This window comes from Mirounga leonina, unplaced genomic scaffold, assembly GCF_011800145.1.
Source record: "Mirounga leonina isolate KUSES-001 unplaced genomic scaffold, KU_Mleo_1.0 Mir_53, whole genome shotgun sequence".
In the NCBI taxonomy this organism is placed as follows: Eukaryota; Metazoa; Chordata; class Mammalia; order Carnivora; family Phocidae; genus Mirounga; species Mirounga leonina.
In genome coordinates, this window is record NW_023270807.1 from 93761895 (window position 1) to 93906073 (window position 144179).

General features: G+C 38.7%; 1 protein-coding gene and 1 pseudogene across 2 annotated transcripts; both read right to left on the minus strand.

The window, feature by feature from the left end:
• Window positions 1-394: 394 nt before the first annotated feature.
• On the minus strand, window positions 395-849 carry LOC118001380 (annotated as a pseudogene).
• A 21925-nt stretch (window positions 850-22774) lies between these two features.
• On the minus strand, window positions 22775-110799 carry HIVEP2 (HIVEP zinc finger 2). Of its 2 annotated transcripts, XM_034990845.1 has the most exons (9): window positions 108596-110799; window positions 54591-54685; window positions 48402-48446; window positions 41944-47495; window positions 40806-40960; window positions 36794-36969; window positions 32897-32998; window positions 31222-32117; window positions 22775-25263 (listed from the first exon to the last, which is right to left on the minus strand). In XM_034990845.1, exons 4-9 carry the CDS (start codon window positions 47110-47112, stop codon window positions 24439-24441), a joined length of 7323 nt encoding a protein of 2440 aa, XP_034846736.1. In that variant the 5' UTR covers window positions 47113-47495; window positions 48402-48446; window positions 54591-54685; window positions 108596-110799; the 3' UTR covers window positions 22775-24438. The 2 variants fall into 2 exon arrangements, with proteins under 2 accessions (XP_034846736.1, XP_034846737.1); XM_034990846.1 differs by lacking the exon at window positions 108596-110799 and having other exon boundaries at window positions 54591-55899.
• Window positions 110800-144179: the final 33380 nt, after the last annotated feature.

The following is a 144179-nucleotide window of genomic DNA, read 5'->3' on the forward strand; positions in this document are numbered from 1 at the left end:
ATAAGGTAAAGCATGATAATAAGAGTTGTGAAGTCTGCATTCTGGAAGCTTTTTTTTTGTTTGGAAGTTTCTGCGGGGGTGGGGGGACATGGGGGGGGGGGGGACAAAAGCGAATATCTACATTATAAAAAGATGATATGGGTAATCCCAAACAGGTAATAGTCAGAAACATTTAAATGCTTCTCTTATAATGCTCAATAGAAATAAAGCAGGAAATAAAAGTTAAATACATCATAAAGTGTGCATGATGGCTTCAGTGTAGAAATTGTATGTCTGTTAACATGGGCTGAGGGAAACATAAAGAAATGAAAGCAGTCATATTCTTTTTTTTTTCTTACACAAAGGCAATTTATTCACAGAAAACAATAATTTGAGGAATCCTGTTCATAGATGGCTACCACGGTTGACCCCCTTTCCTGAGTGTGCTATTGGAGGGGATGAGGTTGACATCCTCCATCTACCTGATCTTCATTCCTGAGTGGATGACCGGGTTCCAGGTCCAGGGGTCTTGGTTCTATTTCCTCCTGTGGCCGGAGTTTGATGTGGAGGGCAATGATGCCCAGCTCCTTGCATCTCTGGGCTATATCCTGGGCAGCCCACATGGCAGCGTAGAGAGAGGACTCATCTTGGTCAACCTTCCAGTCACCCGGCAGATGGTTTCCTTACCAGAAAGATTGGTGACATGGACAAAAGTGTCATTGAAGGATGCAAAGATGTGGCAGCCACCAAACACATTTTCTCCTTCAGCTATGTGAGGTCCAAGGCTGATGACCTGCTCTTCCTTCTTTTCCTTCCCCTTGCAAGATTCCATTTCTGTGCATCTTCTCCAGACTCTGCCATCAGAAAGGGAAAGTAGTTATATTCTTGATGGACAGTGGGTCTTTTTGTTCCACTGTGATCGTGATACAAAAGGTGTATAACGATTGGAACAGTGGGCAACGTAATTCCTGCTTTCTTTGCAATTTCTTTGGAATGTACGTTGAATGTGTTTTGATGTTAGGGAATTACTCAGAGATCTACTGTACAGCCTTGTACCTTTGGGCAACTGTACTGTATTGTACACTTAGATTTGTTAAGAAGGTGGGTAGATCTCATGTTAAATGTTCTTACTGCAATAAAATAAATTTTAAAAAATAAAATAAAGGAATGCTTGGAAAACAGGCTCATTTTCTTTTTTTAAAGATTTTATTTTATTTATTTGACAAAGAGAGAGAACGCGAGAGAGGGAACACAAGCAGGGGGAGTCGGAGAGGAAGAAGCAGGCTCCCCGCTGAGCAGGAAGCCTGATATGCGGCTTGATCCCAAGACTCTGGGATCATGACCTGAGCCAAAGGCAGATGCTTAATGACTGAGCCACCTAGGCGGCCCAGCAGGCTCATTTTCTTACTTGGCTCCCAGAACTTGTTCATATTAAGCATGTCCGTATATTTTCCTAGGCTGCACAGCTTCCCCTCTCGGATTTGTGTATCCCAAATACTTCCCTGAGGTGGGTAAAGGAAGTATGTAAGTGTTTGACTTTTAAATATTTTCCTAATGAAAGAATCTGGGTTTGTGGAGACTTCATTGGTCGTCTTGAACATGTGCTCACTTCCACATCTTAAGTGGATCCTACTGAAAAGGGGTTCTTTTTTTTTTTAAGTGTCAAATCAATTCTACTGAAAATTCTGCCAATTGAGTCAGACCCAGTGCTCAGATTAAATCTCTAGAAGTAATATATGGTCTCTCTCTTTTTCTCACACAGCATATCTTGTCCTTACCATATAATCTAAACCTTAAAAATAAAAGTGTGACCATTCCTAATGACTTCCACCATTGTCACTCTTGTCCAAGTCACCATCCCTTGTTCCTTGATGTGCTACAATATCTCCCAACTGGCATCCCAGCTTCCACACTTGTCCACCCTAGAGTACATTGTCTACAGAGTAGCCAAGAAAGATCTTTCAACATCCTATTCTGACATTGTGGAAGGCAAGAGAGTACCTTGAGAGGATGGATTGGAATTGGAGGTATTGATGTGCAGTCAGGATTTCTAAAATGTGTAAATGTTTCAGTATATGTATTCATCCACATGCAGATATAATATAGACACACATATGTACACATGCGTGTACATTTCCTACCTCTGTCTGCTGAAAGAACCTTGGAGCAATGACACTCTCAGTAACAAAATGAATGCAGCCCCCAGATCTTGACTTCTGACACCATCTCCACTAAAAGGAATCAGAGATCCTCAGAGAAATGACAGTTTTCTAGGCTGGGTAAGCTAAATACAATAAGATACTGAAAAATTGCTTTTGTTGAGGAACATGGTCAAAAAGATAAGACCACCAATTGACTTGTGAGCTAAATCTCGGCACCCCAAGGCTCCTCAGCCCTTCCCCTGTCCCTGGAATGTGAGTTCAGCTTGCCTTTCCCACTCCCAGAGGCTGCTCCAAGGACACAGCCTAAAGATGACGATGTGATGTTGAAAGTACCTGCACAGTATACGTGACTGAGCCATTAGGGCCTCTCAAGATTTGGAAGGCAGGTGTGGGAATAAATTCATTTTGCTGCTGCCCAAGATAAGCCTCATATATAAGTTTTCTTTGCTGTTATTAAAATTGCCACCTACCAATTTGGAGTGGCCTGCCTTTTTCTTTGGTCTATACCAGCCCTCTGCATATGGGGGCTGGATTCAGATTACGTCAGGAAAGCTCCTGAGAAGATTGTGTGAGAAGGTTGTGAACCTATACCTTTTTGTCAAAAACTTAAGGAAATGCCCCCCCAAAATGAGGAGGACTTGTCACAAGGACACAGGGAATGGCTTGAAGGAGCTCCCACTGGGACAATTTGAGAAATAAGTTAATTAAGGGTAGTAATTAATCATAAGCCATTAAAAAGTAGAAAACTACAGTTCCACACCCATAATAAAATGAAATAAAGGGTGAAGAAGAAGGGAAGGCTCTTGCTTACAGTAGCATGTTTACTTGCTTACAGTAAATGTGGGGTGAGTATTGAATATGGAAAATCATCATTTGGTAGGTATCACAGTAAAGAAGAATTCAGGCAAGGATCATCAAGAAATGTTAAATCTAGGGAGTAAATTTTGGTAAGAACCAGGATATCTGCATAATTGTTTATTAGTAGCAAGGAGAAAATAGTAACTATACAGTGGACACACTGGATAACACCATGACTGAGTGATTAAAATTATTATCACAAAGGATGGGCAGATGGACATTGCATGTCTCCAGATGGGATATCCTGAGAAGGACAAACATCAGTTCTATGTTATTTCTGCCAAGAATGCATAGCCTGAATCTAATCATGAGAAAATGTTAGACAAACCCAAAATGGGGATTGATCTATTAAAATGGTGTGGGCAGGGCAGGGACGGTTGAGACGTGGGAGACTGAATGCTTCAAACTGTCAATAATCATAAAAAGGAAAAAGAGCTGGGAAATTGTTCCAGAATAAAAGGGTAAGACTTGAAAACCAAATTCAATATATGATCCTAGACTGTATCCTGTACTGGAAGAGAAAAAAAAAAATGCTAGAAAGGACATTACTGACTCAACTGATATAATTGGAAAACAGATGGTATTCTGGATAAAAGTACTATATTAATAATAAATTTTACTTAGGTTGATAACTTCTTTGTCATTATGTAAAGCATATTAGTCAAGGTTCTCCAGAGAAACAGAATCAATAGGATATAGATGGATGGATAGATAGATAGATAGATAGATGCATACATACATACATAGATAGATGCATACATACATACATAGATGATAGATGGATGGATGGATGAATGGATAATAAGGAATTGGCTCACATAATTATGGAGACTACAAATCCCAAGATCTGCAGGGTGAGTCAGCAAGCCGGAGAACCAGGAGAGCTAATGTGTAGTTCCAAACCCAAGGTCAGCAGGCTTAAGACCCAAGAAGAAGCAAAGTTTCAGTTTGAATCTGAAAGCAGGAAGAACACTGATGTTTCAGTTCAAAAGCTATCAGGCAGGAATAATGCTCTCTTACTTGGAGAAGGTCAGAGTTTTTATTTTATACATGCTTTCAGCTGATTGGATGAAGCCCATTCACATTGGGGAAGGCAATCTGCTTTACCAGGTCTACAGATTTAAATGTTAATCTCATCCAAAAACACCCTCCCAGACACACCCAAAATAATGTTTGACCAAATATCTGGGTACTGCATGACCAAGTCAAGTTGACACATCAAATTGACCCTCACATAAGGGTATAGCATTTTTTGGGGAAATACACATTGAAGTGTTTAGAGTTTAAGGGCCATAATGTATGCAATTTACTCTCAAGTGGTTCAAATAAAAAAGATTTTGAGAGAGATAGAGATAGCAAATGATGAAGGAAATTGAGCAAAATCTTAACAATAAGTAAATCTGAGTAAATATAGAGATATTCTTTGTGTTTTTTAAATTTTCTGTAAATTTGAAATTATTTCCAAATAAAGTTTTCTTAAAAGCCTTTCAATGTTCTGCTAAAAATACTCCAGTTATTTTTTTATGCACTATAGATGAATCCAACTTTTGTCACTTGGCCTGCAGAGCTATAAGTGGCCCAGCCTCTGCTGACTCCTCACCTCAGCTAATCCTACTCAGTTCCCACATAGACCCATGCTTGCCCTGTGTGCTTTCTGCTCCTAGAATAGAGCATTCTCTCCACAGAACTTTTATACCTACATTCTCTCCATCCGAAAGCTCTTCCCCCCTGTTTGAATACCACTCCTTCTCATTGCTCAGGTATTTTGTCAAATGTCACTTCTTCAGAGAGTGCCTCTGACTGAAGGAGCCTGTCTTCGGTCATGTTGCTCTATTTCACCTTACTCTCTGAACTTACCATGTTTACTCACTCCTTTACTTGTTTATTATACCTCACTAAGATATAAACTTCAGAAGGGCAGTTGCCTTATCCATCTTGTTTACTGCTGTATCTCCAATATCCAAAATATTCCTGGTCATATGGTAAGTCCTCAGGAAATATTTTTGAATAAATAGATAAAGGGTTAAGTGCTCATAGTGTCCAAACCTTTGAAAAATAAATATTTAATCTGTTACTATTTGTTCTTCATTCATATATATATATATATAGGCTTTATGAGTCTGTGACAGGAATTTTAGTGGTAAATATTATGATAATACGTGAGCATCAAAGAGTGTTATCATAGAGAAGTTAAACAGAAGTACTAATGAATGAAGAGAAACCTCTTTTTTAAAAAATGTAATTATGGGGGCACCTGGGTGGCTCAGTTGGTTAAGCACCTGACTCTTGGTTTCAGCTCATGTCATGATCTTAGAGTTGTGAGATGGAGCCCCATGTTGAACTCTGTGCTCAACAAGAGTCTCTTTGGGATTCTCTCTTTCCCTCTATCTCTGCCCCTCCACATTCTCTCTCTTTCTCAGGGATAAGTAAATAAATCTTTAAAAATAATGTAATTCTGATGATCTGAAAATTGAAGTAGGCTGACCTAGTTAATGTGAAAATCCAATAAACATAGCAGTAATAAGAAAATCTCTTGGTAATGGGTCCTTGAATTCAAAATATCTAGTACAATGCCCAGAATATAGTAAAGGATTCATAAATATTCAACAAATGCAACAAATAACCTGTCAATAGTTCATTAGTGGGTCACTACAGGGAAAATAAAATAAAGAGAGATAGCTAGTTTTGCACCTTCAAACATTAAAACAGACTATTTTTTTAACTAAAAAAAAGCTCATGATAGCCAGAGGTAAGGTTTTCCCAGTGGAATAGGAACATTAGAAATAACAATAACATAGAGAGGCCTCAACAAACGCAACCCATGGAGGCCCACACTAGGACACATAGTAAGTAAAATGGCAAAAAGTACTGATAAAGACAGAATTTTAAAAGCAGTGAGAGAAATGAAAACAGTTACATACAAAGGAAACCCCATAAGTTTATCTACTGACTTTTCAGCAGAAACATTGCAGGCTAGAAGAGAGTAGCATGATATATTCAAAGTGCTGAAAGAAAAAAAAAAAAAAACCTGCAGCCAAGAATACACTATCTAGCAAGGCTATCATTCAGAATAGAAAGGGAGATAAAGAGTTTCCCATACAAAACAAAAGGGGAGATAAAGAGTTTCCCATACAAAAGCTAAAAGAGTTCATGACCACTAAACCAGTCTTACAAGAAATGTTAAAGGAGACTCTTTGAGTGGAAGGGAAAGAACAGTAAGTAGGATTAGAAAGTAGGAAACACAAAAGTAATAAAAATAAGCATATCTATAGAAATCAGTCAAGGGATTCACAAAATAAAAAGTATGGAATATGACACTGTATACCTGAAATATGGTGGGGGGAGGAGTAAAGAATGGGCTCAAGCTTAAGTGACCATCAACTTAATATAGACTGCTATATGCATAAGATATTATGTAAAAACCTAATGGTAACCACAACTCAAAAACCAGCAATAGATATGCAAAAAATAAAGAACAAAGAATCCAAATATATCACTAAATAAAGCCAACAAACAATGAAAAAAAGAGCAAAAGAAGAAAGGAACAAAGAACTACAAAAACAACCATGAAACTAGTAACAAAATGGCAAAAAGTACATATCTATAATAATTACTTTGAATGTAAATGGATGAAACACTCCAATCAAAAGACAGAGATCCACACAATGGATAAAAAAGAAATACCCATCTATATGCTGCCTACAAGAGACTCATTTCAGACCTAAAGTGCAGATTGAAAGTGAAGGAATGGTAAAGCATGCAAATGGAAGTGAAAAGAAAGCGAGGGTAGCAATAGTTATATCAGACAAACTAGATTGTAAAACCATGACTATAACAAGAAGGACAGTCTATAATCATAAAGGGAACAATCCAACAAGAAAATATAGCAATTGTAGATATTTATGCACCCAACATGAGGGCACCCAAATACATAGAGCAGCTAGTAACAAACATAAAGAAGTAATTTATAGTAATAGAAAAATAATAGAAGATTTTAACACCATACTTACACCAATACGTAGACCATCCAAACAGAAAATCAACAAGGAAACGGTGGCTTTGAATGACCACATTGGACAAGATGGATCTAACAGATATATTCAGAAAATTACAACCTAAAACAGCAGAATACACATTCTTCTGAAGTATGCATGGAATATTCTCTAAAATAGGACACATATTAGGCCACAAAACAAGTCTTAACAAATTTAAAAATGTTGAAGTCATACCACACATCTTTTCTGACCACAACACTATGAAAGCAGAAATCAACTACAAGAAAAAAATCTAGGAAAAAGAAATACATGGAAATTAAATAATATGCTATTAAACAATGAATGGGTCAACCACAACATCAAAGAGGAAATGAAAAAATATATGGAGACAAATGAAAATAAAAACACAATGGTCCAAAATCTTTGTGATGTAGCAAAAGCTGTTCTAAGGGGGAAGTTTATAGCAATACAAGCCTACCTCAAGAAGAAAGAAAAAATCTCAAATAAACAATCTAACCTTACACTTCAGGGAGCTATAAGAAAAAACAAAACAAAACAAGGAGAAGAAAGGAAATAATAAAGATCAGAGCAGAAATAAATGAAATAGCAACTAAAACAACAACAATAGAATAGATCAATGAAACCAGGAACTGGTTCTTTGAAGAGATCAACAAAACTGATAAGCTTTTAACCAGACTTATCCAAAAAAAAAGAGAGAGAGAGAGAGCATACTCAAGCAAAATCAGAAATGAGAGGGAGAAATAAAAAAACAGCAGAGAAATACAAAGGATTATAAGAGAATATTATGAAAAATTATATGCCAAAAAAATTGGACATCCTAGAAACATTTAACCTCTCAAAACTGAATCAGAAAGAAATAGAAAATTTGAACAGATGGATTGCCAGGAATGAAATTAAATCAATAATCAAAAAAACCCCAACAAACAAAAGTCCAGGACTAGACGGCTTCACAGGTGAATTCTAACAAACATTTAAAGAAGAGCCAATACCTATTCTTCTCAAACTATCCAAAAAAATAGAAGAGGAAGAAAAGCTTCCAAAATCATTCCATGAGGCCAGTGTTACCCTGATACGAAAACCAGATAAGGACACTACAAAAAAAAAAAATGAGAGAGAGAACTACAGGTCAATAACTCTGAGGAAAATAGATACAAAAAATTTTCCACAAAATACTAGCAAGTTTAAACCACAAATACATTGAAAAAATCATTCACCATGCTCATTGGGATTTATTCCTGGGACACAAGAGTGGTTCAATATTTGCAAATGAATCAACAGGATACATCATATCAACAAAAGAAAGAATAAAAGCCATATCAATAGATGCAGAAAAACCATTCGACAGAGTACAAAGTCCAGTCCTGATAAAAACTCTCAACTAACTAGTTTTAGAGGGAACATAATTCAACATAATAAAGATCATACATGAAAAACCCATAGTTAACATATACTCAGTGGGTGAAAAACTGAGAGGTTTCCCCTAAGATCAGGAAAGACAAAATGTCCACTCTCACCACTTTTATTCTACATGGTTCTGGAAGTCCTAACCACAGCAATCAGACAAGAAAAAGAAATAAAAGCATCCAAATTGGTAAGGAAGAAATAAAATTTTCACTATTTGCAGATGACATGATACTCTATACAGAAAACCCCAAAGACTCAACCAAAAAACTACTAGAACTGATAAATGAATTCAGTAAGGTCACAGGATACAAAATCAATATACAGAAATCTGTTGCATTTCTGTACACTAATAATGAAGCAGAAGAAAGAGAAACTAAGAAAGCAATCCCATTTACAACTACACCAAACGTAATAAAATACTTAGGAATAAACTTAACCAAGGAAGTGAAAGACCCATACTCTGAAAACTATAAAACATTGATGAAGGAGATGATACAAACAAGTGGAAAGATATTCCATGCTCGTGGATTGGAAGAACAAATATTGTTAAAATGCCAATACTACCCAAAGCAATATGCAGATTAAATGCAATCCCTATCAAAATGCCAACAGCATTTTTCACAAAGCTAGAACAAACAATCCTAAAATTTGTATGGAACCACAGAAGCAATCTTGAAAAAGCATCTTGAAAAAGCAATCTTGAAAAAGAAGCAATCTTGAAAGCAATCTTGAAAAAGAAGAATAAAACTGGAGGTATCACAATCCCAGATTTTAAGATATACCACTGAGCTATAGTAACCAAAACAGTATGGTAACTGGCACAAAAATAGACACATAGATTAATGGAACAGCAGAGAGGCCCCCAAACCCTCACAATTATCTGGTCAATTTTCAACAAAGGAGGCAAGAATATGAAATGGGAAAAAGACAGTCTCTTCAACAAATGGTGCTGGGAAAACTGGACAGCTACATGCAAAAAAAAGAAACTAAACCATTTTCTCACACCATACACAAAAATAAACTCAAAATGGATTAAAGACCTAAATGTGAGACCTGAAACCATAAAAATCCTAGAAGAGAGCGTAGGCAATAATTTCTCTGACATCAGCCATAGCAACACTTTTCTAGATACGTCTCCCGAGGCAAGGGAAACAAAAGCAAAAACTGGGACCACATCAAAATAAAAAAACATTTGCACAGCAAAGGAAACTCTCAACAAAACTAAAAGACAACCTACTGAATGGGAGAAGATATTTGCAAATGTCATATTTGATAAAGGGTTAGTATCTAAAATATAGAGGGAATTTATAAAACTTAACACCAAAAAAACCCAATAATCCAATTAGAAGTGGACAGAAGACATGAACAGATATTTCTCCAAAGAAGACATACAGACAGCCAACAGACACATGAAAAGTTGCTCAATATCACTAATAATCAGGGAAATGCAAATCAATACCACAATGAGATATTACCTCACACCTGTCAGAATGGCTAAAATCAAAAACACATGAAATGAGAAATGTTGGTGAGGATGTGGAGAAAAAGGAACCCTCATGCCCTGTTGGTGGGAATACAAACTGGTGCAGCCACAGTGGAAAACAGTATGGAGTTTCCTCAAAAAATTAAAATTAGAATTACTGTATGATCCAGTAATTCCACTACTGGGTACTTACCCAAAGAATATGAAACACTAATTTGAAAAGATATATGCACCCCTATGTTTATAACAGCATTATTTACAATCGCAAAATTATGGAAGCAGCCCAATGTCCATTGATAAATGAATGGTTAAAGATGTGGTACACACATACAATAGAACATTACTCAGCCATAAAAAAGAATGAAATCTTGCCATTTGCAACAACATGGATGGATCTAAACAATATAAGGCTAAGTGAAATAAGTTTGTCAGAGAAAGACAAATACCATATAATTTCACTCATGTGTAATTTAAGAAACAAAATAAATGAACAAAGAAAAAAAGATATAAACCAAAAACCAGACTCTTAACTATAGAGAATAAACTGATGGTTATCAGAGGAAAGGCTCCATGCTCAGTGGAGAGTCTGCTTGGGATTCTCTCTCTCCCTTTCCCCCTCCCCCTGTGCACTCTCTCTCTCAATCTCTAAAATAAATAAATAAATCTTTTAAATTGTTTTTTAAAAAAGAAATAACAATAATAGCATTTACCTCTGGATAGTTACCACCTTCTCAACACTTGTTTTGTTTTGGTCTGGTTTTTGGTTTTGGGTTTGTTGTTGTTGGTTTGGGTTTGTTTGTTTGTTGTTGTTGTTGTTGTTGTTTGGCACCTCTGGTTCAATTGATGACTCATATTTCCCAAGAAGTCATATGTTTTTGCACAAAGCATTCACCCTCTGTATTGACTAGGGATGAGGGCCAAGCAAATACAATAAAATCTTTTTTTACTCATCAAAACTAAGAATGCAATTCTATTTGCAGCAAGGTTAAATTAGCAGGCATAAGTCATTTTGGTATTGAAAGCATGAACTCCAGGGGTGCCTGTGTGGTTCAGTCAGTTAAACCTCCGACTCTTGGTTTCGGCTCAGGTCGTGATCTCAGGGTCATGAGATGGAGCCCCGTGGTGGGCTCTGTGCTCAGCGCGAAGTCTGCTTGAGATTCCATCTCCCTCTACCTCTGCCCCTCCCTCCTGCTCTCTCTCTCTCTCTCAGATAAATAAATAAACCTTTAAAAAAAAAAAAAGAAAGCATGAACTCTAGAGTGCTCAATTTGTACCTTCACACTCCATTTTAACATTACACATAGTAGTTATACCATGTAAAATGCTCTCATCATTTTTACAAAAAATCTAGAATTTTCTAAATTCCATGTATTTAGGTAAAACTGCAGCCTCTTAAAAGTCTTCTTGGGATGTTATGTCTTGCATATTCACCTCCCATTTCCTATTTTACACATGCAGTACTCTACCTCCGTGGTAAGAACAATTACTTAAGTATAACTACACTATTTTATGATTAGTTTTAAGGCTTGACATTATCACTGGATCATGGTCTTATGAATATTCAAATGTATTCTTCTTGACCTCTTCAACATGTAATGGAAAACCAATGTCACTACTAACATTTCCTAAGGTTAGGAGAAAATCAAATTATCAATTCAATCTTTTTTTTAAGCGAGATATAATTTGTATAGAGTCAAATTCACCTTTTAAATGTCAATTCCATTAGTTTTGACAAATGCATGCTGTTGTATAACCACTTCCACAATCAAGATACAGAACAGGTCCATCACCTGCCAAAACTCCTTCATGGCCCGTTGTAGGTAATCCTTCCCTCCACTCCCAGCCCCTGGTAACCATTAATCAAGCCAATCTTTGTATATGAACATGTTCATCATACCTCATTCTTTTACCCTAATAAAAGTAAGACCTTATCAGAAGGAATTCAGAAATCAAAATGAAATTTGATCTGTAGGAAGTGAGAAAAAGCCAGTTCATAATGATACCCTTACATTTGCTTTCATCATACCTTTTTCTAATTATTTTCTCTGTATTATGATAGCTATACATAGAAGTCTCCATTAACAAGAAAGGATGATAGTATATGTCATGGCAGATAAGCAAAAAAATCATTTTGGTGCCCATGGTGAGCAAATGTCAGTTCCATAACAGTATCTAAATTATTAATTCGCTTCTATTAACCTTCTGAAGTGATTGATAATAATTAACAAACCATTCTCCTAATCAGGAATGTAAAACTGGTCTCAATTTGAATCCTGACTAATTGCTAGTAGCTGCCAAGAGTTCTGGGTTGCAAAGAATTCTGAGGCTGAATAGAAAAATATTAATATGAAACATTTAAATTTTAGAAATTATTAAACATTACATGTGGATTATCTTATGTAATCCTAACGGAAACCCAAGAGAATGTTCCTATTGTTACCCTATGCTATGAGAGGAGAAATTGAGTTTTCGAAAATTTAAATAACTTATTCAAGGTCAAACAGGGTAGAAATCATAAAACTGCGATTTGAACCCACTCAGCCAGGCCAGCACAGCTTTACTACAGTGCACCTGAGCAAGCAATCACACAATGCGAGGGTGGGGGCATGCAAATTTTTCTGAGGAAGTGAATCTGGGCTGAAATCTGAAGCATGTGTTAAACAGAGAGGGAGAAGAGGATGCAGAGCAAGAAGTGCTTTTCTGACAGAAGGCAGAGCAGGTGCAAAGGCCCAGTAGGTGGAGGAACAAGGCGTGTTGGAAGAACTGACAGGCCAGGTTGCCTGAAGCACAGAGGCCCAGAGGGAGAGCAGTGCAGGAAGAGGGTGGGAGAGCGGCCTACACTATAGCCCTGTGAATGACTTTGATCTTTCTCCCAAGGGCATCAGGAAGCTCCTGCATAGATATAAACTAGCTAGTGACACCATCAAATGTAGGCTTTCAAAAGGTCACTCTGCCTGCAAGGAGGAAGGTTTTTTCACAAGGGTAAGTAAGGGAGGTGGAAGAAGAACATTGCAAGCAATCCAGTTAAGGGATAGTGACTGTGTTAACCATGTCTTTTTTACTTTCTGTATTGTGACGCTTGACATCTGGACCTTGGCTGATTTGGAGGGAATGCCCTTCCCAGTGTTAGCTAATTCCTAGGGATTATAAACAACTGGCCTGCAGGCATGTCTTTCATATGCAGACCCACCAATTTAGAGCCTATCCCCCCAATTGTCTCCTTCATCAAACTCTTACATTCTGGGTCACTATCCACCAGCCTCAATCACTGCAGGGATAGGTGCCAGACAAGTAGGAACAGCCCCAAAGCCCACCGAAATTATTCAAACCAACCAATCCAAAACCTCTTACCCTCCTTGGCCCATTCCTCTCTCCCTCTGCCTCTTTACCAACCCTGATGCTTCCCCGTGTGCGCCCCGCCCCCCACCCCTGCCCCAAAGGGTCTGTGAGCTTCATAAACTATCTTTCCAGTAGCAGTCATCTCCAGACCTGTTGGCCTCACCATACTGAATAATAATGAGACCTGTATTTTAAAACAGTGGCGTAATGGAGAAGAGGGTGCATCTGAGAGATATTAGATAGAGGTCAGTAGGACATGGGGATGGATTGAATTTGGGACCATGGGGGAGAGTAGAGGTCAAGAAGGATATTTAGATTTCTAACCTGCAGGCAAAGAGAAATAACACTAGACACTTCCACAGCACCTGCGATGTTCCAGGCTCTGTTCTAAGTATTTTATATGTATTAACTCATTCGATTCTCTAAAATCCTGTTTATTATCCCCATTTCACACAGGTTGAAAGGAGACACAGAGAAGTTGAGTAATCTGCTGTGGCAGAGACTAGCTGACGTTTATCCATCCCCTCTCTTTTGCTTCCTGGGAAAGCAGCTGGGCTATATATATCCCAGTCTCCTGTGAAGCTTGATGTGGCAATGTGACCAATTTCTGGCTATTAGAATATGGCAGAGTTGGGGGACCGACATGCAGCCCTTCGGGGCCTGACTCACAAAACTGTCTCAGGTACCATCTATCCTGTGTGCTCTTGTTCCTTCTAGATTAATGAATGGTCTCTGGAAACCTCCTGTTGATGATGGTGGAGCCATAAGGTAGATGGAGCTTGGGTCCCTAAATTAAGGAACAGCAGACTTTTTCTGTAAAATATCAAAGAGTAAATATTTTAGCCTTGGAAGACCAAGAAGCAGAATTAAAAATATCATGCAAATACTTCTATAACCATCTAAATTCTGGCCATTTAAAAATGTAAAACCCGTTCTTAGCTCATTGGTCATACAAAAACATGCCACAGGCCAAATCCAGCCCACCGTTTGTAGTTTACTGAGCCCTGACCTACATCATCCTGTAAAGAAAAGTCACCTGGTGATCTGGAAAACTTTCCAGAAGCAATTAATACACTGCTTGTTTATCAAACCACTGTAATTTGGGGGCCATTTGATCCAGAGTTAGCCTTCCGTAACTTACCCAAGGCCACATAGCTAGGAAGTTGCGCAGAGCCGATGTGAATCCTGGTTTCCAAGCCTCTGCTCGCTGATACTGCACAAAGCTGCCTCTTGAGAAGGAAGATCAGTTTGAACATCTACCAAAGTGTGGGAAAGGGCTGAGGAGGCTCATGTGCTTCTCATTGCCACTCCCATTCTAAATCTTGAGTTAGAAGGAATGCACAAAGACAAGCAGTAGGAGTTCTACTTTGTATAATTGTGCCTTGAAAACCCAGTGGAGGACCAATTTTCATAAAAAGAGATCTCATTTGGTACTGTCAGGGAGAGAGGTCTGTTACTGTTCCCTCAAGGAGCAGGACCAATGTTTTTCATTTTCTAAATACCCCAAGGGCCATTTCTTCCAACTCCACCCTCTCAGGAGTGTCCCCAGTTCCAGAAGCTCCCCAACTCTGGAAGCATACTGCCCTTCTGCTGGAAGGAAGGGGATGGAGAGATGTGTAGGCCTGGCTCTGGGACCATCCCATACTTTCTAAGGTCTATACCCCTTAGATTTTTGACACCTTATGTAAAATGACTGAGGAAACAGACAAAGGATTTGTTTGTGCAACTTTACAGAAAATAAAAATAGGAGGGAGTTCTGGTATAGATTATCCTGAACATGTACACATCCCAAATGTTGGATGGTGTAGTGTACCTGAAAAACAGGCCTTCCAAAGAAATAAATCGACCTTCTAAATACCACTCCTGCTGCTTCTTGCCATCTTTCCCCATAATGCAGGATTTGTTTACTTTGGTGTTTATAGTTACTGGTTGGAATCAAAATAGCTATTTTAATTCTGAGATCTCACTCATGGATAAAGAATGTGAAAAGTTTTCTGTGGTGATGTTTGCATTTTTAAATTAAGGGTGCAGCTAATTAATCTCCCCTCGCCATCTCAGGAAAATGAAGATGATTAGTAGGAAAACAGAGGTTGTTAGAAAAGAAAACAGTTAATAAGTATTCAATTTGGAATTTTCCTTAGACTTTGTTTTTTTGGTTTTTGGTTTCGGTTCAGGAAAGTAGACAAAAGAGGTTATTTTTTATTTATACTGTACCTAATTGTATAAAGACAAACAAATGATGACCTATGTCTATATAATTTCTGCTACTTGTGAATACTCCATTATTGGCTGTTATGGTTTGGTTCTATCATGCCAAATTCTAGAAATGCAATGCACAGTAAAAGTCATCTTACACGATGCAACCAGAACTAGTAGGTTGTTGGTTGATTTTACAAAGTCAAGGATCATAAAAACTTGAAACATACATCTTTAAATATTTTCTTTTAATTAAAAAGTCTAAAATGCCTATATATTTACCATTTTTTAGTGTGGTGTGGCGCACCCCCTTGCCTTTGAGCATGAGTCTGTGCTTGGAGACCTACTCACAGAGCTTAGATAAAACCCAATCATAACGTATTGTTTAAATCCCAATTTCACTTTATTTAAAGAGGAGTGAGAATTTAAAAAGGAGTGAGAATTTAAAGACATTCAAGAATCAATCAGAAAGTGAAATAATTGTTTTTACTTTTTACTTTGAATTTTTAATTATTGTGTCACCCACACAAAATGCAATGGCAATTTTTGATGAGTCACCTTTATTTAGTTGTTCAAAAGAGCTTACCCTGTTAGTAGTTACAGGTGCAAGCACTCTCGCCTTTTGCTTTGGTACTTCATAGATTTATAGGCGATTTAAATTATGTAACTTCGATAATCCACAAAACTTGCCTAAACTGGTTTGGGATTCAGTTCAGCTGCATATAAGTCAACTGGCGACAGCAAAAATGCACAGATGTATAGAGAGCAGCTTTGAGCATTCTGCTGGGTTTATGGAAGGAATGAAGAAATGCAGTTACTCTTACAAGAGTCCATTGGGTAGAGTTCAGTTTGAAGATCCTGGAATGTGTGTGTAAAGTGATGTTTTCATGTGTGTAGGTTTTCCAAACCTTCTTTGTAACTACATGAAATAAACATGGTAATAGTGACATTGCACAGACTAGGATAGTATAATAGAAACAGTAGAAATCTTGGTGTCTGGCTTACTTGGATTTGAACTTGATCATTTTTGTAATACCAGCAAGACGCCATAGAATAAAAGCAGTTCTTGCCATCATTATTTTTAAATTGACTGAAACAGTGGGAGTCTACTTAACACACTATGGGTGTACCTATGTGTCAACAACTATATTCAGGATAGACTTACAGAAACTGTCAAATGCTTTGAAATATTTTCTCAGGCCTAAAACCCAAAATGTTCGACTCTGAATTATTGAGGATGAGCTTTTTGGGATAAATAAATACATTTCTGTCTGATGAACTTATAATCCTCTTTATCTGCTTCCCCCAGCTTCAAACAGACCAGTGGTTCTCAACTGGGTCAGTGTAACACACACCCCTCCAGGGTCATTTGGAAATTTATGGAGGCTTTTGGATCAGTGCTGTGATTGCGGGGTACGACTGGCGTTTAGTAGACAGGGTTCTGGGATGCTGGAGTCCCAGCAAGGCGGAGGACAGTTTTGCACAACTTTCTAACGTCTCTCCAGACACTCATGAAAGTGCAACATCTATTGAGATTTATATGAACATTAAACCGAACTCTTGTTTTATTCGAAAGACAAATAAGACCAAATTTTGACGGAGGGATAGATGTTTAAGAAGTCATTTCTGCTATAAGAAGACATGTGTGTTCCTAAAAATGACTGTGCTATGCAAAATTGTGCAGTAAAAACCATGGCACATATTAGAAAAATGGGGTTAGGCATAGGACTCAGCAGTGACATACAAAGAATAAGCTATGACCCCAGTAAGAATAGTAGCACAGTTTTACACACATTAAATGGTTAAGAAATACACAAGTACTACAATAAATATAGTACTTTATTTGAAAAAGACATGAAGCTAGCTAGTGGAAGTGGGCAATGAAAGAACTGCAGTTTGTGTTATTGTGAAGTGGTGGGAGAAGGGTCATCAGAAATTGGACAGAAAGTCACAACATAAACTACGTGCACATGAGGCTCGGGGTGCAGGTGGTGAAATGAGATGGCTGGTAGGTATTCCACATGTGAGTGTGTACATGTGTGTATTCCCACAGGGCTCACCCAACTAAGTGCAGGTTTCCGGGTTCACCTAGTGTTTCCCGCTGAAAAAGTCATGCATAAGCAAACACGTTATGTTCAAATTGTTCCCTAACATATCAATTGTGTTGGAACAAATTTTAAAACAAGTTTTATAGCAGAACTAACTATAGACTGATTTCTTTTTCTGGAAGGGCAACAAGCATGGAAATCAAGACAAAATTGTATTTTGTTTTGTTGGGAACTTTCCAAGATTTGTTCATCATTTCAGAAAATCATGTCCTGGAGGCAAATGTCACTTGTGGTGCAGGAGTCCCCAGTCCAGCATGTTGATAAGAGCTTGCCCCTTGGAGCTGTTGTGTGCCTGGTGTTCTAGGTAGAGAGGAAAGCACCAAACTCCTTCATTAAATCTTCTATTGTAATCTTTATTTAGAAAGATTTAGTTATTTATTTTAGAGAAAGAGAGAGAGTGGGGGGAAGGGCAGAAGGAGAGAATCTTAAAGCAGACTCCCTGCTGAGTGCTTGATCCCATTACCCATGAGACCATGACCCATGAGACCATGACCCATAAGACCACAACTCATGAGACGGTGACCTGAGCCCAAACCAAGAGTTGGTCGCTCAACCAACTGAGCCACTCAGGTGCCCCTTCTATTGTAATCTTTAACTGTAATAGTTAAGGACTATTGAACTGTTGAGCAAAATAAGTAAAAATGTATTATAAATTACTTTCCTGTCTTTTCTCCCTTGTATGCAGTTAGGATATTATATGGAAATTTTTGAAGAAGCACTATAAAATACGTATCAGGAAAAGAAGATGGCACTGGGTTTGACAAGAGTATAAACCACTGATACAGAGCAGTTTTGTTTTGTGGGTTTTTTTTTTGTTTGTTTGTTTGTTTGTTTTTCAGAAAAAAAGGAAAAGCTACCATCATTTCCCACCTTGATTATGGAAATGGCCTCCAAGCTGAGCTATCCCCCCTCTCACCCTATCAGATTTATTCTCTCCCCAGCATCATCCAGAAGTACCATGTGAGCCACAAATACAATTTCCAATTTTCTGTACCAACATTTAGAAAGGGAAACATGGGAAATCAATTTTAATAACATTTTATTTTACCTGCTATATCCAAAATTGAATCATTTCAACACATTATCAGTATGAAAAATTATAAATGAGATATTTGGCATCCTCCTTATGCTATGTCTTCAAAATCTGGCATACGATTTACATTTACAGCATATATCAATTCGAACTAGCCACATTTCAAGTAAGTTTGAGAGAATTTCATGCTTTCCTGTGATATATATATATACAATTTCCAATTTTCTGTACCAACATTTAGAAAGGGAAACATGGGAAATCGATTTTAATAACATTTTATTTTACCTGCTATATCCAAAATTGTGATATATAACTTCTGGTAAGCCAGATTTGACGATGTGATGGGGCTTCTGCTGAGTCGGGGAACATATCCCAGTCCACCCCTTCACAAACAGGGTTCCACAGGAATTGTAAGCCTAATGCCCTAGGACACCCATTGTATATTATGATTTAACTTCTATCCTATGCATGAGGATGGTCCTAGTTAGGAACTCTCCTTAGGAGATTTGAGAAAATAGTTATTCAAATCATTGTCTAATGAGCTTAATTCTCTCCAGAAAAGTCTGTATGGTCTATTTTTTTTTTTTTTTTACCTAAGATGCAGTTATTTTATCTAATTCATCTGTTTCAGTTAAATATCACTTGATTTATAATCTCCCTGGTTTCAAGAGGATAACAGAGAACCATAGAATGTGTTCTGGGGGAAGTGGTGGGTCCTTGGTGATGGCAGGTTTCCTCCAGGAGGGGAAAAGTCACAGTACGGTTGTCCGTAAGTTTGGCTATTTAGAACAATGGGAAATAGTGGAAAAGAGAAGCCTTTTCTTCCAGGTTTCTCACGTAGAAGTCAGCATGGAAGCTCAGGTAGAGAAAGGAACATCCTCCATTTCTTCCCTCACTCGGCTCCCTTTGTTACTGTGGAAGAAAGAACGGCAGAGCTGTCCTATGACTTCAAGACAAAACTATGTTGACGCTTCTTCTTCCTCCCTCCTGTTTACTTAAATGTGATAAGCAGAAAAGGAAGGCAGGATTTCTAGGGCCTAGGAGAGGACAGCTCTCTCCCCCTGGACCTCTACTTCTTGTGTAGAAGCTGTAGGATGAGCTGGGGTCCTTCTTGGAGGCTGGACACATCTCTCTTGAACCCACTGAAGGGTAGGCATTTAGACTAAGGCAGGATGTGGGAGGCTCCACATCAGTCCTGAGGATGTGATGTATCTGCAACCTAGCTTTTGACAGTGATTTCCAGCAGGAGGAAGAGGAGTCACCTATAGGGAGCCTGTCTACCCCTTCATAAAATTATGCTTTGGTTGTTATTCTTTGGGTGAGTTCCAAGGTCCAAGACTCAATAGAAAGAGGAACAATTGATAGGACTGCATCACCAAATTCCTTAACTGGATGTTTAACAGTAAGCATTGAATACAGTTCTATGAAGCAGATGTTTTGTTTTGTTTTGTTTTTGTTGTTCACTGCTATATATCTAATACCAAGAATAGAGCTTGGCAAATGATGAGAGCTCCATATTTATAAAATGAATGAATGCAGATAGAGGTGTGGGGTACAGCTTGTGCTGAAGCCAGGCTGTCCCATTCAGGACCCGTTAGCCACGTGTGGTTACTGAAGTTTAAAGTAAGTATAATTAAGTAAAATTTAAAATCCAGTCTCTCAATTACACTCACCCCATTTCAAGAGCTCAGTAGCTGCAGGTAGCTAGGGCTAGATGATTGTATTAGAAAGTGCAGCGAACAATCTATTTCTCCTCGAAAACTTCACCTAACTTCTTTGAACCACAGGCTTTGGAGAGGCATTTGTAAATGACAGGTTGGTTTAACAACCTCTAATTAATTATTTAATAATAAAGCTGCCATGATGCTGCTCAGGAAATGCCATCACTTTATAATTCCACAACCAGAGTTGGCCTCAAAAATGATGTTCTTAAGGTTTTGCTTTCTAGAAACTATCTTGAAGAAGTTATGAAAACCAAGTTTTCAAAAATTTCAAAAATACATCTTCTTGGTTCACTCCCAAGTTGCCTGTCCTCCCTTTGGAAGTCCTCAAATGTCTTCTTCTGTCCCTTTGTATGGCTTGAGCGATTTCCTCCAAGTCAGCACCCTCAGCTATGACTAAGTGACAAGAAGTAACAAGCCAGTCTCCAGCTTAGGTCTTTCTTGAGACTGAACTCATTCTAAACTGCTTAGGGGAGCTCATTTCCTTACCTGCAGCTGGTACAAATCCACCTGACGGTTAAGGACACCACCCTCTTTCCACTGCCCAAGTCAAGAATTCCAGTCATCTTTACCCCCTCCATCTCTCTCATCCCAGACACCAAGTCAGTCACTAGTTATTATTAGTTCTTCATTAAGCAAAACTGTCCCTTCTTTTCCCATCATCTGCTTGGATTGTTTCTGCTTTTATTTCCATGGAAATGACACAACTTCATAATTCTCCCAACTGGTCCCCTGCCTCCACTCTTTCTGCCTCAAATCCACTATCTTCATTGCTGCCACGGTGATTTTTTTTCTTTTCTTTTCTAAATAAGAACAACACAAGCAACAGTAATGCCACTTGCTTGTTTCAATCCTTCCTTGGCTCAGCTTCCTGTTGCTTACAGAGCCAGATCTGATGTCCTTAGCCTGGATTAGGAAATTGGACTTTGATGTGTCTTTCTGGCTTAAGCACACACCACCCTATCACATAAGCAAGGAGCCAGCTCCATCTGGCTTTTTACCCACTCCCTGCTTTACACATCCTTGCTCATCCAACATGCCCTTCCCCACTTTTTTTAATGCCTCTCTATTAGAATATGAACTCCATGAAGACAAGAACTTGATTTGTTTTGTGCAGTACTGTACACCAAGCACAAAGAACAGTGTCCTAAGGTCGGTGATGAGAATTTCTCTGTTGAATAAGTCAATCTACTATTTTATTTATTTTTATTATTTTTTTAAAGATTTTATTTATTTATTTGACAGAGAGAAACACAGCGAGAGAGGGAACACAAGCAGGGGGAGTGGCAGAGGGAGAAGCAGGCTCCCCGCCGAGCAGAGAGCCCGACGCGGGGCTCGATCCCAGGACCCTGGGATCATGACCTGAGCCGAAGGCAGACGCTTAACAACTGAGCCACCCAGGCGCCCCCAATCTACTATTTTAAAGATCTGTTCCAAGGCCAACTCTGTGATGAAGCCTGTCCTGCCCCTCCTTCCATTCTCAGCAGGGTAATTGCTCTTCTTCATGACAGCAAAACACACCAAATATACCATTATTTTAGTTCTAACATCATATTACATACACTCATATACATGTCTTTCCTTTTACTCGAGCTCCTTGATGGCAGGAGTACTTCCATCCTCCCCAATGCCCATCATCGTAGCCAGTTCATAGTAGGCACTCAAAAACTGTTTTATGAATGAGTGAATACAAGAGATGAATTAGAAGAGGAAGCAATCAGAAGGGTTCTCACACACACACACACACACACACACACACACAATGAGGAATAAGACACACAAATCACCCTTATGTAATTCAATGTTTCAGGATTTCTTCTCAATGAGAGACAGATTTTAGGCTGGCTGCTTGTGTTGACCTTTAATTCCCTTTTGTAAACCATAATTTCAAAAGACAGTCTGGCTCATAAAACCACACAGGTAAGTTGCAAATCCACCAATTTAAGAGTTTTATAATGGAAATACTGATAGATTTTGACCTTTAATGAGCCTCCACTTTCATTATTAGAAAGGTTCTACTCTTTTGTACTAAAGAACTCTGATTTGTGGATATTTTATGGTATATTTATTTCAGTTGGTTTTTGCCTTCAGTCACCTCAGCAAGAATAAAGAGATTTCCCCAGTGGAATTTCAGATATGTATGCCTACCAAGAGGGAGGCAGAAGAGGAAATGGTCATTTGATTTATTCATGACTCTTTGCAGATGCAATGTATTCTGCCCATGCCCATGCTTAGGATCTGGTGACTCCATTTCTAGAGCTCACACGGTGGTGACCACTATCTGTCCTAATTGAATGACATATGGAAGCCAATGACTGTCTTCTCACTTGTTAAAAGCATTCATGCTCAGCATACCTCGGAATGGGCAAAGCCTAGCAACTAAAAGCACAGATGGTATGTCGGTGGCATCAGAATTTCTTTAGAAACAAAATCGAGAAATTAAAATGTAAAACAACACATTAAAAACTAGACACCTCAAGCATGTAATTGTATATTTATTTCTCTTTTTAAAGAACACTCCTTAATGTAATTCAATATACAAACTTGGTTTCACAGAATTATAATCCACTATATAGCACAAAGATAACCCAGATTGTGTGTGTGTGTGTGTGCATGCACACACATGTGCATGTGTGCACACGTGTTGTTGTACCCCCTCCCTTTCTTCCATTCTTCCGGACCTACAAACAAAGGCTCTGCCCACCTTCCACGCTAACCAAAGCCCATTCTGCATGTTGTGTACAAAAGACATCATCCTCCCACAAATTCTTTTCCCTGGAAAGCTTCTTTTCCCCGTTCCCCCTGAGATAGCCAGGAGCCTGACACTCTTGCCCTCTTCAAGAGGGTGAAGTGGCTTCCCCTAAAGCTGATGCCCACCCTGTTACCATGTGGACTGGCTGAGAGGAAAGGCTGGTGAGAGGTCTCCACGCCCCTTCCCCGTGTCCACTCCTAACCCTCAGAGTCCAAGCACATCCCCTCCGTCGCAGCCTTAGTTCCGGTTACCATCTTGTGCAGCAAGAACCAAGGAGATCTGTAAGGCCAGGTCTTCTCCACGGGCAGCGCACAGCACTGCCTGCCAAGCCACCGGGCCGGCCGATAACCAAGCTCTACACAGTCCCATGTGCTTTGTCACTTTAATTTTTAAAGACACCCTAGCATAGGTCTGTGTCAACCTAGTGTCCAACTGAGTTACATAAAATTGTACCAGTGATGCACTTGTACATATTTACATGGGGCGGAATGTTTTCCCATATTTTTAGATGAGTATATAGATCAACATGTTCACATAAGACCAAATACTTTTAATATTATTTATAACTGATTTATAAAGCTTTGAAAAAACTCACAATAGCACATTGTTTACTTTAATGCTTTACGGTACTATAAGTTTAAAATCACAATCAGCACTTAAGTTATAGTCAATCCAGCAAACAAGAGACAAAAAAATTTACAAGAGTTAAGAACTGACTGATACATCCTTTATCTTTTTTTTAACTAATGCATAAGTGCAGAATAAGATACTCTAGTTTAAATATCTTGTTTACAATATACATTTTTGTTCTAGTTACGCAACAGTAAATCCCATGCTTCACATAGAAAAGCAATCCACAACATTAAGAAAAAATGTACAATTTATGAAACAAAGTAAATAAATATTAGTATTACAGAATCAGAGCTGTACATAAAAGCTGTTCAGTTTTAATCATATAAAAATATGTTTTAGTGCAACCTCACATATATATTGATGCTGTTTTGCTTTACATCATTTAGATCCAAGTGTCCAAAAAAGGAAAGAAATTACATTTATTACAAAGCAGATACACAAATTCTAAAATATGTACAAAGTACTGCTAAAAAATGCTTATAAGAATATAAGCAAAGTAAAGAAAAGGCACAAACATCTGTACAATTTTAAAAGTACCAGACCCAATAGGTTAATTTCAAATTTTGTTTTGGTCAGGCTCATGATGACTTGTTAATTTACCTAATTCTTTTGATATAACAAAAGTATATATAATAGCAAACTACTGTAACTTAGGACAGGCATGCTATAAACTTGATTACCTCTATTTCTAGAAAAACAAAAACAAAGAACAAAATGGGGAAATGTGGAAATGAAAGTCTCCATGCATCTTAGATCACTGTAGTTGACTCTTCTCTGCCGAAGGCTCATTGCCTCCCTCTGTGCTTGAAGGTAACTCTTTGCAGCTATGAAAGCCCGACTGTTTGTCATCCACACGACTCGTGCCATAAAACGGGGAGGGAGCTAATGCAGTCTGTGATGTACCAAACTTGTCCTTTTCACCATCATGCAAGTCAGGGTGGGTGGCTGAGGTGCAGGGCTGACCTGGCTCAGGTCCACTAAAGTGTCTAATGCTAACATGTGCACTTTCCAAGGGTTTCTGGTGGGCTTCCTGCACCTGCACTGGCTGATCTGCCCCAAGCAGAGCGGCCTCTTCTGTGGCAATCCGGAGAGAGGCAATGGCTTTTGTACAAGTCTGAATGTTTTCCTCCTGTTCCCTCTCTGTTGAATTTAGGCTGTCTTCTGAAGTGCTCTGTTTCATCAATAGCCGAGGAGAGGAGGGCGTGCGAGGTGGACCAGATGACCGCAAAACGTGAGGAGATTGCTTCTCATTCTGCTTCAAAAGGACATCGGGATCCTGAGGGAAGGATTCCCTGGAGGCGCCCTTCTTCTCCTCAGAGCCCTCCACTGGCAGAGGCAATGTGGGTGGAGGATGTAAACTGGAAAGGGCCGGCGGCATGGAGTGAACCATTTGGATCCCACCAACTGGCACCATGGGGATAGGAGCTCTCACTTGCTGCTGAGAGTGGAGTGGAAGATGACTGAAGACATAGTCATTAGGACCCTCAGGGAAAAGGCTGGAGCCTGGATGTTCATAAGCACCTTCTTGGTCTCCATAGAGACTGAAGTAAGGAACCTGAGGTAATCCTCTTCTTAAATTCTGCACGGGGAAGCAGAGAGCACAATATTTAGGACCAGGACTCTTCATGTGAGGTCAAATAGATCAAGCTATTTCAGCCCCTCATTCATTCAAAACACTTTAAAACTACCTCATCCCTCTATTGATTTTTCACTTTTTAGACACAAGAGATTTCTCAGTTGTCTTTTAGAATCCTTGAATGAAGCTGTTGGTCTGTGAAAAGTGACTTTTGTTTTTAAACAGCAATGTGATAAAACATGCAGTGTGTTTTCCACTAGGTACAGAGACACATTTCAGTTCTGTTTTTTTTTTTTTTTTTCGTAAAAGAGAAGGAAAAGAAAATAATGGATAATTACCAGAAAAAGTTCACTGAGCAAAAAACACTAATAGTAGGTTTTTAAATTCAAAAGAAAGTAAAACGATTGCCATCTGTTTATATACTGAGAAGACTTTTAATATTTTTCTTAAGTGTTGATGAGTATAATTGGAGTGACAAGTCTGAAAATTGGCTTTTTTTTTTAAGTTTTCCACAGAACAGATGACAAAATGGTGGTGACAGACAAACTGGTTAGTCCAATGTGCAAGACATTCATTTAAAGGAATAAATTCCCGCTCAAGAGGCACCCTGGGTGGAAGACTAGCTTCTTTATCAATGATAAATCAAGGCCAGTTTTTGTAAGGCAACTATCCACCAAAATAGTTAACATTAAATATGTCAAACAGTTCCAACTCACTTTCAACTACACAGCTGGGAACTCAAGATTATTATGTCTTAATATCTTCTGTTTATATTATCATGTTCATTTAAATTCCATCTTGGTAATTAATGAATGAGGACACTTAACACTGGGGGCCAGAATTCCAGATTTCATGGTCCCAGTCCTGAAAGAGAACTTATTTTCTGCAATTGTTTCTGTAGCAAAACACAATTTAAGACTATGAGATTATCAGGCTTGAATGAGATTATCAGGTTTCAGTTCCTGAGATTTATTCTTTTAAAGGACTGTCATCTAAAAGGTACTCAGTTTATTTTTAGTTTTAGTTTTTGAGAACTTAAAATCAGATAGATATAAACTTGTCAAGTATGGTAGTAATCCAGGAGAGAGACCAAAAAAAAAAAAAAAAAGTTCTCATTCATTTCAAGGATGTTTCTGTTCTAAAGCTCAAGGTATGCTCTATACCATTAATGATTCATCCAGTTCTATTTAGACTGTGAGACCAGCCTGGGAATGATAAATTATGCATTATCTCTATTACTCTGTGTCAGGCTTAGCCCTTACCCTGTTTTGGACTACACCTTATTCAAGCTAGAAACAAATTATTATCCTGGAAGTGCAGGCGAAGTAATGAAATCATCAATCCTATAATCACAAGGGCCTCATAAGTTAGGGAAGGGGAGAATTTTCTAGTATGACAGTCATTTAAATACTACAACAACACAACAACAAATCCCTCTTGTCTTTGCTCTGATCTAGAAAAAGGCATGTTTCCTACATCAAACATCAGTTAAGGTGGAAGAACTGTGATGCCTAGAGTAATAATCTTTGAAGATAATTAAATGAATCCTCTTTTAATTATAATTATCAAAGATTCAAAGTTTCAGATAAAATGTAGCTTGGTCATTGTTTCCATTTTGCTTTTGGTTGCTATTCCGTGACATCCACGGCAGACACCTAATCAGAATGGGGGTCTGTGAGGGGTCAAAGAGAACTGTCCCATTCATGGGGTCTCTGACTCAAGGCTAACAAAGGGAGTGATGAAGGAAGTGTCCTCTAACACTACGATGTACTCAATATGTTCTAAATACAATAGAATTATATTTGTGTTAAGAATGAAAGCGTCATTTTCAGACCTTTACCGATCAGCGATTAAATGATGACAACCCCAGAAGTAAGTGTGCAGTAGAATTTTTACCATGTAAGCACTTCCACTGCTCCAAACACTACCAGGCCTTTCTGCACATCCTCTCCCCCTGCGTTCACCCCTTCTTTACCCTCCAGAGACACTCTCAATATGATTTTTCTACCTTGGTGTTTACCCCATTTGCAACCCTATTTTGTTCTGTAATTTGAGCCTTATCATTGTGATATCATTGTATATCTTGGTAAGAAACACTTTGATATGGAAATGCTAATAATGAACTCATGCGGGTTGTATTATGTGTATGTATATATGTGTGTGTATATATATCCCATGTACCAGGTCTTATCATCCCACTCATCTTTTCAACATTGTCAGTAGGCGCTCTGGAAGCAAATGCGAAGAAGGAGGTAGGAGTGCAAGGAGTTCATTGCAGAGCAGAGGAAGCAGGGAATCTGATGCATGTAAAGGTAAAGAGGAGAGGAAGCATATGCTCAGTGGGGATGGATCCAGGATCAGTCACTGGCTGGGGGCTGCAGGGAGAGTTAGCTTTAGCTTGAAAACTGAGGTCTGTCCTGATGGCACTAAGAGCACGAGGCTGTCAGTTAACAGCATTCCTCACAGCTGAATGGCTAATTCTTTCAAGGACAGAAATCTGCTTGGCCCACCTCCCTGGCTGCCATAAACAGATTAAGAAACTGTGGCCGAGATGTTAAGTGACTTGCTCAAGATCACACAGATAGCAAGCCATAGGATGTGGATGGAACTGGAGGGTATTATGCTGAGCGAAATAAGTCAATCAGAGAAAGACATGTATCATACGATCTCACTGATATGAGGAATTCTTAATCTCGGGAAACAAACTGAGGGTTGCTGGAGGGGTGGGGGGGTGGGAGGGATGGGGTGGCTGGGTGATAGACATTGGGGAGGGTATGTGCTATGGTGAGTGCTGTGAATTGTGTAAGGCTGATGAATCACAGACCTGTACCTCTGAAACAAATAATACATTATATGTTTAAAAAAAAGAAGAAGAAGAAGATAACAGGAGGGGAAGGATGAAGGGGGGGAAATCGGAGGGGGAGACGAACCATGAGAGACTATGGACTCTGAAAAACAAACTGAGGGTTCTAGAGGGGAGGGGGGTGGGGGGATGGGTTAGCCCGGTGATGGGTATTAAGGAGGGCACATACTGCATGGAGCACTGGGTGTTATATGCAAACAATGAATCATGGAACACTACATCAAAAACTACTGATGTAATGTATGGCGATTAACATAACATAAAACAAAAAAGAACTGAATGTTGACTCTTTCACTAGACACGATGTTCTTTGCACTACATACTGGAAACCAAGACACATTTTTCTTTGTCTCCTTTGCTAATTTATCTACCAAAACTTTAAAAATGGAACAGGGAAGTTTTTTGTTTAAAAAAGTTGAGGCCAGAAACCATAACATTTTTTAATCATCATCCTTGAGACACACATATTAGACCCTCAAAAAATACTGATGAGCGAAAGACCTCTCCCCCTTTCCTTCTTTCCTTCTTTCCTTCCTTCCATCTATCTATCATCTATCTATCTATCATCTGTCTATATTAAGATTAACCAGAGGGCATTAGGGCAGAAACAGCAGAGTAGTAGGATCCCAGTGGTTGACTCTCATCTCTTCCAAACCTGCTCCCTGGATACTACCACTCCAGACTGAACCAGAGGATGAGTGTGTCCTGCTAGCCTAGAAGATCCTTTCATGCCACAGTCACTGACCTGTGAGCTCTTGGCCCATGTTAAGCAACAAGACAAGGTATTGCTTAAAGAATTTCCATCAAAAAGGTTTATTTTTACGGTTATTCTAATTTAATACTTTCATACATTATTCAGAGAGGGTGCAACACTCATCCAATATAGCAATCAGGAGAAATACTTCTCATAGTATCATCAATTCTGTTTTACCCTGGCAATAAAAATCGTCTTCACACATCACAGAAAGATAAACTCCTCCTCTGCCACTCAAAAATGATGTGATAAAACATTAAATGGGAAGTACTTTGCACCAACTGCCCCTTCTTCAGGGAGCATTCCCAGATCTATTCCCTCTTATCACATGAACGAAGCAGCTAGCTATAAATTCTCTAGAGAGATAATTAAACTGGGTAATAGACCAGTGGCTCTACAGTTGGCCTTCATCAATGGTAAAGTTTAATCATTGTATTAAGTATCCAGGTGAACTGGTATAAAAAAACCAACTGGTTGCAAACTCAGTGGCTAAGAAAACCAATTTCCTTCCAACAATTTTCTGGTCACATATCCAAAAATTAGATGAACTTCCTTAGTCCACTTCTTCAATTCTTTTGCCTGAGTTGACTGTGAGTTGCTATTAGTTTTTTTTTTTTTTTTTAAGATTTATTTATTTATTTGAGAGAGCGAGAATGAGAGAGAGAGAGAGAGTACATGGGGGGGGGTTAGAGGGAAAAGCAGGCTCCTCGCCGAGCAGGGAGCCCAATGCGGAACTCAATCCAGGGACTCCAGGATCATGACCTGAGTCGAAGGCAGTCGCTTAACCAACTGAGCCACCCAGGCGCCCCAACTATTAGTTTTTAATAACAATAGCATATTGGCACTAAAAGCTTGTACTTTCGTGACTGCAGTTGACTGAAGATGTCCCAACATCTCACAAAACGCCAGTCTCAGTCCACCTGGCCAGGGCCAGAACAGGACAGTCTCACCACACATGCTCCACCAGCATCAGTGGATTATACCAGAGAAAGCTTCTGATACCCCAGATGTGGTATCCTGGCATCAGAGGGATTTGCGGGTCTACGACTCTCTACTTATGCTGTAGTGGCATAGACTTCAGAAGATCTCTCTTTTCTACTTAACACCACCAAGACACAAAAACCTGTGGGAATGTGCCTCTTTTTCTTAGCTTGCTAATTCATTATCTTGCAAATAAATCATGTCCTGATTGTGTGCATGTTGCTGCAGTAATTGTAGCAGAGAGACTAATTTGGTACCAACTTGTGAAAAGGCGATGCTGGGGGGTCAGGGAGTGAATTGCAGCAGGGAGCTTTCCTAAAGTTTAAAAATGGTAACCTAAGCTCATGACTCAAAGTAGTGAAAAGGCAATGAGAGGAAGGAGCCTGGTCACCAGGGCAGCGATAAGACAGAGCTGGAAGTGGGTAGCGCCTTTGGCTGGAAGGACGGTATTGAGCCACACAACAGAAACCCGGAACAAAGAAAGAACGCCAAAAAGTAGAGACCAGGAAACAAAAACACATATAAAGCAAAGAAACTCAAAAAGTGTCATTCATCTGTCTATGCTAAGTGTCTGCTTCATTCATTTTTAAAAATTCTACACACACTGAAAGAAACATCAAGGTCTGCCATCCCATGGAATGAGGCATGGCAGATGTTTTTTATGAATTGGCATTAACTTAATGCCAATTCATAAAACTTAATCCATGACTGTTACTGTTGTTATCTAAGTTTATAATAAGGGCACACCGTAGAAATCGCTGACATTTTCTCCCTGAGCTCTCCCAACTTTGGGCCCACCATCTCACTGAGCAGTGACAAGAAAAGCAGAGAGGTTCATGCCTTTGACTCACAACATACCAAGCGGGTCACTCTCTCCTAGTGACTCACTGGTTTCACATGTCCACTCACTGTGGGCAAGATCATGAGTTAATGTTTTAAAAAAATGTATTGAGAGTCAATGCTAATGCCTGATCCTGACTTGGCAAAGTTCTATAACTGAACCCCAATGGCCCCTGAGGGTGTCTGTCTAGGCAGTCACGTCATTCCAAAGACCTCACCTTTCCTGCTCACGTGAAGGTTTCAGCTCATGTCCATAATCAGTGAAGCTTAGAGAGCAAGCAGCAAAGCCTCACCTGTTCCCAGCTGGCAATGTGCTGATGCAGTACTACACTTGGGCTAATGCCACAGCCCCATGTCACTAACAACAGCACGCGAGAAAGCGTCTTGCTGCTATTTTCAGTAACCAAGTTCACTGCTCCCCATGAGAGACACCCATGTTAGAACAAACTTCACACCAGTGTTATCAAGAGGCTCCGATATGCTTTGGTTTATACATTAGAAAGGGAAAGCTAATCATACTTACAGGAGGCCCCAGTACAATTGGTTCTGCTTGCAAATACTGCCCCATGGACAATGGTGGGTTATGGTATAAAGCCCTTCTAGGAGATGGTGCTCTTATGGTGGTCATGTATCTTCTCTCTCTTCTGGGAGAGAGGTCTCTTCTTGCCGTGATATCTTTCCCAGGTGACACTGGCCTCCTTGGGGACAGATGCCTTCTTGGTGAAACATCTCTTTGTGACATCTCTCTTCTCAATGCAGCTTCCTTTCTTGGTGAAAGATGTCTCATGGGTGACAGATCTCTCCTAGGTGATAAATGTCTTCTGGGTGATAAATCTCCTTTGGGTATCAGATACCTCTTTGGTGAATTATCTCGACGGGGTGAAGAGTCATATCCTGGTGAGGAATGGTGGCTTGAGGGTGAGAAGTCCCTCGGAGAGGAGCTGGGCTCCGAAGACAGCATGTACTCTTCATCCACACAACTCGGTATGTCTAACCTGTCTTTGTCCGGTTCTGAGTCTGTACTTTTGCTCTGGAATAACCTCTGGTATTCTGTCATCTGAGTATCTTCACATGAGTCACTTGGTGTCATCAGCTGAGTAACCTGAATACTTGGCAAAGTAACCAAATAGCTGATCAATGAAGAATGCCCCAGGGAACTATCTGAAGGAACCCCATGGGTCATGGCGCCAACATTCACAGGCAAGGATGAGAATCTAGGAGGCTGAGGACTAGTGCTTCTCGATCTTGTTTTTGGTGTCAGATCTCCCTGATCATCAAAGTCATCATCATCTTCATCATCATCATCATTATCATCTCCGTCCTCACCATCCGATTCTTCGGCATCTGAGAACTGATGATCAGTTGAAATGCTGGACATGCTATGCTTCTCAGCTGCTTTGTGCAAATCTTCCATCGTTTCTGAAACAATTGAACAGATAGTGAAGATCAAGGTCTAAACTTCAAGGTTAGGAGCTAATTTGGATGCCATCTCTTTCCAAAAGCTTCCCTCTAACCCTGTAGACCCTGGAGATAGTTCCATTTCTGAACCCCTATAACACTCACTGGGCACTCACCTGGGAGACCTTATGCTGGTTCTTAACCTTTTATGACTAATCTGATTCATCCCGACCCAACAAAAGGACTCTAGAGTAGGACTTTATATCTCAAATGTCACATGGCCCATAGAAAACCCTCAACAAATGGGTATGATAATGCTGTTAATAAAGAAGCTAGAAGAAAAGGAAAGCAACAATCTGTCCTTATAGGTATAAACTTACATATAAGTGATTTATCTCAGGAAGTCTGACTGGCCCTCAGGTTTTCTATTCAGGTTAATGACGGATTTTTTTCTCTCTTAATAGGAGTAATAAAACATTAAATTGTTTTTCAAATTTCCCCATAAGTTTCATAAAATCTAAATCCCTGTCACAACACAAGTATAATTAGATCCTTTACGGTTCTAGATAGAAGTATTTTCATAGTGAGGCCTTTTTTCCCCTTCAGTCAGAACTGAAATGCATTTATTTCTTCTCAGTAGGTTGTAAGCAATTCAACATGTCAGATTTCTTTTCTATATTTCAAATTTAGTAAAACGAAATGTGATCAGTTTTTTAAAATATCAAAACTTGTTTTGCCACCCCGGCCACAAAGCTCCAGTGTGAAGAATAAAGAGGTCAGTCAACTAAATTTTGTAATACCTGCTTCTTCAGTTTCCGTATCATCCACTGATGTCATTGAAACTCCCAACTCCAAGCACTTCTTCATGTGTGCTTTAGATTTCATATGCTTTGTTAGGTTTCCTAGAAAACACAGGCAAAAAAAAAAAGGATAAATTAATTGATTACAGAAATGTGATGAGTGCTCCAAAATTAGAAATGAACTAACTTGACATAACATAGACTTGCTTCTACCCCCATCCTTTGCCTTGAACTTAATGGGAACAATCTGGTTCCTGAATACAACAACCGCTCACAACTTCGGCCCAAACTCAAGTTTCCTTCATTCTAGAAGACTTTGTACAATCGGGTCATACCTTTTCAAAAGTAGGTTCCAAGCAAGACTGAGAATCCCAGGCTCTCCTGGCTGAGAAGAGATCTAGTATCTTTGGCCCAAATGGGCCAGCCTCCTAGGCCTTGATATAAACAGGGTGACATAAGCTGGGTCATACATCTCAGAGAAAGTTCAGATCAAACATTCTCATCAACACACCCTAGACCCCAGACCTTCTGGCACTGATCAGATTTAGATTGCCTTCCCAGGCTCCTCACTGGTCAGAAGAAAAAAATTATGCAAACTTATGGGAAGGCCAACCTTGTAAATAAATTCAAAGATCCATACAAATACTTAGCTAACTACTTATAAGGAGCACTATTCTCAGTGTTTACAATCTATCTGTCTGGTATATGTTAGCAAACTTTATGACAGCAGTTTCTAAAGTTCTGCAATATTCCCTATCTATTTATCTTGGAAATCCCATCATTCTAAGAAAAAAGAAAGGTTTTCTCTCAAATATGTATTATGATGATGATATGTATAGATTATCTGTATAAATACATATGTGTGTGTTTATGTAGATTATATAGTTGTTATATAGAATGTGAAAAATTATGAAAACACTTATCTAATCACCTTTGACCTAGGATCTATGAAATTTTATATATATTTATGCATAAATATATATAATATAGAATATTGCATAACTATATGTATATAAAATTCCATGTCATATATATAACTTATCAAAAGACATCCAGGAACTAATTCAGTTGTAAGGGTCATATTATTATCTGTGCCCTCCAACGATGCTTTAGCAATGTACCAGCAAATGCTTTATTTTTAAGAGTAGGCTCACTGAACGTAGATGGACACTCTTAGCCTGCGAAAAGAGTTTGTTCCTTTGTAGGGGTATTTAGCTTTTTTTTTTTTAAAGATTTTATTTATTTATTTGAGAGAGAATGAGAGAGAGCACATGAGAGGGGGGAGGGTCAGAGGGAGAAGCAGACTCCCTGCCGAGCAGGGAGCCCGATGCGGGACTCGATCCAGGGACTCCAGGATCATGACCTGAGCCAAAGGCAGTCGCTTAACCAACTGAGCCCCCCAGGCGCCCTGTAGGGGTATTTAGCTTACCATTAATGTAATATATGAGCCACAGTTCTAAACCAGCACACTGCTGTTTATTATTTTATATTACTTTATTTACTTAGCATTTTACTTATTGCTCTTATACCTATGAATTTTATGTGCTATTTTGGTAACTCCAAGCATAAATATATTTCCAGGCCCTTATTGCTCTTATTTATCTAAAAATGTTTTAAAGATCTCAAAAATTTTTAGAGCCAGGTCATCGAGAATTCCTAAATCCGTAAACTAATTAATACATTTGTGTATTAATGGAAGTCACCAGCTTCTGCATGGGTGCAAGGAATCTGTGTATGTGGATGGGTTTGTGTGTAGGTGTCAAGATTATTTAGATCTTGATATGTTTCTCCTCCTGTATTTATTGTCCTTTCTCTTTTTTCTCCATTTCAACAGGCAGGCAGGCTTTGGGCTCTCATCTTCAGGGCATGTTTGTAGTTAGAAATCTGGCTCTGAAATAACTCCACCCTGGCTTTGGTTGACTGCAGTCCTGAGCTTCTGAAGGGATTCCAGCAAGGGGGAGGGGGGGAGGAGTGGTTGTTGGGGCAGGTAGGGGAGCGGGGAGGTAAGGGAGGGGGGAGGGTGCCTGAAGGAGAGGCACCTGGGCATGCAGGAGGTGCTCCTCCCACAAGTGCGCTGGGCATCTGCACTCAGATGACATGGTTTGGGACAAGAGTCACTTCTACCGAAAACTGGAGGGGTTTCCCAGGATATTGTGCTCATTTTAAGATTCCGAGACATTTGCACATTCCTGAAGGGTGACAAGGAAATGCCAATAATGACCAAGAATAAATTATTTCCTGCTGAAATTCTATGACAATGATTTGGAGCCAAATTTAATTTGATTTCTTTAAGGTTATAGAAACTAGGTCATCATTGTTTTTTTTTGTTTTTTTTTTTTAAGATTTTTATTTATTTATTTGAGAGAGAGAATGAGAGACAGAGAGCACGAGAGGGAGGAGGGTCAGAGGGAGAAGCAGACCCCCCGCTGAGCAGGGAGCCGGACATGGGACTCGATCCCGGGACTCCAGGATCATAACCTGAGCCGAAGGCAGTCGCTTAACCAACTGAGCCACCCAGGCGCCCCGGTCATCATTGTTTTGATTGTTATTATTTTTTATTTGATTTTAAAAAGCCTAGAAATGTGACATTTCTTCACCGAGTGTTTCACACAGCTATACCCGAGGCAAACCCCTATGCCCAGGGAAGATCTATCAGTTGTAATGACTGGCAGATTTGCAGTTTATAAAACCAAAGTTTATATTTTCTTATGTCCTAGGGAGTCTCTTGGTGAGGTTCTAAATAAAAGGCTTGACTGTGCAAAGGTGGATGGTATTTAAAGGACCTTATGTTTATCCCTTTTGAAATGCAAATGAATACTCCCTCCTTTATGTGGGTTTCAAAGGAGACCTCTCTGTAAAACCTTTTTAATACAGAAGAAACAGATATGTTGAGAGTCTACACATTTATACTTCTGACAAAACAGTAAGACAATTTAGGATATTGGCTATGAAAGAAAATAGGTACACATTTCTCTACCGAAGATTATCTTATCTGATATTTATTTTTCTTGACAGATAGTGGTGCAGAATAATGAGCCTGCCAATTTAAAGTTAAAACATAGGAAATCATATGAGGTTAGTGAGGGGGCCAAAATCCATTAGATCTAAAGTACGTCTACAGCAAGCAGTGAACATACTTCTACAAAACTCAAACCACCTCTCTCTAAGTCACTGATGTCTGTAATCTGAGAACACTGGGCTTATGTACATTTCCATGATTTTATAAAATGATGGTAATATAATCAAAGCAACCTTCTTGCATAAAATCTTTTCAGAGAAATCTACCTGTAAGAAACAGATATTTTTTTAGAGGTAGAATATCATTCTAAGGCAGGTCCTAGTTTTATGAGATTCACAGTTGTGGCCTGAGAGTAAGAAATTGTCTCTGTGCTGATAAATACACGGAACACAAGCTATCAAATTTCTATGCATAATTAATGCAACTGTGGATGGAGGGGCCCACCTGGGAGTCTGTGGGTCTCTACATTATTTATAATCTTGAAACTGACCATGGGCACATGTTTTCTTCCCAGCTGCTGCCTTGCTTTTCTAATGCCACTGCATGGATTGTCTCCCGGTGGTATTTCAATACTGGTGCAAAGATTATCTAGACCACACAACATTTCCAACGTGCAGTAATAGCAATAGCAATCCAGGCAATTCTTAGCCACTTCCTTCGGAAACAACTAGCCTGGCCCCAAGTCTATAGCTCTTACTTAAGTCATAAAAGGAGCCTTTCTGTCTCATGTAATCCTTTGATTACTTACATAAGGGAGAAAATACATTTCAAAAACAAAACCATCTTATTGTCAATGCAAGTTAGTTATAAAATGGTATTCAGAATCCAAGGTCGCCATAAAAAAAGGTATTTTTCCTCTAAAAAGATGAGAATTGTACCTTTCGTTTTGAAGGCAAAGTTACATAACTTGCACACGTAAGGCCGGACATCAGTGTGAGTGCGGATATGCTTTTTGAGCATGCTTGGCTTCTTACAGCGAATCCCACATTCTTCACAAATGTACTTTCCGCGTCCACGTCCTCTGACATATACATAATCTTCATTTGACTTATACCTGTTTAGAAAAAGGGAATGCAGTGTGTTTTCAAATACTTTAGTGTTTTATCTATCAAACCAGAAGCTGATCTTTTGAGGGGTAAATTTTTGAGTGGCAAAATTTTTTTTTTTAAAGATTTTATTTATTTGACAGAGAGAGACAGGCAGAGAGGGAACACAAGCAGAGGGAGTGGGAGTGGGAAAGGGAGAAGCAGGCCTCCCGCGGAGCAGGGAGCCTGATGCGGGGCTCGATCCCAGGACCCCGGGACCGTGACCTGAGCCGAAGGCAGACGCTTAACGACTGAGCCACCCAGGCGCCCTTGAGTGGCAAAATTTTTATGAGGGTCTTTTACAAACAATTATTCAACTTTACTTCTATGAAGCCTATGAAATTTATGCAATAAATGCCTGAACGAACTACAGAATAGATTTGGCATTGAAAGCAAAATGTAATTTTTCTGTATGGTCTTCAAAATGGAATTGGGTCCCTCTATTAAGTGAAGATATAGGGACTTGGGCTATAGATGTTCAAATGGGCTTCCAAGTAGGCTCAGAGAGTTACAGAGTTGTGCTTTACTACTTTTGGATTCTAGTACAGTCTCCACACAAGAAATATCCAAAAAGTTATACCAACATATTCAAATCAACATATATCATTCGTTAACATTACATCGTCTAAGATGTGCATGCAGAACACACACACATCTCTCTAAATTTGCTAAAATAAGTATAACTGATAATAGAATTCTTCATTGCAAGTTTTTACTCTATTTTTATAATCCTGGCATGAGAGTGTCTCCGAAATTTCTAGCTTACACAGGCTGAGCTGAGCTCACCAACTGTTGTCTACAGATTTGATCCGCTCTTCCCAAGGACCATGAATTTGCACTAAAGTGGAGTCCAAATTTCAAGTAGCTTCTGGTAAGTACTGTTACATAATAAAAACTAGAGATTCTATTTTTCAATCATATTTGCATTTGTTTCCAGAAGATTTAATAAAGAGGCTTGAAAGGATGTCTGAGGTCATCTAGTTTAATCAAATCAGCTAACCAAGTCTTAGGTATTCACTGTGATGATTCATGAAAGAAACCTATCCAGTGCTCAACCATCACATTTTGTTTAGACTACAATGAAACAAGATCAATCAGAGAGTACAGTAGCATTTTATTGAATAATTCAATGAATATCATTATCTTTTAAATCAAAGCTGGTCTAGAATTATGGGTCTAATGTCATTCTTGGAAAAATACTCCTTTTGAGGGGCTCTTTTTATAACTTCAAAATGTAAGCTGACATATAAAATGCCTTAATTCACTTTGGATTTACTTTAAAGGCACTAGATTCACAGGTTTTTTTGTTTGTTTTGGTTTTTGGTTTTTTACATTCTAAGAGCATTGCACACTTCTCTATTTTGTCCTAGCTAATCTGTCATCAGGAATAAAAGTTCAACTTCATTCGTCCAAACCACTGAAGGATTTTTTTTAAGAGAGAAAATCCATTCACATATTTAAATACTAACTCTGTTATGTTTGCTATTCAATCTTAACATTATTTACATTTTGGTCAGTACCAAAAATTCCAGGTGGGAATTAAGTAGTATCAAAAATACTGAAGAGTCAATTTTGTGTGTTTTTTCATCCTTTAAATCTTTCCCCTTTCACAAGGAATTTCCAACTTCAACTTGTTCTTTAAAACTTTCTTAAACTTCATGTTTTATTTCACATTGTCTTTTGTAACAAAAGAACTTCAAGTTGCAAAATATCTTTCACCTTTTAATTTCACTCTTCCCTGCCTCTAAATAGATAAAATTACCTAAGAAATATAGAATAAAACAAATAATTTTCTAGAAAGCTAGTTTTCACCACAGAAGGACACCTTAAACTTAGTGTAGCCCATCATCACAGTTGATGGGAAATGCATTTTATCTTCAAGTAACATAATTTTATTTTTAATGTCTTACCTGATTAACTTGCAAATAGTAAAATTCAGTATAAAATAAAGCTGCATATTAGAAAAATCTGTGCAAATAAAATATTTACCCTTCAACAGGTCTGCAGACCCATGAATCTACTTAATACAAGGATTAATGGATTTTGAAAAAAAATAAAAGATAAGTTTAATTAAATTACTAAACCTACATGTATTGCATCGAGCACTGGGTATTACACGCAAACAATGAATCATGGAACACTACATTAAAAACTAATGATGTAATGTATGGTGACTAACATAATAAAATAAAATTAATTTAAAAAAATTACTAAACCTAGGAATTGCATAATATAAAGAACACATCCATTTAAAAGTTTGGTCAGTAATACTTCTTTTTTAAAGTTATCCCTTTGCAATCTCCAAAATAAGAGGTGGTAGCACACTGCTTGGACTGAACACCTGGTCACCCCCAGGCAAAAGTCGGGTCACAGATTAAGAAATGATTGGGATGTAGCCCATACCACAGGGCAGTGAAAGGAGGGAGATCTGATATATGGGCACAGTCCTTGTGGATCATCAAAACGCAGCAATAAAAGATTCACATACGCTTTTTCACTCGTGTCCTTCGTTAGTGGAGATGGGCTCCCCAAAGCACATGTAATGGGAAGGTCTCTGCTAATCTAGTACAAGTACACTGCTATGAAGACTGCTGAATATAAGGGTGTTGATTCAGTCACAGGGACCTCTCAGTCTCTGAGGAAAGATAAAATCTGTATTTCTCTCGTTTGTGTTAAAAGATGAAGGATGTCAAAAAAATATCAAGACATGCTTTAAGACTCCATGCAACTGTGGTTTCAGTGGTGAAAATACTAGACAACCAGAGGGGCCAACACTAAGAGGAAAACAACTTTAATAATTCATCGCCAAACTGGTGAATCTACATGAGAAATAGATATTTCATATCAGTAAACATTCAACATTTTATAATCAAATAGATAACATTATTCTGTCTCCCAAATGTAACTGGAATAAATTCATGTTCATGGAAACATGTAAATTATAGATCTATTGTAGAAATAAGGCTAGTTACAACATAATCCCCCAAATGTGGTTAATATGCTTTAATATTTTTAAATTTTAATAGCATAAGTTGGAGCTTTTTCTCTCATGTGGCTGACTGGATTGAAAATATATTTCTATTGAAATCTAAAACTGGATGTTACACACATGTATAATTTTTCTTTACTCTACTGATGTCAAAGTCATTGGACTTTACCACTTGTGTTTCTACAACTCAGGATTCAACATTTAAAAAGAAATTTCCAAAGACAGAGAGACTGCCACAAACTGGAAGAGACAAAGAAAACATGATAACTAAATGCAGTGTGGTACCCTGGCTTGGATCCTGGGACAGAAACAGGACACTGATGGAACTCATGAATTCCCGACAAAGTCTGGAGTTTAGTTAATAATAAAAGCAATAAAATGAACCATCAAATTAACTAGTTCCTAGGATTATACATGAGTGTACATGATTGTATTTTTGTAAACACAGAATAAAATATGTCCATTAATATTACATACCAAAAAAATGCCCATAAAAATAATATTAAAGAATGAACAAGCTTAGATGACATCAAGAGTCTATCAATTTAGTTGATTTCATAGTGCATGAGAGGTGTGAAAATTTAAAGCAGAAGCTCAAACCTTATGTAACAGGGACATTTTCACTGAAAGTAAGCCATTAAAAGCAAGGACATGAACTCATTTTCTATTACCAGCCAGACTTCAGAAATGTGAATAGAGAAGGAATTCACCTTATACTTCCAACCAGAGTAGATACTAGTTTTGCCATGTGTACATCGTGACCATTTGCTCTGACTTAGAACCGAATGTTTCACACATGCACGTATGTTTCCTTACCCTCCTTCAAAGATTTTAATTCGGATTGGCTCCGTTTGTTTGGATCCAATATCTTTATCTCCATGAATATCTCCTTTCCCCCTTTCCTTTAAGATATTTCCAACTAGTTTTCTTTCTAGTTTGCTGCCAAATAAAAAGGATGCATCAGGTTTCATCTGTAGGACAAAAGAGAGAATCATTTCATATGGTTTCTCTAAGACATAGGAGAAACCCACACATTCCACCCTTCTCTGATCTCTGAAAATTAGTCTAAATTCCATTCTAAAAGGTCATAGCCCGTTCACATAAAATAAGGGATGCTAAGGATAAAATCAGAGAAGAATGATAGCTTTTACGGAATTATCCAACATTTTGTTAAAAAATAATCCTGCCCTGTTGTCACTTATTCTGTGCAACACTAATAAAAACAGAAAACATGTTCTACATTCTGAAGTAGCAATGAAAACAATTATCAATTAAGGACACATTTTCAAAAATTGTTGAAGGGAAATGGTAACTGGATTAAGTAAAATAGATTTTTAAACCCTCTATTTGTTTCATTAATAATTTAGCAAAAATTCCAAAGTGCCCCATTAGTATTTTTGTAATTTTATGTGTGAAATATCGTTCATGTAGGAACAAATCAGATAACCACCCGAAAAAATGAGTTTTGGGAGAGAAATAGAGAAAATAAATTTTGGTATAAAGTATTGTCAATGGGAACACTCCCTCTGGAGTTTGCGAAGTTCAGTTCTGACACCTGCACACCTCCTTCCGGATCTTTCCATTCAGTGTCCATTCCCATATTGACAATGTTCTACGTCCTGTATCCAAATTTCACAATCCCCTGAATTCCTCATATCAAGAGAAAACTGGATCCGCTAGGCATTAACACAGGCCAGAAAGGAGAAGAACCCAAAGGAATTGGTCTCAGTGGTAGAATTCCATGGCACCTGGATGAAGGAGAGACTTCCCCAGGACCCAGTGCTTGGTCAGCAGCTTCTTCTCTTACTAGGGAAGGGAAATCAGTGTCACGGAGGGTTCCCCCCAACTCTGACCTTCATTTCACTTGTACGTTTCAGACCTTATGTCCTTCCCTATGTATACTGCCCAGCAAGCAAATCCACACTACAGTGCTTCTAGAAATGGTATCCATTACCTGAGCAAACTGCTTCCAAGCACTTGATGATGTAAGCTTGCCAGTTCCAGGTCTGTGCATAGCAGCCAGAGTATAAATCTCTGCAGTGATTTTTTGCTTGGACCTCAAAAGAGCCAGAGTGGTCTTGGTGTTCAATCCTGATGGGTTTGGGTTACAGGAACTAATGCACCATGAAGCATAAACCGAGGATTTGAAGGTGGCCTGTTGCACGTAATTGGGTTTTGTATAATTCAAGAAGCACCAACTCACAGTAGTTGTCGTCCGCAGACTAGGGAACTGAAGAATCTGCTGGAAATCGGCCACATCCGTGAAAAGAAGAGTTGAGTTTGCCATTTTCCTGCTTGGGCCAGAGGCCATGTGCACCAGCATGCCAACAGGCAGCTTCTGGCCCTTTCCTTGCTCTTCAAGCTGACTGTCTCCTGGAGGCAACGAGGAGCTCTGTGGGCTCATGCTCATATCAGATGCTGTCTCATCAATATCAAGTTCATCTGAAGACTCTCTGCTTTCAGAAGGCCCACTGGACTTCTGGCCTAGAGAGGGTGCCCTGGAGTTGGGCAGGAATGGCTCCCTCAAGGGCATGCTGGCAGATGGATGGTCTTGAGATGAGGAAGGGGACAGCGAGGAGAAGGAAGATGACCCCGACTGCAAGCCATCCTTTGGCTCAGAAGCACAACCTTGTCGAACCAGTTGGGGTTTCTGTGGGCGTGTCATATCCTTCTTGATGTCTGAGCTGGTTAGCTCCACAGCACTGAGTTCCTCGACGATCTGTCCATACATCTTTTCTTCTTTGACCCTTTTCTGCTGCTTTGTTTCCATGAAGAGTTCTAAGCTGCTGGCTGGAGAAAGCATACGCTTGCTACCTCCCAGGGTGGCCACGCTGTCAGAGGTGGAAGGTAAACATAAGGGGATTGAGGATTCCAAGCCGAGGGGCAAGGTCTGAGGTACTTTCCAGATGGGGTATTTTTCTAAGCCTGCATGCTGCCCCAACACCTGGGCAATGTTGAATCCTATCCCTTGCATGGCCGCATTGGTCACCAGTGTTCTTTGGGTAGTATTCTCATCGACTTTGCATATGACAATTGCAGGACTGTTCTGCCCAAGTATCTGAGAAATGCTTGTGTACATGACACTCCCGTAGGATGGGACATGGGTCTGGATCCTAACAGGAACCACTGTTCCTGGTAAGGACTGTAAAGGCCCAGCATTTGCTGATGCAAAATCTTCTTGCAGAACCTGCTCGGAGGGAGTATCAGGTGACTTGGTGCTCTGGTCTGATGGAAACTTTGGAAGAATGTTCTTTGAGTGTAGCCCTGATGTTCCTGAATAACATGGGTAAGTCTGCTCTTTTGTGTGCACATAATCAGCAGATTTCTTTCCAGTGTGCTCTGCAACATGCTCTAAGGGATAGCTAGGATGGATTTCTGCCTGGAAAGAAGGCTTGCCATAGCTCTTTTGAGGGTGCTGCACAAGGGGATGTGGGAAATGGGCCTGCCACCAGGGAGGCTGCTGAGCTGGTAAATGAACCATACAGACAGTAGGATATTGAAACTGAAACAAGGCATTCTGGATTGGAGAAAATGGAATAGTCTCTTGATGTGGAAATAAGTGCGGCTGCTCAGACAAGTGCTTGCTTGCAATGTAGGATGTTGGTTGTATCAAGGGATTTCTCAGAGATTCCTGACTGTCCATGTGCATGATCTGTTGTTGGGCCAAGTGGAGTGGCCCGGAGCTCAGCTGGCCACAAGGCCCCACAACCTGCTTCCCGGGGTCCTCCGCCTGGAGAGGAGGCAGCACAGAGGTGGGGACGTGGTGCCACGTGGCCCTGAGGCCAGCGTGCAGGTGCTCCATCTGCTCCTGCTTCACACTCAGATCTGCCCCAGCCTCACCCTGGGCAATCTCCGGAGAACCGCTGAAGGACGCCTGCCGCACCAGAAAGCATTTCTTCCTCTCCCGCGAGGGAGATAATGTGGCGGCCGAAGCCCCTGCCATCGGAGCATGGGACAGATTCCCATAATCAAAGGATTTGCTCCGGATTTCTGGAACCTCAGTTGGGTGAGGACAAGGCATCTGCTCGGACGAGCAGCGCCGCATCTCCTTTTGGTGGTGGTGACCCGGGACAGACAATGAGTAGGAACCGGCAGGGACAGTCAAAAACTCTGAATGCTTCCCAAACTCATCTTGCTTAGGAGGTGCGGCAAGCTTAATGGTTTCTTCTCTTTCGAAAGACATTGAAAAACTGGAGCTATGGGACAAGTTGCTTTCCTGACTGGGGCTGCGGGAGAGGCCAGTTCCTGTGGATTCGAAGCTGGATTCCCCTGAAGAGTGCTCCATATCTGCAAGGCGTAAACGCTTCTTTTTGGGTGGCAACTTCTCAGCTGGGAGCTGGGAAAGGGTCTCGCTTCTCTGGGGCCACTGAAATTCCTCCACAGGCTTTTCCAGTTCTTTACTCTGGGTGTCTTTCTCCTTCTCTGGTTTATCAGGCTCCTCGGTCACTCGAATCTCAGGAACCTGAATGTTGTGCTGGCGGACCAGCCTGGGCTGTGCGTGGTAGGACTGCTGCTGAGCCTGCTGGGAAGGGGAGGGCTTCCCCCCACTTTCGGCACTGTCTGCCGGTGGAGCCCACTCTGGACTCACCGGGGCTTCAGAAATCTCACTGTCACAGGTCTCGGAAGGTGAAGAGGCTTTATCCTGTGCACTAGCCACCAGTTCAGCGGACTCAGACCTTTCAAATGAATTGGGTCGGCTCAGCGAGTTTGTGTGCTGAATAACAGAAATCACATTTCCAGGAGGCTTCCTGCCCCCTAGATCTGACATCTTGTCTGAATCAGTGGCCAAGGGTGATTCCTCGGACCCAAGAGATGGGCTTCCAGATTGGAGTTGGGGTCGACAGGGGTCAAAGCGCTCAGAGTGACCATGAGAAGGGTTCTCGTGTCCAGACATGGCAAATCCCCCTCTTACTCCTTCCTGCATCTGCAACTTGGGGTCATAATCTGAGGTCATTATGCCCATGGGAGTGCTCACAATGCTGCTACAAATCATGGGGGTGTCTTCCTCATCTCCTACACTCTTCTCTTTCCGGCGTTTTCTATTTTCACATGTAGTTCCAAACATGGTTGGCACTCCCTGCAATGGCACCGAGGGATCCATAAAATATTCACCCCCATGTTTTAAAGAGCTTAAGCAGGAAATGTCCCTGTAGCCTTGCTTTGATGTCTCAGAGTCTTCCCACTTCTTGTAGGGTTTCCGGCAGACATCATAGTCATACCCCATCCGATCCCCAGAAATCAATTTCTTTTCCTTCAAGGATAAGCCTGTGATACTCTTTGATGTTCTGCCATGGTGTTCTGCCTCCATGTGCCCCTCTTGTACTGAAGGCAGCTCAAATGCAGCCTGTCTTCTTAACATGCGCTGAGGGGGTATTCCTACAGTCCCTGGATAGAACACATCATCGGAACCAGTCATCCTTTCATCAAATGAGTGACTTCCTCTCAAAGAGGGAGGAATACTTAGATGAGTTGCCGAAGAAGTTGGCATCGAGTTGCTTCTAATGAGGGGTGAAGAGTCCACAGGAGCTTCTAAGAGAATTGGGTTGCTGCCTTGGAAATTCGCAGGGAACAGCTTTCCTTCATTCCTGATAGATGATGGGATAGTCTGGGATTGTCTAGATTCGCTGTTGAATTTCGTGGATTTCGGCATGCTTGTTTGACTGGGGTCGATTTCTCCCTTGCTTGGGATCAGCTGTGAAACAGGGTCTTCAAACATCTTGACATCTAACCTGGTATTTACGTGAGGTAATGATTCCATCATGCCCTTCCTCCCCATTGTGGCACGCTCCTGGCTTGCCGTTGTAACACTGAGTGTATTTCTGGGACTAAGCCGACAGTATTTTCCAAAGATGATTTCTTCATAAGACTTTGCATTTGTGTTTGGAGGGCTTATCTGCTGCTCTGCACTTTCTGAGCGAGAAAAGTAACCGGAGTCAGTGCTTCCTTTACTGTGTGGGCTCAGAAGGTTTAGAGATGGCTCAGAATCTTGTCCTTTTTTCTCTGACAGTCTTAGTGCAAGTTTCTGTTTCACTGTGTGAGAATCATCAGGCTTAGTATTTAGAGAAAGATTTGGTAGCATATCAGAGCCTATATACTGAGAGCTTTCATTAGGTAAAGGAATCCCACTTTTGGGGATAATCAAAATCGGCACTTTCATTGGACCTCCCAGTGATTCTTCCAGTGACCCATGATAGCCACCTCTGCTGGCAAGATCCAACGGGATTGGTGGGCCAGGACTCATTTTCTCAGAAGCCTCAATAAACAAAGAGCTCTCCTCATCTGTGTCTGTACTCTGCTCACCGTCTGAATGTATTTCTGCTTCTACATCAATAAAACCAGCCTCTAGGTCCAATTTAGATACAGCTGACTCTGTGAAAGGGACTAATCCTGCCTTAATTGCATGGGCATGTGACTTCCTGTGCTTGTACAAATTGCTCTTTGTCTTGAACGAGAAACCACAAGGTATACATGGATATGGCCGCTCACCAGTATGGGACCTGATGTGTTTTTTCAGTACGCTTGGTTTGGCACATGCCCTGCTGCAGTAGGGGCAAATGTATTTGCCGGGCTTTTTGGGTTTGTGCTCTTTCTTGTGAGCATCCTCCGACTGTTCGATACTTTTCTGAGAGTATTGGCTATAAGCAGGGTTCAGACTTGAAATCTTTTTTCTAGGGTAACCACCACTGTGGCCATGTATAGGAAAAGAAAATAAGTCCTCGGAGGCAACAGATGGCAAAGGGCCAGGGAAAAGCCACGGAGGGCCTTCGAGGCTCTGATGTGGCTTGTTGCTGTGCATGACCCCCTGTGGCAATGAGTGCTGAGGGAAAGAGAGTGAATGTTGGCATGAGTAAGGACTCGGATGGTGCGGTGGGTATTGCTTCTCTGTGACTTGCTGTGCCACGTCGCTAGGTGAGGCCAGTTTCCCAGAACCAAAAAGTTGTGCTGATGCTGTGTCTCCAATTTGCTCAGGATCTATTTGTGGTTGCCGCTGTCCTTCTTGGCTGCCAAAAGTGCTCATCTTAATAACAGCTGATTGTTCCTGTCTCCATCTACCTGATGCCTTATCAGTTTCTCCAGACCTTGAGGTAGCTTTTTGTCCAAGAGCTGTGTCCCCGGTGTCCATTTTGTTACAAGGTCTTAAGTGCTAGTTCACTTGAAAGCCGTGCAGACTCATGGAGTGTCTTCAAAGCTGTGCTTTTCAGAGCTTGTTTACTTCCATGTTCCAGGGTGTCTGCAAACTTGCTGATTGCTCCTTCTCTTTGGAACCTTCCACACCCACCCCGTAGTCTTATGGGCATTCGATGGTAATGTCCTTGGACCAGGGTTATAACACAGTTCTCTCCATTGTAGAAATGTCCATCCAAAAGCTAAGTGCAAATCTATAAAGATTTCTTATGGCATTTGAATATTTTCAACTAGCATGAAATTGTGATGAATAGTCTGGGAGAAATTTTGCCCATCAACTAGAGTAAAGTTCAGTTGCCAGTTTCACTAAGATAAAATGATCTGAAAGAAAAAGAAACACAAAGAGATCGTCATAATAGTTATCGAGTTAGAAACCAAAACCAATCCTAAATAGCCAGCCTGACATTGGATAAATTGAAAATGATTTTTACTCTAAGGAATATTTTTTTTAAAAAGATTTATTTATTTACTTTAGAGAGAGTATGGGGGGGGCAGATGGAAAGGGAGAGAGAATCTCAAGCAGACTCCATGTTGAGCGCAGAGCCCGACGTGGGACCTGATCTAATGACCCTGAGATTGTAACCTGAGAGAAAACCATGAGTCAGAGGCTCAGCTGACTTTGCCACCCAGGTGCCCTTCCAAGGAATACTTTTTATAGCTGTTACATTAGTTCCACAATTAAAGGATATTAATTTCAAACATGGCATTAAGTCATAAGCATACATTTCTTCAGTGCTTTAATTTTGGTCATCCTTTTAAATACTCCTTAATTTTGGTTAGAAAAGTATTTAAAAGAAAGCTTTTGATAGATATTATTTATAAAATCATAAGATTTTTAAAAGCCTTCACTAAATAAACATGGAGCTATTTCTAATCAAGTTGTATGACTTGCATGCTTAAGTGTACTACATATTTCTCTATATGGACATGTTTTATAGATTAATATATGTACAAATATATTTTATATGTAAAATAAAATAAATATATGTAAAATATATTACATAAAATATATTTTACATATACCTATATTTATATTAACACACAATACAGATATATTTTATAGATTAAAACCGGTGATTAAAAGAGCTAGACTAAGGCTGTAAGAATTAAGATTGTCCCAGAACTTTGGAAAAGGCAGGAAAGTACATCCAAATAAACGATTATAAAACCTTCATAATATGAAAAACAAAACATATTTTGGGGACAGTTTAAAAATGTAATGATTACCTGAATGGTTTAGCATTCTCATGGACATGATTGTCTTGACGCTTCCTGGGTAGAAAATAAACACAGTTAGGAAAAATTGTTCCATGAAATCACAACACTGCTGTATATAAAGGTCAGTTTAACGTTCATGTACATAATAGGGTTAACAATGTAATGTGCCCTAAAGAAAAAAAGATTAACCAGTGACTGTTCTGAATACACTACACTAAAGCAGTAAGCTTTATATTGACACTGTGTCCAAAAACAACTGAGAGAGAAAAAATTATTAAAAATTTAGAGTAGTATTTTCTAATATATAAGATTATTATATCAAAACACCTTAGTTTTTTGACACAATTAGCCTGGTTCCAATTCCTTAAATATTTTTTAAATGTTTTATTTATTTATTTATTTGCGAGACAGAGAGCAAAGGTAGGGGGAGAGGCAGAGGGAGAGGGACAAGCAGACTCCCCACTGAGCAGAGAGCCCCATGAGGGGCTCGATCCCAGGATTTTGAGATCATGACCTGAGTCGAAGTCAGACACTTAACTGACTGAGCCACCAAGGCGCCCCTAATTCCTTAAATATTAAAAAGTGGAGAATAGTGGGGTTTTTTTATTGAACCTATAGGTTTGCACATTTAAATTTACATCACAACAAATCAAGGAGTTCTGCAAATGGCTGTGAATGGCTCGGGGAAAATTGACAACTTAGAAACAGTTAGATTTTAAGTGTATACTCATCTTCCATAAGTGAATGGCCACTGTCATACCCAGAGGATTCTAAGAACTTCAGTGCTCAACTCTATCAATTATGATGAAAATTGAGATGTTTCCCTGATAGGCAATGTGGCAGTGTTTATCAAAGTAAGAAAGCACATACCTTTGACCCAGAAATTCCATTTCTGGAAATTTATTCTTACAAATGTACCTGCACAAGTGCACAAAGATATGCATACAAGGACAGCTTAAATAAAATATGGCTCCATCATAAACTCAGCCATTTAAAAAAATAAAGTACAGCAATAAGTACCCATATAGGAACTCATCCAGAAGATAGTAACATTGAATGTTAAAAAAAAAAACAAAACAACTCATTGCCCCTTAGGATGCATTTGATAATCCTATTTGTGTATAAGAGAAACATGTGATAAACAGAAAATTTCTACAGGGGTGCCAAACAGCTTTTAACTCTAGTTAAATTGCAGAAGTAGAATCAGGGAGTCAGAAGAAGGGGCAGGAAAGAAATTTCTACTTTTTACTTTATGATTATTGGTAATTTTTCTTTTTGTTTATTTTTCTTTTGTTTTGTTTTCTTTTTTTTTTTTTTAGGGAGAGAGAGAGAGCACAAGCAGGAGGTGGGTAGCGCAGGGAGGGGCAGAGGGAAAGAATCTCAAGCAGACTCCCTGCTGAGTGGAGCCCAACTCTGGGCTGGATCTCACAACCCTGAGATCATGACCTGAGCCGGAGAAACAATGAGTCTTTGGGTGAGAAATCAGTAGCCCCCAGATATTTGTAGCAAGACATCTGTAATCAAAATCCTTCTGCTAAGAGCCAGAGATTTGTAAAGCGGTAGCTGGAAAAACTAAACAACAAGCATATCAACTTTGGTTTGATGGGAGGTTTTACTATAGGACTGAATTTTTCCCCCACAGTGATCTTCCTCTGCATCCCTTTATAGGTAATAAGACAAAAACTGAAAGAAGTAATGGCCTTATAATACTGCAATGCAAATTTACTTCAGTCAGTTAGAATAACTATGCTAACAAGAATATGCAATGTCAAACCCAAATTGACTGAATTTTTTCTCTAATGAACTAAATATTTAAGGTTTATGTAGATACAACCACTGTTAGACTTTTAATGGTGAATAGCCCCCTCTAAGATGGAGGTACAGTGTATTTTCAATTCGACAGGAACATTTGTGAGCCTTTCCTTAACTAGCAGTCAGAGCTTGAACTGAATAATTTCTAAGTTACTTTTCACATGTAATATTTTACATGATATTGACCTGTGTATGCAGATCCATCGCTAGTAATAACAATGATAATGTTTGTTGTTTATTGCGCATTTACCACATGTCAGATACTGGTACAGAGCTTCATATGTGTTATCTTATTGGCTCTTCATGACGACCCTATAAGTGTTATTACACCTATTGGACAGTGGAGGATGATCCTTAGGGACGGTGACTGTCAGAACCAAAATCAAACCCAGGTTTGGCTCACCTCCAAGCCTACAAGGTCTCACCTCACCCATCCACCTCTGCTAGTAAGTTTTATCATAACTTAAAATAATACATCTTCAATAATACTTTCTCCTAAATATTGTCCCTTGGACGTCAGTATTTCCAGTGCTTAAATTTTTCATGGTCCTGGGAGAATATATGAGTTTTGCACGGTTGTACTATAGAAAGTGACCTCAAAATGCCACTTCCTAGAAATCACACAAATCCATAATTTAAATAATGTTCAAAATCTGTATATTATATAAATATAAGGTATTTATACATTGTAAAAATATAAAGTATTTAAGAACAGTATTATGAGGACAGCGTCTCGTGAGAACATGACAAATTATCATGACAAACAATTGTTTTATTTTGTTCTTTGAAAAGCATTTCTTTCTAAGGAAAGGAAGAAGCAGCTCACAAGTGAAAATTAGGCGTATGGTCACTTCCCATTCATTGGTTTACCCAGATATATAATTTTGCTTACAATACTGACTTCAAATTAAATAATTACATAAAACTTTATGAAAAACAGGATTGGAATAATATATTTAGAAATTAAATAGAATATAATGTTTTCATTTAGCAATGAGGTAATATCTTTATAAATCAGACAGATTTGATTTCTGTGGTATACAGTAGTAAATTAAAACCATTACACCCTAAACAATACATATAGAATTTTTATTCATTAAGAACATATTGTAAAAAAGAGACGCACAAATTAAATTCACACAAAGGCAATACTATTTTGCTATTAAAGAATGAACCACAAGATGAAGAAAAGTGACATACAGAAGATTCAAAAGCCGATATTTCATGGTCAGAACAAAAATTACCTAGAATGTTTACTTAATTGTGGGATTTAAGTTTTAGGAAAAGAGCCTAATCAGAAAAAGTCAAATCTACTGTTTTATTTAAAAAATCAATTTTGCTGATATTCACTAGGGCCATCCTATATTCCAACAGCATTTATTATCCAGAAAATTTTAAAATTCAAAACTTTGATCCCAGTCAAAAAATACATTGACTCAATTATGCAAATAGCTTCTGTCAGGGAAACCTCTTCCTTTTAAATTTCTAAAGACAAGCCTGCCTAAGATGTCCTACCATCTTATCATGAAACTGGATGATCACTTGAAACATGCTCCCTACTCCAGGTCATACAGGAGTTCGTACATTCTGTCTGCCTGAGCTAGAGGTCTCAGCAGGACTGGGGATCCCTCTGGTCTACCTTCCTCTGAATCTCAGTGTCTAACTTCTCACTTCAGTGAAAAGCTTAAGAATACCAAGAGGGAATTGGAAACCATCCCTATTTCACATGCACCTTTTACATTAGATTTTAAACATAGTTGAGAATATAGTATTTCTCTTCAACACCAGCCTCGGAGAGCCTTCAAATAACTGCTATCCATAAAATCACTTTCCTTCTTGCAGTTTCTGAGGTATATGGAGACAAATAGAAGGGAAAAAACATGAGTGATGGGTCCTTAGAGGAATATACTGATCATATTCTTAAACCATTAAAAATGTGGACTCTTTTCATTAATCTCTTGTGTACAGTTGTTTTATCTTGGAAATGGGAAAAAATCTGCCATGTAAATTGTGTGTAGCGTAGATCTATTATTGGGCATAGCGTGTTTGTCTTTTTAAAACTAAACAGGATTTGGGAGTGTTCTAAAGTCTCTTTGCTGCTCTCCTCAACTTCCAATAAGGGAAAGAATTCACTTTTAAAATCTCAAGGCTTTCAAAGTTGAATCGAAGATGTGATGATGACATTCGTCTTTTCTTGTTAGGTGATACTTTTACTGAGCAATCTAACTACCAACAATGGTAAATTCCTGAGCTTGTGTTTTATTGTTTAAATGTACGAAAATGCTTATTAATAGGGAAATAGTTTCTTTGGACCTCATAATATTATTACAACCCATCAAATGTACCCTTCTATATACCTGCAGCTTTAGTTGCATTTTCTCAATAGAGATCTACTTGGCGCTATAAAACCCACAGAAATGTGGTTAATTATAGCTATATTACTTCTCTATCACGGAGATACATCTCATTTTTCATATTCCGAATAAATGTATGTTAAAAGTTAAAAGTAAATTTTCAGTTTTCCCAATCAATTGATATGTTTAAAAAATGTAATATTAGAGCAATCCTCATATAAAAAAAAAAAAAAAAAAACCAGCCAGTTATTTCATTCTGTGAGATTTCTTTTTATGGTAACCAAACCCACGCAGAGTCATTTTTGGCACCCATTGCCACCAAAGGAGAGATATTCCAAACACAATTTCGCATTCACATTTAAAATTTTCCCAATGTCTTTGAGTGCTACGAAAGGAGTGAGATATTTCGTTGGAGGATACGACTCTGGGGTTTCCTGTGGTTGGTGCCCCAGCCAGTAGGAGCCCTTTAGGCAGTAAAGACAGGCACTGCCTGGCAGCTTAAGCACATTTTTCAGAGGGGGACAGTGTTGAAAAAGATATTATCCTCTGCGTGGCTATTACATGGAAGAGTTGCCATTTTTCTAAAAGTGTGCCCTCTCCCTTGGCCACTTTTCACAGTCCCACTCGAATAAATTTGGCACCCAGCTAAATAATTTCCTCAGACAGGCCTTGAAAGGAAAGGCACCGAAACAGCCTCTCATATAGACCTCAACAGAGGTCTCTTCAGGATAACAGCTGGGTGGGATTGGCAGGAAGACAGGCTTGCTATGCAGATGAATAAAGGCTTACAGTATCCAGGGTTGTCAATCTGGGATCTTTTGCTTAGAAAAACACTATTTTAGAAAAAAGCTTTACCTCAGGAAATTAATCATTACTTGAGTGGTGGCAAAAGTCAAGTGCGCATCAAATAATAACATCCTAAATAATAATGGTATAAAATGACTGGCAACAAACACCACCTCTCTACTTCCAAAATTTTAATAATAAGCCATTTTTAAAAACCAAAGTGGTTATTGGACCTTTTTTTGAGAATTGGGGGGATATTATATTTGTAAACAAATATGCACATCTTAAAATTGCAATTACTGAATAAAACCTTAGAGGCCGTTTCCATATATTTGCTTTTAAAATGCCAGAGATCAATTACCAAATATTTTAAGAAATACATGAGCATCTCAGGGCACAATGATGGTTTCACAAATCACTACCACATAGGAGGACTGGATAAGGGGGAAAAGGATCTACCAAAAAACTGTGACCACTGCCAGAGTCCAGCTGAATACAGACTTATTTCCACAGGATGATTAAAAAAAGGCACCTTGCTGAGAGCCAAATTCATTATAAATGCTTCTTTTATTAGTAAAAATCCCCATAACAACCTTAGTTCTCCCTAAAATAAGCAAGTTGCCAATATGAGGAGGATACTGTATATTATATAAAACCTTGCCAAGCGATTGAGGGACCTTTTGGAGAAAAGTAAAAATATTTTGATGATTACCCTCTAATTTGACATACGTTAAAATCCAATTTGATATTTAAAACCTAATGGAAAACTAAGCTATATATTTTTCCACACTGGCTACACTGAGGACATGATTGCAGATGTTTGTATAGTTTGCATATTTAGTCAAGGTATTTATGACTTATTTTGACTGTAGCCTGCTACTTTCAATATTTTATTCTAAAAGTTTTTTGCATTTTTTTTTTTACAATTGTGATTTTGTTTCACCCATTGTATAACCAAAATAATTAGGATACACTAAGTAGAATTTTACATGACAATAAACTTTGCCAGAAAGGAAAGAAATTCTCTTAAATGAGGTTATCTCAATTAAGGGAATTATAATTAAAACTGGTTTGCAAAACAAAACAAAACCTTCACAACCCTTGTCTCTCTAGAGGGCATATACATTGTTTCCTCCCAGATTTAATGACAAAGTTGGTTTACATATGGGTACATGATAGGCCAAAACTACTTTTCAAGTTAAATGTAAAAACAATTAGAATAAAGTGATAAATTTTAGTTATCAACCTGTTATCCACATTTCAAAAAACGGCATCACAATCATCGATGCTTTCCACGATGCCGACTCTTCCCACAGGAACTCATGCACAACTTCGGGGAATCTAGAAAATGAACAAGAAGATTTTTTAAACGATGGCACTTGTAGTCAATTGAAGAGGCATCCTTATTCTTCATTCACAGAAACTGCTTTCCTTGAGGAAAGAAAATTTGGAAGCGGATCTCTCAAGAAGACATTTTTTTTTTCAAAGAAAAAAATTTCCTCTCTTTTAACACAGTTTCAATCTTTTGAACAAGTACTTGTATTCAAAAAAGAATTGCCTATACCAGCAAAAGGGGAGGCAATGAGGAAAATAATGGTAGGGTTATAACTTAACGTATTGGAACTAGAAATTATGCCAGGACAGCGCATGACACAGCCCTGCCTTAAAGTGGAGAGTCTCATCAAACTTCTTACGGTGCATCAGCAACTAAACTCCACAGGATGAAGTCTCAGATAACCTCGTAGTGAATTCTTTTCTATAGTGTACTTCAGCAATGTTATGTTCTGTGCTAAAATTAATTTCTGAAATAGGAAGCCAAAACCAACCAAACTAAAATACTGAGACTTAACAAGAAATAAAGAAAGGGACTTTCTCATACTTAGAATTAATATTTACCCAACTCTAATCCAAAGACAGGCATGGAAAGTCCGACTTAATCCAAATAGATTCATCAATCAACCATCTTTAGACGGTTTATCTCCCAGTACAAAAAGGCCCATATAAAAATATTGTTACATTACCCTTAGGTGGTTATTGTATATTTGTTCATTTTTTTTTTAAATATTGCCTTTCCTTCCAGACAAGTTAGTGTCTCACAGGAAGGACTAATGATTCTAGACATGGCAAAATGGGCCTTAATCCAGTACCACCTGATGTGAGCATTCAAAGTGCTCGAAGGAAGTAGTTTGCTTTAACCCCCACTCCAATTCCACACCGACACAGTAGCACTTTAGGACGCCCTGTGCACTTCGAGACGTGAATCATTACAAGCAAGGAGGCCTACTTGGTTCCTCAAAAGACACAAAAGGTACGAAAATAGCTTCTGCAATTGAAGCAAGAACCTCGTCAGCAGCCAGATGAATGTGGGTGGTCAGATAAGATTCCGTTGCTGCAAAGGGCAAATTATTAAGCAAATGCCAGATTTATTTTCTTTTTTAAACTATGTTCCTCTTGCCTCAAATCAACCATTTGCTGGTTCTGAAGAATGATGACAAGCTCTACTAGCTTCCAAATTGAAAGGTTCATCAAAGCCAAAGAGGATGATTGATTAAACACTGAAAAAAAAAAGACATATATTCTATAAGATAATTAACTATATCTATATTTTTAACAAACCAAATAACACCTCTTTAAAAAAAAACAAGCTAAAGTGCTTTAAAACAACAACAACAACAACAACAACAACAACTATACTTTGGCAATATGAGCTAATCTAAAGTAAAGCATGGCATCCCTCAGGAAAAGAAAATTAATAAATCACTGAGCTATTTTGCACTCCAAACAAAATTCACCCATGACATAAATGGGGCAAGATACTAAAGACATAGCTATTTATAGGGAACAATAACTTGCAGTATTCAGTGACTACCTATGACTGGCAATCCCATAGTCACTGAACTAAGAGGTAAGCAAGGGGAAGGAGAACACACCCCTCAGAAGGTCAGCACGGACACCCACTCCTTCCAACTGAGTTGCAACTATAGACAGGCACCAACCTTTCCCAATCCCAGAATTCCTCATTCTTGCCAACAGCTTCCACAGGCAGAACAGAACACAAGAGTATCCCTCAGACAAGTTGTGAGGGCAGTGTTCCCAGTTCCGACTCTGCTTTTCCAGGCTTACTTTCCAGGACTATGGCTACTAGAAATAGGAAACACTTATCTCATGACATGCACATATATCTGGAATTTTAGATTAGAGAAGATCCCTCTTTTCACTCAATAAGAGGATTCAAAATTTCTTTTTGTCACATGACTTACAATTCATGACCTCTTCAATGCTTGGTTTTCCCTTGAAGAACAAAAAAAATCAATGGCAAGGATATTACACTTATATTTTACCTTACAGAAACTTCCAGGTAATTAGTGTCATTTTAAAGCAAAGATCTGGGCGATATTAACATGAAAGATATGACACCAACTTTGGTGATTTACAAAAATAATTTTGTTGCAAATTAGAATCAGTAATGGCCTCTACAAGGGAGGCAGTTATTACTATTACCATAAAGACATGAAGATAACCATCACAGAAAATGATTTCTGCATTAATTTTAAGTGAGTTTTTGTGCCTCAGTTTCTTTATCAAAATATAAGAAAAATCTTTCCTCAGGGACGCCTGGGTGGCTCAGTCGGTTAAGCATCTGCCTTCAGCTGAGGTCATGATCCCACGGTCCTGGGATCAAGTCTTGCATCAGGCTCCTTGCTCAGCGGGGAGCCTGCTTCTCCCTCTGCCTGTCGCTCCCCCTGCTTGTGTGCTCTCTCTCTCAAATAAATAAATAAATAAAAATCTTTTTTAAAAAATTCCAATAATTTCAAAAAAAAAAATCTTTCCTCAAATAGCTCTTGAGAATGTAGTGGGACAGCTTATGTTTGTGTTCCCTAGAAATCAAGAGGTCACACAGTATACTCTTAAACAATGGAATAAAAGAGAAGAGATTTTCATTTCTTTAACTTTACTTTTAGGTTATTAGATTCTTAAGAAATCATCAAGCAATGAAAATTTAATATTTAATAAAACTAACAATTTTATTTCAGGAAATAGTGTTAATGGATCTTGTTAAATATCCCACGTCATTTAAAATTCATTCCTAAATATGGAGTGAAAATTATCTTTCACTTTACTAACAAAGTACAGACTGATCTTTCTGTCACCTACAGGTTTACAGGAGAGTTCCTCAAAAATATTTTCCAATTCCCTCATCTCCAATTTGTAACAAAACACTTGGAAAATTTGAACATTACTGTTTCTGTCCCAGTGGTTTCTCAACCTTTCTATTCTTAAAAAAATCTTGGCATTAGATATTTATTCTTGGATGCTTACAAGGTATTGTCACTAAGCCAAGCAAGGAACACACTAAACTATGATAGTAGATGATTGATAGACAGATGATAGATGATAGATAGATAGATAGATAGATATAGATAGATAGATAGGTAGATAGATAGACGATAGATAAATAGATGCTAGATGGATAGATAGATGATAGGTAGGTAGATAGATAAATAGATAGATAGATAATGTTTTTAAAATATCGATTATTGGTAGGATTTTTTATTATTTCAATTCTCTATCCTTCCAAAATATTTTAAGACAAGTTATGGCTTAATGGTTTAATATGACTTTTTGATGAATCTTGCAAAATGTTGAAGTTTCATTGGCAAACTTCTTGTGCAAATGTAAGTACCTTCCATCAATCTTGTTTTTTTCTGAGGTTAAACAAATGCACACTAGATCATAATTTTAGTAGAAGAGCTGATAAGATAAACCAGTTGCATTTTAGATGAGAGTCATCACAATTAAAAATAATTATTATTCACATCTACTCTATGAAAAAATGGCAAATAGGACTGGAAACAAGATATGATCCTTATGTTTCTCATTTAAAAGAAGTGTTTAAATATGACATGTTTAAAAGAATGAACACTGCTCTTCACACACTAGAGAAGAGATACTTATATTTAATAGTAGTAAAAGAAATTCCAAAGTAGCAGGTAAAGATGGGAGAAGGGTACTTAAAGAGAAATGCATGTTCAAGATAGACTTTATTAATTCCACCAGTTTTTTTGAAGAGAAGCATCTCTTCCCCACTTAAAAAAAAAAAAAAAAAGGCTCTAAATGGGCCCCTTGTTCTACTTCCCAGTGTCTGGTGCGGCAAGGTAAGAGGTGCCTGGGAGGTGGTAGAGAAGTCAGGCACGCGTGGTGACAATATACAAACACCCACACACACCTACACTTTGATCGGTGTGAGGACTATACGCTTAAATCTCTGGAAACAGTTTGTAAATCAAAGTGAAGGTTGGGGCTAGGTTTGAAATGTAAAGAAGAAGAAAAGGGGTTAAAGAGATACAAATAGGAACAGGAAAAGGTAGTAATATTTGGAACATGGGACAATTACTGGGACAAGACAGAGGCTCTGAAAAGTCAAAAAATGTGTGTGGGAAAAGGGAGTTTCCACAAGAGGAAGCTGGGGCAAACTGAGTCAAATTCACCTCTTTTGTGTTTTTGTTTAGGGTTCTGGTTCTAGAAAGTGCTTCTAAAAATGATCCCAGAGCTACCCATGGTCTACTGCTGCTTCTCACCAGGTAGTTGGTGCTGGAGCACAGACAAGATACAAAACAAAACATTGTGTAAATTAATACTACTAAAAACAACCAAAAAAGTAGGCACATGTGATTTAGGGATTATAACTTAAGCTTCCTTAACTAGATTTTTTCCCCACTATTTTATGACACTTTTAGGCATTTATCAATGCCTCCTATGTGCCAGAAAATGGGCTAAGTTTACAAAATACAAAAAGGGAGAGGCAAGCTCTCTATTTAAGACTCCAGAGCCTAATAGGGAAACGTTCGTGAACAATAAGTTCAACAAACTATTTTAGGTGCTTTGACATAAATATAAACACAGTACAGGGAGACCACAAAGGAAGGGATGGTCAATTCTATCAACAGAATTAGGAAAGGTTTAGCAAGGCAATGGATATTAAGTCTTTAAAGAAAACTATGCTAATATACAAAAGTACACAGGTCTCAATGTTAGGTTGAAAAATAAATATATTTGGGGCACCTGAGTGGCTCAGTCGTTAAGCGTCTGCCTTCGGCTCAGGTCATGATCTCAGGGTCCTGGGATCGAGCCCCATAACGGGCTCCCTGCTCAGCGGGAAACCTGCTTCTCCCTCTCCCACTCCCCCTGCTTGTGTTCCCTCTCTCGCTGTGTCTCTCTCTGTCAAATAAATAAATAAAATCTTTAAAAAAAGAAAAAGGAATAATACACTTGTCTGATGAAATAAAAATAGAAGATTCTATCATTCCAGTTTCTCTCTAATTGTACATACTTTTTAGCGTGGTGAAATGTTAATGTTCTAGTTAATACAACCTTATGGGTAGGTAAAGACCACAGAGAAAATGATTTTTGTTTTAACATCTGCTAGTGATTATTTTCCAAAGTACATTAGGCTTCTCCTTGAGTTAATCAGAGTCTCCTGAACATAATTTAATCTTTCTTTGATGATTCAGTATCGAATAGTGCTCTCTAGTCCTTACTCTGCATCTGGGCTGTGATCATCTGATATTGGCAGTGCAAACTTCTCCCCACATGTGTTCCTAAGCACATGTCATATTTTCCAAGATCACAGTGGTAACTGAGATTTGTTTTCTTGACCACATATCTGACATCAAATAAGTCATATCTGACTAACTTGTTTTAGGAGCAGATATAAAACTATCCACTTCTATCACCATTACTTTTTGAGTCTACTGTAAATCATACAGGGAGTATTAAGTACTGTGAAACATTTTAGAAATCATTCAATCCATCAGTGAACTAACAGAAGAAAAAGGTGAGAACCAGAGAAATCAAAAGATTTCCTTAAGGACCTAGTAGGTCATTATGATGGGTTTGGGCTATTGTTTAGGTCTTCAAACTTTCAAGTCAATTATTTCCCACTCTCTAGACTACTTCCTCTTACTGAAAGTTTATTTATCTGGCCTTATTGCAGAAACTGAATGAAAGGAATGAAAACTGAAGAATAAATAGCATTGAACTTAGAATGAGCGAAAACGTTTATCATCCACACTATAAAACTAACCAGTCAAAGAAACAGAAAATAACAGTAGCTAAAAACTAATGGTCCCATTGAACTGGCTATAGATTTTTACAGAAAATAAAATAAATTCAATGAAAATTTACGTTTTCCAAAATGAGTAAATGGTAGTAAAATTAGTTGTCAAAATAATCAGTTTTTACAAATAGTACATTTTCTATCCAAACCAAATATATTTAATTCTCAACCATTTTCCAGCAAAAGCTATTTTCTGTTATCAAGTTTCCTATATTCTTATAATGAAAAAATTTTTAAATTAAGTATTTTAAGTCAAATTATGCGATCATCTTCCCCAATGCAAGGATAGCTTTCACTGACAGCCAATGGAGGTATGCCCCTTGGTTCATAATACCAAAATTTCACCAAGGAGGCCTGTGGAGATATGGTAACCCCATCTCCATAATTATTGTTTCTCTGGCAGAATGGTGTATGCTGCCTTGGTTTTTAAAAAGGGTAGGACCAATTAGATGTTTTGTATAATTAAAAATCTTACTCTTTTGGGTGCAATTTTAAATGGGGCTTTTTTTTTTTAAAGATTTATTTATTTATTTGAGAGAGAGAATGAGATAGAGAGAGAGAGCATGAGACAGGGGAGGGTCAGAGGGAGAAGCAGACTCCCTGCCGAGCAAGGAGCCCGATGTGGGACTCGATCCTGGGACTACAGGATCATGACCTGAGCCGAAGGCAGTCGCTTAACCAACTGAGCCGCCCAGGTGCCCCTAAATGGGGCTGTTTTCTTAATTTCTCTTTCTGCCTCTTCATTATTAGTGTATAGAAATGCAACAAATTTCTATATATTGACTTAGTGTGCTACAACTTCAATGAATTCATTTATCAGATCTAATAGTTTTTTGGTGGAGCCTTTATGGTTTTCTACATACAGTATCATGTCATCTGAAAATAGCAAAAGTTACACTTCTTTCTTAGCAATTTGTATACCTTTTATTTCTTTTTCTTGTCTGATTTCTTGCACCAAAAATAACAAAATACTTAGGAATAAACTTAACCAAGGAGGTGAAAGCCCTATACTCTGAAAATTATAAACTACTGAAAGAAAGTGAAGACAACACAAATAAATGGAAAGATATTCCATGCTCATGGACTGGAAGAACAAATATTGTTAAAATGTCCATATTACTCAAAGTGATCACAGATTTAATGCAATCATTATCAAAATACCAACAACATTTTTCACAGAACAAGAAAAAATAATCCTAAAATTTGTATGGAATTAGGGGCACCTGGGTGGCTCAGTCGTTAAGTGTCTGCCTTCGGCTCAGCTCATGATCCCAGGGTCCTGGGATCTAGCCTCGCATTGGGCTCCCTACTCCGTGGGGAGCCTGCTTCTCTCTCTCCCACTCCCGCTACTTGTGTTCCCTCTCTCGCTGTCTCTCTCTCTCTCTCTGTCAGATAAATAAATAAAATCTTTTAAAAAATTTTTGTATGGAATCACAAAAGATCCCAAATAGCCAAAGCAATCTTGAAAAAGAAGAACAAAACTGGAGGTATCACATTCCCAGATTTCAAGATATACTACAAAGCTATAGTAATCAAAGTATGGTACTGGCAAAAAAAAAATAGATACACAGATCAAGAGAACAGAGAGCTCAGAAATAAACCCATGATTATATGGTCAATTAATCTTTGACAAAGGAGGCAAGAATATGCAATAGAAGACAGTCTCTTCAACAAATGGTGTTGGGAAAACTGGAGAGCAACATGCAAAGGAAAGAAACTGGACTCCTTTCTCATACCATACCCAAAAATAAACTTAAATGGATTAAACACCTAATGTGAGCCCTGAAACCATAAACATCCTAGAAGAGAACATAGGCAATAATTTCTCCAATATCAGCCATAGCAACATTTTTCTAGATAAGTCTCCTGAGGCAAGGGAAACAAAAGCAAAAATAAACTATGGGTACTACATCAAAGTAAAAAGCTTCTGCACAGCAAAGGAACCTATCAGTAAAACTAAGAGACAACCTCCTGAATGGAAGAACATATTTGCAAATGACACATCTGATAAAGAGTAACTAAAATATAGAAAGAACTTACACAACTCAGCATACAAAAACCCCCAAATAATCCAGTTAAAAAATGGGCAGCAGACATGAACAGACATTTCTCCAAAGAAGACCAACAGATGCCTAATAGACACATAAAAAGATGCTCAATATGATTCATTATCAGGGAAACACAAATAAAAACCACAATGAGATATCACCTCACATCTGTCAGAATGGCTAAAATCAAAAACACAAGAAACAACAAATGTTGATGAGGATGCAGAGAAAAAGGAACCATCATGCATTCTTGGTGGGAATGCAAACTGGTGCAACCACTGTGGAAAACAGTATGCAGGTTCCTCAAAAAATTAAAAATAGAACTATCATATGAATCCAGTAATTCCCCTACTGGGTATTTACCCAAAGAATATGAAAACACTAATTTGAAAAGATATATGTACCCCTATGTTTATAGCAGCATTATTTACAATAGCCATGATATGGAAGCCACCCAAGTGTCCATCCACAGATGAATGGATAACAAAGATGTGGTATATATATATACAATGGACTATTACTCAGCCATAAAAAAGAATTAAATCTTGCCATTTGCAACAACATAAATGGATCTAGAGAATATAACGCTAAGTAAAATAAATCAGAGAAAGACAAATACCATATAATTTCACTCATATGTGGAATTTAAGAAACAAAATAAATGAAGAAAGAAAAAAAGAGATAAACCAAAAACCAGACTCAGTGGTTTGGCTGATGGCTACCAGAGGGGAGGTCGCTGGGGGGATGAGTTAAGTAAATGAAGGGGATTAAGAGTACACTTATCACAATGAGTACTGAGTAATGTATAAAATTGTTGAATCACTATGTTATACACCTGAAACTAATATAATGCTGTATGTTAATTATACTGGAATTAAAATAAAAAAGATCTTTTTTGTTTTCTTGGTTGTGATACATTTTTATTTTTATATTCCAATTCTTTTTTTTTCCCTTCCTTTCAATTCCCACTATTCTATTCTTTAATGTTATTATGGTAGGTAAATAACCACTTCCTGCCAAGCTATTTTAAATATTTACTCTAACTAAATATTTGGAGGATAAAACCAGAGGAGGACTATTTGGCTACTATACTCTAATAAGAAATACAACAAAAAAGTCATAATTCCAATATATTGTGTTCTCAAGTTTCACCTTTTACAGTGCTTATGCTTATTCTTTGGTTGCTACAGGTATACATAAGTAAGGTAATGATTCCTTCTCCAATTCTCCTTTCACTCTTGGATGTGCCAAGATTAGCATAAAGGCTTATGTTAACTTCGGATTATGTGAACAAAGAGAATGGAGAAAACAAATCGTAAAATATGCATTATTTTATAAGTATGCATAAAACAGGCTGACCTTGCCTGAAGGAAAATCCATCTCTCACAGTAGACCCTCCCATGTCAATAGAAATAATACCAAAAGTAATGAATGCATAGCTGAAAATTTGAATTGCATTTCGTATCTCATGCTACAACCAATTTTCAGGTGTGAGGGGAAAAAAATCATCTTCAGTCTTCCTACATTAGGTCTACCCACAATAAAGATCCCTGAAGAAAGAAATCAAGGCAAGGTCTATGACATATATATATATAACCTAGCCAGATGGGCCCTGTCTACCTCTAATAATAAGCAGCTGAAATAATCAATTCTGTCTCCTCTTTTGAAAATTCTTACAGAGTGAGGAAATTGACCCATGTGTCAGTGTAGAGGTGTACAACCTCAGTAAGTCAAAGAGCACATCTTGATTTAGCACTGTCCCTGGATCAGCAAGGCACACAGACTTCAGAATATCCTGAACCTCACTCAGTTACTATTGGAGTTCAAGAAAGCTTATGATCAAAAAGGGCTTGAACAACCAAGTAAGCCTCAACAGAGGGACGTAGTTCAAATAGAAGCCATGTTTTACCCAAAGGAAGTAACCAGAAAACCTTTAAAATTACCTATGCTATGTGGTTATTCAGGTACTCCCCTGACACTTGACAGACTCTAAATGGCATTCATATTTTCAGCCCCATCTTGGAATATATCATTGCCCACAAAGTTTAAGGCTAGAAAAATACCGAAGTTTCAAGCAGGTGTTTGTAAGATCCTCTTGGGTAAACTCTGTCAGGTAATTCCAGAATTCCATCCATAGGCCCTTTCGCTCAATCAAATGACATTTTTTCCAAAGCTTTTATAAACTAATGAATGAAATGAAATAAAATATTATTGGAATGTAAATGTCATATTTATTTGAATTTGAATCCAGAATTACTGTTTTATTTACAATATATATGTAATTTAAATATCATATATACTATGTAAAATATATATTATATAATATATGAAATTTAGATCAACTTCAATGAAACTTACCAAGAAAAATTGAATTAAGAATAATGTCCAGGTGTGGAATTCAAAGATAAGTAAGATAAGATTCCTGCCTTCAAACAGCTTACTGTCTACTAGGCAAGAAAACCATATAAACAAGCTATAAAAGAAATAGAGGCATAAAATGGTATTATGGATGCACAGAAACAAAAGATAGTTCAGGAAAGCAGTCTTCAAGAACACGATCTTAGGCCCCGAAAGGCTAGGATTTGGCAAGTAGAGATGCAGAGAAAAGGCATTTAATATGAACATACTGTTCAAAAGAGAAGAGCAAGGGATGTTGAAGAAACAGTGACTGGACTATTTGACATACTGAGGTAATGGAATATGGGCTGAGAAGGAAAGGTGGTGGCAGACGATAAAGGAACTTTATTTGGTAGATAATGAGAGCCAGCAGAGGTTCTGAGCAGACTGCCACAATCACAGAGATAATTTAGAAAGTTCACACTTAATAGCTCATCTCTTTCCATCCCCTTTTGAACAAATTTCTGCAAATACGTAGCCTGAAAAAAAAATCAAGATTGAGAAATTTGTTTTAAGACAAGGGAGAAAAGAAGCTAAGGGGGAAAGATCCATGTAATAAGGTAATTAGTGGAATACACTCTTGGAAAAGTGGGAAAGAAAAGGAAACTCAAAAGCACAGATTAAGGGATCAGTTTCAGAAGAAAACTGGAAACTTTTCTGTTTTAGACTGGAAGGACAGAAGAAATAATGAAGCAAGAGAACCCTTTAAACAGAGAGAGAGGGGAAAAAAAGGAGAAATTCCCTGAAGATGTTTTTAACCTGCTCAGAAAAGTAGAAGGCTGGTCATCTGATGAGCAGTAGGAGAGGGAGCTAGAGTTGGTGAGGGCTTCATGAGTTTAAACATCCATTTGTCCTGAGTTCTTAATGCACTTAACAGTCTTAGGAAGAACACTATTTGTTATTAGACTATTTAAAAAGAGGGTTTTACACCAGAATATATGCAAAATTTATCTAAGTTGATAAATATATCCAAATAATATGATATCATCATATCTAATAATACAGTAAAAGATTATATTTATCTTTTATTTTTCAATAAAACTCTGAGGCTGATGAACTATAAGTCACTCTTTATGAACAGTAGATTTAAGACAATTAAAAAAAAAATTGAATACTGGGTTTTTTTTTTACTGCTTTTCCAAAACCACAGCTGAAGAGGTCTCTTTTATACTGAGCAGACTAACATGATAATTTAACACAGTTTTACAAAAGCACCTGAAATTGTTGAGATGAGGGAGAAAAGATGTAATGAAAAGAACACTAGAATTTGAGTCAGAAAATCCATACTCCTGTGCCAGTTCTAATACCTGGCAGCTGTGAAATCTTGGACAATTTATTTAGTGTTTTCTTATCCTTGTTTCTTCATTCAGAAAATAAAAACAAAAATTCTTCCCAACCATGGTTGCTGTAACCAGGATGTCTGTCATAGTAAGTACTTGATAAATTGATTTTTAAAAAGATAATGAGATCAAGGGGGTATTCAGTGAGGAAGAGATTTAGTAATTAAAGATATTGTATCTCATAATTCTATATTACCACCTAAAGCAAAATATTGCAATAGTCATGCCGTTTTTCGTTCTATCAACATTTTAAAAAATATTATTGGTGGCCTAGATATTCACTTTCAGTGGTATCATTAGTGATTGAGGTGATTTTTTTCCAATGTTTTAATCAATAACTTATCAAAGAAAATCGATGATGATTCTATGCCGCATTTTCCCCCCAATTCAATGGCTACTAAAATACGCATTGCTATGCATTGTGGGCTACTATAGACAAGGCAAGGTGTCTATTCTAATTTATTTAGCAATTAAAAAGTTGTGTGATTTATAATTTTTAATTGTCCAAAGTGACGACATGTGGAAGAAACTTCTCTGTTGTCAGTATCAAGAAGAATTTTATTTTTATTGAAAACTGGTTTTATAGGGGCACCTGGGTGGCTCAGTCGGTTAAGTGGCTGCCTTCAGCTCAGGTCATGATCCCAGGGTCCTGGGATCGAGCCCCACATCGGGCTCCCTGCTCCGTGGGAAGCCTGCTTCTCCCTCTCCCACTCCCCCTGCTTGTGTTCCCTCTCTCGCTGTGTCTCTCTCTCTGTCAAATAAATAAATAAAATCTAAAAAAAAAAAAAAGAATACTGGTTTTATAGACACTACATTTTAAGCCTATTTAGTGTTCTTCTTTAGGATGGCTGCTAGAAAGCTAAGATCTAAATTTAGGGCCTTCCCCTAGGAAGTACACAGGCCTTCCTGGCACGTATTTTGACAGTAACATCATTTCTAGCTTCAAGTACTATTCCTACTTTTGTTTCCTATTGTCTCATACTCACACTTACTAATATGTACACACATACATGCACACCTCAATAATGGGATTGATAACCAAAGACATAATATATGTAGCTGGGAACTGTTTCTAAAATTGAATCTATTTGTATACTTCAATAGTGTTTGGGCAGCACAATTGTGAAAACTAATTGGTTCCAGGAATATAAAAAGTAATGTGGAAACTTCCCAAATATTTGTCTTTTCCCTCTGCTTTCACCTGTATTGATTCCAAGAAAAGAAAGGATTTCATAAATACAACAGCAAAGGTACATATAACACAACTCAAGAGAAACATTAATTATTTTTCCTTCTCTAAGGAATTGCATATGAATAATATGGAAATAATATGCTCAAATTATATTATCTTTGAGACATGGTCAAATTTCCAGCTACTGTCAAGGCTCAGTGGCAGACATGGTAAATGCATCTGACATATTCTTGGACACAGATAACTTACACTGGCAGATCTACACACAAATCCTGTATGGTGTACTGAGGGGGTTGGATGAATGTTTTTTATTTGTTGAACATCCATAAAGTATAAAATCAGATTTGGACACATGTACATGAGCAAGTTTAGAATCCATTTGATCAGAAAGTATTTCAAGTCTCAAATCAACCTCTACTTCTAAGCATCAACTGTTCTAAATGTTACTAAAATTTTAAACAATGAATTAAGAGTCTAAAAACCATCTCTAGTGACATTTTGATTAACCAATTATATGTGATTTAATTTGATCTTTGTTTTCAAATAAATCCAAATGCTAGAGAATGTGTGGGATTCCTAATTTTGGGTTTCAGTCAACATTGACCAATATCCAATATGGACATATTGGCCTAATTTCTACATTCTTCACACCCATATAAATAATTTGAAGAACACAATTTAAACAATGCAGCCAGAAATAATCCACCTTGAAAAACATTATAAGAAATAAAAAATATATATATATGCTTTTGTTTCAGCTTTAAGAGCAGTTTGCCAAAATCTGCCATCCCACAAATGGTCTTAACTCACTGACTCCCTTTTACTGATGTTGTTATTTTGTATATTTGTTATATCTCACTTTCATCCTCTCTGATACGTCACTGAAGAGCAAAGAATTTGCTTTAAAAATCTCATTAAGAATTCTTCCTTAGCACAAATTCTTGTCAAAACAAACAAAAGTAGAGAAAAATAAGCAAAAGCAATTAAGCAAATGAAAACACAGAGAAGACTGCAAAATTAAGTATTTTATCATATTGTTTAATTTATCAGGCTTGTGCTGATTTCATTAAGGGCTTTAGACAAAGGGCCAGAACTAATTTTATTGTAGCATCTGCTCTCTGATTTTAACATGGGTGTAAATTATTTGAATAGGCAGATTATAATACTTCTTTGAATTGATAAGTAGCAATCCAATATAGAGAAGAAAATGTTTTAATATTACCTTGCATATGGACATTACGTTATTTTTCAAAGCTTATCATTTCACCCTCATAGTATCCTCTTAATGTAAGAAGAGCCTGAGGAAATCGAGGCTCAGAGAGGCTAAGCCATTGTCACAACAATATTTCATGGATCACACAATCAGCGGGCAGCTCCCTGGCCTCCTGTCCCCCAACACAAGGCTCCTTTTGTGGACCAAATGGAGCCTACAAACCAGTTTTAAGAGAGCATGTGTGGGATTTGCGGGCAGAAGACACAGGTTTAAGATCCCCCTCTCCCGTGGATTGACCTTGAGTGGTTTCCCTTCCTTTATCTAAGCTCGAATTTCCTCATATGTAAAATGGGAATAAAGATGCTGGCCCCACTTTTCTACCCCTCTATTAGTAAGCCGACAATTGAGATGACATACGAAAATCAGCTGTCAATTTTAAATCACCAAATAGTAGATATTGTTGTTTTGGATACTAATGAACAAAGCAGCTTTTTGCTGAAGAAACTAAAACAGAAGACATTCAAAGGCCTGAACCCTAATACTTCCTACTTCCCTGAGTGCCCTGAGTAAGTTCTACCAACATAGTCGGAAAATGTTTACACAATAGACTAATGGGACTGCTGGATGGTTCATCAAGGTCAGCCCATTTTGAGAGAATAAGGGAGGCAAAAAATTGCAATCCAGGTGAAAAACGGTACAAACTTCCGCTTCCCTCAGTGTCACGCCTTCTTCATGGGCATGCAGGTAGATCTAAGAAGTGGGAAACCCCAACCAAGATGTTTTAATCGTGGCATTTGTGTGATGTCTTTGATAGCAAAGAACAGAGAACCTGACCCAAACTCTCTACGGCAAAAATGTTAACATTGTTGACTCATGATTCTCAATAGTCCAGGGGTAGTGTGCTTTCGGGCCAAACTTGATCCAGAGACCTGTGAAGTCTTCAGGATTTGGTTTCTTTTACTGAGATTCTTTTGACTCTCTCCCCTCTGTGTGTCAGATTCGTCATGAGGCTGGCCCCTCTCCCCCTAGTGTCAATGACAAAAGAGATTCCTGACTTCCTCTCTTCACCACCAAATCAAAGGAAGAGAAAACTTCTCGTGGCTTCTCAGGATGAAAATCTTCTTTCATGTTTGACAGACACTGCCTACTATTACTGAGAAGCTCAATTCAGAATTATTTATAACACTCCTCTTGACAACATTAGAAACAAAGGGAAGGATTTTCCGGACATAGGCGTACATACTCTTCAGGCACAGCAAGCACATACGTACACAACAGGAAAACTGTCATTCCGGAAAAGCCCTTTGTTTACAATGTTGGGTGACATCATCTCAATTCACTGTCTAAATGATTTGTGCCCATTTTAGCTTAAAGTCCCAATTACTGTCTTTTTGAAGAAAGTATTTCAAATGTATTACTTTTGATGAGTTAACAACTCTTTCCTTTGTTCCATGTCAAATTGTGAAACAATTTAGAACTAGACATTTTAATTCAATTTGGATTCATTTGTGTAGATCAAGTTTAGTTAATGCCTAAAAACATAAAAAAAAATAAAAATTCCCTCTCCAGAATTTTCAAGTGTTAACTATTTTACTCTATTTTGTGTCTCGTAGAAATCAAACCAAATAACAATATAGTCATTTGAAATTTTCTTTGAGACGTTTTGTCAGAGAAAATAAGCTGACAAGAATATGAACACCCTCCATTTATAGTAAACCGTTGGTGAGGAGGTACTATTTATAAATGTTTTCCATATGATGTGCTTATGTTTTTGGGTTCTGAGTACTATGCCCGTATTGTTTCTTTTCTCTTACTTTTTTTCTTATGAGTAAGGAGTTCCACCCTCTGTCCCCTTCTCTTTATGAAAAAAAAAAAAAACAAAAAAAAAACACAGGAAAATCTATTTTATGAAACAAGTCATGATAGCAGATAATGAAGTGAGGTTTCCAACAACCTTAACTTCTCTCCAGTTTCTGGGGGAAAAAAATGGATCTTATTGTTAGTACCTTTGAAGAGAAGGGATCATAATAGTCAAAAGGGCCATGGTCAAAATACTAAAAAAAAAAAAAAAAAAAAAAAAAGGCTTAGGGTAAATGTGCTATGTGTGTTTAAAGGCAGAGCCCTATCATTTTTATAGACTAAGTATCACTAAGCAAAAATGAATATTTAAGAGTTTTTAAAGGTGTCAGTGATTCCCTACAATTTTTTTTAAGATTTATTTATTTATTTTAGAGAGGGAGAGATGAGCAAGCAGGGGGAGGGACAGAGGGAGAGAGAGAGAGAGAACCCTTAAACAGACTTCCGGCTGAGCACAGAGCCCAATTTGGAGCTCAATCTCAGGACCCTGTTTTTACTGTATTTTATAAAGTAAAAATTATTAAACAGAGTATCAATGTAAGAATTTCTGTATGTATGCACATGTGTGTGTGTGTGTGTGTGTGTGTGTATATATATATATATATATATATATATATATATATATATATAGAATGATTAGCCATAAAATATAACTCATTTCTTGGCTTGTCAGCCAGAAAGTCATCCAGGTCCCCAGAGCAGCCCATGAGGAGCACCTAAGTCTCTCTAAAAGCACATGGGAATATGAATCTTGTCAACTTCAGGGAGAGACATGCTTCCATGAGGGACTAAAACACCGAGAAAAAGGAGAGAGAGAATGCATCAGGCATTATCTTTTTGAGCATTGTGTCCTCTGACCCTATAGAATAGTGACTGAAAATTAATGAATTTCTGGTCACTAGTGGTTGGTTTCAAAATCAACTAATTAGTTGGAAAATTAACATTTGCTAAAAGCAATCCCACCCCACCCCAGCCTGCCAAAAAAAATCATCAAAGTTCTAAACATCAGAGCTCTGTCAGTTGACTTCCTATTGTGCAAGCTGAAGCTGTAGCTAAAGTTCAGGGTGGTAGAGGGGCAAACTAGTGACATCAGAAAGCGGGGAAACCTCTGGGCTGAGACCTGGTTAGCGGGAGAGAACAGTCCCCTTGCAGGCTAGTAAGGGATGATACATCAAGGCCAAGCCCCCGACACTCAGCCCCTGACCCAGACCCACTGATTAGTCTGAAATTTATTCACCTTCACCTTGTACATGAAAATCCACCCATCTGGGGCACCTGAGTGGCTCAGTCGTTAAACGTCTGCCTTTGGTTCAGGTCATGATCCCAAGGTCCTGGGATTGATCCCTGCATCGGGCTCCCTGCTCAGCGGGGAGCCTGCTTCTCCCTCTCCCACTCCCCCTGCTTGTGTTCCCTCTCTCACTGTGTCTCTCTCTGTCAAATAAATAAATAAAATATTAAAAAAAAAACAAAAAACAAAAGAAAATCCACCTATCACTTAATGTCAATGAATAATGGCTTCTCTTCAAGTGCAGATCAAACAGTTAAAGTCAATTTCCACCCCTCCCCGCCCAATATGTTATAAACCTTGTTGTTGCCCAAGAACTTTCCCAGAAGTCTGATTAAGCAGCAAATATTTTCCCTTTTCTTCAGACTTAGTGTCTGGGTTGCAACACAACTGGATGGCAGAAAAAAAAAACAAAACTTGGAAAATGTCTGCATTTGACTGGTGTGAAAAAACTGTCTTAAGCACTCACAAATAATTGAGGCACGGAACCTAGGAAAGAAAATGTCACCACATTCAGCTGCAGAAGTGTGTCTCCATTACTGCAATTTTTAGATACTTATCAACCTTCGATGAACATCAGTGATATGATATTAGTCATTATTAAATGGCACCTCTGCCTCCACCATACAAAGTGCAGAATTCGAGTTTAATAAGGTGGCATTCCAATTGCCAGATGGCAGCTCCCCTTGATTTACGTTTCTCTATGAAACATTTGAGTCCTTTCCAAGAGACTCACCTCAAGTGTCTAAGTATTTGGCCTTCATTTTTATATATACCCAATATGCTTAGAGGTAAGAAAGGCATGACTGATCATTATGAGTAAATTTATATATGAAAATTTATAAAAAGAACACATTTTCTTACTACTTAGAGCATCTATTTGATGAGAAAGATTTCAACTTGCTTTTCAATTTCAAATTTTTCATTTTTCAAATTTCAATTAAATTTAAAACCATAAGATAAAATCTTACAAGTGGCTTCCTTTCAATATCCTGAGAGATGATAAGCAGAAGAAAAGGGAGAATTTAGGAGATTTAGGAAGAAAAGTTCCTAAAAGTGCATGGAAAGTATTAATGTCTACAGAAAGAATTTAAAGAACTGGTTCTCTTTCCCCAAACTGGAAATATCCTTCTGTTTGAGTACTGAGTGTCTGTCCCTGAGTAAACCACAGGCAATCCAAACAGAAATTGTCATCTCTACCAAACAATAGCTTTAGAGGCATCATAATTTTATCCTTTGCTGCTTCATGTTAATGAGTAAATAGTAGCATTGTTTGACAAAGATTGGTTACATAGTGATCATTATGGAGAAGCCTCCCCATTTTGAACAGACTGAGGCGGGCAGGAGCACCTTCACTGCGCGGCGTGGAGAACCCCAGGCGTGCAAAAGCACCAGCCAGATGGCTCATACAGTGGCTCAGCCTGCCCTTCCATACTGTTCCGATGCTGTCTGCAGATCAGTAGGGAGAGGATCTTTCCCAAAGCCCCACCAACTAGGCACTAAAGCAGTGGCCAATATCAAAGAAAGTGGGAACGAGGGGCACAGAGAGACACAGCTACAGGTAAGAGGTAATATGATAACATGAAAAGAACACTGGGCTACAGAAGTACCAGTACACTTTAAAATACTTTATTTCATTGAATTCTCATGAGAACATTGAAACATAACTTTTTTCCAGCTGAGAAGGTTAGATAAGGCCAAAGGCCTAACAGATAGTAAATGTCAGGAAGAGGATTTTAAGCTAATTGTCTTTTACTCAGGAACCCCAATATTCCCACTGATCCATGGCCCCTCTCCTTCAGCATACTAATTCAGCTCCCCTGTTTATGTATCTCTGGATAAATCACTTAAAATTAGTGGGCCTTGGTTTCTCCACCTGTAAAATGGACATCGTAATTCCTGCCCTGCTACCTTCCTTAGATATTTTAAGAATTAAATGAATCCACATATATGGAAATAATATCAAAATGGAAATCACTAGGTCATGGGAAGATCTGAATGCTATATTCACGGGCCTTCTCAGTCACTGCTTTATAGGTATCTTCACCACAGGCTTTCTGTGTCATGACTTAAAGTTCTAACTTAGGATTTTGATACTTCACAGATATAGGGAGGTATCTGGTTTATTGCTATTCATCTTTAAGTCTAAGTATATCCTTCCTCCCTGAGGTATCCCAAGTCTTCTGTGGTCCCCTAATAATGATTCATCACAATGTGCCGTCGTTTTGATGTACTTATCTCTCAGACTAGAATGGGAGGCTTTTGGAGGCGGGAATTCTATCTGTATTTGTTAATGTATTACTATTAGCTGCTGTAGCAAACAAAATCTAAAATGCATAGTTGCTTATTCACAATAGCAGTCAGAAAGAGTCCTGATGGATGGCTCCCCTCAATCCAGGAACCCAAGCCCTTTTAACCTATGGCCCACCATCTACAACAAGGATTCCAAGACCATCATGATTACTCTGCTTTAAGCTGGCAAGAGGGGGAAGACATGGAGGGTCATTCTTGGGAGGGTTTTTGGAGTCAGGCATTAATGTGGCACACAGCATTCCACTCACATTCCATCCACTAAAACTCAGCCACATGGCTCACTAACTGCAGGAGAGATTGTGAAATGCAATCTAACTATGAGCCCCAGAAGAACAGGATGCAGGTTTGGTGAACAGCCAGTCAGGCTCTGCCACGCTTATAATAGAAACTTCAAAGATACTTCCTAAAGGAACCACAAGTACACCCAAGTCTTGGCCACATAGATGTGAAGGGGGAAAAAAAGAACTATATGTAAAGTATATAGTGTTTGGATCTAATTCACTTAAACTTCATTGATTCACTGCTTCCGTTCCTTTTCCTAACATACCCAAACCCAGTATGAAGGATGAAAAACTACATCGTCAAAAGAAAAAATAAAAGCACCATAAGCAAAACCCTAAGTTTCCAAAAAAAAGAATCACCCCTTAATAAGGGAATATTACAGAGACAAAATTCACTAGCAATACATAAAGGAGAGCTAAAACATGACAGAGCCCACTTGCTGTTTAATTTACTAGAGAATTTTACACTTTTATAAAACTAAGAGGTAAAGTCCTGTCATGTTTCTGTAGCTAAGTTAGACTCTACACCATAAAACTCTGATGTTGATGCTTTAATATCTAAGTGGTTTTAATTATCAGTTAAGTTTAAAAACTAATCGAATGCACGGATGAAAAAGATACTTAAAACTTGTTGTAAGTAAAGTCACTAAGTATACCAAGAATGAATGCATGGTCTTTTAAAGCCATCATCTGAAACTTTGTAGTAGGTGAAGTACTTTTTAGATGTCTGCATTTGACCAAGTCAAGATTGTTAGTGTATTTAATTCTTACTCAAAGAAATCTATCAAGTATAAGTTTAAACTCCACTCGAAAGTAAGCCCATATGCCAGTGTTTCCTCATCACCTAGAAGTTTCAGGTGATAAAATGCGATGCTTTCTGCTCAAATCCAGAGAATCTCTTTCCTTTAGTGGAATTGCTTTACCACACAAGCTCTCAAAATAGGCTTATTTATGCTATTTTTCTGACTATATTTTAAAAGAGAAATGACCTTGGTTTCGCAGATGCTGGTGAAATAATAACAGTTGCACAGGCCAGGCGTATAATTAGTTGAAAAAGAGGGTGAAAAAAGACTTCACCTACACTCTGTGGGCACAAAGACTTAGGATGAAGCGTGAAACAGTTGCTGTCTGGATCTTGCACAGCTGTAACCAGCACGGAGGCAAAAGCACCAGCTACACACGTGTGCACACACACGTCACTTGGAACACAGAAGAAATCCTTCCTGAACTCAAGCGAGTGCAGACGCCTACGCTGAAAATAAACTCAGTAGTTACCTTCACCCCATAGGTGGTCAATATCAGGACGGAGCAAAGACAGGAGAGAGAACAATGAAGTGATTCTTCCCTTCCAATCAAGAGCTGCCCAAATCGCAGAGAAGGAACCTCTCTTCTTTGGCACCCTGTGTATGGAATGCTGCCCTTCATTAACCCACATCCTCAGGGATGGGAGCCTGGAAGGACTGGAAAAGGAACCAAAGTCTCTCATTTTCTTTCTTTCTTTTCTTTTTTTTTTTTTAAGATTTTATTTATTTGACAGAGAGAGACACAGCGAGAGAGGGAACACAAGCAGGTGGAGTGGGAGAGGGAGAAACAGGTTTCCCGCTGAGCAGGGAGTCCGATGCAGGGATCAATCCCAGGACCCTGGGATCATGACCTGACCCAAGGGCAGACGCTTAACGACTGAGCCACCCAGGCGCCCCAAGTCTCTCATTCTCCTATCAACCTTTGTTGAACTCCTAAGGGTTTCAACTTCTAAGTGGACAGAGCTCTTAAGCATGAATATCAAAAGCTATTTTTTTACCTGTTTTCACAATCTCCTTTGATTATTTTATGAAATTTGTGAGCCAGTTTGCAATGAGTGCAGTGAACTCCAGTTCAAATTTTAATTGCACACGGAAGCACGATACCGGTTTATTTTTACCCAACATGTATAAATTCTAATGGGAAGATTTGTTCACAGCTTTAACAATCATGTCTTAGTGGTGAAGAGCTCAAAGGACTTGGGAATAATTATAAATGAATACTACATATGGTGGTGGTCCGGCCACTCATTCAAAAATTGCATCAATACAGAACCAGATTGACTGTCCCACAGAGGCTGAGTTTTGGAAGTTATAGAGAACAACAGGTTCACACTCTCCTGATCTAGCTTGATTCCAGGATAAATTTTAGAATATCAAGGTACACAATTCTAGTCCCTTTGGGACCAGCAAGATAATGAAAATGTGTGGAGTGGCACAGTGAAGACATGAGGAAGAGCAGTATCCAAGAACCAACTGAAAAATGAACATTGAGACTTCGTGTGAATTTATGTGATGGACTTTTTGTGACCTCCCCCACTCCCCAAATTCACAAATTGAAATCCTAAGTTCCACTGGAAGATGGGAGTTTTGGGGGAGGTAATTAGGTCATGAGGGTAGAGCCCTCATGCTAGGATGAATGCCCTTATAAGACAAGAGAGCTTGCATCCTCCCATTCTCTCTCTGCCCTGAGAGGATACAATAAGTTGGCCATCTGTAAGCCAGAAAGAAGGCCTTCACCAAGAACTCAACCATGCTGGCACTCTGACCTGGGACTTCCAGACTCCAGAACTGTGGGAAATAAATGTTTGTTGTTTATGCCAGTCTATGGTACTTCTGTTATAGCAGCCCGAGTGATTAAGACAGATGGTTAATGGGATAAGGACAAAGCTGACATTCTTTTAAGAAAATAGGGCAACCTAATAAGAACATTTGCCTGAATATAAGGCCATTTCATCTCAGCATGGTTAGAAAGGCTGAAGGAATTACCGCAGGAAAAATGCTAGGAAATTATTTTGAATAGACTTGAGAAAGAGGAATGGGGAATATCAGTCCTTTAAATTTGACTACAAAATTTCAGCCCTTGTCCAAAAAATAAAGAACAAAAAGAAGAAACACATACTCAACAAAATTTCTTAACATTGTACTAACAGAATGTCACTTTGTATGATGCTAGATTGTGAGGTATCCATCCTTTAAGATAAACTATATGCAAAATATACACCAGGTAACTGAATAGGAAGATGTGTTGTAAACAGAAGAGGAATTACGTGGGTTGGCAAGGGCCAGCAGGCATCCTTAGGGAAATAAGAAGCCAGAGAAGCAAGATAAGCACCGTGCATGACCTTGTGCCACTTCTCCTAGCCAGCCCCAGCCTACAGGGTATAGCCTGTACTCTCCATGCAGGGTAGGGGAAAGAAGTAACACCAACGTTCCTTTTAAAGGAGCCCTCCAACTCCCCCCCATCCTCAGAGATTCCAACAAGCCTCAGAGACTATAATGGTAAAAAGCCAGGTACCCCTCCACCTAAAATGGAAGCTTTCACACAGAACTTGCTCTTCCCTTAGTGGGAAGACAGGAAGAGAGAGGAAAGGGGGCCCTGCCTTCATTTGCTCTTCACTTGCTCTCTGATCAAGTAGGGCAGAGTTTTACAGAAAGACATCTTCAACTTTACTTCTGGAAGTGGAGCTTATTCAGAAAAAAGGCTACATGGGAACAGTTTCCAGAATAGGTCTGAGAAGGCGAGGTGTCTCCTGACCTAGCTCTATTCTTTCATAAACTTTCTGAGTTCATTTTCAGGCATACTAGAGCTCTTCAGACTCTAGATATATTTTATTATGCCATCTACAGAGCATCCAAGAGGAATTTGGTAGAGATTGATGACACACAAGTCATGTGAGATGCCCAAATCCTCATCAATCACTCATTTGTTCAGCAAGTATGTATTGAGTACATACCATATTTTAGGTGCTGTGCTTGGTCCCTGGTCTACACTGGGAAATAAACAGACATGAGCTCTGCCCTAGAGAAATTCTGTCTGGTGGACAAACCTCCCATCATAGGTTAAAACTACTATTCTCCACTTGCATATAGCTTAATATATCTACACATTAACTAATGCTTTCATTAAAAAGGCAGTTTTTAGATCATGGTCAATACCATTAGGACCTTAGCACCTATTGGGTCACTGTTTTGTAGACGTACCCTCATCCCAATGTACTGTTAGTACTCCCAGCACACTCAGTAGAGTTTGGAGAAATAAGATATGAAATGGTTTGTATTCTCAAGTAGCTTACAATCTCCTTTAAGGGACAAAATATCTATATGAAATATAAATAACAATACAATTGGAAGAGTACCATGAACAATTCCAAACTGCAAATATTCCATAAATAAGGTGCCCATAAAATTTATTACCCAAACCATTGCATTTTTCAGAGCAAAAGGGGGCGCTATTAATACTTAATACTGGGACTTTCCCTGGCAAATCAGAACGTGTCACTTTTTAAATAAATCCCCTTTTCGGGGATTAATTCTGCAACCTAAAAACCAAATTTAGTTCCTTCCTCAAAGAAATATTAATGGAATATTTATTATATTTGAAACACTATGCTAAGCTCTTTTAGAGGTAGGCTTTGGGGAAGAGCTCACAAAGATAAATAAAATACAACACTTATTCCCAGAGAAGACATAAAAATTGCTCACGTGTTCTGAATACATATCATGTGACAGATAACCCAATGCTAAGCTTTTTGCATACATTATCTCATTTAACCATCAAAACAATCCTAGGAGGTAAGTGGTATTACTCCCATTTTACAGATGAGGCTTATAGTGGTTATGTAACTTGTCCAGGGTCACACAGATTGTAAAGAGTGGACATTGTAACCAGGTATGTCCCACTGCAATGCCTCAGCTCTTAGTCTATGACAAGTACTACAAGAATAACCCAAAGGAGGAAAAATTGTATCTGTGGTTGGAGTAATGATGGATGGCTGAATGAAGGACAGTGGTATTAGACATGGACCTTGACGAGTTAGAAGTCTTTTAAAAACAGTTATTAGAGGGGTAAGCAACCCACAGAGATGGAACAATGTACCAATAGCCTAGAGGTGGGAAATAGTGGGTGAGCAAGAAGAAGTCAACTTGGCTAGTCCTTTGTACTTTTGCATAGAGGAATTGAGAACTGTAGGCTGGGAAGGTCAGCTGAGGCCATCCTGCCTTCATGTTTAATTTAAGCAAATATGAAACTCAGTTTGCACGCCCGGAGTACACTCCATATTTAATTTGCATTGAGGATTACCAGTGCATCTAGATCAAGATATCTTGAAAGCAGAGTGCCTCATAAGGCTGGGCTAAAGTGGGCAGCTAGAAGGAAGACTAGCAGACATGTGTATCATCCAAAGACAGGCAGAGTGCCAACTTGGGGCTGGACACAGTCCTGGGAAATCCCTGTAAGTTAAAATTATGTGAATCAAACTTTATTTTTCCAGAGAAACAATGTTAAAATGAGGGCAACATTTCATATCAATATTCTAATAAGAAGCACCCCAAATACTGTAACAAGGTCCCATAATTTCTATTTATTTAAGAATAATACTTTCGATGTGTACATATAAATTAAACAGAGGATGTTACAGTCATCATCTTAGTGAACTGAAACCATCCCTAGAAACAAAGCCTCTGTAGGACTGGGAGGTACTGTGGGACTAGAGGCCAAAGTGATTCCCAGGATGAAAGCTATGCACAAGGCCACAAAGCCCACCAGCTGGAGGAAAATAGCCATGGACAGAGGGAGTGACCAGTGGCCCCAAACCTGTGGAGTCATTTGGGCAAACTGCCTGGGGTAATGGGGGCTAATGGAGCTACAGGGGTGTCTCCCTATCTCCAAGGTTCCTCCCCCACCGACTTAACCCACACACCATGGCTGGCACATGAAGCTTTCCAAAACAGTATCTCTAATCTTATTGTTCACCTGCTCAAAAACTTTCAGTGACTCCCCATTTCCTACCAAGTTCCAATCTCCAGGACTGTCATTTATGACCTTCCAGAATCTGGTTCTTATCTGTCTATCCAACCTAATCTTCTACTATATCTGTCCCAATAATTTAGGCTGTAGAAAAGATGGCTTAGTCATTATTCTTGAGCATGACCGTTTCCCATCTTTATGCCCTTGTTCAAGTCGTGAGCTCTGCTTGGCAAACTCTCATCATCTCCCATCATGATCTATCTACCTACTATACACAAGATCCAGCACGTGTGTCTGCTCTTCCACAAAGCCTGATATGTAAAAAATACTCTGTATATATCTGTTGGATGGATGGATGAATGGTTGGATGGATGAATAAATGAATCTCTTAGCTGGTAGTCATCATTCCCTTGTCAGTGTACCATAGTACACTTCTGTTCCTTTTATGAAGCTCTCTGCATGCTCCCTTCTTTCATAAACATCTGAATACAGTTCTTCTCTCCCTCAATACATGGAAGGCCCTTGAAGTGTGAATTATATTCATCTTTGTATCCCACACAACTCCCGGTCCAAGGTCTTTTATAACATATGTGTTTTAAGATATAAGAAATAAAGCGATATGGTGTACTTAGCAGCAGGTGGCAAATGTACATAATGGCAAATTTAATACATGTGAAAGGTAGATACTAGGTACAAATGAGTACTTCAGTCAGTAAATGGGACTGGGTTAGCCTTAACTACAAGTAGACAAAGGTTAGGTCTCTAGTCTGAAGTTAACTTTTGTCAGACAGTCATGGTCATTACCTTCTACTTCTTCAAACCTCCATCTCTTCCTTGATGCCTTCTAAGAACCTTCTCCCCACCATACTTCCCCCGAAGATTCTAGGTACCCCTCTTCATGCTCCCTAGGCACTGTGTGCATGAACCCTTCAAAAGCAAGGCTGGCACACTACGGTCTAACTCCTACTCCCTGTGTCTCTCCTCAGTGCAAAGAAGTCAGCTTTACTCATCTCTACAATCCATCATCCCGAGAGCAGGATCTGTCCCATATTTGCTTCTCAATAAAAGTTTCTTAGTAAGTACTTTACTTTAGAAGTACCTAGTTTATGTACTAAATACTACTACTAAGTACATTCATCACTGTTGACAAACCTAGGATATGTTGCTAAATCTGTTAGGGTAGTAGAACTTAGCCTGACATCAGCTCTGCTTCTTACCAGGAATGTGATCTTGAACAAATCACTTGCATCTCTAGGCTGATTTCCTAATGTCTCCCATGAAGATAAAAGTACCCATTCTGCAGACTATGGTGAGAGCTAGAGGTTATGTAAATAAGACACATAACACAGTTTCTGGCAATTGATTTGTGCTTCATACTGACAGCAATTGCAAGTATTACATTAAGAGGACAGGTAAAAGTAAATATTGATATATAATTTTTTTCAATAAACATATAATTTTTTAAATGTTGAGTGTTTTTTTAAAATCAAACATAAAAATTTGATTTAGCAACCCATACAGACATAGACTACATCCTTGGGGCTATACATTATTTATCATGCTTCCAGTAAGAATGTCAATCCAAACGGCAAAGAAAATATAATGAAATTTTTAGGGGCTGTATTGAGCTGATGGAGAAACATGCAAAATATGGCATAAGAGGTAAGGTTTAAGGTCTGTCTTCAATCTGATTTCTGTTCCATGGTTTGCCAAGGAGAATTAAAAAAAAATCAGTGGGGAGGAAAGAGGATGTTTTCTCAACATTAAATATTTAAAGTGGATCGATAAGAGCACTTCAAATCAAGAATTCTTCATCAGTCTCCATGACTCCCAAACATTAAATATGTAAGTGGTACATATGTATGCCATATTGAGAAAAACCAATGTGGAAAATGTGTATCTGACACAGTTTCCAAAGAAAAGAATCTAGTGTCTAGCTTCCTGTGTAAACAAATGTCATCATATTCAAAGAACAGTACATCAGGAAATTCTCTGGAAGATGTCTATGTTTTCATGAGGGTGTGTGTGTGTGTGTGTGTGAGAGAGAGAGACAGAGAGAGACAGAGAGACAGACAGAGATTGAGATCTGATAGCATTCCACCACAGAATGACCTCAGAAGCACTATAAGACAAATCATTAAAAATGCAACACATGTAAACTCTCTTCCATTGTAGATGCAAAGAGGTTAGTGAAAGCAAAATGATTACTTAAGATCAATTTAAGAAACCTGGATTCTTACAAATAGGAGAAAGTAGGTAGATTTGTCCAAACCACGCTATTTACATCTTCTAAACCCTATCATTTTGTGCAATGGCTAAAATTTCATGCATGTCACAAGTCTTTCCCCTCCTCCCGCGCCACACAATGTGGCTGCTTTTAAAAATGTCAGATTGAGAATAAGAGAAGAAAAAGCCATTATTTTGAAATCTCACGAATTCACAACTGAATTTAAATCACACAACTTTTAGTTTAAGTATTTAAAAATGGATAAATGTTTTCCAAAAGGAAGAGCCAGCAATACTTTGCAGCATGCTATGAACATACTTCCTAACACATCCTCTCAACAAAGATCTCACAAACCTAACTCCCTATGATAGGTGTGTATATTAGGTTAAATTCTTTATTTAGTGATTATCTAATAGTGCCTTGAATTCTTCAGGTTAATGAATATTACGTAAATGAGTAAATAAGTACTAAAATAGGCCTTGACTCAGCCTCAGGATCAACATGGAATAGCAGGCACCAGAGTTATTCTCCTGCCTGCAAAGCACTATAAAGGTAGACAACAAATGTGAAACAACAGCTCTCAACATACTGGACACCCAACACAAACGACAGTGATTCCCAAGAGAAGGGAAACCAATGAGGTGAGTCCTAAATTACCCCAGATTTCTACCCAGAGAAAGTTTTCACCATGGTCAGGAAGGGGAAGCTTAAGAAGAGACCAGTGATCTCCTCAAGTTGAAGAAATGGACATGGGAGTGCTGGAAACCTAAAGTGTCTGGAGATCACGCACAGAGCTTGGTGAGGACTGCACTGCACAAAGAGAGCTCCAGAGATCAAGGATTCAATAGGATCCTGACCAGCATACATATATGAAGAAACCACACAGAGTCAGGAGAAACACCACTAAAAGTATGAGAGGGAACAGTGCCCAGTACTCACAAAGGGCCAAGAAGAGTGCCTATTCCCAACAGTCAGAGTGGATAGCCTCATAATTTATGAAGCCATAAATTGGAGTATTAAGAAGGGTCTTGGTTTGGGTTCAGGGGTGGAGGTGGGGATTAACCCTAGACTAAATGCTGCCCTAATCCTACCTAACAAAAGCTTAAAAGCAAGATCTGAAAGGACCAAACTATTTGCCCAAGCTCAAGAATATTTTTAGGAATACAAAAGTCCCTAGTACCCAAAACAAGGTAAAATTCTAGCACCCAATAAAGAATTACCAAGCATGCAAGAAAGCAGAAAAATCTGACTCACAGAGAGGAGAAAAATTAATGGATCGACACAGACCCAGAAATGACACAGATGACAGAATTAGTAGAAAAAACCATTGAAGGTTCTAGAGGGGAGGGGGGTGGGGGGATGGGTTAGCCTAGTGATGGGTATTAGAGAGGGCATATATTGAATGGAGCACTGGGTGTTATACGCAAACAATGAATCATGGAACACTACATCAAAAACTAATGATGTAGTGTATGGTGATTAACATAACATAATAAAATAAAATTTAAAAAAAAGTTTCAAAGCTTAAAAAAAGTTATTTTAATTATATTGCATATACTCAAGAAACTAGAGTAAAGAATAAATATGTTAAGTAGTAGCAACATGGTAGACATAAGAAAGGCCCACATTGAACTTCTACAGAGGACAACTTCAAAATCTGGGAAGAAAAATACACTGGATGGCAAATTCAACACTACAGAAGACTACTGAACTTGAAGACATAACAATAGAAATTATTGAAAATGAAACAGAGAGTCGAAATACTTGGCCCTACTCAAAGTCCACAGTTCCAAAACTGTGGACTGTAAATTAAATGAGGCCAATTGTCTGAAGACTGAGATAAAATTCATATATAGTTGAAGATCCACTTAACACTATGAAAAGAAAGTGCTTATTTTTCTATTAATAAAAGTATATGGCTTTATGGACTAGTCACTTTATAATCTTTCTATTGACAGTTATACACACCTGCTAAAGAACCTTAAATGAGGACTAACAAAACTTATAAATAACTTTACAGTTTTAAATAACTAGTATGACTTCACCAGCTATATATATTATACATATAATATATGCATATAATGTATATATATTGCAATAATAAAAACCCATGGGCAGACTATTATTTTTCAATAATTGTAGACCATTATATGAATGCAATCAAAACTGTTAGGAGGCCTTATTTCACTTGAAGAATTAATGTTCTTTGTCTTTTTTTATTGAGTTTCTAATTGAACCATCTTTTGGTTCATCTACATCTCCCAGTTTCTATTGTTGAATATTCTGAATTCTGAAAATATCATTCACACTCAAGATTTCATTACTCGATATGCATTGATGACACACATATTTAGTAAATTCTCCTTAAATTTGCTCCTTTAGTGTAATAAGAAATAGCATATTGTTAAATCATTTAAATTCAATAATTTATAAACTATAAGACATTTAAATCTGATGCCTCATCATCAATTCAGATGATTTACCATAGAACATAAGTTCAGCATCTCTTCACAATCTTTCCTTTACTATTTTATTGAATGCTTTGCAGGCCCATGCTGGTCATTGGAAATAGAATGATGAATAAGACACAACTCTCAAAGAGTTTATGCTCTAGGGTTGGATGGGAGAAAATAATTGTACAACATATGTGTGGTCAAGTATGGACAAAGCTCTATGGGGATAGCAGTGAGAAGGTGACTAACTGCCGGGGTGAGGGATGAGGGAAAAGAGGAGGAAGAGAAACTCCACACGGGAGGTAACCTTTACACCTTGAATTATCTGTGGAAATTTACCTAATGGAGAAATTGGAAGTGACATTTGAGGCAGTGGAACTAGCAGCTATAAATGCACAGAAGCATAAAGAAAGGAGATAGAGTTTAGGGATAAATAAACGTGGGTTTATAAGTATAAAGTTATGTGTGGTATAATAGTGAGATGAGAGAAATGATTTGGGAGCTAAAAGGTGGGTCAAGATATAAAGTACCTTGTATATTATGGTAAGGACTTTGGATTTTATCCTAAAGCAGAAGGAAGGTTTCTCTGTCAGGAACAAAATAGCTTAGGAGGTAGATGGAGAACATCTTGGAGGTGGCTGGTCCTTAAGGCAAGGGCACCAGTCAAGAGTCTCCAGCAACAGCTCAAGGAAACACAATGAAGAACTGAATGGGGCACAGGGAGGAGCTGCAGCTTAAAGGGGTGTTTATGAAGAAGAACCAATGGAATTTGAGAATTAGTTGTGTGTGTCTGTGTGACATGAAGGTGAAGACGGAGTAAAGAATAATTCCAGGGTTCTAGCTTGAATGACTTACAGGGATGGTGAGGCTTTTAATGTAAAGAGGGAGGAGGGAAAGCCTTAAATGGAAAATACAATTCTGGATGTGTCAAATATGACATTTACTTGGGCTACTTAAGCAGAGACATCTAGTATATAGTTGGAGGTGTAAAAGTAAGAAACTAGAGCTTTCACTACAGAACAGTAGTCAAAGAAATGAAAGAGGACACAGACATTCAGTCCTTATGAATATGTAAAGTGAAAAAGCCCTATGACGGAACACGGCACTGTCATGCCTACTGGGCTGTTGGAGGGCAGAATCAATGACAGAGATACAGAGAAGGAGTAGTTGGAGAGGCAGGGTGAGAGTGGTATGAAAACCAATGGAGGAGAATATTTCAAGGAGGAGAGAGTCACATGTGACAGAAAAGTCATAATAAGTAAGAAATGGAAAATGTCCACTAATGAAAAGATCATTGGTGTCTTTAACATGAATAATTGCAGTGGGGTAGAGGTGTTGAAGCCAGATTCCTATGAAGACATGAGGTAAAGAACCTGACATCACTAATACAGATTAATCTTGAAGAAAATCATTGATGGAAGGCCTAGTCAACAGATTACATGAATATTAATAATTGTGATTTTAAAAAGTAATTATGGAGACCTACTATCTGTCAGGCAGTATGCTGAGCACTTTACATGCATTAACTTTAATTCTAGAAAACTTAGATGCTCTAAAGCATTCTTTCTGTAATGCCAAATTTCCATCAAATTGCTAATCTTCTAAGCAAAATATCCAGCTTGGTTATCTGTACTTTAAGAATAAGGACGGTGTCTTACAGGTTTTTTTTGGTCCCATCCAGTAAAGTTTAAGGGATGTAGTAAAAACTCAATATCCTTTAAAACTCTTAAAAATATATTGAGTGCTTGCCATATGCATGACTTCATATACACATTAGAGAATATTTTTATTACACTACCCAATTCTACACAAGTTTGGAAGCTCATTGAAGAGACAAGACATGCAAGTGAAAATTTAAATTACAGCTTTAAACATCAATTAAGTGCCACTACATTTATAATAGTATGATATGAGCTCAGTAAAGGAGAGATTGCTATGAGCTAGTGTTGTGAACGAAATATTTATGCAGCTGGGAGAAGTTAAATAAGGGCTTAAAAATTCTGACAGGAAGAGACAAGGCTTTCCAGGAGGTGGAAATGCCTGGGTGAAGGAATGGTTGTACATCTCATGAGAGCCAAGAATTCACAGCCAAAGATTTATTGAGCAAAATCTTCAACTGTATTGCTCTTCGCCCTGAGTTCAGCCCATTTCCAACATGTACTTTTTTTCCTTCTCTATCTATCCTAGATTCATCTCTTTATCTATATCCCACGAGCACAAGCCTCTCTTCATACTGTTTCAATTATGACAATCCCCTCATCACTCAACTCCACACTGTTAGCACCTCAATGGATCCTCAGTGCTACTTCTGAAGTCCCCTCCATGGATCTGGTTTGCAAATCACATCCTCCAGGGTGCAGGGAGAAAGGGGAGTTGAAAAATGACAGCTCCTTGAAGACAGGCCACATTTTTGTCCAACTGGAGTTGACAAGCATCGACAGGGCATATAAGGACTTAATCCAAAGAAAGGCAAATGGGTATGTCCTTCAAGCTATCGTTGGAGCCCAGATTCTAAAAAATAAAGCATAAACTAAGGCTTTGGGAGCCCAAATTTTCTTCTGAGACTCACATAATGTATAGGTCTATACATTTTAGAAATGTAATAGCACTTTTTTTTTGTTTTTCCCCAACCACTTGGTAATGAACCTGACTGAAACTCTAGCCAAAATACTGTGACTTTGGTTTAGGTACATTCTGGTTGTAGTCAAAGCTTAGGAAAGACATGCTTTCAGTTCCAGACTTTGTGCTCCCACAAATTTCATTTTGGCTGTACACTGGTCATTTGACCTCTCCTGAGATGACTAGTAGTCATATCAATACAATCTAGTAACAATCACAAGCTCACATCCAAATTATTTCGTTTCTAATAAGCACTAGACTGTTATTACTAATTTAATGAATAGGAAGTGCCTGTGTGTCTTAAGCACTCTGCTGGATACAACATGCATAGAGATAAAGAGAACATTACTAATAAGATGCAAGATCCTCAAAACACACCTTGAGATGTAACTAGTGAAGGACAACGTAATTTTAAGAGTAAAGAAATTTACAAAGCAAGAGAGGGTCACTGAGGGAAAAGTGGAAAAAAAATGTGTCTTGAGGAGCAGCAAAAAGATGTGCAAGAAGATGATATTTAAACTAGATCTTGAGGTGCCTGGCTGGCTCAGTTGGTAAAGCATGTGACTCTTGATCTCAGGGTCATGAGTTCAAGCCCCACATTGGGCGTAGAACTTACTTTAAAAAAAAAAAATTGTATTCAAAAAGATAAATACATTAGATCTCAAAAGAGGAAGGAAAGAAGAGAAGGGAAGGGATATATATTGAGCGTGGACTATTTACCAGACACAAGTGACATATTGTCACCTTGTTGCCACCATTTTGGAGAAGCTGAAACTAAGGCCAGACAACTGAAGTCGCTTGCTAAAATGTCACACAGCCAGCTTCAAACCCAGCTTTGTGTGTTCTGTGCAATGTCCAAGCTCCCTTCCAAGGACAAGGAAGCATTTTTCACGTGGAAAAAGGAAAGAATTACTATTGCTACAGTTAAAATCTCTTAAGAAGTGCCTCTTGTAATACTTTACTCAAAGAATTAACATTTTATGGCTGTAGGTATAATTTTCTATCTGTCTATAAAAGGCTGTAAAAACCCAGTCCTTTGAAAAATGCCTGGGGCTCAAGGTCACTGAAGGGATTTGTGAAACTTTTAAAATCGTATGCAAAATGTTGTGTACATATGTATTTTTCTGCGCTGAAAGGGTCAGGAGCTTTTATTAGTCCTAAAGAGGTCCAAGAACACCTCTTTCCAAAGGCTAAGAACCACTGATCTACAGAGTTTTGCTGGACTTTTTAATGTTCTCCAAAAAGGAAAATACACATGTAAAATTTAGTTTCACATATAAGGAAATACATTTTATATGTAATAGGGAAGAATAGTAATATAGTCTATTAATAATGTAACCACTTGATAATGAGACGCTGAAGGGACCCTTTCCCATGTTCCAATAACTACTCAGGATGTTAACAGTGAAAGGGTCATTTAGAAAGCTAATTTCCTTTTCATCATGCTTGTTAAGTGTTTACTTTAATTCACATCCTGTGTGACCCTATGGGAAAATTTTTAACTAATACTGGGGAAAATCCCATAGGGTTACACAGGATGTGAACTGGGCCCATACTGAGCTACCTTTGGCTCAAAAAATAAAATTAGATAGGTGAGTTTCACTTTCTGTTTGTCATAAGTTCCACTTTCTGGTTCCCAAAGTTTAGATTCAGAGCATATCTGCGTTTCTTGAATTGGCAGCCTCAATAAAATCCCCAAATTCTCACTCTTTTTAAGGAATGATTTCTCAGTGTTGTATAGCAAACTCCTTCCTGACGAAAATGCCGATCTGTAGTGCGAATCCGGACGAGCCTGCTGGAGCACTCCCGGAGTGCTCCTCCATACTGTGCTCACAGCTCAGCTGCCGTTTTCCATTTCCTGTGGAGAACACACATCATACCACTTCCCCTATAGAAAAAAGAAAGCAGCCCAGCTTAATTGCTGATGGAAACACTGTCATACTTTCCACTGGCCAAGCTTGAAACCATTACTGATCTAACCTTCATTAATTTTTCCACAACAATTTGCAGAAACGTCAGGAAGCAGCTGCACAAAAACTGATTAATTGTGCTTATCGCCGCTACTTCACCAGGCTATATATATGTGTGTTTTTCCAGTTTAAAAATAAAATTTGGGATTTTTCTGTTTTGATTGGTATTGGTGGTGGTATATCTTATTCTGAAAATACCCACGTCGATTTTTGACAACTTCCAATGGCCCAATATTTTCAAATCTGGAGTAGACCCCAAGAAGTTCGGGACAGCATCCATGAAGGAAGAGATTGCTTCCTGCTGATTACTCAGTTATATCTGTTTAAACAGACGTTAATGAATTCAAGTCTATAGCAACACTGCATTTATTAGTCAATCATAGAAGCTAAAATTCACTTCCGAAATGCGAATTAGAAAATCAAGTGCCCTTTTTCTATTTTTTTTCCACTTTCTTTCTCCCTCATCATTTTAGTTTGAGCTATACCATCTGTCTCAACCCATCAAGTAATGTACTGTGCATGTCTGGCACAAACAAGTGGAACAGTACACCTCCTAACCCCAAGTATGCAACCAGTGAGCATCTATAAAAGTGGTACCAACGGAATCTGGCCATCTGGGGATAACCAGTTACAGCAAGCTTAGGTTCTCAGCCAGCACTCAGATTCGCAGACGTTTGACTAGTTGGCAAAACATCAACTAGTGTTCAAGAAGAGAAACACTAACAAACTTTGTTTTTCAAAACACAAGAAGTCAGATATAAATTCTCCAAGGTGTATTTGTCAATGTCGCCGACAAAAAAGCTTCAAAAGCAAAGATCAAAGCACTGTCATTGTCCTTGACGGGGAGGCAAAGTCAACCCAGATCTAGCATTCTGCAGCACTACTAAACTTTTTGAGTATGAGCATGTTTTTCCTTCTCCATATTGCCTGATCACATACAAGCAAGGGATTAAAGCCCAACAGACTTTGAACCAAATGACACGGTACCTTTCAGAGCCAGGTCCAAGAGACTGAAAAGAGTTCCTTCTAGGACTGCATCAAAATAATCCAAAGGCTGCCTTCACCCCAGACATATGGGTTCCTAGTCTAACGCCAAACAAAGGAAAACAGAGATCGGACAACAGTGGTGTCAGGCATTGATGTAATAACTGGACGTGTAGCACAGTGGTCCAGATCATGGACTTGGAACCACAATACCTCTTTCAAATCCCACCTCTAATACTTAGACACATAAATGACTTCTGGCAAGTTACCTAGCCCTTCTGTGCCTTAGTTTTCCCATATGTAATATGTAGGTAATAATAATGTTAAAATTGTTAAGAGAATTATACAGTGCTTAGAAATGGCACTAACAAGTAAAATCTAAATATTAGTTATGAATTCTACATTTTCCTCCTGATATTTCAGGCATGTGTTAGTCTAAAATAAAGAGGAAAGAATCTGCCAAGAGTTCCTAAATTAATTTAAGAGAGCCCAGGGGGAGTGGCTGAAAGATTTCCCCTGCTATTACGGGGCTATCAATTCTGCCTAAAATACCACCATTAAAACTGGGCCAAGCAACCAGGGTTAAATTTTCTATTCTTTCTGTTGACCCCCTCAGGTATCTTAGGGCAACATGCTTTGTGATGTTGTGGGACCTAGGGACAAGCACTGCTGGAGGTAATCGCCCCTCACCACCACCAGCAGCAGGCCTGGAAAGGAGAGGTGGGAGGAAGGACACCACAGGCTAGGGAAGTGCAAACAAAGGACACTGAGTCGGCCTTCATCATAATCAAAGGGTTTGCTGAATAAAACAAAAGAGCAAATTCCCTGGCACAGAGATCAGGACTGAGATGCCAGGAGGTCACATGGTCCAGGAAGGATACCTCTTTTAATTCCTGTTGTACCGTGTGACCTTAATTAACTCACTACACTCTCTAAGTCTTGATGTTCCATAGAGAAATATGGGATCTCATTCATATACATTGAAGCTTCTCAACCTTCTTGCTGCCATGAGCCCCTTTGGTAGCCTAAGGAAGCCTGTGGTTCCCTTCCTAGCATAATGTTTTAACTACATAAAATTAAATATAGAGGATTATAAAGGAAACTGATGATAATGATATACAATGATCTAAAAAAATTTTAAGACAAATTTGTTGACAGTAATATATGTGATTCTTTATTAAAAATTAGAAACAAGATATAGAGCAAGATAATATCCACCATAATTTTGAGTAGTCCTAATCACAAAGATACTTTGAGATGTTAGCCACAGCAGTGATGATGTGATAATATCTGGTATTTTTACTTGAGACAAAGGCACAGATATTGCTAAAACTAGTGTTTTGTCTGTTGCCTACATTAATATGGAGGGAGCGCTGAAGTTCAGTTAGAGGTTAGTGAAAATAAAATTAGAATTTTTTTCTAAATCAAATTCTCAGATCCTCTGAATTCTATTTGTAGCTAAGATCCCCAATGTAGGTAAGTAATAAATCCATTTATGATTCCAATGATCTAGGATCAATGATTGAATTGTGTCCCCAGCTTTCTCCACAGAGAGTCTTCACAAAGGAAAAGAACTCTCTTAACCTTTCCATAAACGTGCAGAGAAACAGACTTATAGGATGAAAGTATCTTTCCTCATCCCTATCCAAGAAGGACTTGGAAATGAGTTACCCAAACACTCCTAGGCCCTCTCGCTCTACAGGCATATACAGATGAAAGGGCATCAATACCAATTAGCCACAGCTCCTGTTCCAGCCCCACCTGCTCACACAGGACCTCCAGGCCCCTTGAGAAGTCCCAACCAAGTATTTCTAGAATGCCATCAAGGGAGACTTACAAGAACCCACAGGCAGCCTGACAGCCAGTCAGTCACAAGGCCATCTGCCATTTCGTCCTTCCAGCACCAGTGTCCTCATCAAGGAACCCCTCTGCCACCTCGGCAGATGGTGCCCCTCCTGAGAATGCTAATGCTCAGACACCTCACAGCCAGTTCTTGCCTTGGGTTCCACACTTCAGAAGGTCCCACATGCCACAAACACACACAAAAGAAATGTCTTGAGGGGCACCTGGGTGGCTCAGTCGGTTAAGCATCTGACTGTTAATTTTAGGTCAGGTCTTGATCTCAGGGTCAAGGGTTCAAGTCCCACATTGAGCTCCACACTGGGCGTGGAGCCTGGTTGAAAGGAAAAAAGAAAAGAAAAGAAATGTATTGAAAAGTGTCCATCGACAAATGAATGGATAAAGATGTGGTATATATAGACAATGGAATATTATGCAGCCATCAAAAAGAATGAAATCTTGCCATTTGCAATGACGTGGATGGAACTGGAGGGTAGTATGATGAGCGAAATAAGTCAGAGAAAGACATGTATCATATGACCTCACTGATATGAGGAATTCTTAATCTCAGGAAACAAACTGAGGGTTGCTGGGGTTGTGGGGGGTGGGAGGGATGGGGTGGCTGGGTGATAGACACTGGGGAGAGTATGTGCTATGGTGAGCACTGTGAAGTGTGCAAGACTGTTGAATCGCAGACCTGTACCTCTAAAACAAATAATACATTATATGTTAAAAAAAAAAAAAAGAAGAAGAAAAAGAAGATAGCAGGAGAGGAAGAATGAAGGGGGGGAATTGGAGGGGGAGACGAACCATGAGAGACTATGGACTGAGAAACAAACTGAGGGTTCTAGAGGGGAGGGGGGTGGGAGGATGGGTTAGCCTGGTGATGGGTATTAAAGAGGGCACGTTCTGAATGGAAAAAAAAAGTACATGTGCACCTCTGTCACCAGCATCCAAATGTCCTGCAGCCCTAAATGTCCTAGCTCCTGACTATAGCTGTTTAGATGCCAGGGAAATGTTTCTCCATATCTTGTGAGCAATCTCTTTGCCCCGATCAAAAAGTGACTGAGTTTGAATGCCCTGAAGGTTTATGGGTGGTGACACTGCAGAGTGTGGAGTAAGACACCATTTCAAAAGCAGAAAAAATGTGAGCAGCATTAATGCTTAAGTAAAAAACACAAAGTACCTAGTCAATGCTCTTAAATGACATGAAGGCAACAGATTCCTGTATAAAAAAGTACTACCAGGCATGCCTCTTCTTGCTTCTCTTAGTGCTCCGATCAGTAGTTCTAGAAATATCACTGCATTAGTGCAGCGTTTGGAAAAATTACACATGGTGCCCAAAGAACATTTTACAAGTAAACAATTCTTACTCTTAAATTTGTGACAATGTAAAGTACATGAAACATATTAATTCTTTACATCAGCAAATAAATGAACATTGAACACTAAGCCTGTATGTGGATTACTTCAATTAAAATAGTTAAGAAGACAATTACATTTCCAAAATATATGTTAAAGAACTTTAGCTTTATTTAAATAATTTTGGATTTAAAATGTTTTATACATTCACTATAATATGGACTTGCCTTTTGATTTTAAAGTTATTTGGATATTTAATAAAAAATAGCTTTTTGAAAATGTTTAGCTTTTAAATTTGTACTTCCTCTACTCTACATTGTTAATGAAAATATATTAACATTTTATATACTTTGAATACAATTAACATTTTATATTTAAATCCTTTAGGTCATCGAGAATGAAAAAAAGCAATAGAAAATCTACAAACATCATTCTGCTTAAATTTTTTAAGCTGGAAACAATGCAAGTAAGCAGACTTTTATCAAGCATGACCCACATAAAATTCACTAACAGGACATGACAAATCTTTTATTTAATGATCATTTAATTACTGTTCAAAACAACAAAAATGAGCCCAAAAATTATTCTTATCAACTCCACAACTTGACCAGGCCAATGAAACCCCTGCAACTTCATATTCTTTACAAAGATTTCATCACTGATCAGGTTAAGACGAATGTCTATGGGCCTCCATTTGAACTCTTGCCCTGAAACCCCCACATATATTGCACCAAAGCCAAATCCCAAGTTGTGTGTTCTTAGGTCCAAACCCAGCTTGGCTTCTAACCAGTTCTCCCTCAAAATTGTCATGGAAGCAGCTCCATCAGGTTTTTGTCTCCACTCTTCTTTAGAATCTCACCAAGATTACTGTGCATATCTTGATGCCATGTACCGTGATGGCTCAGATCCAGTCCCAGGAGCTAGGGAGGTAATAGCGCCCTTCACTGCCCATCTCGGATATCCTCTGCCCTATCTCAGCCAGATATAAAACCACAGTTAAATATCACTGAGTGAAAAACATGTACCAGAAGTGAGAGAGTAGGGGATTCTGCAGTTTAAGTGTGATGAATTCCATACATTTATAAAGAAAACCATTTACTTAGCGTACCTTCTTTCCTCTTTCCTCTCTCTTCTCCTTGCCTCCAAGGCTCTTGGCTGAGATGTACTCCACCATCTCCACACCCCCTGGGCATTTCCCTACCAGACTACTAAAACTAAGGTCTCGTAGGAGGAGGAATGGCAGCAAAGGCCAAAGAGAATGAAGCGGGCCTTTCACATTTTTGCTCATTATCCAGTTCTGAAACTTGGAGAAGGATTTGTTCTCCAACAATTTACATGAGCACAATGAATGTCTTGAATAGAGTTGTCCCTTTACACTTGGAAGTTTAGAGGAAGGATATTTCCTAAACATCTGGATTAAGGGACTGGCTCCTACAATAACCCATATCAACTTTTGTTTAAAGATCTGTATAAAGTCTTGATTTTCATGTTTTAAACAGAAAAAGAATTTTAGAGGTTTTGCAGATATATAGAGAAATCTCATTACATATGTGTGTGTGTGTATATATAATACATATATAATAATAATATGTATATAAATTCAAGAAGGTGGGTATTGGGATAGGGGAGGGCTGAGCTACTTGCTCAAGGTCTGTCAGCTATTCTCTGAGATCCAGGGCAAGAACCTAGGTGGCTTCCTGACATTTCAACCAATGACCTTTCCAGTTAATCACCACTTCCTCCCCCCAACAGTGAACCACCACGTAATGTTTTTATGTGGCCATGTAATATTGGTATTATTCAATTCAGAAATCACTTATTAAGGCTTTGATAATGTTAGAAAATAAAACTTAGAAATCATTTAGTTATTAAGAGTCATCCTTCTTATAAGTTATTCTACATATTATTATTAAATGTAGAAATGCAAGATCTAATTATAATAGACATTACAGAAACTACACAGAACATTTCCAAATTTGATTCTCTAAGATATCCAAAAGAGGGTTTAAATGATAATGTTATTGTGAGTAAAAAGATTTAAAAACGTGTTCTTCAGAAAATGTTAACTAATTACATCTGTTCTGAAGAATCATTCACAGTGCCAATGTTAACATGGAAATTATTTTAATTTCAATTTTTATCAGATTTCCAAAATGCATCAAACATGTACATGTAAGATAGGGTACATTAAAAATAGTAAAGGATGATTAATCTAGCAATATTTAAAATAAAGCAATAAATACCTTCAAATAAACGACAACATTATCGGGCACCTGGGTGGCTCAGTTGGTTAAGCGACTGCCTTCGGCTCAGGTCATGATCCTGGAGTCCCGGGATCGAGTCCCGCAACGGGCTCCCTGCTCAGCAGGGAGCCTGCTTCTGCCTCTGACCCTCCCCCCTCTCATGTGCTCTCTGTCTCTCATTCTCTCTTTCTCAAATAAATAAATAAAATCTTTAAAAAAAAAAATGACAACATTATCTTCATTCACTGGCTCACTTCTATATTTTAAGTAAAATCCTAAGTGGACAGATATTATAAAGCTTATATGAGGACTCTGAAGAGCTCTACTTTTACTGTAACTAGTGGAAAAGTTGTAGATAACTAGCCAAAGTATTTCAAGTCTTGTTCCTGCCAGCTGGTAAAGGTTCACAACATGTAAATTGAAAAGCACATACAGAGTGCTCGATACTTTTTGAAAAGACTGTATCTCTTTGACCTGTAAATGATCAAAGGGAATTTCACAATTAATTGTTTATCAAAATGATGCTATTATATATTTCCTGATGAGACAGCAGTTTTCCATCCATGTACAACAACCTTAAGTTTCCATGTTGTTCAGTCCCCATCACTAATACTGTATTTCCCAGCAAAAACCCGTTAGTTTATCTTGCATTTATCAGAATCAAAAATATGGTCATTGGTCAACTTCCTTCCATTCCTATTCTGAATGAATGAATGAATGAGTGAATGAAAAAATGATCTATATACACACATCAGAGTAGTTCTTGTCTTCTCTGTGGCCACAGATCCAAGGGGTAAGGAAATACATATGGTTTAGAATAACACAGGCACAGATGCAAACCATTTAGAAAACACCAAAATGAAATTAACTTCTTTTTTCTCTCTAGAATTAAAAAAGTCCACCTAAACATTTTATCTTTGTCAAATAAATACTTCCCAACTTGGGTTAGGGCAGTCTTAAAATATGCATAATAAGCTTCCATATTAACATATTTTAATTTTTAATTTAATTAAATTAGTTTAATTAATTTAGTTTAATTAAAATATTTTAGAAAGTCTATAAAATATGTTAATATGCTCATCAGCTCCCAAAACTCAAAATTTACATTTTGATAGAATGAAAATTATTGCCATTTATGCACATACTATGTTTTATATGCTTTGGAAACAAAAGAACTTGAGATTAAGAGTTCTGTGATGGAGATTCCATAGGTTTCTTAGTTCATATTGAATTTTAACTATTTAAAATAGAGGTAAATATGGTGGCATGTTACAGTGACCCAAATATTCATGAATGTATGCTGCAAAGCAATTAGGGATAAAAACTGAAGGCCTTGTCCTCACATACCATATCACCAAGCTGAAATTACAATAAAATAAATCTTGTGAGACAGAAACCTATGAGCCACATCACCACAAAAAAAGTAGAAAATCATAAAAATGAGGCAAGGAGACATAATAAACAAAAGAGTAAAAAAGAGAAAGTATTAGCTGGCAAGGGACATATCCCTACATTCTCAGATTTACTGTGCCCTGGGAGACTAGCCTGAGTCAGTCTCACTGTCCCTTCTCACTCCCGAGTTTGATAGTTGAAAAAATCTTGACAGTGCTTTCAAAGGTAGAATAGGTCCCTACATTTAGGGAGTTCCCTGAGGATATTTAGGATATTTACATGTATGCACAAATAAACAAATATCTATCCCAGGGCTTCTGCTGAGATAGGGGGAAAAGCAGCCAGATAAAATATCTTGCCCATTCAATTCTTAGGGGAAAAGAATCCCACAGCTGTAATAGGTAAAGTCTGACAAGAACGCACGGCAATTCCTTCAGAAGCTCTGAGTCTCACTCCCATCAATCTAATAAGTGGATTACTGCATTCTAGCCGATTGAACACATAAGAAGGATGTATTTTATCTAAAATGTTACAATTCTCTTCTCTACTCAGCTATATTTCCCAGCCCCCAGCCAGGAATACAATAGGAACTCAGTAAATGTTTATTGATTGAGTGATCAAAGGAATGAACAGATGAATGAATGAACGATTATAAACACACTCACATTTAACATACTTCACAAGTACTATTATGCATTTGTAGGGTTAAGGAGCAATTGCTTCTTCCTCTATTCTATTCCTTTTAATTTCTCTCCTACTCCTTTTATTTTTTTAAAGATTTTATTTATTTATTTGTCAGAGGAAGAGAGAGAGCACACGCACAAGCAGGGGGAGCGGCAAGCAGAGGGAGAAGCAGGCTCCCCGCTGAGCAGGGAGCCCAGCGAGGGGCTGGATCCCAGGTTCCTGCGATCATGAGCGGAGCCGAAGGCAGACGCTTAACGACTGAGCCACCCAGGTGCCCCCCTTTTATTCCTTTAAAATTGCAAGGTAGTCTGATGTAATTTAAAATTCTCCTTTGTATTAACATGGGCGGGTGCCTCTGTGAAAGTTCTTTTATTGTGCCCAGTTCGCTGTAGTAATTGATTTGAAAAACACACACACACACACACCAAAAATCAACCAAATATAACTATGATATAAATTTCAACTTTTTTCCTTTACATTCCATAGTAATATGCTATTCATCTTAGCAAGGCGATTTAAAATTTTTCTTTAAGTTCTATTATTATTCCTAAATGTTAAACTGTCAGCGGTATCCCTCCTGCCTCCTACCAGATTCCTGCATCCTTTCCCTGTTTCCTCACGGTGAATGCAGCACAATATGCCTGTGTATGACTATATATTTCGTCTGTTTACTGGCACATCAATATCCTTGAGGACAGGAAAAGAAGTGGGGTGTGTGTGTGTGTGTGTGTGTGTGTGTGTGTGTGTGTCTGCGCGCACGCGCACACATGCCCAGGCACGGACTTCCCTGGATTGTTCTCCATGGAAATCTCCCACATGGGAAAAGGGCCAAGGAGAGCCCGAGGACTTCCCTGACCCTGAGCCAAGGGTGTGGTAAATGTGCTCACCATAACCAGCTGGGTGCTTAAAGGGAAGGAGTGGGAAGGAGGAAGGAGGAAGCTGATAATAAGTGTTGAAATCTTTTACTTCTGAGACAATAATCTAAGAATCTAACATTTTTGCAATATTTAAATATTTGCAAAGACTTCTCAGGACTAACATAGTCTCAGGTGATACCTCTAAGACCAGCCAGAGCACTAAGATCTACCAAGATTTATATAAATTTGACCCATTAAGGAGGAATCACTGAAGGAAGTTCAGCTTTTTCTTTCACTGATGTAGTTTTATTATATTTTCATGATAAGTTGTAACCTTTAGAATATTTCCACCCCTATCCTACTGAAATCTCTTCAAAAACCACCCAGGATCCTTAAGCTGCCAAAGACAGTGGCCCTTTCTTAGATCAGAACATTGGTGACTACTTTGCATCACTCGACATTGTTAGACATACCTTCCTTAAATATTGAGCTCACAGCTCAAAATCAGACACACAATAGACAGTAAGTAAAAGCTCTTCTTCCTATGAAGTTCCTCCCCTCTTAGCTTCTTTGCTACTTGCCTCTCTTGGTTTCCAGCTACAATTCTGATAGCCAAAATACCTTGGAATCTATCCTCTATCTGCTCTTCCAGCCCCAGATGGAGCATCTTCTCCCCTGTATGCTTCCCACTTTTCCAATGTCAAAATTAATACCTCTCTCCTTTGTGTTCTCATAACTCTTTGTTCTACTCCTGCTATGACACTGATCATGATCTGCTTTGGATTTCAGTTAACCGAGGACATAGTTTATAACCACACCTAAGTTTTCGGATACTTGGAAAGGGGACTACACTTGCTTTCATCAGTATACACCTCTAGCACCAAGCACAATGTTTTGCACGTGCCTGGCTTTCCATAAATATTAGTGGAATCTGAAAGTCTACTGAAGTTGTTGAACTGAACAGAATCTTTAACTTCTTCCTGTTTCCCATCCCTCCATTGCCAATCACAGGCCAAAACCTGCAGATAATTTAATCTCGTCTGTCCCTTCCTGTGTATTCCTGTTTCAACCAACCCAGTTTAGAACCCAATAAATTCTCATGGAGACTATCCCAATAGCTTCCAACTTCTCTACCTCCAGTTTTCTACCTCTTACCTATAAAGTGAAGTGAGTTTTATTTCAAAAATATAATCTAATCATGTTACTCCTTTACTCAAAAATGGATAAAGGTTCTCTGGTGTCTACCAAACGAATGTGCTAACTACACATTAAAGGCCCTCTACACACCAGATCTCTTGACACCATTCTTTCTGTTTCTTCCATGTCTCCTCCTCACTAACAAACACAACATGTTACTTTTCACTCCATGAGGACACCCACATCATCCACCTGTTTCTTTGCCTATGTGGATATAATTCTCTCCACCTGTCAAAATGTTGCCCATCCTTAAAGCCCTCCTCAGGAAAGACTTCCTGATCCCTAAGCCCTTCCCACTCACATACCCACAAAAAAGTGCATATGATTTCTTCCTCTGAACGGGCAACACATTTTACTTACACAACTCTGGGGATGCTACCTAAGCTTTCTTCTATCCAAGTCAGGTATGTAGTAGTCTCATCTCTCTTTTAGATTTGATAAGCAGCTTAAAGGCTAAGATGCAGACTTCCTCATCATTTTATTCCTCCAACCACCAGAACACTAAATTGCATATGGCAGAAATGTCATAAATATTCATTGAATTTAACCTAACTGAAGCGTTTACAAATAGCCAAAAAAGCTCAGGTTCCATGTAAGAAGGATGGGGGCTCAAGCCAAGTTAGTACTGGCATCTGTGATGATTGGTGTTCTCAAAATTTCCACTTAAGGCTGATGACAGAATTAAGCTCTGCTACAGTCAATGAATAATTTATTTGTGCACAAAACATTCTGTTAATGGAAATCTTTTTATGGCTCAAGATCTAAAATATATTTACTGCCCTATAGTTATTAAATGTTTGCTTTAATCATTAGTATACAAGGTAATGACAAATGATAATTGCAGGATCATTATATGCTCTTACTGATTTAATCAAGAGTATCTTTTCTGAAATTCAAAAACTCCTCAGTGGATGGGAATGGGGGTGGATTCCACTGGAACCCACCAACTCACTGCCACCATCAAATTTAAGAACCTAAGGATTTTGTTGTTAGAAACACCACCAATTGAGAGAATAACTTTGGATTCAAACAGCTAATACATTTTTTTAAATTTTAATGCTGAAGTAAAAATCCCACTGCTTCCCTGAAGTGGACTGCTCCAACTGAACACATCCTAGCAAAAGAGCAGTGCATGTGTTTGTGCATTCCCTAGATTTTCCAGCCTGCCAAAAAATGTTCCTTTGCTGTGCTATTTCAGCAAGTCGTGAGATGACAATGATTATGCTCCTCAAAAGAAAAAGATAGCTGTTTTCCCCCTGTTTTTATTTTTGGATGCTGAAAGGCACACTTCTGGCTGTTGTGAGTACTCTGACAAGTACACATGTTCCTGAGGAGGTGAATTTGTGGGGGATTTTGGCAGGGGTAAGGTTGAGAAAACCTAAAACTATCCTAAGCTCTTGGGAAATACTTAAGGACAGCAAAAAGAGGAAGAAGACTCAGGTCTTCCAGTGAATTCCTGTTTCCAACTATCAACCCTAACGGAAGAAGAAAAGTCAAGTAGTATAAAATATATGCTTTTTATCTACTTTTATCTCAAATTCAACTAGTTTACAATCAAGTTCATCACCCTATTGATGATAGGAAACTGAAACCAGTTTCTCTCTTTACTTCTCTTTTCCTATTAAAAGTAACATTCAGGGCGCCTGGGTGGCTCAGTTGGTTAAGCGACTGCCTTCGGCTCAGGTCATGATCCTGGAGTCCCGGGATCGAGTCCCGCATCGGGCTCCCTGCTCGGCAGGGAGTCTGCTTCTCCCTCTGACCCTCTTCCCTCTCGTGCTCTCTGTCTCTCATTCTCTCTTTCTCAAATAAATAAATAAAATAAAATAAAATAAAAGTAACATTCAAACTCCCAGGCTCAAAGCCTTGTGTCATCATTGACAGCTTCCTCCCGCTCCCCTACCCCCAGGCTGCACACACACAAGTGCACATGTACACACACACACACAAACACACACACACAAACCACCTACACCCAATCAGGCAGCCCTACATTGGCTTCCTGCGCACCCTCCCTTATATTATCTACGACCTGTCGATCCTTATTGCTACCCCTCCAGCTTAGGCTCTCCACACCTGTCTGAGATCCCACTGCACAAAATCAGATCAGAAGGTACTCTGGGTCCAACTGGCAAATTCCCGAAGGACAGGTCTAGGCACAGTATCCCCAGGTATATGGAATCTAGGGAGAGTGAGCAGAGGCAGTGACCTGTGCAGGCATCAGGAGAGACTTAAGGAAAACAGTTTGAGCAGAAAGTAGCCGCAAGGGTACCACGATGCACACCTGAGAAGTGGGAAACTGAGGAAGAGACTGAAGAAGTTAAGTCAGAAAGAATCCCCTGAACCTGGGTTCAAGTGTTCACTGAAGTTTTCTAAAAGTAGCTTTGTCTGTGATGGAAGTGTGGGAGGAGAGGTAAAAGGCACACCACGAGGTGACAGCTCTTGGGCAGACTCATGTAAGTGCCTCTTAAGTGGCTTCTGTGCTTTCAGGGACTCTTGCGTCTATGCACCCCACCCTCACCACTATCCCCCGCACCCCACCCTCACCACTACCCCCAACACCCGAATCTCATTACAACCCTCCAACACCCACCTTCATTACAACCCCCAGCACCCCACCCTCACCACTACCCCCAGCACCCCACCCTCATTACTACCCTGACACCCCACCCTCACCACTACCCCCAGCACCCCACTCTCACTGCTACCCCCCACACCCCACACTTATTACTACACTCCGACACCCCAACTTCACCACTGTCCGCCGCACCCCACCCTCATCACTACCCCTTGCATCCCACCCTCACCACTAGCCCCCGCACTCCACCTTCACCACTACCCCCACACTCCACCCTCATCATTCCCCCCGCCCCCACTCATTACTACCCCTGACACCATCCAGCACAACAGGGCTGGATTCATCTTCCTAATGTGCAGCTCTGATTGTGTCTCTTTTCTGCTCAACAATGTTCAGGACCTTCCCACCACCACAGACCAAATTAAATGCATACCCTCCCTCCCAGAGTCGAAGACAGCTGTACCCCACATTCACATTACATTTACACCTGTATCTCCCAGGAAGCCTTTATTTTAGAGGCCATGTTTTATTTTACCTCATTAAATCTTTTCAGAGGTCAATTGTTTTTTGTTCCCATGGTCAAGAAAAGGATAATAAAATGTCCTTGTCAGGGGAATAAAGGGGTTTTTGTTTTGTTTTATTTGTCGCGGAGAGTATTGTTGTTTTTCTCCATAGAGAAGATTTTTTTGCATTCAAAGAGATCTCTAAAAAAACAAAAAATTTATTCTTATGGCTCTGCTCTGGATATTTAATAAGTATAAGACTTGCTGACTCATCTCACTGTGATTAAAATTAAATCTGCGCCCAGGTATAAATTTTCAGTCCCCAAAATGAATTTTAAAAGAAAACTCACAGCCAAATATTTTTATTGAATTCAACAAATATTTATTGAATATCTACTCTTTTTTTCATTCACCATTTTCAAGGAATGAAGAGGACATCCACAAAATAAAGACACAGCCTTTGCCCTCAAGCAGCTTACAGGGTGGCATATGAGAGAAAAACTTCACATAAGTCACTTTAATATAAAGCACAAAAATCCATACAAAAAGTAACATGAGAGAAGTAAAAAATTGTTAAGGGGATTCAGAGGGAAAAGGGGTAAAACACGAAGATGAGTAATACTAAAATAAAATAGTTAACCAGATTCTCATATCAGTAAAGAGCAATTAACCAAAAAACAATAATGCAAATAATAGATGAGGTAGAAAATGCAAAGTTAATTTGTCTTTCGACAATTCATGGATGAGAAGTCAATGTGATATCAGGTTCAAAAATAAAGATCTCTAAGTGAGTCATTTTGGCCAATATCCACTTTAGCAATTTATTATGAAAACTATCCAAGAGAACCAGAATCTCAAAGGCTATTCTTCATCTAATAGGGATGTTGCCTGGAGTTCGTGAGATTCTCAAAGCAGGGAGAGTGACTGGCTGAACTAAACAGTATCATCAAGGAAGGTAAAGTACACTGCCTCCAATATTCCCTAGGAGACCTGATTCTTCTCCAAAACTTCCAGAGAGCTCCTATTTCCTTATTTGATTCATACAGAACAGATTATAGTTAACATCAACAAAGCCCCAATATTTGAATACTGGCAGTCAACCAGACCGGTGACCCGGCAGCGAGTGATACGCTATCTAAAGTTGCGGGAACCAGAGTTAAAGTCTGCTTCCATGACTCACCAGTGCTGCGACTTTGAGCAAATCACTCAGTTGTATCCCCCCGAGCCTCCGTTTCCTCATACACAAAATAAAATGTGAGAGGTATGTACATAACAGTTATTGCCTAAAGTGAGATAATGTAACATGGAAGCCATTTGTAAACTGTAGAGCATTACACAAATGGTAATTCACGTCATCAGAGAAACAAGGAATATAATTACTGAGTCCTATTGCATGGGTTTGTGTGGAGAGTAAAAGATTAGAGGTTTACCCCCCAACAACCACCCTTCAGTGCAAGCTAAAGTCAGGACGCAAGGATAGACAGAAGGGAATACTATGAAATGATATAACAGCAACCCTCAGTCGGTTTTCTGACAACTAAAAAACGCTCATGGAACAAAATGTGCTTTGTTCATACTGCTGGTTTACTTAATGCTTGTTGACTGAATGATGAATACATTCTAAGCGGTAAGGTATCGAATGTGGGAATGAATGAAGGATAGCCAAGAGAAACGCGTGAAGACCAAAGCAGGAGGTATCAGGTGTGTGTCAAGAGTGAAAGAAATAATTTGGGAAAAATGAACCCATGTGGCCCAAGAAGCTAAGTAACGGGCTCCATTCACACAGACTGTAATGGCAAAAGAAATAGTGGCCCTGGTAGAGATTGGGTCTAGGCTTCCTATCATTCCGGTAATACTCATTCATAAATACTGACACCTTCTTCAGTTACCTAAAGACATAAAGGACCCATACAGCAGAGCTGTATGCATCTGAAAAACTATAAAAATGACCCCACATAAAAGGAAACATTTTGAAGGTCACAACACATTGATGCTCATAAGGTCTACTCTGAATTCTACGTGACAGTTGGGAAAATTATATCAAGCCCACAGAGAGCAGAGAGTAAATCTAATTTGCAACTTTATCAAATCTGTATAAAATCTGCTAAAACGTGTCCAAATAGAATGGATTAAAAGTTTCCTCCCGGGCACCTGGGTGGCTCAGTTCGTTAAGCGACTGCCTTCGGCTCAGGTCATGATCCTGGAGTCCCGAGATCGAGTCCCGCATCGGGCTCCCTGCTCGTCGGGGAGCCTGCTTCTCCCTCTGACCCTCCCCCCTCTCATGCTCTCTCTCTCATTCTCTCTGTCTCAAATAAATAAATAAAATCTTTAAAAAATATATATATATATATATATAAAAGTTTCCTCCCTTTCATTTTCCCCATTTGTGTAATGACATGTATATTTAAATTATTTATTTAATTTATTTAATTATTCTATTTTATTATTTATAAATTAAATTTGGATTTCAATAACTTCGGGCTCCAAAAATTACTAAATATAATGATTATGTAATTCTCAGCTAAGTAATTAACTGCTCTGAAACCCAATTTCCTCAAGTGAATATGGGATTCTTAATTTTTACTCTAAAAAGATTAAGCACCTGTAGCACAGAGCCCAGCTCACAGTACATGTTAAGAATTTTCAGCAATGGGCGCCTGGGTGGCTCAGTCGTTAAGCGTCTGCCTTCTGCTCAGGTCATGATCCCAGGGTCCTGGGATCAAGCCCCATGTCAGGCTCCCTGCTCTGCGGGAAGCCTGCTTCTCCCTCTCCCACTCCCCCTGCTTGTGTTCCCTCTCTCGCTGTGTCTCTCTCTGTCAAATAAATAAACAAAATCTTTAAAAAAAAAAAAAAAAGAATTTTCAGCATCCTTCTTACCTTTCCTCAGCTTAAAGAAGAAAGGGCACCTACATAGTTCTTTCATTTATTTATTTGAGAGAGAGAGAGAGAGCACGTACAAGAAGCAGGCTCCCCAATGAGCAGGGAACCCCGATTCGGGCTTGATCCCAGAACCCTGAGATCATGACCTGAGCCAAAGGCAGATGCTTAAGGGACTGCGCCACCCAAGCGCCCCACCACTTACATAAGTCTTAAATAATTACATCTGACGCAATGAAAGAAATATAAATCTGAGCACATTGTTAAAGGTCCATAGTCCAGCTATTATTACCTTAAAATGAATAATTTCAAGACGAATCAAAAGCATTGACCACACGAAAGAAAATGGCAACAAATGAGGGGCAGTATTATTGATAAAAAGATAAAATCATTTGTTTTCACTATATTTTACAAAAAGTGTCATAAGAGAAAGATCATCCTACCGGTGAGGGTTTTCCTTTCTTGGAAATTGTTTTCTATTTACTATCAATTCAGGGTGGGGAAATTGGGCAAATTTTTAAAATGTATTATTTGAAAAAAAATTCCTCACTTGGACTAATGGACAAAGTCAGGTTCACAGACAAAGTCAGGGAGAGACTGCTGATTATACACAACGCAGACATCATAAAAAACCATACCAATTTCATATGAAGTGTTTCTTAACCAAAGTATTTGGTTTAATTGAGAAAACGTACCCATCTCTATGGGTTCTGTCCTCAATGACAGGCTAAAGAACCAGTCACACGATTAATAAAATGTTAACTATTTTATGTTTAAATAATGACACAACCACCATTACCACTCCTAACCATCATCATAAACACTAATAGTTATTACTACCTGCTAGGAGTTTAATCCTCACATAATCTTATGAATTTGACAAAAAAAAATTATTATTACTTTAAAACACAGTGACCCCAGGGAGCTGATTTTAAAGCAAAGTTTCCCAAAACGCACGGTGTGATAAACAAGAAGGCCAGCTGTACTCAATGTCCAGGCCATGTGTATTCTCAGGCAGCACTCCCAGAGCATAATCTGTGCAGTCTCCTAAACATCCCTTAAATTAGGTCCCACCCGCCAAAATTTAACTGTAACACCATGGGGTACTTTGTGAATAACTGTAAAAGCCAAACTTGTGAGTACATGGAGAATTAAGTACGGCAGACAAAGACATTTAGGTTAGTGGTGTGCAGTATTCATTTTCATTTTCTAACATCTCTTATAGCTATTGAAGAATTAAGGTTTTGCTTTTGAAACTTTCTTTTAACATTTCTCTTCCTGAAGGGTCTTTCATCTAACTGCCTTATATCCCTTTAATTATCCAACTTTTTTTTTTCTGAATTGGCACCATATGCCCATAACAATGTAAATTACTGGTCACAAATGAATCTTGGCTCATGAGCCTTACAGACAAAATAAAAAGATGTCCTGGGGTTTCCAGGCTTGATATTTATTTCTAGACTCACTGAATATTCAAAAGCCACACTAACAAATCAAGTTCCAGGGCAGTTGTCTCAAGGGAGATCATTTCAGACAAACCTAAAGCAATTGGCATCATATGAATTATGCAACCGTATCCCTGAAAAACCACCTGACCTCATCATGTCTTAAGATGCTCATAGGTGAAAAAAAAATTAATTAATTAAAAAAAAAAAAAGATGCTCATAGGTGAAGCAGACACTATTAGTTTGGTTTCAAAGTCTGCTCCCCAAATGATTAGACACTTTCTTCTCTTACTCATTATCATCCATCAGGTTTTTAAATAGCTTCAGTTCATTCAGAGGAAAATTAAACAACAAGCTGTACAATTTAGAATTGTGCATAAAATCCAGAATTTCAGAAACTCAAATCTTGTGACCTGGACTAGAAACACAAATATTTTTCCAAATTTTCTGTTACTGTGTAAAGGGTTAATTAAAGCATGAGTTTGCCTGGATTAAAAAAAAAAAAATTACCAAACCTTAAAATCAGTATCGTTTAGACTTCTGATGCCAAAAATCTGTTTGACAGAGCAGGCTTTTCTATACTGACATTTTAGCAGTAGCCAAAGTCCTGTTCCCACTAAATTCTATCTTGGCAGCACTGGTAATTTGCTAAAAGCCTGAACTCCTCTTGGTTAGGAGTTCTCTACCTTGAGAGCTTTCCACAGAAACATAGTACAACAAGGAAGTTGAATTGAGCAAGACTTTAAGGTTTCTATTCTTATCACAGAAACCAAGCTTTCTGTAAAATGAGAATGGCTTAAGTAAAGAGAGATACTAATTTACTCAAAAAGTTCATTAGATTTTAGATTTGAATCTGATACGATACAGTACAATTATACATAAATGTCCCACTAACAGTAAAATCTGATATTCTTATATTACTTCAAGGCTTCAAGCAAATAATTATTAAAATAGTAAATAGAAGTATCTGGTTCCAAACTACAAGTGATAACATTTTCTAATTTTCTCATCTTTTTCACTGGTACATTTCCAGAAATATTGTAAAAACTTACAATCATGTTCATTTAGATAGCATCCCAAACATCTTTCACAGGTAGTAAGGGCCTCAAATCATTACTGCCAAAATTTCACATAAAGCTTAATATTTTGCTTAAAAGATCTTTCCAATAATTTTGAAATCAAACCATATGAAAAGCACTTTACTCAACTTACCCAGCAGCTGAATGTTAATGAATTGGTAAAAGAGTGTTCCAACCAAATCAATTCACTTAATTTTTCAAGTGGATCTTATTACCATTGTCTTTTTAAAAATTCAAAGACTCCACCTAATGAGGAAAGGAAAACAAAAACAAAAACAAGTAGTGTTTAAACCAGAGCAGCATTATAGGATCAATACATTAATAACATATAAATCAAAACAAGATTCTTATCAAATCTTCTCCTAAGTTACTGTGCTTCTTAAAAGTATAAAACAACAAAAGCATCTATCAACTAAAGTCAATTTTCCAATTTTGGGCAAAATGAATGTTCAAGCATACAGAAAGTAATAAAATAACCCAATAAATGTGAGAGCATAAGAGTTTATTATCAGTACTGATTGGCACACAGAAGCAAGACTATATAATGTCAGGATATGTAAAATTAGATGTGAGAAAAAGAGGCAACCGATTGCTTTGGAATTCAGTTCATTGATTCTTATTAATTTACCAATGCAATGCAAACGTGTAGGTTGTGGTTCCTTAAAGTAGTTAAACTCTAGTTACATATAAGTTCTGTTGAGGAATATAAACTAATACCTAAGATCAATCATTTGGAGAGAATTCACTGGCATGAATTTCGAAAGCATTCTCAGAATGTTATACCTGGTCTCCCACAGAAAGCATTTGTTCTACTAAAGACCCTAAACAGCTTAATTAGGTTTATAAATAATATCAGTTAATCCCATTCACTTTACCAGAACACGCCTTTTCTAAGGCCCAAAAATTAAATTACTATCTCAGCTCCAAGAAAAAGTTTGAAAGAAAGCAAACTCCAGCTCAGTTGATGAGAGCCTAAAATAAATGGGCTGCTAGAGGGCTGAGCATTAGAGTAAGATGCAAAGTTGGACGGCGGCCAGCTACTCCCAAATCAAGTCTCCCTAGGGCAGATTTAGTATGTTTGAAAGTCCCAGAACATCAAACCCAACCATATTCAAGTGAAAGATCAAAAACCTATCCCAAAGCCATAAACAAATGATTTTTTATCATGCAATTTGGAATTAGCCACATATTGCCACTCCTCTCTAATCCCACCACACATATTAGTAAAATTAATTTAGCTAATCTCAGTATTTAAAAAGGGTTGAAATAGATTTGCTATCCACTATTAGAAGGTAGACGCTCAAAAAAAAACTAAACCTAAACAAAAATGGTCCTAACAATGGAGAAGGCAAATAGCAATAATTATACACACTAAGTAGAAATCCACAGTAGTCATGGGAAACACGTTTTCACTTTCAAGACAATCTAATGTCTAGATTCTAGGCTTAACTGCTATTCAAGAAAGAGTTATCTAAAAAACTCATGTGGATATGGTCTCAAAAGACTTCATTCGCAGACACAAGTAGTCTTAATTATTATTCTAGGGTTCTTGCCATAAATATGGCAAGACAAAAGTCAAATGGTTTGGTTATTTTAAGTTATTCTGGATCAACAAATATAAGCACCTAAAGAAGTTGCAAAATGGTACAACGCACCCATTTTTCACACTTGAATATCTAGAGCTGTGAAAATATTTTTGTACTTTTCTAGGCCTTGGATGAAAGTTGCAAAGGCTCTTTCAAATAACGTTTGGAAGCTAGCTTTTTAATACCACCTCTGAATTACTGCCGTGATGGTTTTGCACTAGTACTCGGTTTAACAACTTATTCTTCTGTTAGTCACTTTCCAAGGCAAAGCGAGGGCACTTCCCCTCATGATGCAGAATGGTTTGAAGATTCTTAGGAATCCTTCTCTCACTGATTTGTCAATGAATAATGTGAAATTGACCGGTACAAAAGTTTAGATCTACCATCCTTCTTGCTGTGCTTGTTTATTTCTTAGAGTAATGCTTTCTTAAAATATGTAGTTCTTGCCTCATAAAAGGACTTAAGTACTTCCGTGGGGCCAGTCATTAAGCCAGAATCTCAAAAGGTCTTTCATCTAGAATAGAGCAAGTATGTTTTTGATTCAATATAACTATGCTTATCTGAGTGGCCAGTGATTTCAAATTACTTAGGAATTTTTCAGTGGTGGTATGGGTACCTCACATCAAACCTCAAAAGCAGTAAGTACAAAATATATTAGTCATCTGTATGGATGATACAGTTAAATGACTGCTCCTAATTAGCACAGAAGCTACAGATCTGTCGCCTGCATAACAGGTGAGCCTCATGTGTACAAATCACCATACAACATTCTTTAGAAATGTTCATTTCCTTAGAAATGAACAATGACACCCAAAATATGATAATAGGTTCCCTACAATTTCTATATCACACAGTAGTGCAATGCCTAAAATAATTTTATAACCTGATGAAAGCAGTTGAATCTAAACCTTCTTACCTTTAATTTGTTTTTATTGCCTGCTTCTACACATTAGGAAAAAGGGGGGGGAAAAAAACACCTCAGTCAGTGGTATTTTGGCTTCATCAGAAAATCTAAATACATCGGAAACTTTGTATTCCAGTTACGTAGTCTAAACAATGGAGTAGTTTATCATTAGCTAATATTTGATCATGCTTGTCACCAACTGGTCTATATTTGTAGGCACAATGCTGAACCTGAGTGACTTTCTCTAGCTGAATGGCTTACCCCATGTAGTATACAGGAACCATGACACTTTATCTGTCCATACTGTTGCAACAGTGACACCATAAACTTGTCCTTTTAGGAGCGCTTTAGAGTAGCACTTGGCACCCTGCAGTGAGCTTATGAACTCTGATGTCTTTATATCCCTGGACTAATCCTTAGTCCAGGTCCTGGTCATCAAACACCATCCTTCTATTGATGATGAGACTGAGACTCGGAAGGTCACAGTCATTTGCCCAAGGTCATGCAACTACAAGGCAGATTTCCTAACTACTATTCCACTATTTTTCTTTTACATCACTGAGCTTCTTTGAGCACCAACGATGCTAAAGATGCTTCTTCATATAGGATGAGAGGGAAATAGGGAAGGCAGTGAGTGCAAAGTGAGCAGGGAACAGACGGGCAAATACCACAGGCTCCATATCACCCTCTTTATCATGGTTACAAGTAACTGGCTTCTTTGTAAACTGAGTAAAAAACTGGCCAAGGAGAATAAGGAAACAGAATAATTTAAGACTGTTAGAGACCCAAAACATCTTGGCATATTTTGGCAGGGCTCAAAAATAACATTTGGAAAGCAGTGCTCTAACAGCCAGAGTTACTTAGCCATGTGTATTGTTTTTCATTAGAAATACATAACAACACTGAAGACATTTTTAACCAAAAAAACCCTCTCAATCCCATCACCCAAACATAATTATTTACACTTTTTACAAATTTATTTGCCCATGTAAGCATTTTTTCACATAGATGGTCTCATAACACACATATAACAATGCATTCTGAATTTTTCATTTAATATTTCATAAACACATTCTACATTTCCATGTGATTTATATAGTTCTCATTTTTACTGGCCATATAATATTCCATAGTTAGCATACTTAGTCATTTCCTCAACTATTCCTCTGTGTGGGAACATTTAACTTGCTCTCATTTATTTTTAACACTAGAGATACTACTAATAGTAGAAATACTATTCTTCCTTAAAATATCAACAGAAACGGGATTGTTAAATCAAAGAGTATGAGTATTTTTAGGGATTTTACATTTATAGCCATATTGATATCAAGAGATTGAAATCACCTATGAAGCTACCAACAATATTTGAGCATTCCACTTTCACAAAACTTCCTCACCTTCTTATGTGATTAAATTTTTTGGTGGTTTATTTAATGTAAAATGGCACTTCTGGGTTGACTTTTTATACCAATGGTGACCATAATTACTCTCCCATTTAAAAATAATTTCATTGTCTTTTATTTTTAATATAAAAATTACCTCTATCCATATAATTTGACTACATTTTAGTCCTGTTTTTTCTTACAAATTTAAATGGCACTTTAATACGATGTATATATTAACTTCTCTACAAATTGTTCTGTATGTTTATTTATCTTTAGATCTTTAACCATTTAATATATCTGGCATGTGTTTGACAAGTTCCAACTTATCCACAGTACCATTTACTAAGCTTGCTATATTATATTTTATGTGCGTATTGTACCATAATGGATCCATTTACAGGCTTCCCACTGTGTTACACTGATCTACATATTTAAAATGGAAACTTTGTTCAGACTAGTAAACATAATGTGACTGGCATTATTGTAGGAACTTGCTGTTCATATGTTGGGCAGTTTTAATTACTATTGTTGTTTATAATATGTTTGAATCTACAGTAGGGCTGTAGATTTTGATACCTTGTTCTCTTTTTTTTCAAACACTCCTTGATATTTCCTTATGTGTGCATAGATACTTGCAAAATTCTCACCCATTTTTCCCAGATTATACTATCAGATTAAGTGTAATATTTGCCTTCCATACTCAGCCATACCCAAAACAATCCCATTAAAAGTTTTAATAGAATTGTGTGGAATCACATATAAGCATCCTTTCAATATTTTGTTTTGCCATGTAAAAAATAGTGTATTATCGTGCATCTCTACATTTATTACATTTTTACGTTCAATAAATATTTGCATTCTAAAAAACTCTTGGTACTGTGTCTTTCCATATTTCCATTTCACTTGCTTGGAAATACTTAATTTCTCAAGTCCAGCAACTGAATTGTGTTACTTCCTCACAAGATACCCTGAATAATATCCTTTACATGTAGGCAAACAGTGATTAAGTAGAAAAGTCTAAGTTGTATCTTAAATAAAACATCTTAATTGCCTCAACAAAGATGAAATTAAACTATATAAATGACACAACCACCACAAAATAATATCCCATGCAACTACTTTATTTTCTTAGTATATTTACAAGACCCAGCCCAAATTCATTTAAAAGATAGCTGAATGGCTGAGATAACCTCTTATCCTTCTCGCTCTCCATCCCAACCAATGTCTCTCATTTCTGCTATATGCGAACGAGGTTCAAAGATTGAGCAAAACCAACAGAGAAATGCAAGTAACTTAAAATTATAATACTCTTTTAAACATAAACTTGACTAGGGGCTTCTGGGTGGCTCAGTCGGTTAAACATCTTCCTTTTGGCTTGGGTCATGATCTCAGGGCCCTAGGATGGAGCCCTGCATCAGGTTCCCTGCTCAGTGGGGAGCCTGCTTCTCCCTCTCCCTCTGCCGCTTCCCCCCTCCGCCCCCGCCCCCACTCCTGCACTCACGCTCCCTCTTTTTCTCTCTCAAATAAATCTTTTTAAAAAAACGTAAATTTGACTGAGAGTATTGTACATATTGTTGTTGCACATTTAATTGAGTCCGTGTGTTATCTTCCTTGATGTAACAAACCTAGGGACTCTCAAGGAATCTTATATTTTATAAAATGTATGAGTACCTGAAGAATTCTAGACAACGTAGTGAAAGGGAAGTAAGCGCAAACAGAAGAAATGGGAGGGGAAGCACCAGGAATATCTGCAAGAAGATGGGCAAATAAGGACAGAAGCTATTTTCCATCCACACTTTGAACGTCACCCTATGTGTCAAGTTGAGTGAAAGAATGAGTGATGTGCCTCTCCAATTTCCTGAAGAAAGAAACACATAGAAAATGTGGCAAATATTTAATCTGAGCCTTGTTTCCTGAAAGACTGCAAGATGCCCACAACTTTTCTTTCCCAGAGTTCAAAATAGCAAGCTGAGTGGGTGTAAGCACTTCAAGTGCAAAAAGAAAAAAAAAAAAAAAAGGTAACTAAGGAAAAGGAAATCATACTTTTTGCTTCTCAGTATGAAAATTCTAAAAGAAGCCAGTTAAAGGGATTTTAATGATTTGCATCTAGAGTTGTCTTGAATCAGAACATAAATACAGTCCTGATACTTAACCAGGGCCTTCGGGTCACTTTTATAGGTTGCAGTTTCTATGTAAAGACTAATTTCCAACCTCATTGTTACAGTAAGAGCATGCAGTTTCACTCTGATACAGGCGGGTACCTAAATGACTATAATACAACACTGGCAAAAGGGAGAGTTGAAGGTTCCTGGGGTCTCTACCCTTCCCAGGCAGAGAAACCTTCCTGACAATGCTTTTAAAACTTTAACGTGCTAATGAGTCACCAGAGAAGTGTGTTAAAATGCAGATTCTGATTCTATCAGTCTGGATGGGGCCCAACTTCTGAGAGTTCTCTGGTGATGCTGATTGGCTGGTCTGAGGTCCCCATTTTGAGATGAGCGGTTCCAGTCTATAACACCGGTTTGCTAACAACCAGACAGCAGAAATAATAATCAACCAATTAAGAACATTTGCAAGGTGTCTAACACTGCGCTAGCTATTACAAGAAATAATAAAGTAGACAGTAACAAAGTCCTGAGCCAACATATAAAAATTATTTTAAAAAGTTAAGTGCTAAAAGCTAAAAGGTATGGTAGTGATTCTAAGCATGATAGATGACGAGAACAGGAAGAGTTATGTAGGGGCTAGAATAGTGGCAAATGGCTTCCGAGAGCAGGCTGCACTCGATCAGGCCCCAGGTTTGGGGTTGTGTGGACAGAGAGAGAGCAGGAGCCCAGAAAAGGCAATGCTGGAAGGGACGCCAAGAGTTCTGAAAAGAGAAAACTGCAGTGCACCTGCTTTGTGGATGTAGATATCATCATTTGAAATTTTAACTTGAATTCACTTTTAAGCAGGTGAGGGGAACTTCTGACTTTGTTTAAAATTTGTAAGTTTGGGAATGATAATGCTTTTCCAGGACAGTAAAGAAATGGGTAGATTTACCTGAGTCTTATGCAAATTTTCTCCAAAGGCAACAGCAACAGTATGATTAATGACATTTTAGATTTAAGCCTGGTAACAAAAATTACCATTTTTGTGTGTATATACATACATATATATATGCATATGTATGCCTTTGATTAACATATGTCTCTAATGATTAACAATTTTAAAAGCACTGGAATGTAGCTTTTCACTACAATAAATTAATAGTCTCTGTTACTCGGAATGTCGAATTTTACTTTTATTATAAAAATAAACACTTTTTCTTCTATAAAATACTTTTAGATGGCACATACCCACACACACCCTCAGCTCCACTTTACTCTTCCGTTTCCTCCCACACTGGCTGACAATGGGAAGGAAACACATCCAGAAACAGAATGAAATTATTAATGAGTTCTACCTTAGTTGTTTTTTTAAATCTCCTTCGAAAGTTTTTCCTGTCAACCTACAAGATGTTGAATATATTGCCCAGTGGATTTAACAGAAAAAAAAAAAAAAACAACAACAGAAGATTGCAAAAGTCAGTATAAACATGAAAATTCAATCTCTAAACTTTTTTTTACTGAAAAAAATTACAGGGAGATGGGGTACCTGTAAGCTACAGGAGGGAAGGGAAGCATCTGAAAGAGAAACAGTACATTTTAGCATTCCTGGGTCAGGTCAACAATCTTACTGAGTTCCAGTTCCATTTTTGGAACTACCAACTTCACCTTATTGAAAGCAATAAGAAATGATATATGGAATACTGGCAAATATTACATTTCCTATTAACATTAAATACCATAACTATGGTTTAACTACAGCTTCTCTCCCTTCCATGTTTCTGTCCTACAAAACTTCCCTGTGCTTGCTGGCAGATGGAATTTAGGAATGGATTATGGCAAAACTCTGCAATTTCAAAGTATCTAGACTTGAATGTTTAAAAATACCTGTATCAGGATAGCTGCACTAAATAAGGCCCTAGAATTCAGGATGCACCAAAGGATTTACCTATCCCCCCAATCTAACACACACACACACACACACACACACACACGTTCATTACTGACACAATGATATTACTACAAGGCACTAAATTGTTGCTCATGAATGGCTTGCAAAAGAGAACGCAGTCATGCCCTAAAAAGACTGTGAAGTTTGTCTTCTACAAATTTCTTCCCCTTTCTACTCTGAACTCTTTCAGGTGTCCTCCCCTAACTAGGTCATGGGATCATGCAGGCTGCATTCCCCAACTACTGCAAAAAAGAGCTCATAATCATTTTCAGACTTGACTGCCAAAAATGTAATGCGTCCTCATTAGGGAAAACAACACACAAACCAACCAACCTTGGGACATTATAAAATATCATATAAAGAAATAAATAATGGTTGATGAAGAGACATATTTGGGGGGGATGGGTTTTACGAAAAGAGAAGCAAGAAACCCCCTCTGTGGGAAATGCTAGTATTAATCCTATTAAGATACAGTGCAAGGGACCGTGTCACCTGAACTGGAACAAGATATGATCTGCTTTCAGTTTTCTGAGGCAATTTCTATTTGAATCAAATTGGCCCTTCAGAAGACAGTTCATCAATGAGAAACTCCTCTCTCTCTCTCTCTCTCTCCCCCTCCTAGGTCTGGCCTTTTCGTTAGTTATAAGGCATAGTCCCATTTTTACTCCCTCGGGATCTACCATTACAATCCTCTGCGTTTACGTGTCCACCTGCGTAATTTCCAGAATTACCAACAGATACCTCCCGAAGTGACAGCAGTTAAGTTTGCAACAGCACAGACTTCTCACTACAAGCCTGGAACCATGGTGGAAATCGCTTCAGCTGAGAAAGATTTCCCGAGCCAGAATTTTTGCCCTCCCTAACCAGGCTGCCAGGCCTAGATCAAATGAAGGTCAATGCAACGTCCCCAGAGGAAGCTGTTCAACTCGCCTGGTCGGTTCCCCTGAGCCCTGCCAAGGAGGCCCTTCAATCTGACAGCCGACCTGGCAGAGCTGGTGTCTTCCCCAAGAGGACAGTTCCCCCCCACCACCGGGACAACACTGAGCAACCAAGGCAGCAAAGCAAAGCTGAGCAGCTGGGGGCGGCCACTTGCGGGTGACACAAAGGCAGGCTCCCTCTGCCGTGGGAGTGTTAGAAACCTCTGCCGGTGGCTTGAGCTGTGGAAGCGTATGCTGCGAGACAGGACATCCCTCCTGGCATTCTGGGTGAGTAAAGCCCGGGACAGGGCAACAAGAGCCTGGCCCCAGGACAGTCTGCTCCTCACATCAAAGCCGGAGGCCCTGGGAGGCTGGCCAGCGGCCAAAGACGCAAAGAGCAGCAGGGGAGTGTGTTGCCTTAGGACAATAGCAAACTGGGACTTGGTCGAGTCTGTAAATTCCAAGCACTGGGGAGGTCTGCTCAGAGATTTCACCCTCTCCTGTCAGGGCTGTGATTTAATTTCCTTTGAAGAAAAAAAAGAAAGAAAGAAAGAGAGAGAAAAGGAAGGAAGGAAGGAAGGAAGGAAGGAAGGAAGGAAGGAAGGAAGAAAAGAAAGAAAGAGAAAAAGAAAAGAATATACATTCCCAAACCTTCTGTCTTCAAAAGCAGACACCACAGTGCAAGTTAATGCACTCTGGTCCTTTTCAGCCTGCAGCCACTGTCTAAAACAATACAGCTAAGTGAGATGTGACATTCTCCTGTTCATCTTATTAGGGCATTAAGTCTAAGGGGTAATTAAGATCATTTAAATGCAAACATCACTGTTCCATTGCTAATATCCTCCCAGATCGTTCCCATCAGTTCTGTTTAATTAGAGGAGCATCACTCGTTGTTAATGATAACCTGACAGTTTTATTTATTTGACAGGACAAAGCATAGAGTCTCATTTTGGGTAACAAGAACTGAAGGTGAAGCATCAAACTCTCGGTCACAAAGATGACTCAGCTCTTGGACCTGAGACGTTGTACCTGGAAAAGTCTACCACTTGCTCAACAGACATGGGGTTAATTCAAGAATCATCTCCTAGTCTCCTCACTTTGTGGGACAGCTTTTTGCACAAAAACATACAGAAAACAAACTAAAAAAAAAAAAAAAAACCCGCAAGAGAGTAGAAGAAAAATCACTCACTCTCCCTCCCGGGGTCTTAAAATGGGGTTCCTAAGGACTGGGATAAATGCCATAAACGTCCCCACGCCCTGTCAGGGAAGCAAGCAGCAGAGGCAAACGTGGCGTACCTCCGCCTCTGGGGTGACAGGGTGCCATCGTGAGAATCCTCACTGCATAAGCACTCATTAGAACAGAGAGGACCTTGTGAGTTTTCCTTTCAGAGGAAATGAATATGAGTTGAGATCACTCAACTCTAATCCACCCTGTACCTCAGGGCGAGCCTCTGGGCAGCACATGCCCGGTTTAGGCAGCAGGCTGTCATGGCCCCGCGTGTCATCCCTAGTGCATGCTGGGGGTGGAAGAGCTCCCAACTCCTTGCTAATCCCGTGTGGGGAAGGCCAAGGTACAGAGTTTTACTTGATTGCATAAAATGTAGACCTATTTTCAGCTTCTGAATCATCATTCTGGCTGTTTCACCAGCCCTAAACCATATTACAACCCTTTAAAAATATCTTCCCTATGCCATTTTCACGTATTTTCACATAAGCAAACACTTAAAGTAATCCTGGTAAGTTTCAAAGAGATGAAACCATGACATGGAAGAAGAAAAAAAAAAGAAAAACAAAACAAAACAAAAAGAGTTTTACAAATATTTGCAATTTCAAACGGTCCCCATTGCAGTGGTGGTGGGTCAGGCCCTACACCTTCTTCTGTGATCTTCAAGCCCTTTATAAAAACCCCGGACAATTAACACTTAGCAGGACTTCAGTGCCTGAGGACACAAATCGATTTTGTTTTAGTCACACTTCTAAGAGAGGAGAGACATTAAATAATGGAAATAAAAAAGCTGCTAACTGATATAGGAAGAACCTAAGCTATTTCTGTAATAACTCCACTGGGATTTATGCTGGATATTATAAAAACAGGATGTTTTGTTTGTTGTTCCTCATAAACGACTACCAAACCAGCACAAGACTACAAAAGACATCAAAATTACAAATCTATGTGAAGTTTCTAGTATCAAAAAAGCCAGATGGAATTTTTATTCATGTATTTAAAATTTTTGCTCAATGTAGGATGACCTCTGGAAACATGCTTCTTGTTCTTATGAATGCCAAAAGGGAAACAATTACATAACATAATTCTGCAATGGTCCAGCATCCCAGTGCAGAGAACTTAATCTTCAGTACAGGATAGTCACAGATGAGTCTTCACTGCTAAGACTTCTTATTTTTAAAATTAACATGGATTAATTCATGGTATCTGGATACCTGTTTCATTTCGTTAGAAGCTAATCCCAACAATATAAGGATTCCAATAACAAACTCTTTCTAATGTTCCTTCAATGCAACATGATGAAGCTATCAGTACGCAAGGATGAACTTAATATTAATGCCTTATGGATAATTTTAAATGGGTACGTACCAGCACACCCAGATATACAATATTAATTGTGTGTAAAGCGGGGAGGGAGAGAAGGATGGAACAGGAGAGATGGTTATCATCTCTATAACTGATATCATGGTTTTTCATTACTTCTTGCCTAAGTCAACAGAAGCATACATATCATGCCCTTATCCTGACCCACAGAGTCCCATTTGGGAAGGTAGAATAAATGAGAGGAAGTGCATCTAGGAAATATTTGCACCTAAATATTCTCCCAAGCAGATAGCTGAGTTCTGCTCTGTGCATTCAGATGTTTTTTTGAAGTAGCTGGGAAAGTCACTCAAAACACTTCACCTGCGGCCATAATCCCATGAATGAGTCTCCATTCAAACCAAGTCCAAGCACCAAGTCAACCATGAGTCTCGGAAGGAAATAAATAGAAACTTCTTTTACTCTCTGAGGTCCTAGAGCCTACAATGAATCAATAAGGCTGATGGTTTCAGTTTTTATAAAACTACAAAAAATAACTTTTTAATATCTAACCACTTACAAACTTTTCTGCCTGGTGAAATAAAAATTTTGTTTCCTTTCTCAATATCTATAATTTACTATTTCTGCCATCTGTTTCCATATTCAACAATCATTTTTTTTAAGATTTTATTTTTAACTAATCTCTACACCCAAAGCTGGGCTTGAATTTACAACCCTGAGATCAAGAGTCACCTGCTCTACCAACTGAGCCAGCCAGGCACCCCTCAACATCATTTACTAAGCACTTAATCACCCACAGCAGGCACTGTGGTGCATCAAAAGGTGCACAAATGTGGTTTCTGACCTCAGTGAATACCTGACTTACAGGCAGGATGAAAAGTGCTATAGTAGAAGTTACAATAGGGCCCCTAGCAAGGGGTGGATGTCAAGAAAGGGCTGAGGGTGGACACACTTGAAATGGATCTGGAGTAATCAGCAGAAGCTTGCCAAGGTAGACAAGGAGAAAAACAAGTTTGAGAGGAAATAGAGCATATTCACTTTTAGAACAAACTAGGTTTGAGGTACCCTTAGACACATTCAAATAGAAATGTCCAGGCAGACATATAGATACAGAACCCACAGGATACGTGAGCTGAAAATCCAGTTTGGAACACCATGAGGGTCACCAGCATTTAGAGTTGATCCTTAAAACAACGAGCCTGGGTACACAGTTTGGGGAGCTACAGAAAGAAGAGGCCCAGGGGCTGTACTTTGGGGAAAGCCACAAAGACAGGGCATGTGGGAGGGCTGGCAACAGAGGTAGGGCAGCAGGTCCCAGTGTCACAGGGTCATGCAGAGAAATCCTTAAATGATAAACAGAGTCAAATACAAATCAACAGTAGGTCAAATAAGTCAAGGACCTAAAAGATTTCACTGAATTTCAAAATTAAGAGGTTACTGATATTCCTTTCTAAAGCAGGTGGCCAAAACCATGATGCAGTTGAGATAGGTAATGGAGAGGCTAGAAAAGCCATTAGGATTATTGGTTCTAGTTTGTTTGTTTACTATCAAAATGGAAGATATTTGAGCATGTTTAATTTTCCAAGTTGAGAGATCTTTTTAATAGCTATGGCCCTGGGGAGGGAAAAGAAAAAGTCCTAACAACATTTGACTGGATTAAATGTTGGCCACAGTGGAGAGATATAATTGAGACTTCACTGTTTTAAAGTAAAATTTCAGATTCTCAACAACTAACTGTAACTACTAATGGGATTTATTGATTTGGGGAGCCAAAAAGAATCAGTAAAAAACCATACGAAACTGGAGAAATCTTAAAACTTCTAAAAGGCAAAGGTAAACTTTGATAATAGAACTTACAAGCTGAACAAAACTTTATAGATCAACCATTTCAAGCTCTTATTTGAAAACAAATTTTAAAGCAATGCAATAATAACTTCCATTGGGAAATATCAAAACCAAATTTAAATTGTGCAAGATGAAAGAAATTGCTCATAACAAAGAGGAGGCACAAACTAGCCTGTTTCAGAAACTTTCAAACATTTGATTCAGCCATCTTGATAGGAGGCGATAACTAAGCCTGGTGATTACAAGTTATAATTAATGAGCGTACCAAGAAAATTTCTGAAGCAACACCCTGAAGAATCCACTGACCTCTCACACACTTAGCACCTAATAACTAACTCTTCCTGCTTACGCTGGGGTCGCGCCCCAAGGTGGCTTTCACCCCTTGTCTCAGGACAAGGAAATACCTGCATTGAAAAAGAGCAAACAAGGAATGATACCAAGTGAAAAATGTAGTTTTACAGTGTAATGGTTTGTGTTGTAACTGAAAACCCAGTTTTATTCATGTGATGAAAAATTTAGGAAAAAGTGCTTCTTTAGAACTTAAAAAATGACTTATCAAACTGGTTTCTGGAAAATGTAAAAATAAGAGCGGTTCTTTTCATACTTCTTTTTCAAAAGTTTTCCAACTCCCTTTGTTTTGATGTTTTAAGTAAGAAATGAGAAAAAAAAATCACCAAGAGGAAGCAACTTTATCAGGCCTGAAATAAATAAAGTCTGGTAATAGGATCTGACTCCCAGCCAAGAGTGGGGTCCACCTGCCCTCGGTCTGGCAAGGCTTAGGATTGTGGCTCTTTCATTTAGACACACACATATACACCAAGCATTATCTCATTTCTTTATGAGATGTAGCAGATAGTTTGGCACCCTAGACTCTGTTTAGACTGCTCTGATTTCCATAAAAAGGAAGCTTAAAAGTTTGGGCTTACTACTGAAAACATGAAGAAAATGAACGATCTAGAAATAGTAATCGAGTTTGAAACAATCAGCACATAGAATGATTAAAAAATAATCAACATTTACTGGATCCTTGTGTTTCAGCAACGTGCTAAGTGATTTATGTGTATTTTCTCATTAAATCCTTTATGAGGCAGGCACTAATATTACCTCCCTTACAGACGACTTGAGGCCCCAAGTTTAAGGAACTTAGCCATTGCCTCACAGTTAAGGGCTGAAAATGGTCTTTTAATCCAGTGAGTCTGACTCAAAACCAGTGCTTTTGAAAATATATACATAGTAGCAATATAAAAAAGATGCTTGATCTGAAGAAATCCAAGTACCCAGCAATTGTTCCCACTCAGTTTTCAGTTTCACTCATGATTTTGATCTGGCAAATGAACCACCAGTGCCAAACCAAAGAAAGTTTAATATATTGAGCCATTCCTCTTACTCACTCTCTACACTGGTAGGACTGAACCACATGGCATGTTTCAGCTGGGTCAACCACGTCTGTCTACAACAATGACGGAACACTTTCACACTTAGAATGAAGGTCACTGCTCTAAATTGGGCAACCAAATCAAAATCTTTCTTATACAGCTCAAGAGTACTCTTTTACCCAGGTCACTGTCCTAATTTACTTTGGCACTGAAAAGTGTTTATTACTATAAAGTAAGACTAAAATTGATGGGTCTGGAGGACTTCACATGCCTATGTTCCGATTAATTCTGGAGAGCATTCCATGCTCTCCTTCTCCAGAAAATACAGTATTTCTTTGTTCTTAAATAAAAGCCACAAATTTCCAAAAAAGAAACAAAACTTCACTACATGATATTCTTCTAAGTTGTGTTTTAACTCCATTATTGGGAAATGTCTTTAATTTTTCTATCAAAAAAAATATGCTTTTCTTTTTTTTTTTTTTAATTTATTCATGAGAGACAGAGAGAGAGAGAGAGGCAGAGGGAGAAGCAGGCTCCCAAGGAGCAGAGAGCCCGATGTGGAACTCGATCCCAGGACCCTGGGATCATGACCTGAGCTGAAGGCAGACGCTTAACCATCTGAGCCACCCAGGCGCCCAAAAATATGCTTTTCTTATAAAATGTTCCTGATGAACTCTTTTTTCCCCCTCATTTATTCAGTTATTCATTCAACAAACAACAGTTGTGTACTCCCAAAGCCGTGGCTCTTGTCCTCATGGAACTTAGGGGCTAGTGAAGGACAGACATTGAAAACAGATTGTTACTATGTAGATCCTGGAACAAAAGGTAAGCCATGTAATCAGACAGCTGTGTCACGGTATTTGAGAAAGGCAACTCTTTTCTAAGTGTACACAATTTAAAATGTGGAAGCTAAGCATCCCTCCTGTCATGATCTGAAGCCTCAGTTTTAGAGGTGGTTAAAACAGACACATGTTAAATCCACTACAACTATACTTTCAAAACTGGTAAATGTCCCAGAGCACCCGGAATCCAATTTGGAAATTATCAGTACAGATGATCTAGAAACTTCCCAAAAGAAGTCACTGGCCACCATTTTCTTATTCTAGATTTATCACTGAGTCTAACATACCAATTTGTGCAATTTGACAAATTTAGAGAGACAGGCGGGGGGTGGGGGGAGGGCAGTCAGCATGATCACAATTGCAGAAGACCCTTTCAAGTCTTAGAGTAGCAGGCTTTTCCACTGTACCTGTCTAGTCTGAAATGATAAACATCTGTATCTTTGACAAACTTGATGTAAAAATTTATTATTTGATGTAGAAACAAAAAGTAATAATGTATTTTTGTTCTTATCTTTTAATTAATCTAAACTCCCCCTTAGTTTAACTGCATATGCATACAACATTTTTCTTTTACTCCTTCTAGAACCTGCTAAGATTCCAGTTGTTTTGTTATTGATTTCCTTCAGTTGGTATCTCAGTTCATAGATTAAGGTGTTTGTCTTTTCCTCCTTTGGCAGACTTAGGCAGACTAGTCCATCTGGCAAAGATTATCTACAAGAGCATGGCCAAATGGAATCCAAGGAGACTGCCAGATATCTATTTTTTCCACATCAGAGAAGCAAATCATAGATGGTCCAGCTTTTCTGCCCTCCAAGTCTGGGATTTAGGGTGGGAAATACCAACGGATGGGAGAGTCCAAGCTGCCTACTTGAAGGTCTCCTTGTGGATTTGGTGAAGAACTCATTCGGAATAGACACAAGCTGGACTACTACACCTCATCTTCCAGCCTGCCAAAATGGTTCCTTCTTAAAATAAGTCATATTCCCAAAGTAAGCTTTTATGCTTACTACTTGAAATTTGGAATGTCTCCCTCTAGAACCAGAGTCACAAATAGTGATTGGCATCCCAGGCTAGCCTAAGGTGATGTAATAGGAGTACTATAGAACCTATTTCACCTACATGTCAAAGTTTTTATGTGGAAAAAATAGTCATACTGAGGACTTGAGTCAATAGGATATGAAACTACCCCTCACTTTTTCCTACATGGTCCATAAAAGTCTAGGTCGGACCCTAAGAGGTAAATAATAATGTAAGAACAGCAAGACACATTCTCCAGGGGCAGAATGATGGCTTGGGGGCATCAGCGGGGAGAATCTTGGTGGCACTAGGCTTTCACAAAGGCAGCAGGGGTGGTCTGGTTACCAGTAGTGACTGAAGTGGCAGACGAGTGGAAGAGAAAAGCTGGCCCTGAGAATAGGTCAACCAGAAACTTGAACAGTGGTGAAAAGGAAGTGTCCTCAAGCTGAGGGCAAGAGGAAGAGAAAGGGAATTCCTGCCACAAACCAACAGGGGAAATCCCCTGGTTTGGGTTGCTATTCACTCGGTCACGGGACTAGGAATATTCATCATTTAGTCATTTAACCCTCCCAAATCTTACTTTCCTTCTCTTAAGGCTTCTTCAGGTCAAGCTTCCTGTTGTCAATGAAAATCTGCTTCAGGCTGGCATATGTGCAATGCTCCTCAGACTGGCTTTTCGTCTACATTGGTTCTGAATCAGAGTGATTTTGCCCTCCAGGGGACACTGGGCAATGTCTGGGGTTATTTCTGGTTATCACGGCCGGAGAGGGGGAGCTACTGTCATCTAGAAGGTAGAGACCAGGGATGCTGCTTAATATCCTACGATGCACGGGACAGCCCCCCACACCAAAGAATCATCCATCCCCAGATCTCAACAGCACCACGTTGAGGAAGGCTCTAACTTCATAACTGTGCTACGGTAACTTTTTGTTACTTGTTACTGTGCTCAGGATGTGTCTGAGCAAGGGCTTAGAGCACACAGATCCTGCAGATTATTCAAACTCCACTGTGAAAATCATGCTCAACTAAGAGAAATCCTACAAACAATCAACATCATTCTTCAGAATTAACAGAATCTGACACCTGATTTTTAACCAGAGAGATACAATCAAGAGAGCATTGGGACTATGGTAGCACCAGGGTCAAGCTGCAGCTTTCTAGAGCATGGTGCTGTGCAAGCTCCCACGTGAAGGCAAACCCTGCCACGGATGCCACATCCTGCTTCTTAAGCATCCCCATCAACAACTGTTGTATTCCTCACTCAGCAGCCAGTGCCAACCCGGGAGGGTCAGCTAGCTCCCAAAACAATCCTCTCTCCCCAGGAAACTGTTTACTGCGCAGGATGTGTGAAAGAGGACAAAAGCAGCGTCCCTAATCAGGGCACAAGTGGTTCTGTGACCAGGACGGGGGCCAGAAGCTTTCTCCGGTCCTCTTCAATGGAACAGAGAAAGAGTTGGGCTTAGTCATCTCCAGTCTCCCTTTCAATCCCCACTGCCGTGATCTGTGTTCTTCCCAGATGGTAATGAGAAGGGGCCTGCTCCAAAGAAAGCTGGAAAAAGCGACCTCATGAAGCCCTCTGCCTCGAGGGCTCCCATGGTGGGGTGTCTGTGAACACAGCAGACGAACCACCCAGGCAGTAAGCAGTCCCACAAGAGAAGCCTTTTCCAACAAAAGCGAAAAATGGCCCCAAGCTTGACAGAGCAAGTCTCCGTTGAGCTCCAGGCTGTATTAGAAAGGATGATGGCAAGAAATCAAGGAACAATCTCCATGTGTGCGCAGCGGGGAAAGGACTAATCATTACACTCTGGCCTCGTCAGCCACAGCCTCCTGCACAGATAGCCATCACCTCCCGAGCACCCTCTGCTCATTAGGAAGGAGAGAGCAAGAGCACAGCGCGTTTTTAGCCGTGTCTTTATAATAAAAGTCGCAGACAAAAGCAAAATGGGAAGGCAACAACACCACCACTTTGAGGAGCCTTTAGATGTAATGGGCAAATGCTTTAGGTATTTACATCCATTTGGTAGAGACCCAAATTAGTTCTAGGTCTAGGGAACTGCTCAGCAGGACTGAATCATCTGCTGGGAGAGTTTCCATTCACTGTTCTACTACCATAAGAAAGGAGGCTGTTTTCGTAAGTGTCCCCCCTGCCTCCCCCCCCACCAAGATTTTTATGCCATGCTTCTAGAAATTCATATGCTTAGTGTGGCTATTTAAAAGTAACATTGTCAAAGATATACTCAGGCCCTAACAAGTAGGAAAATAAAAGACTATATTTCTAGTCCTCAAGATTTTAAAAATCTGAACATGAAAACGCATTAAAAATACACCACGGTGGGGCATATGCAAGAAGAAGTGGGACTAATAAAAATCTGTTTTTCCACCCTTTCAACTTTATCACAACTTCCCAGGGCTATGTTTTTCCAGCAGAAACACTGGGATTTGAATATGTGTTTGAAATAGGAGGCCTTTGGATAAAGCAGGTTTGTTTTCTGGATTTGTTTTTTGTTTTGTTTTATTTTGTTTCAGGAAGAGCTGGTACTTTTGAAAAACATCTGCTATATGCATTTGCGAGTCCTGGACAACCACCATCTCACGACTTTTTGCCACATGCTGTTGAGGGGGAAATGGCAGGTACTCTCACCCCAATTTCACTAAGACACAGACAGTGAGGGGTTAAACATAGGAGCCCTTTCCATCCCCTCCTCCCAGTTCCACCTCCTGCTCCTCATTACTATCTCGCACTCTCTCCCCAAGCCACCCCAAGTGAAAGGAGGGAAAAGAATCCCCTTCAACTCCTGTCACTGCCATTGAAAGACTGCAGAACTCCAGTACTTTTCTGGTAAAATGAAAGGGCAGATGCCAAGAGTTGAGTTCCCTTTCACTGCAAAGAACTCTAACATGGCCAAAGTGCTACAAAAAAAATCAATAGCAGTAATGATTGCCTTTTTTGGAGCGCCGGGCAGTCAGCTGGACAGGGGGCATTGCTAAGCCCAGGCACACTGCCTGGATCAAGCCCCACAAACAAGCTTCACAATAGAGGAGCATGAGTAATTTGTTTATTAAAGAGATAACTGTAAAGTCTGATACAAACGGACAAGTGTAAATCCTTCAACGCACAGACCAAATGCTTGGCTTGGCGACCATAGAATGCAATGAGCAATGAAATCTAGGTTATGTTACTCAACTTCTAAAAGTCTAATGCCCCTTTTTTAGCCTTAAAAAGATGACTGCTCCACATGCGCAAAGAAATGGCCTGCAAGGGAGAGCTCTTGGGGGGCTCCCCGATTACACTGAACCCACACAGGAAGTTGAGGGGAAACCTCTGTGACTAGTCTGTACTAACCTAGTCTTCCGTGTACGAACACGGGGCAGATAAGGGAACTACTCCATTTCAACTTGGCTCTAAAGCATTTTACATTCTTCAGAAGAACGCAAATCTAACCAATAATTGCCCAAACAATCCCTTCTGTGATCATTTTTCCCCATATTGTTCAGAAATGCAGTGGTGATGGTGCATTTCTGAGATTCTGAGAACAAGAGACATCTCTGTGATCTCAATTTTACATTTGAAATTGTTCTTTCATTGCCACCAACCAGGAAACATAAGCCAAAAATAAAGAGGTCTAAAACACGGTTAGAAAGTGGAGCTTGAGTTAATGAGCAAATTAGAAAAAATATTATGTCACTTGCCATCAAATGTTATCTGTCAACTGAAAATAAAAATCCAAAGAAAGAAAGGTTTCAAACAGTCCTTCTACAATAAGCTATTGTATGGTTCATAGGTCTGGGTCATTCACAACTCCCGGAAATAGCTGCATGTTCGCCAAATGCTCTTATTTTGTATGTTCTCACGGGCTTTCAGGACTTGTGCAAATTGTTTTCCAAGCACCATCCGGCCATAATGACCAGGTTACTACTGATAATTATGCTTGCCTGTCTATAGGTTTGTCAGCTAAAGAAATCCACAGACGGTTGTCATAATGAGCAGAAATCTACTTCTGGCACAGCTGGGCTGACCACAATGCATTAGAAAAACAACCATCTTTGCAATAACCAGTTCTGGGCATCACTGGTTAAAAAAGACTAGTTTCCTGTTTTTCTCAAAAACTTCAGAGTGTGGGTATTGCTATTTTTTACCCCACCCACACCTTTTCTCTTTAATTGTTGAAGATTTGGTGCTGTAAACACCTAATCATGGGCATTTTTTTTATATTATAGCTCAGGGTTTAATTTTAGGTCAGATTTATCCTTTCCAAGCCAGAGTCTGCCCTGTGCCAAGGTGTGGGTAGGACAGAGAGCTGGGGGAACTGGGTTGGGGGCTTCAGGAGGAAGGGAGCATCCCCCTGAAAATGGGATCTCAGCCCAGGCTTGGGCTACACCCCACCATTCTATGGCTGGGACCAGAACCAGGAGCAGGACAATGGTTGGTTCAGGTTGGCTGAACCTGGCTGGAGTCTGGTGGTCTTAATACTGGCACAAAGCATCAAGTGCCCTGCCTGACATATCATCTCAATTATTCTAAGCTATTCCCCTTCCTCACTTTGAAATATTAATTCCTTTCTTTCCAGGAGAGACCTAAGTACTCATATGCAGTGCATATTATCACAAGGGCGGCTGCTTCTTCTGCCTGACCCCATAAGGGGTCACCCTCTCCCATACCCTCTCTCCACCTAATTAACACATATACACACAGAGCGTGCACGCTAGTAAGGCTGACATATATCTGTCCCCCATGGCAGGACAGAAGCTTCTCCGAAGGGCAATACTGCTTTGTTTACCCCTTGTATCTCTGACACATGAATAGTGCCTGGAAAATAGCAGATGACTGATTAATATTTGCTGAAAATGAATGCCCCCGCCCCACACACTGTTAATTCATGACCACCTTTAGCTCACCTCCTACCCCCGTGTGCCCAACTCTGTGGAAACCCTCATCCACTGTACTGTAGTTTGTTTGCTTCCACCTTTCTTATGAACCCAGAGCTCCTGGAGATGGAAACTGCACCCTGCTCAGGACCTAGCATACAACAGGTGTTCAATAAACATCTGCTGAATGGTGTTAAATGCATCACCTGTGATTGCCTAGTTTGGGGGCAGGGCCAGTACAGACACTGTAGCAATATAAAAAGGAGTAAAACACAGATTTCTATCTATAATTTTTTCCTTTACCCACACTTTAGCTTCTGGTCACTACTAGAAAAGTCTCGGATATTTCCTCAGTCAACAGCATCAGCTCAAAGGCAAGGCAATAAGAATTAAGCTGCATAAACTTGTCAAAACAAGAACCAGAGGAAAAAAGTTTCAAAGGAAGTTGAAAACAAAATGTTTATTGCTGTCCTGCTAGGCAAGAAGTTGAGGTAATATCCTCTGAAAGTCACTGAAGGGAAAGGATGCTAACCAAAATCTTCATTTTGGCTAAACTTCACAATAGGGAAAATGTAAACATTTTTTCCTCCTATAGATTCTCCTTTTAAAAGAAAGGCAGAAATTCATCAAAGGCCTCTCTATCCCCTCAGACCTTCTAAATTTTTTCTGAACTGTAAAAGGGATAAGAAAAACTCTGAGCCACAATTACATGCTGACTTTACATGATTCTCATAATGTTAAGAAGAACCAAGAGGATAAAAATTTAAATGAGCAGAAATAAATTTATAGTGTTTATCATCTGTTTCAAGATTTTTAAAAATTACTTATATGTACACTCATAAAGTTCTACAAGCTGTCCGTTATTGCCATGACTAGCCCCGGAGGTAGGCCTTATTCCTAACAAATTTTGCAACTTGTCTAAGTAATAAATGGACTTTTTAAGATGAGGTAAATCCTCTTTGATTCCTACGTGCTTCATTTAATTATGAAAAAAATAAAAGAGAAACAGAACTTAAGTCAACCACCATTTCACAGAAGATTTGGATCAATTTTCAAGGAAGTTAAAAAGCTACTTAGCGCATGTATACATCAGTTGACTGAAAAACACAATGGAGCCACATACCAACAGTGACACATGAAGGCAATAAGACAGCATACATTGAGCTTAAGTGCATTCATAAAGGAAAATGTTGGTTAGAATAACAAAGCCTCTTTGCTTTTGTATGTTTGGAAATAAACATGATCATTGTTATATTTTGTTCCTAAGGAGCAAAATCTTTCCCTACTCATTGACAGATCAGTTAAAATGACCTTCCCCAATATTAATACTCACATGATTGATCTCTAAGAAGCAATGTGCTAATAATGACAAGCTCTAAAATATGTACTATAGGCTTGAGATGATTAAACCATAGTTTCTATATATGAAAAAAAATGGAATGCCATGTCTCAAATAAATCCAAGGTCAAATGCAAGAACATTTGATGTTTTGATTTGATACAACATGACCAATCCAACAAAATAATTCTGTTTCTTTTACCTGTCCTTGGATAAAACAGAACAGCACCATACAAATAACACAAATTTATAAAAGACATACACATTTTGCAATCAGGCTGATGCAAAAAACAATTTAACATTCCGAGAAATAGATCTTTTGGCTTTCTTTCCAACTCATTAATAAATGCCCTTGAAATTATCCCTCTCCTTCTGAACAATTTAATGTTGGTTTAAGTTCTAAGTTGCCAGCCCCATACTTTCAAATTATAAATAGATAAAATTCAGTGTATGGACCTTCTTTTTAGAAAAGGATTCCATTTCAAAGTAGACTCCTAAGAAAGAAATGGTAAGCAGACCAGATAGCATGGCAGCCTTACTGGAGATTAAAATTTGGTCCACCTGCAAAAGCAGATGGTTACTCTGGACAGCTGCAGGAAGATGGGGAAAATAGCTTGAGAGCTATTGATTTCTGTAATGATCAAAACCACCACCAACAACAATGAAACAGCATTTAGATTTTCATAATGTTACTTGAAAACTTTCTCAGGAAATTCTAGGTTTATAAAGTTAAGGAGGCACATCAGCCTGGCAATCTCTGTAAGCCTCTGTTATCAATATTTTATACCTGAATCTTTTTGCTGCCTTATGTTCTCTTTTCCCACTATATAAATCTCCATAACAGACAAGAAACACTAATAAATGAAACATGGGTTTAGCTAATATAATTACAAGAAAGAATGAAACAAATTTATTGTACTAGATTCCAGATGTGAAAGACAAGCATCAGTTCTTCCTCAAACAACTTTACTACTTTCAACAGTTAATATATATATTATATATATATACAATTTGCTACAACAGCAAATCCATAATGGATTTAATATAGAAATACAGAAAATATTTAAAATATACAAAAACAGAAAAAACAGGTTTTGTTATATTTTGTTATATTTTTCTTATAAATTCTCTGTCCCCAGCTCCATACGTAATATACCACAAAATTTAATATGAAACCTCAGATATCAGAACTATATGTATATAGTTTGGATTTCTTTAATATAAATCCTAAATACAAGCCAAATCTTTTCTCAGCCTTGTCATTGCTCCTGACATTAACGCATATACTGTTTTTGTTTTAAAACCCTAAATCTTTTTGGAAATTATGGATTAACTTCTTTAGACTATTACTGGCTATTAATAGTTACTATGCATAAAATAATTCCTACCATAATTGCTTTCTAAAGAATCAAAAGGCTTACAAGATATAATATTACAAAATATTTCTAAAGACAGTGCATTGCAAATATCAAGTTATGAATCCTTCTACAGATTTACTTGAATTCTCAGAAGAGGAAATAAAAGAAGTTTAGAAAGTCTTTCCCCAAGACGTCAAATTCAGTAGTAAATGTCATGCCAGATTTAGAGTAAATCAGAAGTATCAAATCAAAATTTTCACAATACTTCACAGCTACCTACATCTAACCACGCTTTACATGCTACACATTTTGAGGGCCCACTCTTGATAACTCAGGGACAGGTGCTAGGATCCCATAAAGAATAAGATGGATTTCTTTCTATGGAAAAGCCCACATTCCATTGAGAATTGATTCAAGGAATATTTATAGTCCACATGTCCCTAAAACACATTTATAAGCAAAATCTTTATTTAAATTTCATCCTTACTATTTTACGGAGCTTTTGTTCCAGTATGGAAAAATGTTTACTGCTATAAACCAAGATCGTATTAAAAGGATACATATGTGTTAACAATTCTCAAATTAAACATGCATGATTTACCTTTGCCTCTTCCATTGGAAGGACCACCCAGTAAGCAGTCAGACCAGCAAGAGGGCTGTCAGGGGATCCCTCTCCTTTCTCTCTGCTACCCATGTTGAGGATTCCCCTCTCCCCCTAGTCCTGTAGCCTGGAAGTAGAACCATCTTCACTGGCTCTCTCCCCGACTCTCCAGCCTACAGGAATGTCAGCAAGAGCCTCCCCAGATCCCTTCAACCAAGAACTCTAGAAGTAGCTAAGAAATCAGGAGTGGCAAAGACACTGCTCCCACAATAGCAGAAAGAGCCATGTTCCCCAATGTCACAATTTGTCACTCAGAGTGCATTTTTCCAGAGAAACTGACACCCAGCTATATAACTCCTTACCCATTACTAATACTGCAAGTGCTTTACAGGTCAACTCAGTTTTTGTGACTTAGCAAAGAAAAATAAATATTATCCAAGAAAACTGTTTGTAAGTCGGGGGTGTCTTATGTGCACATAGGAGAAAGAAACCGGAATCTTTACACATGATGCTTATTCATTCAATAATTTTTTGAGCACCTCGTAACTTCTACGTATCATACATTTGCTATTACGTACCTCAGTTAAATGCCCTTATTCTGCTCTTTATTGCCTGTTCTTTTCTTTAAAATATTGCCTCTTTTGGAATTTCAGTTCAATCCACCCCACCTCCCCACAAAATTAAATACAAGGAGGGGCAAATTCACTGCACACAATCTGTCATTTGCCTGGATGATACTTTGATTACGTCCCTCCACATTCTCCTTTCCTCAAAGGCCCAAACCCCAAAAGAATAAATTGAGTGCATTCCCTTACAAACTGCAATTATCTCCCATGGGGCTGAAACACCTAGGCAAGTGATCAATTCTCACCTCCCATAATATATATGCATATATATGTGCTAGAGCTTAAAATTAAAAAATAGACTCTTCAAAAATCGTTTCCTCTAGCAAGAGTTTTATTACAGTTTATTTGGTTTTTGTTTCTGTTGTTATAGTTTTTTATTCTCTGATAGGAAATTAAGTATACTGACAGTCACTACTGCTCTAGAAAAACCAAATCTCCTCTAAATGATCTTAAGTATCTAACACGCTGCCATTTTTATAATTCAAGAAAGAGTTTGGACTGCTATATATAACCCAAGAATTCAAATTTTGTTTTCTATTGTATTTCTAATTGATTATTCAATTAAGATATGGGGTGGTGTGCCTTAATGCTGTCAGGAACATTATAAGGAAATGCTGAGTGAAAGACATAAAAATCATAATTTTCATTAAAAATCAACCAAAAACGACACTAAGGTTCTGTTATGAACTAGTGAGAATCTCAACCTATTAAACTGAGAAGAGCAGAAAATGGAAAAACTTTTAAAGACTACTGTTACCATTCGTTTTCTCTTTTACTCGGTTCAAAATCCTTGCATAATGAGTACAGTAATACTTACTACATGCATATGAACCTACCACCTCTCTTCTTTTGCAGTTTAATTAGGTGGCTGACTTCAGGCATACTATAAATTATAATGACAATTTAATTACTTCTCTAATGTGCACACTTAAAAGATTTATAAACAGGAATAGAACAGCCCAGTACACTGAAAAAGAGGCACACCCAATGAAATGAAGCACAGCACAGGACGATGACAGAGACAAATGATTTCTCGAAGACAGAGTTGAACCAGAAGGGGTTTTGCATGCTTCAGGAAACAACTGCTCTAGTGTCTCTTGACGGATTACGAACAACCTTTACAGGCTTCTTTGTAACCTTGACTGTCTTTACAGGGAAGGAGCTGGACCTGCCCTACTTTGTTGGTCAGCGATGCCTTTCTGAGCCTCCTCCAAGAAGACTTCCTCTCGCCGTGAAAAAGCACAGACTTCTGAGATGGTCAGACCTTGGTTCAAATCCTTCCTCTGCCACTGGCCACCTGTGACTTTAAGTTGACCTTCCTGGGTTTCAATGTCTTCCTGTGTAAAGTGAAGAAAATCCCTCCTTTGCAGGGCTGGGTTGGAAATCAAATTAGATAGACCGGGCAGTGCATTAGTTAAGAGGCATACTTCAGCCTCTCACTCCCTCTAACCGAGCACATTATTTAGTCTCCTTAGGCCTCAGTTTCCTCATCTAGGAAAGGGGAGGGAGTAACAGTAACTGCCTCACACGCTTGTGGGAGAACAAGTGAAGTTAACGCACCTAAAGCATGCCCGCCTGGCACATCGTAAGTCCTCAGTAAATGTTAGCTATTAAGAAATCACTGAGCATGATCATTAGAGCACACTTCCGTTTCCCCAACGCCCAGCCACACAGATATTTCTAGCAATGAACAGTTCCTGAAATTTCATCTCTGCTGTAAAGCTTTCTTTTGGAATTAGGTAAGAGCTTACTCCTTTATCTTTTTGCCCTATGTATATGCATCCACATCAAAGTGCCTGTCTTTAAACTTAAGTCTCTAGAGCACAAGTATTTTGTCTGGAAAGTTGTTTCCGTGAGGCACCTGCAGTCTTATGAATCTGGACATGTCAACGGTTACTCGGAAAACATACGGACAATCCCAAAAGCAGTGTGTACTTTGACGTTAATGATAAGGAGGAGAATTATTGCGCGGACTAATATGTAAAGTTGTAGAAAGGGCTTTCTTTTTATCTTTAAGGTAAGTCTCTCCCTTAATTGATTTAACCATATCAGGATTTCATTTTACCCCAACTGGATTAAAATGCAAAGAGACTCAGCCCCAAAAAGGTCAATTATCCCTTTCTAACTGCTTAAAAAAAAAAATTGTTTCTCATTCCTTTGAACTGTCATTATAAAAAAAGAAAGATGAAAATTGAGCTACAATCTTTTAAAGGTTTTATTTATTTATTTATTTATTATTTTAGAAGGGAGGGAGGGGCAGAGGGAGAGGGAGAAATCTCAAGCGGACTCCACACTGAGCCCGTAGCCAATGCAGGGTTTGATATCACCACCCTGAGATCATGGCCTGAGCCGAAATCAAGAGTGGGACCGAGCCACCCAGGCGCCCCGGCACTACAATTTTTTCATGGGGATTTTTAGTTCTCTTCCCTGCCCCCACAGTAAATTGGAGAATGGGGGAATATGGAAGATGGGGAATAAGGAGCTCAGTGGGTTATGAAGAATTTTTTTTTTAAATGTTTTATTTATTCATGAGAGTCAGAGAGAGAGATAGAGAGGGGCAGAGGCAGAGGGAGAAGCAGGCTCCCCGCCTAGCAGGGAGCCCGATGCAGGACTCGATCCCAGGACCCTGGGATCGTGACCTGAGCCGAAGGCAGACGCTTAACCATGTGAGCCACCCAGGCGCCCCAGGTTATGAAGAATCTTATGTAGGGTTATGAGGAATCTTAGGTAGGGCTATACTGACTCCCGTATTTCTAACCAGCTCTGGTAAGTGTGGTGTTAGTGTTCCCTCTAATAAGCAGCTGGGTATGTGCCTTGGTGTAAATATTTATTTTAATCAAAATACACTTAATTAGAAAGCACCACTGCCTGCTTATATCAGAAAACAAACATTTTACTCTTTTGTTATTATGTATTTTCATTTGTCTTTTTTAAAACTTTGCATGCTATTAAAAATCAAGCCTTATGTTTACAACTTCACAGAAAGGCTGCAGCCAAAACTAATGAACACTACCCATTCATGAGTGTTTCTTATTACACAAGTCAGGCGACTGTATATATTCAACCAATTGTTATTAGCTATCAGTGGTATTTATCACTATGGCATCCATCTACTATACATTTGGTCAAAGATAAAACAAATAATCTGGCTTGAATTGCCCTCTACGAGCCAGTTGTTGTCATCACAGATTGATTGCAACAGATATGCTTTTGATACCCAGAACCTGAACACACCATCCCTGATTCTTCCTCCACCCACTTCTGTGACAGCTTTGGTCAGCAACAGCTGCAGCTGATATATTACTCTGCTTGTCTGAGTACATGGCAGAAGTATAGAGATTAGATGACATAAAGCCGTGAATACTGGACATAGTTCTTCTAAAGCTTTCCTGAACTAGACAGAAAAAAAAAAAAAATGAGAGTCTGTATGTGCCATCAGTTACTTAGAAAACATGTGGGCAAATACCTGCTTTCAATAATTAAAACATTAACAGCGAAGGAGTAGCATGCAAGAGTTGGAAAGTAGCCCAGTGTTTTTAAGACAATGAAAATTCCAATAGGATCCCATGTGAAGTTCTTGAAATGTTGCGTTAGAACAGGCCGCTTATTTTTGTAGACGTTCTTATTTTTAAAAAGAAAAAGAAACTCCCAACGGTCTCAGGGTCACCCATCTAAACAAGCCAGTTTCAAGCTTTCTATATTATCGTTTTATACTGCTAATCTGGCACAGATTAGCAACAGAAAGGAAACATATGTCTATCATCTTAAAACTAGAAAGACATCACATTGCAAGACTGCTGTGTCAGAAATTTCCGTTTTTAAGAGTGACACAGTGCTTAAACAATAGTTATCCTACTGAACTACAGTTCACTTAACCTCACGGTGCAGCTGATGATTGATGAAGGGTCAAGAGGGTAGCAGACTTTGGGTGCACAACACTTCAATCCTTTATCAGAGATGGCAAGAGGCCATGTACTACAATAACGGAACAAATACTTCCTTTTACCGTCCAGTAAATTCCTTCCTCTGATTGGCTAAAGCTTCAGCCCATGGTTCACAGAATAAAGATATGTTCTATCGTTAGTAAAACACATTTTACAAAGCAGCCCCTTAATTCCTGGGCCAAGTGAAATGTCTGTTTCTCCATGGCAGTCCATAACCAGGTGTATCTCTCTGCCTCCTTATGCTAAAGCATCTACTAAAAAGACCATAAAGAGACTTAGAAAACCCAACCTCAGCACTTTTTGCACTATTACTTCATTGAGGCAGATGCCCATCTGTAAAGGCAATTAAGCCTCTCAGTAGGTGCAAGAGGAACACACAGAATGTTCTAATCAGAGAGAGCATTTAATATGTAGCAAATCATGCTATCATTTCCATTTATTTGAAGTTTTTAAAAAACACTATCAAGTCATGGTTATAAATTAATTCAGAATAAAGGTGATACATCTATTTTGAAAGAAAATAAGGAGACAAAGTGTTCATCCAAATGTTTGGAATTCTGGTTAATTGGATTTGTTATGATAACTGTTAATCAGAAAACCCATTTTGTTGAAAAATCTTATTTTTTCATAATGTGTAAGTACAATGTATTGCCTCTATAGTATTTTCTCCTCCTTGGTGTGATTCTGAACATCTATTCAAAATTATAGAATAATCCAGATTTACTCAATGCCGAAGATTTGAATATATACCAAAAATCCTAGATCAGTGGTTCGCAATCCAGGATGATTTTGCTCCCTCAGGGTCATGTGGCAATGTCTGGAGACATTTTTGGTTGTTAGGACTGAGTACAGGGGGTACTATTGGTATCTACTGGGTAGCGGCCAGGAACGTTACTAAACATCCTACAAGGCACAAAATAGATCCTCCACAACAAAGAACTGCCCAGACCCAAATGTCAAAGTACCAAGGCTAAGCCACCCTAGCCTAGATATCGCTTCAACAAAATCACTGTTGCTTACCTCCTCTCTGAAAAACAAAGCGCTCATAGACAAAAAAAAAAAAAAAAAGTTGTATCACGCTAATCAAAATTTTAAGGCATAAAACAAATGTATTTATTTGCCCAAAATATACAGACTATATACAAATTCATTCAGAGTAGAAAATGATTTAATAAAAACCATGTATTCAAATATAAGACTAAAATCAATTTAATCTTTAATCGTTAACATGCGCGAAACAATTCTTCCGATTTTAAAAATTTGTTTTCAATATTTGTAAAATGCTGAAGCACGACACTGGATTGTCTCTGATCACATGATTTTTAATACAACAAACAGGATAGCCAGAACAAGGAGAAAAATCAAACTTTTAAAGCCGTGTTTAATCTTAGCACCAAAAAAAAGAGATAAAACTACATTATATAACAACGAGCACTGTGAAATGTACACGTGACTCACAATCAGAAGGCTTACTTAAATGAAACTAAGGTTTGGATTATATATGTTAGGGGCTTTACTTAGTAACTTCAAGTTCATCAACACAGTAATCCCAAAAAGGCCTGGGTTAAAAGTACATTCATACTAGTAATCTTGTAGCCTATGTGTTCAATTAGTGAACAGGTATTCATTACCTTCCTTCCTAGCAGAAAGGAAAGACTGACGGTTTCTCCCCCAGAACACTGATCCGAAACAGCCCTTCGGAGAGATGAAACACAATTTTCACTCCAAGGCCAGCAAGAGTAGGGGACGCTTAAACCTCCCAGCCACAGGGAGGCAAGGCCAGCCCTGAACAGCTGCAGGTTAGTGCACTCAGTACCGCAGAAGGAGGTCCCTTGATCCCCACCAGCACCCCTCTCTCAGGGTATCTATGGCAGCACAGCAGCCTCTGCTCCTTTGGCATTCAGCACCAAGGTTATTATAAAAATGAACATTATTGTGTAGCAGAGAAGGACCCATGTACTGGAAGAAAGGAAGTTACCACCTGAGTTCAGGAGATCTGCTTCTCCGACCTCACGGTACCCCTCACTGGCTGCTTATCTATGAGCCAGTCACTGAGTGTCTCTGAGGCACAATTCCCCTACCTGTAAAACGGGGCTGTTGTGAAGATGAGGTGAAATGTATATAGAAGACCTTTTGACACCACCAAGCCGCATAAAGCACGTAAATTTGTTCCTATGAAGGATCACTACAGCATATCACCTTCCTTGTTCTTAATGCATCCTCTCTCTCTCTCACCACCCCTCCCTACTCCCTTTCTCCTCCTCTCGAGAGACATATTATCAAAGTCAACCAAATTCTATTAAATAGAACCTAAAACAGTTTAAGAGATGGTCCATTTCATCCCTTCAATATAGAATTTTATTTCCTCTTTGAACCTAGATGAATGAAACGGCTTCAGATCCATTTTTCCTCTTAAACTTCACAAAAGGGCGCCTGGGTGCCGCATCTGGTTGACTGTCCGACTCTTGGTTTCCTCTCAGGTCATGATCTCAGGGTCGTGAGATCGAGCCCCTCATCGGGCTCCAAGCTCACAGCAGAATCTGCTTGAGATTCTCTCTCCCTCTTCCTCTGCCCCTCCCATTCATGGACACTCGCTCTCTCAAATAAATAAATAAATCTTTTTTAAAAAGTAAAATTAAATTAAATTAAAAAATAAACTTCACAAAAACCCTGCCATGTAATAAAATTACCCTTATTTTATAATATCGAAAAAACTGAGGCACATAAAGAAAAACTTGCCCAACTTTCACCCAGTTAGAAGTAAGGGAACCAGGACAAGAGGCATGACAATTTAATTCCAGAGCCTACACTCTTAACCACTACCAAGAACAATCTCTCACTTTAAAAATAAATTTATTTATACGACCAAATATCAGTTTTTGTAAAGTGAGCCTTACAATGTGCAGGTAGCCCAACAGTGCACAGTCACCACACGGTACAAACACCCTGAAGCTTTTCCTTTCCTAACCCTCCCCAACACCTCCTGTTCCTGAGAGCCTCAGTCAGGACACAGACGGCAGAACTGGCGAAATCAACTTTTTGCCTAAGACAAAGTCCATCCGTGAACCAAATTTTCTTAAGCTCAAGAAGAAAGTAGCTTCTCCAATGAGATCATCTCTGACGTTGCAGAAGTGAATTACTAGCAAGTCTAGTGAGATAATAGAAAGCAGTGACCACGTAAAAACACTCTTAATCATAATCATACCAACACTTGCTTCTTCACAACACTTCACAGCTCACAGAGTATTCCCACATACATTATCTCATTAGATTTGGGTCATCCAGGCACGAGGAAAGGAGAAGATGTGCAAGTATCAGAAGGAAAAAGGCAAGTCAAGACTGTGTCAGAAAATCCAAGGAGAGAACTAGTCTTAAATTCCCAAATTTAAACTGGTTACTCCATGGCCAAAAATGCAATTGTAGAGCTTCTGAAGGGCCAGAACAGAACACATCTGCTGTGATCCCAAAATAATTCTGAAATTCTTATTTCTTCTAAGAAAGATAATAAAGCAAAACAAAGCAAAAGTTTTATAAAAATAGTTCTATGTGCTTTTTTATAGGATAAATCAAATCCTAAAAATACAAATTTAACCTTATGGAACACACTATGTGCATAGATTCAGAAGCTAAAATCACAGAAACACGTATTCCTAAAAGTACAATTGCATACATTTGCATTAACACCTCATTAGACCCCCCTTCATGTTGAGCTCTCATCTCTGCAGTCACTCCTACCTCTTAAAAGCAGCCACAAATGACTTACCTTTGCCTGTCTGCCCCAAGCCTAACACAGGACTTTGCACATGGTGGGAACTCAACCAAGGCACTGATTGGCAAATTAATGGAAATTAAGCTGGTAGCCCATTACTATGCAATCAGTGGTCTTAAAATATGTGCTGTTGAAAGCACACAGACAAGCAACCCTAAACCCGGCTGAAATGCAACTTTCAGCAAAAGTAAGCTGCAGATGTTCAGGGCACTGCAACAAAAATGCTCCTTTTGAATTTGACAGCTGTCATTCAGGCCCCGGGGTAACGCGCAGGGAGGAGCAGTCCTTTAAAACTACTGTGGTATCTTCTAAATCACTGCCATTACCCGAGAAAACCCCAGGAAGTGGTTTGACTGAGTAGCTGGACCAGTGCGTAGGTATCAGCTGATGTCTCGCACACATACACACAGGTTGGTAACAATGGGGACATTGTGAAACCAGGAATAACCTTCCCCTCTCTTCAGTAGTTTGGGAAATCATTTCTAACCCAGTGAGTATATAACTTGGGAACAAGTCAAATGGTTAATGATTCACTGAGAGATTAGTAATTAATCTGTTTTAGACCAAGGACTGTAGGACCTGAATAACATAAGGATGTCCGATGTCTGGAACAATGAGTCTTTGGGACCATTTCCAAAAAGCAGCAATCTTTCCTCAACAGTGATGACTAACCAAGAACAAAGCCTAGGGGCAGGCAGCTACTGGCAAAACCTGCCCAAAATGGACAGTGATTTCATAAAACCTTTCAAACTCACTTTATTTTAAAATATAAATTGATGACATCTTTTTTCTTTTCAATACATGATTGGTGAAAATCAAGGTACTACTCAGTGAAACATCTTTAAACAGCATTCACATCTTTACTTGAAAATGAAAGGAAAAAGTCCAAGTCACCCTGCCTAACCAAAACTAAGGAGGTACTGTGATTTATCGAAACAGGGAGGTTTGAACTAAATATTTACCCCTTTCCTGCAACTAAGTTAGCCCTTTTATGGCCAATTTTGAGAGTTAAAGTAAGATTTCATGCAATACTGGGTTTCTTACAGTTCATAAATTTCCCATTTGGTATTTTTTCAATGTATTATCCCAACCTCTGTAGATATTAATTCTCCACAGGATCTAACAAGGTCACACCAGCAGCCATAAGACACAGCTTTTCCATCACCCATATGGGCAATGTTCCCATAACAGAAAGGATTTGCAATGCCAATCTTAAAAAGCATTACACAGCTTCTTTCCAGACACCATGCAGCTCAGACAATGGCATGAGGCTGCTGAATAGAAACACAGAATCAAGATTCACCTGCCTCCAGTCCTCAGCAGTATACCCAACACATGCTCTCCCAGCTCTCCCATGCAAAACTACACCAACCTTTTGGGAAATCCTTCACATCTACTCACTAGAGGGAAGCGGGGAGGGGGGGTGTTACCCCAAACAAGATATTTATAGAAGCAGACTTTTTTCTCATCTTTACTTTTGCAAAAGAAATGGATGCCTTCTTGAATAAAGCTGTTTATGCAAAACAGCAAATTCTGGGATAGACTGAGAATCCAATCACTGGCATTATTTAGAATGACAATACTAGTCACAAATAATTGATGTGCACAATGATTACCAGGAACCACTACGTGCCTTTAATGTTACTAAACATAAAAAAAATATTGTAAGTGTATTTGACTGAATTCTTTGAAAACAATTAATCCATGAATGGAATCTAGGGTTATTCTTCATTTTGAGCACACATGTCCCAGGTACTCTGGATTAAGAGGAATTAACCATTTGTGTATACTGAATTAAGCATAATCATATAGCATTAGGATCACACACTAAGTGAAGAAACAAAGCTGTGATTGTCCTCAACACTAGCTCTTCCGAGCTAGCCCATGGACATTTTAAGAACGGCTTCTGAAAGGATGATAATAAATCAAGAATAGATGAGGTGTTCCCCGGCTCCTGAAATTTTTTGAAGTTGACCAGTAATTCTTCTAATTGTGTGAGGAATGAGTAATGTCCTTCTAAAACACTGTGTTTTCAGGGATCTGACCAACAGCAATATATATATATATTGCTAAGCAGTTAGCATGACTTTTGCTTGGAACAGGAGGACATACTGTACTTAAATTTACCCACTACAAATGGTTCCCCTCCACTCAGCCATTGCTATTAAAAGAACCAAGCTGTTCTAAAGACAAGCAGGAAGAGGATATCCAAAATGTGTAGGTGGGATATTTTCATAGAGCTTCTCTAAATTCCAAATACCTGAACAAACCAAACCAAGTTAAAACCCCAACTCAAGCTCTAACCCAAATTAATTAGAAAAACAATGTCCATGTATTTCTCTGCTCAGTTCTATCTATGAATATATTTTTATAAAAAGTTGTTATGGTAAGACCGCTTACAAATATTTGCAAAAAAACATGTCATCGTAAGTCTAAATTTCTTTTATTTTTTCCAATTTTTTTCTCCAGTTTGGGCTTAATAAAGATATACCTATTTGGTTTTTAAAAGTCTATTTTGGGGCGCCTGGGTGGTTCAGTTGGTTGATCGACTGCCTTCAGCTCAGGTCATGATCCTGGAGTCCCTGGATCGAGTCCCACATCGGGCTCCCTGCTCGGCGAGGAGCCTGCTTCTCCCTCTAACCCTCCCCCCTCTCATGTACTCTCTCTCTCATTCTCGCTCTCTCAAATAAGTAAATAAATCTTTAAAAAAAATAAAAATCTATTTTGTCCCACGTGAATTAGTAAAACAGTCTGAACATT

What these genes read in the sequence shown, in the direction of transcription:
- HIVEP2 (XM_034990845.1), bottom strand. Translation starts at nt 47,112, where the DNA reads ATGGACACCGGGGACACAGCTCTTGGACAAAAAGCTACCTCAAGGTCT. An exon ending in CTTTGCCTTCAAAACGAAAG is followed by an intron (nt 32,999 to 36,793) that starts GTACAATTCTCA and finishes TGTGTTTTCTAG; the next exon opens with GAAACCTAACAAAGCATATG. An exon ending in TACGGAAACTGAAGAAGCAG is followed by an intron (nt 32,118 to 32,896) that starts GTATTACAAAAT and finishes CAATTGTTTCAG; the next exon opens with AAACGATGGAAGATTTGCAC.